The following is a 144,179-nucleotide window of genomic DNA, read 5'->3' on the forward strand; positions in this document are numbered from 1 at the left end:
GTTGTACTTACAAGATAATCAAATAGGTTCTTTAAAAACTTTGTCAAAATAACAAAATATAAAGACATGTTAATATAATAGAAGTAATTGGAAAATTGTTATGTAGATCACATAGTCTCATTAGATGCAAGCTAATTTGTTTGCCACAAAGCAATTTTCTTATCTGTTTCTCTTTTGATGACATGTTTAAAAAGCTTCAATAAATTTTCTTTTGAATAAAAGTTAAGTGTTTTAAACTAGATATTACAGAGGCTTGTCAAAACTTGGTCCAAGTAGTATTTTTTAGCATAACACAGTGTCATTAGTGATCACTTTCAATTAATGAATAATGTAATGCTACCGTGCCAGTTAAAAAAAAATTAAAAACTCTTGAATTATTGATTTTATGTTCAATAAGTGCACATCTGTAAACTGACAATTTTTTTTCTAGAATTGTTGAACAAACCGAATCTGGTAAACCCGGATTCAGTCTGAAGTTTGTCAAAAATTCTGTTTGGCATGAACATGATCCTCAGGAAGTTTATTGCTCACATACAGTAAGTTTTTCCATGCGCTACACAACAGACAAATAACTTGCTGCCAACCTCCAACTGACATGTTTCCTGGGCAGAAGCAAAAGCTTTTGGCTTTGTACCAGACATTTTCTGATTCTGTCTGAGAAACTCCTTGGCAGCACAGGCAAGGCTGGAAAGGAGATGTAAGTACGGTCTTTATTTTATTCATTTATCCATAGGACCTTCAACTAAGTTCTGAGTAAAGGATCTGAATATTTATGTCAATGCAATATTTAGTTTGTTTATTTTTTTTTATTTTTTTATTGCAGTACGCAGTATAACAAAATGTATAAAAAGAATCAATGGGTCTGAATGCTTTCTGAATGCATTGCATATATACTGTGAGACCTCTTTAAGAAGACCACTCCCTTAATCATTTTCAGTCCACCATATTTTATGCATAGTGGCCAAATTCTTTGAGAAGACAACCCCAGCCCAAGATTTAAATACTATTTTGGTCTTCTCAAAGAAATGTATATGTATATATCTTGAAAATGTAATTATACTGTTAAAAATAGAAGGAATTTTTTCTAGATTTGCAAGTCAAACACTGTACATCTAACTCTTGAAAATGCTTTGTCTTTCAGATGTTCTTTATATAAAGCTTCTCATTTTACATTTAAATAAGACCTTTGTAGTTTTTTAGTATAACAATTATAGAACACCTAACATCATAAAAGGAGGAAATATAGCATTACATGCTTGTATGAAATCCTTAAGGCTTTCAGGTACTAAATTATTAATAGTTTTACCCATTCTGTCTGCATTACATTACAATTTAAGACTGAAAACTATATTAACACTACAATTGTATGAAAATATAGATCTTTTTATAATTAAACTTTGATTTGATATCAATACATGCATGGCGACACATATTGATGTGAAGTCTCTTCTCTATTAATGATGTTTTTAATCTGATTCATCCTTATGTCATAGCATGTACTTAGAGCACTTTTACACATGACAGGTAAAATGACATTATGAATGCAGGAGTTAAAGTAGAAATGACAGGGTCAAGAGTGAAGATGACCAATTAATATCACAGAGTACTTCAAAAGACTTTGAATTTTTGAAGGGTGTGTAACTTTTCAAGCAATTAGAAAGCTGAAGCCAAGTATAAGTACAATAAAAAGCCAGGTGGCACCATTGTTCAAAATTAAGACTTTTATATCTACTAAATGTTATTTCATTTAGTTTTAATGATCATCCTTGTAAGAAAAGAAGCTTTTAAGTGTGTAAGTACAATATGTATTGGGTATATTTTAAATACTACATCCAAATTTTACAAATAATGTCATTGTAATAAAGATTCACTGAACAATTCACTGTGAATAGCCTTTCTATTAGAGTCACTTGTCCTTTTACAACTGACGCTTCCCTGTATGGAAATTGGACGTGTCGCCAGAATGCAGCAGATAATGAAATAATTTTTTTTTACTGTGAAACAGTTTTAATGTGATTTTACAGTAGAATAAGAAAATTGAGTGATATGGAAGAAGTATAGTCATTGGTATAAGACTAGTCAGGACCAGTATTAAAAAAACTCCCAGCCTTGTGACGTTGAGTCATGCAACACTGTTGAGAGTATACAGAGAATGATGTGACTGTGGAAAAACATTCAGTAAAAGGGAATCCTTTGGTTGCAGGGCTGATGCAAGGATTTTTGTTACCCTAGGCAAAACCTCATTTTGATGCCCCTTTGGCCCCACCCTTTGGTTGCACCCCTTTTTTGCACTATACTGTCACTAAATAAAATCTACTATACAAAGATCAATATTCACACTTACATTTATCATACAGAAGTAGATACAAGTTCTACAAAGGCTTTACAGACAGTATAAGTGATTACAGCTATATGTAGGGACTCACAGGTGACATCTTCTCTGATCTGAGTCAATCACCTTTTTTGATTTCCCATCTGGCCCAGGCAATCATTAATTCTCCAGCATTCCTCGTATTTGTGGAATCTGAAGGACAAACATTTTAGATTCCTCCTTCCACCACAATCCTCCCCTCAATACAATCCATGTGTATTGCTCCACACAGTAATAGTGCACACTTTGTACCCCCTCACATTGCCCCCATATATAGCAGGCTCCTTACATATATTTCTCCCATATTCCTTACTTTGCCCCCTCTCATACATTTCCCATATATTCCTTACATTGCCCCCTCTCATACATTTCCCATATATTCCTTACATTGCTCCCATATTCATTACATTGCCCCCACACATACATTGCCCCATATTCCTCATATACATTGCAACCCACATTCCTCATATACACTGCCTCCAGATTCCTTATATACACTGCCCCCAGATTCCTCACATAAATTGCCTCCCCAGATTCCTCATATACATTGCCTCCAAATTCATCATATACATTGCCCCCAGATTCCTCATACACATTTCACCAATATTTCTCATATACATTGCCCCCAGATTACATATATATATATATATATATATATATATATATATATATATTGCCCCCAGATTTCTCATATACATTGCACTAAGATTTCTCAAATAAATTGCCCCCAGATTCCTCATATATATTGCCCGCAGATTCCTCATATATATTGCATGCAGATTACTCATATACATTGCCCTCATTTTCCTAATATACATTGCCCCCACATTCCTCATACAAATTGCCCCCAGATTCCTTTATATACACTGCTACCATATGCCTCATATACATTGCCCCCACATTCCTCATATAAATTGCCCCCAGATTCCTCATATACGCTGCCCCCAGATTCCTTTATATACACTGCTCCCATATGCCTCATATACATTGCCCCCACATTCCTCATACAAATTGCCCCCAGATTCCTTTATATACACTGCTACCATATGCCTCATATACATTGCTCCTACATTCCTCATATAAATTGCCCCCAGATTCCTCATATAAACTGCCCCCAGATTTCTCATATAGACTGTCCCAGATTCCTTATATACATTGCCCCTAGATTCCTTATTAAATTTCCCCGATTCCTTATATACATTGCCCCCATACTCCACATATGCATTGCCTTTGTATTCCTAACATAAATTTCGCCATATTGCAAGTCCCATTTAAAAATAAAAAGACCACTCACCTTTCCATCGTTTACACAAAGCTCCAGGTGCTCCTCTCTCTGTGGCTCCTATTCTTTCTGTGCGCAGAGTCACACACCTGCTGTGCACACAGAAAGCCCAGTCGGCAGTGACACAATGGAGCTGTGCAGCTCCATCCTGTTATGGCCACACACAGTGTACTTTGAACTCTGTGTGAATCTTAAAGGCACACACAAAGTTTAAAGTGATGCTCTCTCTGGGCGTCCGGGACATGAGTCCTGGATCCCTGAGCAGCACCCCCTGGGCACTCTAGGCTGATGCTTACCTTGCCTAAAGGTGGCGCTGGCCATGTTTGGTTGTAAATATCTTATCAAAAAGGATCAGAGAATTTCTTATACAAAATGGTAGGAATTATGTGTCACTATACATGGTCAGTGTGCATGGCTTTGTGTGTGCATTTAGTCTCTGTGTAGATCAACTACGTGAAAACTTTTTTTATTATTATTATTATTATTGGAACCTCCTATATAATATTTCAGGGAATATTTGCATTTTACACAAAGAACCTTTAACACATTTTAGTTTTATGGATCCGCAATAGGGATGTATTATGGATGATGTTGCATCTGAATGTCATGAATATGTCAACATCACTATTGTAGATTAGTAATACTGATACATGAAAAGACAAAAGAGGAAGGGTTCATGTAAGGTGGACAGCAAGCAGAAGTCCAAAGCTTGTTGGACAGGGAGTCTTGCACTCCTCCACCTTGCATTTAAGGATGGCCCACAGATGCTCAATTGGGTTTAAATCGGTAGACATGCTTGGCCAGTCCATTACCTTTAACATTAGCTAGTGGTCATCATGTTGGTATACTGCCCTGCAGCCTAGTCTCTGAAGAGAGGGGATCATGTTATGCTTCAGTATATCACAGAACATTTTGGCATTCATCGTTCCCTCAATGAACTGTAGGTCTCCAGTGCAAGCAGCACTCATGCAGACCCAGACTATGACACTCCCACCATCATGCTTGACTGTAGGCAAGACACACTTGTCTTTGTACTCCTCACCTAGTTGCTACCACACACACTTGACCAAGTTTATCTAGATCTCATGACATGACCCTAGTAGTCCTGTCATTTCCTTAGTCTGCTTGTCTTCCCCTAACTATTATCAGGCTTTCTTGTGCTTAATTTTTTGAAGAGGCTTCCTTCTGGGACAACAGCCATGCAGACAAATTTAATGCAGTGTGTGGCATATGGTCTGAGCACTGATAGGCTGCCCCATCCCTTCAACCTCTGCAGCAATGCTGGCAGCACTCATATTTCCCTAAGACAACCTCTGGATATGCTGAGCATGTGTACCCAACTTCTTCCGACAACCATTGCGAGGCCTGTTTTGAGTGGAACCTATCCTGTGAAACCACTGTATAGTTTTACCAAGCATGCTGCCACTCTGTTTCAGAGTCCTGACAATCTTCTTAGGCCATCTTTATATAAAACTAAATTTCTTTTTTTCAGAGGATTCTTTGCCATGAGGTGCCATGTTGAACTTCCAAAGACCAGTATGAGATAGTGTTGAAGAGATAACACCAAATTTAAGACACCTGATCCCTATTCACACCTTTGGCCTTGTAACACTAACAAGTCACATGACACCGGGAAGAGTAAATAGTTGATTGGACCTAATTTGGACATTTTTACTTGGGGGGTGTACTCATGTGGTGTCCCGGTACTGGACTTGGTCCCGTACCTTTGTCGTAAGTCCACACAGTCAGAGTTCCTCCATGTTGGTGGGGCTTTCCTGGTGGGTTAACCCCTAGTCACCTCATAGTTCTATTAAGAAGTGTATATATTTAATCTATTATGCTATAGTGTAAATACATGTACAGGACCTTAGGTCATGTGATCGTTAATAATTGTGTTATGCTAAGGTTCAAGGACCTTAAGGTCATGTGATTAGGTCATGTGAGGAACCATAATGCCTTGGTTTAGGACTGACAGGTTTGGGGACCAATAAGCTTTGATCCTGCCCCTTCTGTATATAAGGGCACTGCATCCAATAATCTCTCTCTTAATTCCAGACTACCAAATTGTTCAGATCTGTGATCACAGCTACAAGACAAGCTAGGCCTGAAGCCTTCCACTTCAGCACATTCTAAATTTGAGTTAATCTAACTCCATCCTACAAATCCTACATGACTACTGAACCTAAACATACCCCTAAATTCAGTGGAACAGCAAAAATCCAAGCTAATTTTACCTCAAAGTCACAGCCAACCTGTGAGGAGCCTAAGTCCCGGTCCTCTTGCAAAAGACTGTTTGTTATCATCATCTGCATAAAATCTGCAGTAAAGTTATTTCCAGTTTATTGCTACGTCTGCTGTGGACAATCCTTTATTCCTCCCTATCGTTCTTGGGATGGGTGGCGGTAGGACATTTATATATCTAGAGGAAGCCCGCACCCTGGCTTAACGACAATCAAGGGTTAATGCTACACCCTGCAACACTACCCTGCAACACCCCTGTTCACCCTACATCCCCCAAGATCACCACACTCACTTTTGTTGCAAAGGTGTTGAGTTATTTTGAGTGGGCACAACATTAAACACTGTTATACAGTCTGTGCACTCACTACTTTACATTGTAGTGTCATTTCTTCTGTGTTAAAACATAAAAAAGATATAATAACATTTTTACAAAAATGTGAGGGGTGTACTCACTTATGTGAAATACTGCAACTTTTTTACATGCTCTTAAACTTTTTCTTCTACAGAAAATGCTACTTTGGAAATGTTTTTTAAGTGGAGCAGAACAACTGAATGTCATAAGAAGCATTAATTAGGTCTTGGCTGCGAGATTAATTTTGTGTGTCAATTGGCTTGAAGTGCTGTTTAGAAAACAATTATACAACAAAGAGTGGTGATGACACCCATTCATCACTATCTTACCTTGTCTAATTGTTTTCCCAAATCATGGTTCATCTTGTAAAACATGTCCACAACAGCTTTACTGTCTGGTATGTGAAAGATTTCAATATTTACATCACAATCCAAGTAGAAGTCTGTGCTACATGATGAGAAAAGTTATGGCTAAGTGACATTTAAGATGGATATTGTTCTATTTTAAGGTAATGAAAATGGATTACTTTGAAATTAGGAAGACATACATGCTGATGGATCATCCATCTATTCAATGTAACAGGAATATTTTTAAGTCTTGTTTCACTGGTTGGAACACACTATGGATGAAATGGATATGATTAATTGGTCAGTTATGATACAGTATATCCAATAATAAGAAAAAAAAAGTATATATATGATTTAATGCTAGATCCTATATTCTCCATAGTAATATATTTTATTATTTTAATCTATTAATCTCTGTAATGGTTTTTTCCTTTGTTGTCATATCGTAATTACTGTACATGGCAAACTTGAAAGCACTGAGGTCCATATATATATGGGAACTTAATTTAGTTTTATTTCTGTTGTTTAATGGATGAAATTAGTTGGAAATTATAATTTGTTTGCTCTATAGTAGATTAAACTGCAACATGTTCCATTAAAGGAGATAGATTTTCCCTTAGTACTCGGTCATTAAGGAGTCTTCCAGATATTTTAATTGAGTTGCACCATGATTAAAACATGAACCATACATTTTTATTGTGCCATATTTAATAATGGAACTGGGAAGCAATACCAGACACAATCTGTGGACATGGATGGACATGAAAATCATTATGTTCTTCTAATTCTGTGCAACCTTCAATATTGTTTGAGACATGCCATTTACTAAGCAGGAATATATTCAGACTGAAAGAGCGGATGTCTTCCCAGGGTATTGTCAAATATATATCCTCCCATGAAGATCTTGCAGTGTGGCAAGAAAAAGTGGCTGCCAGGGGGTGACAGATGACACCCATGATCCTGTAGTGGATAATGATATACAGAAATATTTTTTTCAATAGTGCAACATTGCACTGGCAAGTTAGTGGGCAAACTGTTCCACTAAGTGGATTTTTAAAGTGCTTCAAAGTAATCATTGTGATAGGTGCAATATATACTAATAAATCCCTTTCTGACACGTGACAGATCAAGTCTGTTGTCAGAGTCCAGACTGGTGTGCGGAGAGGACATGGGTGGTGGATCCTCTGTGTCAGTGAGGAGATGGCGTGGGCCGTAGCAGGGGAACGGAATCTAAGGGGTTACTGGTTTTCACCAGAGCCCACCGCAAAGCGGGATGGACTTGCAGCAGCAGGTAACCCCAAGGTCGTTCCACCCGATAGCGACTCAACCTCACTGACAGCTGAGACAGGCGCGGTACACAAGGGTAAGGCAAGAGCAAGGTCGGAAGTAGCAGAAGGTCTGGGCAGGCAGCAATGGTTTATAGTCAGGGGCAATGGCAAGGGTCTGGATACACAGGCAATGGAACAAATAGAACGCTTTCTCAGGGCACAAGGCAACAAGATCCGGCAGGGAACGGAAGGAGAAGCAGACTTTTATGCACATGGAACAGATGGAAGCTGATTAGACTGATTGGGTAAGGCACCAATTAGCGGTGCGCTGGCCCTTTAAATCTGAGAACCCCGGTGCGTGAGCACCCTAGAGAGCGGGGCCGCGCGCACTGGGACCCAGCAGGAGATCGGGACAGGTGAGTGGGACGGGATGCGATACGCGGACGGGCACGTCCCGCCAGGCGGATCGCATCCCCGCCGGGCACAACAGAGCAGCGTCTCCGGTCAGCGCTGCTGACCGGAGCACTGCAGGGCAGAAGACGCCGCGAGCGCTCCGGAGGAGGAGGGGGACCCAGAGCGCTCGGCGTACCATCTGTCATTCAGCAACATGTAGCTTTTGACATGTGACAGACCAGAAACATCACACAATAAAACGAGAAAAGTAAGCAGTTAACAATCTCTTTCTTTGCTCTTTCAGCAACAGGACCTGGCTGTCAATCACAGTCAGGATCCTTCCGCAGCTGCTGAGACCAAGATCGCACCAGTCTAGCAAGTATTGATCCCATAGATGCTGTGGTCAGTACTGACCACGCAATCTATAGGATTGTCAGAGGGAGAGGACTCCCTGTTAAAAAGATTGTATACGTAAATATACTCAGGTCTGAAGATGGAGGAATTTTCCGGAACTCATTGTATAAAAAACAAACATTTATTGTAATCTTCTTGACATCATGGCAGACAGTATATGCAACAATAAATCTTCATATAATGGCAGTCTTTAGCATAAGTTAATCATTTAAAAGAGTCATATGGGCTTGTGTCTCTTTAATTTTATCTCACCAACTGGGATTTCCTTCTCAAAGGTCTAGTTACTTTATACAGCATGATGGCTCCATCATTCTATTCCTCTTTAAGATGGTCCCCTCTGTTTCAGCTACTCACAGCCTCCATTCTCTTGCTTCTTCATCCATCCATGGGTTCATTCCTTCCTGTTTTGGAGACTTGGTCTCTCCACTTATCCTAACTTTTGTCTAAATTATACTAACAGTCATAGGTGTGTCTATGATATTTGAAGGTGTCTCCTTTATAAATGAGGGCATGTCTATGACAATTGAACATGTGTCTACTATCATTGACTGTACATAATTATACTAATATGATTATTATGAGTAATTGAGTATTATTCTCCTCCCTTGTGGGTTGGCTTCATATACATTAAGGACGGCAGCACACAGAAGTAATCAATCCAGGTGAAGTTTTATTTCATCCCCGGCACAATACAAATAGCCCAAACAAAGTGCATAATAATTACATACAGTAATAAATAATTACGATAAAAGTGCATAAACAATAGTGTAACATTTTTTTTCATTACAAGGCAAGGACATATTTGTGTAAAATAAAATACATCTGTGCAAAATCCCAATGGCGATTTGCCATAAAGTGCAGAATATTCAACATATAAGTTAATAATCAATTAAATACAGTGTATACAATCATCCGGACATGCGGGGGTCATCTATACAGTATTAAGTGTGGGTGATAAACAAGTGTGCAGGCACAAGCATAATGCCAGCATCTGCTTCAAGAGGAAGACAGAACGAGGCTGGCAAAAACCAGCCAATTAGGAAAAAGCATTGTGGTTGCCATGTAAGCATAGGTCATCTGACATTGCACAGGCTCAAAGCTTTTCAACTCAATTCGGAGCACCATATTTAAACCGGGAATATTCCATTCAAGTGAGCATAACATGCCCATCACGTAGATCTTCAGGCAAGGACCGCAACTGGTGAAGAAAGGCTTCAAAATATGAATATACACATGCTAGGCCTCCTCCTATAGTCCATTTTCGGGTCTCCCATCACGGGCTTCGTTCATTCTCCAACTGAAGATGAGCTCGGCCCATATTTGCAGAACAGGAAGACATGTAATAAAAAGTCAATCCCTTCTGCAAAAAGGTGTGTGCCCCTTTGGACCGCAGTACAGGGGAGGAACTTTGCCCCCATCATCCCTTCAACCACATACACATATCACCATAGTTGCATTTCAAAAAAAGAAAGTTATAAATGTAGCACAATATATATCACAGCATCACATCCACATTTAATACCACTGGCTCCGTCCTGAGTAATGATATAAATAAAGATAGCAAAAAAAATCTGCTTGACTGTCAGAAGGGGTGTACTGTATAATCCATCTTTAAATTCTCAACCTAAAAATTAATAAAGAGACATATATATTTTTTTTTTAAGTACAAGTGTATAAAATTCACTAAAAACAATCCTACCAAAAATGAAGGATGCTAAAATCACCTAGAAATATATAGAGACACCCTGTCTAGTAGCCATTTTATTGTATGTCTTAAATTCAAAATAAAGACCATTCGGTTTCAGTGTATTCAAATTGTATATCCATTTGAATCCTAGTTTTTTAAGGTCATGATTCTGTCACCACCCCTCTTAGTCACAGGGACATGGTCCAGAATCATTGCGCGTAAATCTTTTTCGGAGTGCTTTTGTTTGAAGAAATGTTTAGATACTGGTAGGTCGGTGCGTTGTTTTCTGATACTATATCTATGCTGGTTTAGTCTAGTTTTGAAATCACAGGTTGTTTCACCTATATATAACAATTTGCAAGGACACCATAAGATATAAATCACATGATAAGAATTGCACGTAAGATAAAATTTTATATTGTATTCCCTACCAGTCGTTGGGTGAATGAATACCCTGCCCTTTTGGATGTACCTGCAATTTACACATGAGAGACAAGGATAGCAACCTTTGTTTTTTATTGTTAAATATTTCTGTTTATCATCTCCACCACTTGTAACATCAGTTTTAGCCAGTCTGTCCCTCAAATTTGCGGCTCTACGATACAACATAATAGGGGGTGATTGGAATGATGAAATGTTGGGATAATTCCGGCTAACAATGTGCCAATGTTTTTTAATGGCCTGTGCAATTTTATTTGAACAGTCATTATACGTAGTAATCATAGGGATTCTATCTACTGTAGTATTCCTCCTAGTAAAAATTAGTGATTCACTCTTGACCTTTTCTCTGTCTTTTAATGAGGTTAGCTGGATAACCTCTTTGTATAAATTCATTAGTCCTTTTGTTGCATGCCCTATCCAATTTCACTTCATTGTCAGTGATATGTTTTGCCCTAATCATCTCACTGAATGGTAGGGACTCTACCATCACTCGTGGATGGCAGCTTTCAAAGTGCAACAGATTGTTACCGTCTATGGTTTTACGATACAAATCTGTAGCTAATCTGTCTCCCTCCACTGTTACAGACACATGAAAAAATTGAATACTATTTCTAGAATGCACAGGAATGTATTTAATATCAGAGTCTACCGTGTTCAGGAACTGATGAAAATCAAGCAACTCCTGTTCAGATCCGGTCCAAATCAAAAAGACGTCATCTATGTATCTCCACCACCCAAGGACATGCCTTGAGTGGTGGGACACATAGACGACACTTTCTTCAACATATGCTATAAAAATATTTGCATATATATTGCCACATTACTGCCCATGGCCACGCCCCTACATTGCAAAAAGAACCATTCATTGAATGAGAAATACTTATTTTCAAGAACCAACTGTAATAACGATATGACAAAATTAGGTACAACGGCCCCCACAGCAAACACGCACGGTGGGGGGGGGGGGGCGCAAACATCGTAGACACAGTAAAAAGCAGGCACAAGTCTACAATGAACAAAACATTGAAGAAAAAGAATGTGGTAAATATCTCTTCTTATTTAATTACGGATGATGAAAGAAAATTCTTATCTAAAGGGATGAGTTTTTGCCCTAGCCAGAATGCGAACTGGTTTCAGTTGCTAATTGATTTTCAACAATTTATACGTACAGTAACCCCCCGACATGCGATGGCCCCGACATATGATCAAATCGACATACGATGACCTCTCAGAGGCCCTCGCATGTCGATGTCTACATTGACATACGATGCTTTTATATGTCGGGGCCATCGCATTAACTGCTATCCGACAGCGCAAAATGCTTAAGCTACTGTCGGATAGTAGTTTAAGCATTCCGGACAGGTTCACTTACCTATCCCCGCTGCTCCGGGTCCACTTTGCGATCCTCCGGCGTTTTCTGCATCCTCTCCGGGGTCGGCGTCCCGGCGCCGCAACATAATAACGTCACCAGAAAGCGAGGCCCGGACACCGGAGAAGATGCAGAAAAAGTCGGAGGATCCCGGAGAAGTCTCCGGAGCAGCGGGACAGCATCGGGAGCCACTGGGACAGCATCGGGAGTGGTGAGGACGCGGTCCGGAGCTGCGGGGACAGGTGCGTATGACTTCCTATACTTTACATTGCACGAATCCCTCAGCAAACGATGGATTCGACAAACGATGGGTCGTTTGGAACGAATTACCATCGTATGTTGAGGGACCACTGTAGATTAAAATTGAAGTTATGGTTTGCTGAAAGGGATAATGATGTGGCAACTGTTAATGATGAACAGAGAACATGTTTTAATTTGTCTGAACTAGGTTTGAAAAATCCAAGTGAATTTCAACCGAATATTGACTCGCATGTGATACAGACATTTTCTGATTGTGTTAAAAAAGAATTTAATACATTACGTACTAAATATACGTCTTTGACACATCCAAGTCTTACGAAAACTGAAATTGATGCATTACAAGAGCTTGTCCATGGCCACGACCAGCTGACAAAGGTGGGGCGGTCGTGGTCATGGACAAGCTCACCTATCTAAATGAGGCAGAAAGACAATTGAATGATCCATTGGTACATCAAAGCTTAGCTAGGGACCCTAAAATTACTGGTAAGATAGCTGAGATCATCACAAAGGCAGACAATGACGGACTGATTAATAATGAAGTTCAACGATTTCTAGTGGTTGATACTCCAGTTACACCAATGCTATATTTACTTCCTAAAATACATAAAGATTTGACAAACCCACCCGGCAGACCAATTGTGTCGGGACGGGACTCAATCAATTCAAATATTTCAATCTTTTTAGATCGTCTACTCAGAACTTATGCCACAAGAGCCAAATCGTATGTGAGAGACACATCTGATTTTCTAGCTAAGATCAGTGATATTAAATTACCTACCAATGCCATCATTGCCTTCTTTGATGTAGTAACGTTATATACGTCCTTTCCCCATGCACGGGGAGTTGAGGCAGCACGCAAAAGTCTGATTAAGGATTCCTGGGATTTACCAAAGATTGATTTTGTCATATTGTTATTACAGTTGGTTCTTGAAAAATAATTATTTCTTATTCAAGGAACAGTTCTTTTTGCAATATAGTGGCTTGGCCATAGGCAGTAATGTGGCCCCTACATATGCAAACATTTTTATGGCATATGTTGCAGAAAGTGTCGTCTATGTGTCCCACCACTCAAGGCATGTCCTTGGGTGGTGGAGATACATAGATGAGGTCTTTGTGATTTGGACCGGATCTGAACAGGACTTGCTTGATTTTCATCAGTTCCTGAACATGGTAGAGTCTGACATTAAATATACTCTTGTGCATTCTAGAAGTACTGTTCAATTTTTGGATGTGTCTGTAACAGTGGAGGGAGACAGATTAGCTACAGATTTATATCGTAAAACCACAGACTTTGAAAGCTGCCATCCACGAGCGATGGTAGAGTACCCACCATTCAGTCAGATGATTAGGGCAAAACGTATCACTGACAATGAAGCGAAACTGGATAGGGCACTCAACAAAATGACTAATGCATTTATACAGAGAGGTTATCCAGACAGAGAGAAAAGGTCAGGAGTGAATCACTAAGGGTAACTAAGAGGAATTCTACAGTAGATAGAATCCCTATGATTACTACGTATAATGACTTTTCAAATAAAATTGCACAGGCCATTAAAAAACATTGGCACATTGTTAGCCGGAATTATCCCAACATTTCATCATTCCAATCACCCCCTATTATCGTAGAGCCCCTAATTTGAGGGACAGACTGGTTAAAACTGATGTTGCAAGTGGTGGAGATGATAAACAGAAATTTTTAACAATAAAAAACAAAGGTTGCTATCCTTGTCTTTCACGTGTAAATTGCAGGTACATCCAAAAGGGCAGGGTATTCATTCACCCAACGACTGGTAGGGAATACAATATAAAATTTTATCTTATGTGCAATTCTGATCATTTGATTTATATCTTATGGTATCCTTGCAAATTGTTATATATAGGTGAAACAACCTGTGCTTTCAAAACTAGACTAAACCAGCATAGATATAGTATCAGAAAACAATGCACCGACCTACCAGTATCTTAACATTTCTTCGAACAAAAGCACGCTGAAAAAGATTTACGTGCAATGATTCTGGACCATGTCTCTGTGACTAAGAGGGGTGGTGACAGAATTATGACCTTAAAAAAACTAGAACCCAAATGGATGTACAATTTGAATAGACTGAAACCAAATAGTCTTAATATTGAACTTAAGACATACAATAAAATGGCTACTAGATAGGGTGTCTCTATATATTCCTAGGTGGTTTTAGCATCCTTCATTTTTTGTAGGATTGTTTTTAGTGAATTTAGCACTTTTTTTTTTTTATATGCCACTTTATTATTTTTTAGGTTGAGAACTTAAAGATGAACTATACACCACTTCTGACAGTCAAGCGGATTTTTTTTGCTATCTTTATTTATATTATTACTCAGGACGGAGCTACTGGTATTAAATGTGGATGTGATGCAGTGATATATTGAATGGATTATTCCCGGTTTAAATATGGCGCTCCAAATTGAGTTGAAAAGCTTTGAGCCTGTGCAATGTCAGATGACCTATGTTTACATGGCAACCCCAATGCTTTTTCCCAATTGGCTGGTTTTTCCAGCCTCTTTCTGGCTTCCTCCTGACACAGATGCTGGCATTATGCTTGCGCCTGCGCACTTGTTTATTACCCCCGCTTAATACTGTATGGAAGACCTGCGCATGTCAGGGTGAGTGTATACACTGTATTTAATTGATTATTAACTTATATGTTTAATATTAACTCCTTAAGGACACATGACGTACTGGAACGTCATGTGTCCGCTCCCGATCTATAACGCGGTGCCATGGCATGGCCCCGCGTCATAGCGGGTCGGGCCTGGCCTGTTAAAGGCCGGGACCTGTGGCTAATAGCGCGCAGTATTGATCGCGGTGCCGCACACTATTAACCCTTTAGACGCGGCGTTCAAAGTTGAACGCCGCGTCTAAAGTGAAAGTAGGCCGGTTAGCTCAGTGGGCTGTTCGGGTTAGCCGCGGCGAAATCGCGGCATCCCGAACAGCTTACAGGACAGCAGGAGGGTCCCTACCTGCCTTCTCGCTGTCCGATCGCCGAATGACTGCTCAGTGCCTGAGATTCAGGCATGAGCAGTCAAGCGTCAGAATCATCGATCACTGGTTTCCTATGAGAAACCAGTGATCAATGTAATAGATCAGTGTGTGCAGTGTTATAGGTCCCTATGTCCCTATAACACTCCAAAAAAAGTGAAAAAAAGTTAATAAAGATCATTTAACCCCTTCCCTATTTAAAGTTTGAATCACCCCCCTTTTCGCATAAAAAAACATAGTGTAAATAAAAATAAACATATATGGTATCGCCGCGTGTGTAAATGTCCGAATTATAAAAATATATTGTTAATTTTACCGCATGGTCAATAGCGTACGCGCAAAAAATTCCAAAGTCCAAAATAGTGCATTTTTGGTCACTTTTTATATCATGAAAAAATGAATAAATACCGATCAATAAGTCCTATCAATGCAAAAATGGTACCACTAAAAACTTCAGATCATGGCGCAAAAAATTTGCCCTCATACCGCCCCATATGCGCACAAATAAAAAAAAGTTATAGGGGTCAGAAGATGACAATTTTAAATGTATTAATTTTCCTACATGTAGTTATGATTTTTTCCAGAAGTACAACAAAATCAAACCTATAAAAGTAGGGTATCATTTTAATCGTATGGATCTACAGAATAAAGATAAGGTGTAATTTGTACGGAAAAATGTACTACGTAGAAACGGAAGCCCCCAAAAGTTACAAAACAGAGGTTTTTTTTTATTTTGTCTCACAATGATTTTTTTTCTGTTTTTCTGTAGATTTTTGGGCAAAATGACTGATGTCATTACAAAGTAGAACTGGTGGCGCAAAAAATAAGCCATTATATGGATTTTTAGGTGAAAAATTGAAAATTGAAAACGAAAATGCAAAAACGAAAAAACCCTCAGTCCTTAAGGGGTTAACTTTATGGCAAATTGTTATGGCCATTGGGATTTTGCACAGATGTATTTTATTTTACACATATATTTCCTTGGCTTGTAATGAAAAAATGTTTACACTATTGTATATGCACTTTTTATCATAATTATTTATTACTGTATGTAATTCTTATGCACTTTATTTAGGCTATTTAAATCGCCCCTTAATTTACTATAACATGCTTGAAAACATGCTTCACTATAACATGCCCGAAGTAAGTAGTCACCTGCTGCTGTTCTAGACAAATACTGTTTAAAGAATAGTGTAGCGTATTGTAATACCCTCATAAACGCAGAAAGGCATAAAGTATGTCAGGCAGAGAAGTGCCAGGACGTGCACAGAGGAGTGGCAGAGGCCTAAATACTTAAGGCAGAGTTGGCAGCAGACTTGGGGCGAGTGGCAGCAGGAGTCGCAGCGAGAGGCCTGAGCGCTATCAGCCAGCGGTCGTATCTCCACCAGCAACCCATCTGCCGTTGTCGATTGGTTAACACGCTCATCCACGCTCATCCACATCATCACAAGTGACATCTGACACCCCCAGTCAACAGTCGGAGGGTTCCTCAGACACAACCCTCAGCAGTCCCTGTCCTCCCATTGCCTGTGTCCTATGCTGTTCCCTCTGCAAAAGAAGAAAATTATGCTGTGGGTTCAGCTCCACTATTTACTGAGGACGATCTAATAGAGGACAGTCAGCAGCTACTGGACAGCCAAGAAGTGGAGGAGACATGAGCCGCTCGCTCCGCTAGGCGGCCAAGTAGTGATGCAGAGAGTGACGTGGGAGGCGGTGTTGCAAGTGTTCAGGGTCCTGAAGCAGACACTGTTGGGGAACCTGAGGAGGACCTCAGTGACGTGTAGATACCTGTTGATGATGATGAAGCCAATCGCAATTGGAAGCTGGTTGCAGAAGGGGATTCATCATCATCAGGAGAAAAGAGTTGCAGGTTGCCCTAGAGGCAGCAAGGCGGTAGCACGGTTGGCAGTCAGCGTGGTGGCAGTAGTGGAAATTCAGGAGCCAAACGTGCCCGGGGGAGACCACCTGCTTCCCGGCAGCCTACCTTTCCGGGAGGTAGTGGAAAAGGGGTTCCTGTAGACGGTGCCAGTAACAGTCAATTAGTGCAGACTGCGGGTGGGAAAATGAGCTACTCGGCCATGTGGAAGTTTTTCATAAGGCATCCGGAGGAGGTTCACGTAGCCACATGCAAGATCTGTCGGCAGAAGGTGAAGCGTGGCCAGGGTCCCAATGTCAGCATCACGGCCCTGCGTCAATGCATGCTTCACCACCATAAAGCGGCCTGGGAGTACCGTGGCTCCGATGTAGTGGTCCAGCCTGCTGCATCACCCAGTGGCCATCCGCACCCTCCTTCATCCAGCCAAGGCTCTACCACCTCAGCCGAAGGGAGCTGTGTCTCAAACCCTCCTTCTGTCGCTCCTGCTTCTCCCGCTTTTAATCAGCCATTCCGCCAACAATCCATCGGAGAAGCCATGTCCAAGAGACAACAGTAATTGAATGTGCTACTTTCCAAGTTGCTAGAGTTGCAGTCCCTCCCTTTTCAAGTAGTGGACTCTGCACCTTTCAGAGAATTGATGGCTTGTGCCGAACCGAGGTGGAGAGTCCCAAGCCGTCATTTCTTTGCGAAGAAGGCAGTGCCAGCCCTGCATAAGTTTGTACAAGAGAAGGTGGGCCAGTCCTTGAGCCTGTCGGTGTGTTCAAAAATGCACGGCTGCGCCGACGTGTGGAGCTGTAACTACGGGCAGGGACAATACTTGTCTTTTACGGCCCACTGGGTCAATGTGGTTCCTGCACAGCCACAACAGCAACAACTTGGACAGGTCACACCGCTTCCTCCTCTATGCTCTCGCTCCCAGGCAGTTGGTCCTGTTACAGTGTGCGACGTCGCCCCCTCATCCTCCACGTGTCCTCGGCCTCTACTGCATGTCCAAATCTCGGTGGCCCTTCATCGTACCATGTGTGTAGAGCACGGCGGTGTCAAGCTGTTCTTCACATGGTTTACCTAGGCGAACGGAGTCACACAAGGGAGGAACTGCTAAAATTCATTCATAAAAGAAATCTGAGTATGGCTTACTCCATGAAATCTTGAAATGGGAACCATGGTGACCGACAATGGGAAGAACATCGTGTCCGCGCTGTGACAAGGAAGTGTAAAACATGCGCCCTGCATGGCACACGTGTTGAATCTGGTTGTCAAGCACTTCCTCAAGTCTTCATCCCATTTGTAAAACATCCTGAAAATGGCAAGGAAACTGCACTTCAGCCACTCGTACATCGCCAAGCACACCTTCCTTGAGCTGCAGCGTCAGAACAGTATCCCACAACATTGTCTTTTTTGTGACGTTGCCACACATTGGAATTCCACCCTCCATATGTTGGACAGACTATATGAACAAAGAAAAGCCATCACCGATTTCTTGATGATCCGAGCAGATAGGAGTACTCCCCTGTGTAACTTCAATGTGAACCAGTGGCAGCTCATATGTGACACCTGCCGTTTGCTGAGGCCCTTTGAGGAAGCCACATTATTTGTGAGTCGCCTGTATTACGCCATGAACAACGTAATTCCACTCCTACATTTCCTCCAACAAATGATTGAAACCATGGCTGGTCACGGCAATGAAGACGTTGCGCCTACATCTCAAGGCTACATGAGCCCTGTGGGGGCTGAACTGGAGGAGGAAGATGATGAGGGGCAGAGCGGAGCACAGTTTAGGTTGGATGAGATGGCCGGTGTTTCAAGTCATCGGACAGGGGAGGAGGAGCAGGAGTAGCCAGAGGAGCTGGAGGGTTATGAGGAAGGCGAGACAGAGGACCCAGACACACAGTGGCAGTATGCAGTGGAGATGGAGGCAGGTAGTCCCTCCGAGTCACTGGCGCAAATGGCACGATGTATTCTCAGTTGCTTGCGTAGTGACCCCCGAATTGTCAAAATTTGTCAGAGGGATGGCTTCTGGATCTCCCCCTTATTAGACCCTCGCTATCGTCCCAGAATGTGGCCCTTTTTTACACCCACTGAGAGGGAGGACAAACTGACCTACTACAGAGAGATTCTACGTAGTCAGTTGGCCAATGCCTATCGGCCACATGGTCCATCCACTCGCAAGTCTGACTCAGGGGGCCTTCTGCGCTCACCTTCCACTGCCATGGCTGCTGGGGAGGGGAGGGGTGGCAGGAGCAGTACCAGCTCCATCAGCAGCAGCCTGAGTCTACAGTCGCTAATGAGTAGCTTTCTTCACCCACATAGTGAAGCAACTCAGCAGCAGGTAGACTTAGAGCACTACCTGAACCAGCAGGTGGTGTCATACCTTGACATGACCATGCCAACAACCATTGAAGATCCGCTGGACTTCTGGGCAGCCAAACTTGATTTATGGCCGCAACTAGCAGAGTTTGCCCTGGAAACGCTGTCCTGCCCGGCCAGTAGTGTGCCATCAGAGCGGGTGTTTAGTGCGGTCGGGGCCATAGTCACCCCAAGGCAAACTCATCTGTCCAAAAAAATGTGGAGAGACTGACGTTTGTCAAGATGAATCAGGGATGGATCAGCCAGGATTTCCAGCCACCAATGCCAGATGCATCAGAGTAGATTGACCATGCTGCTACACCAACATTTCCCAATTATGTTTGGTTATGAAACCCTCTTGGGTTATCAATTAGGGTTATGAAACCCTCTTTGGTAATGCCATTGCCTGCTCCTGGCTCATCCTGTGTCTTTCAGGAACTACTTGCCTCACTGATGCTTCTGGCCTTGGGCCTATAATTTTTGGAAGTTTAGCAGTAGCTAAATACATGCTTAATGCAAATGTCAACATTGATCTTTAAATGTAAGGGGTTATGAAACCCTCTTGGGTACTGCAAATGCCTGCTCCTGACTCATCCTGTGTCTTTCATGAACTACTTGCCTCCCTGATGCCTCAGGCCTTGGGCTTTCAATTTTTGGATGTTTAGCAGTAGCTAAATACATGCTTAATGCAAATTTCAACATTGATCTTTAAATATAAGGGGTTGGTTATGAAACCCTCTTGGGTACTGTGGATGACTGCTCCTGACTCATTCTTTGTCTTTCAGGAACTACTTGCCTCCCTGATGCCTCAGGCCTTGGGCCTTCAATTTTTGGATGTTTAGTAGTAGCTAAATACATGCTTAATGCAAATTTCAACATTGATCTTTAAATGTAAGGGGTTATGAAACCCTCTTGGGTACTGTGAATGCCTGCTCCTGACTCATCCTGTGTCTTTCAGGAACTACTTGCCTCACTGACACTTCTGGCCTTGGGCCTTTAATTTTAGGAAGTTTAGCAGTAGCTAATACATGCTTAATGCAAATTTCAACATTGATCTTTAAATGTAAGGGGTTGGTTATGAACCCCTCTTGGGTACTGTGGATGACTGCTCCGGACTCATTCTGTGTCTTTCAGGAACTACTTGCCTCCCTGATGCCTCAGGCCTTGGGCCTTCAATTTTTGAATGTTTAGTAGTAGCTAAATACATGCTTATTACAAATTTCAACATTGATCTTTAAATGTAAGGGGTTATGAAACACTCTTGGGTACTGTGAATGCCTGCTCCTGACTCATCATGTGTCTTTCAGGAACTACTTGCCTCACTGACACTTCTGGCCTTGGGCCTTTAATTTTAGGAAGTTTAGCAGTAGCTAAATACATGCTTAATGCAAATTTCAACATTGATCTTTAAATATAAGGGGTTGGTTATGAAACCCTCTTGGGTACTGTGGATGACTGCTCCTGACTCATTCTGTGTCTTTCAGGAACTACTTGCCTCTCTGATGCCTCAGGCCTTGGGCCTTCAATTTTTGGATGTTTAGTAGTAGCTAAATACTGTCACGATGCCGGCTGGCAGGTAGTGGATCCTCTGTGCCAGAGAGGGATTGGCAAGGACTGCGCTAGTGGACCGGTTCTAAGACACTACTGGTTTTCACCAGAGCCCGCCGCAAAGCGGGATGGTCTTGCTGCGGCGGTAGTGACCAGGTCGTATCCACTAGCAACGGCTCACCTCTCTGACTGCTGATGATAGGCGAGGTACAAGGGAGTAGACAGAAGCAAGGTCGGACGTAGCAGAAGGTCGGGGGCAGGCGGCAAGGTTCGTAGTCAGGGTGGATAGCAGAAGTTCTGGTACACAGGCTTTAGACACACAAAACGCTTTCACTAGGCACAAGGGCAACAAGATCCGGCAAGGGAGTGCATGGGAGGAGGTCAGATATAGTCAGGGACCAGGTGGAAGCCAATTAAGCTAATTGGGCCAGGCACCAATCATTGGTGCACTGGCCCTTTAAGTCTCAGGGAGCTGGCGCGCGCGCGCCCTAGAGAGCGGAGCCGCGCGCGCCAGCACATGACAGCAGGGGACGGGAACGGGTAAGTGACCTGGGATGCGATTCGCGAGCGGGCGCGTCCCGCTGTGCGAATCGCATCCCCAACGGCCATGACAGTGCAGCGCTCCCGGTCAGCGGGACCGACCGGGGAGCTGCAGGGAGAAAGACGCCGTGAGCGCTCCGGGGAGGAGCGGGGACCCGGAGCGCTAGGCGTAACAGTACCCCCCCCCTTAGGTCTCCCCTTTTTTTTGTCCGGTGACTGCCTCCCCTGGGATGAGGACACCGGGAAGGAATGGATGGTTTCCTCAATGGCAGGCAGTACAGCAGGAGTAGGAATGGGGAGGGAGGGCAGAGGGTGAAGCTTGGCATGGGGCAGGGAGACACAAGGACGGGAGCCATGAGGGGACACAGAGGCTTGCCTGAAGGGACTGGGAGGGGGGGAGAGGCATTTTCTGTGGCAGGCAGAGTCCCTAACGACCTTAGGGGGACCGGATACAGGAGGAACCACAGGGTCACGGCAGGGAGTACTGGGAACCGGTTTAAGGCAGTCCTTGGAACAAGAGGGACCCCAACTCTTGATCTCCCCAGTGGACCAGTCCAGGGTTGGGGAATGGTGTAGAAGCCAGGGTAGTCCAAGGAGAATTTCGGAAGTGCAATTGGGAAGGACCAAAAATTCAATTTTCTCGTGATGAGGTCCGATGCACATTAGGAGGGGCTCCGTGCGGTAACGCACGGTGCAATCCAACCTGGCTCCGTTGACCGCGGAAATGTGGAGTGGCTTGACAAGACGGGTCACCGGAATGCGGAATTTATTCACCAAGGACTCCCGAATAAAATTCCCAGAAGCACCAGAGTCCAGGCAGGCCACGGCTAAGAGGGAAGAGCTGGCTGAAGTAGAAATCCGTACAGGCACCGTGAGACGTGGAGAAGCCGACTTAGCATCAAGAGACGCCACACCCACGAGAGCTGGGTGCGAGCGTGCGTTTCCCAGACGTGGAGGACGGATAGGGCAATCCACCAAAAAATGTTCGGTACTGGCACAGTACAGACAAAGATTCTCTTCCTTACGGCGATTCCTCTCTTCCAGGGTCAGGCGAGACCGATCCACTTGCATGGCTTCCTCGGCGGGAGGCCTAGGCGCAGATTGCAGTGGAGACTGTGGGAGAGGTGTCCAGAGATCTAAGTCTTTTTCCTGGCGGGGCTCTTGATGTCTCTCAGAAAAACGCATGTCAATGCGAGTGGCTAGATGAATGAGTTCATGCAGGTTAGCAGGAGTTTCTCGTGCGGCCAGAACATCTTTAATGTTGCTGGATAGGCCTTTTTTAAAGGTCGCGCAGAGGGCCTCATTATTCCAGGATAGTTCAGAAGCAAGAGTACGGAATTGTATGGCGTACTCGCCAACGGAAGAATTACCCTGGACCAGGTTCAGCAGAGCAGTTTCAGCAGAAGAGGCTCGGGCAGGTTCCTCAAAGACACTTCGAATTTCCGAGAAGAAGGAGTGTACAGAGGCAGTGACGGGGTCATTGCGGTCCCAGAGCGGTGTGGCCCATGACAGGGCTTTTCCAGACAGAAGGCTGACTACGAAAGCCACCTTAGACCTTTCAGTAGGAAACTGGTCCGACATCATCTCCATGTGCAGGGAACATTGCGAAAGGAAGCCACGGCAAAACTTAGAGTCCCCATTAAATTTGTCCGGCAAGGACAGGCGGAGGCTAGGAGTGGCCACTCGCTGCGGAAGGGGTGCAGGAGCTGGCGGAGGAGATGATTGCTGCTGAAGTTGCGACTGAAGTTGGTGCACAATGGTGGACATTTCCGACAGCTGGTGGGTTAGATGGGCGATCTGTCGGGATTGCTGGGCGACCACCGTGGTGATATCAGAGATATAAGGCAGAGGGACCTCAGCGGGATCCATGGCCGGATCTACTGTCACGATGCCGGCTGGCAGGTAGTGGATCCTCTGTGCCAGAGAGGGATTGGCGAGGACTGCGCTAGTGGACCGGTTCTAAGACACTACTGGTTTTCACCAGAGCCCGCCGCAAAGCGGGATGGTCTTGCTGCGGCGGTAGTGACCAGGTCGTATCCACTAGCAACGGCTCACCTCTCTGACTGCTGATGATAGGCGAGGTACAAGGGAGTAGACAGAAGCAAGGTCGGACGTAGCAGAAGGTCGGGGGCAGGCGGCAAGGTTCGTAGTCAGGGTGGATAGCAGAAGTTCTGGTACACAGGCTTTAGACACACAAAACGCTTTCACTAGGCACAAGGGCAACAAGATCCGGCAAGGGAGTGCATGGGAGGAGGTCAGATATAGTCAGGGACCAGGTGGAAGCCAATTAAGCTAATTGGGCCAGGCACCAATCATTGGTGCACTGGCCCTTTAAGTCTCAGGGAGCTGGCGCGCGCGCGCCCTAGAGAGCGGAGCCGCGCGCGCCAGCACATGACAGCAGGGGACGGGAACGGGTAAGTGACCTGGGATGCGATTCGCGAGCGGGCGCGTCCCGCTGTGCGAATCGCATCCCCAACGGCCATGACAGTGCAGCGCTCCCGGTCAGCGGGACCGACCGGGGAGCTGCAGGGAGAAAGACGCCGTGAGCGCTCCGGGGAGGAGCGGGGACCCGGAGCGCTAGGCGTAACAAATACATGCTTAATGCAAATTTCAACATTGATCTTTAAATGTAAGGGGTTATGAAACACTCTTGGGTACTGTGAATGCCTGCTCCTGACTCATCGTGTGTCTTTCAGGAACTACTTGCCTCACTGACACTTCTGGCCTTGGGCCTTTAATTTTAGGAAGTTTAGCAGTAGCTAATACATGCTTAATGCAAATTTCAACAATAATCTTTAAATTCTCGGCGCTCTGCCAGGGCCTTCTCCTACCTAAGATCCGAGGACCTCACTAAACCATCCAATCAGTAGTAGAGACATGCGGTGTGTACAAAGAGCAGGGACTTAATGAACCTGAGCTTATGACCCGCACTTAGTTGTGATTCTTCTTTAATGGCAAATAATTGCAATCCCTGATCCCTATCGCGAACGGGGTTCAGCGGGTTACCCGCACCTGTCGGTGAAAGATAGACACGCGCTGGTCCGTTCAGTGTAGCGCGCGTGCAGCCCCGGACATCTGAGGGCATAACACACCTGTTATTGCTCGATCTCTCGATTGATCGTGCAATGTAAGGGGTTATTACAGCCTCTTGGGTACTGCTGATGCCTACTCCCCACTGCTCCTGTGTCTTTCAGGAACTACTTGACTTCATGATGCTTCTGGGCTTGGGCCTTTAATTTTTGGATTTTTGAAATACATACATACATGCTTAATTTAAATTTCAACATTTATGGTGCAATGCATGGGGTTATTAAACACTCTTGGGTAGTGTTTTTTTTTTTTTTTTTTTAAATGTTCTGATAATTATCACTGTAATAAACTTGAATTTTCCAGAATAAAAACCATTACACTATTGAAAGCTTGTTGCGTGTGATTTTTTTAAGTAAAATTTTCCCAAAAAATACAGAGAGGGATGAACTCTGCTTCTTTATTTCATAAAAAAATTATTTTATAGAAGAATGTCTTTTGGTGGTCCACCGTCCTGCATTATAGACCCTTCTAGACTCTTGGATATGCGCTTGTTCTTAAACAAAGGTACAAAAACCAAAAATGGCCGGTCAGGGCTATGGCCTATATCTTACGGCCACATGAGCCCTGTGGGTGCTTGTGAGATTAGGTCCTTTGTACCCACACGGCGGGGTCCAGGACACAAATTTTGATTAAAATTTCAAATAAAAAAATCACACATTTCAATGGTCTCCTCATGCTGCAGCCAACTCCAGGCTGCGTCATTCTGGTAATATAGAGAGAGCACTCTCTGTCCTAAATTTTTGTAAAAATTTTTTGGCAAAAAATGTTTGTCTTTTTTAATAAGGATTGTGAAGCTTTCGTGCGTACTCATGCATCAGCCAACTCCAGCCTGTGTCATTCAGACAATATATGGTTTACTGATGGCGCTGCTGGGCCTGGGTCTGGGAATTTCAAATTTTCTCATGGGTAACACGCGCTATCCAAAAGTCTTCTTCAGAAAGTTCTACAATTGTTGTGTTTTTTGGGGGGGATTGTGAAGCCCTAGTGTGTACTCATGCATCAGCCAACTACAGGCTGTGTCATTCAGGCAATATATAGGTAGCACCCACTGTCCTAAATATTCTTAATTTTTTTTTTAAATGGTTGTTTCTCTTTTAGATTCTGAAGTGTGCTACTCCCCCTCCACATCCTCCACTGTGTCTTAAGCCTCCTCTGCCCGGAAAAGTCTCAGTGGCCCTTCAGCATATCATGTGTGCAGGTCACGACGGTGTCACGCTGTTCTTCACATGATTTGCCTTGGCGAGAAGTCTTGGAAACAATGGCCGGTCAGGGCAATGGAGACGTTGCGCCTATATCTCACGGCCACATGAGCCCTGTGGGGGCTTGTTGGATTTGGTCCTTCGTACCCACACGCTAGGGTCCGGGACACGCAAAGGTTGTTTTAAATTTCAAAGCAAAAAATGATGGCGCTGCTGGGCCTGGATCTGGGAATTTCAAATTTTCTCATAGGTAGCACCCGCTATCCAAAATCTTTTTCAAAAATTTCTAAACTTGTGTTGTTTTTTGGGGGGAATTGTGGTGTATACTCGTGCATGAGCCAACTCCAGGCTGTGTCATTCAGGCAATATATGCTTTACTGATGTTGCTGTGGGGGCTTGTTGGATTTGGTCCTTCGTACCCACACGATGGGGTCCGGAACACTCAAAGTTTGTTTTAATTTTCAAATAAAAAAATGAAGGTGCTGCTGGGCCTGGGTCTGGGAATTTCAAATTTTCTCATAGGTTGCACCCGTTATCCAAAATCTTTTTAAAAAAATTTCTAAAATTGTTGTGTTTTTTGGGGGGGATTGTGAAGCCCTGCTGTGTACTCGTGCATCAGCCAACTCCAGGTTGTGTCATTCAGGCAATATATGGTTTATTGATGCCGCTGTGGGGCTTGGGTCTGGGAATTTCAAATTTTCTCATAGGTAGCACCCGCTATCCAAAATCTTTTTCAAAAATGTATAATATTGTTGTGTTTTTTAGGTGGGATTGTGAAGCCCTGCTGTGTACTCGTGCATCAGCCAAATCCAGGCTGTGTCATTCAGGCAATATATGGTTTACTTATGCCGCTGTGGGGCCTGGGTCTGGGAATTTCAAATTTTCTCATAGGTAGCACCTGCTATCCAAAATCTTTTTCAAAAATGTATAAAATTGTTTAGTTTTTTGGGGGGATTGTGAAGCCCTGCTGTGTACTCATGCATCAGCCAACTCCAGGCTGTGTAATTCAGGCAATAAATGCTTTACTGATGTTGCTGAGGGCACTTGGATTTGGTCCTTCGTACCCACACGATGGGGTCCAGGACAGAAACGCAGGCCAGAAACGGAAAACAACTAGACAACCAGACAGAATACAAATACTAACAAGGCAGAATATAAATTCACAAACAGAACAGAATACAGTGAATTAACAAACAGTTCATAAACCGGATATCGGATAAAGGGCAGACATGATAAAATGAACAAGACTAGGCATAATAAGAGTATACAGCAGAATCCAGGAAATTAAGGGGATAAACAGAAGAACTGAGAGCCAAAACACTAAACTGAACAGGTAAGTTACTAAGAACTACGACAAGCAGGTACAAGTACAAAGGACAAAGATCAGATCAACCAAACAGGATATAAATATAGGACACTGTTCCCACTGGGACACAGAACATACTGGACTCCCCACTCTACTATAGGAGTAGCCATTAATAATAAAGCCAAATAGGCTATTGGTCCGCGGACACACTCCACCGTGTGGGCAAAATGCTGACCCACTAGGAAACGGAAATATAATACATGAAACACTAGACTAGAACCGGATGAGTCTGAATAGACTCCAGAACAGGAATATAACATACAGGGCACAGGTAACAAGCAAGACTCAGACATAGTGTGAACACCGACAAACTTGAACAGAAATAATCCTAAAACCAACTAATGTAACACAGACTAAAATACAAGGAGCATGCTATATAACCATGGCTAAAACCCAGATAAAATGGCAAGATAAATACAAGGTAAATGCTCAAGCAGACATAGTCAGAATATAGCACAAACAGACAACGTAGTATTGCACTCAATAACCAGCACCAGAAACTTTGGCTAAATAACTCCACCCGAGTTCTCATTCGCTCAGAGCATTAACTATTCCCTATCCAGGTAAAATAGCAAACTGCTCTGAACAAACTAGTGTGTGAATACACACTTAAACGGAAAAAATACAAAAGCAAATAAACTGACATTACAGGTATATATACACCCCAAACACACATAATTGATAATCAGGAAACAAAATGACTCCCGTTAAAAAATTACAGTCTAGATTCATATAAAACACACGTGTAAAATAAGGAGTTGTGTGCTCAACCTAAACAGTAAATCAACCTGGGTGCTACCGGTGCTTTCCAAGTAGAACAATCACTAAAAAGGAAGGAGCAAAAAGCACAGAAGGGTGGATACCATAAATATTGCAATACATAGTTTTATTAGATCACATGGAAAAACAAAGAATATGCATGTAACACAGTTAAAAACAATTAAAATACAGGAGCCAGTGAAAACATGGCCTCCCAACGCCACGGAGGAGAACCCCCAGAAAACTGGAGAATCTCCTCAAGGGACACCCACAATTCATACATGCATGTAATACATGTGATAACTACTCCCTGGTTACTAAGTACCCCAATATAATCAAGAAGTAACAACAGTATTGCACAAATCCTAGCAGCAATAAAGAGCTCACATAGAGCAGTAGCACATCATTAGTAAAGCCCCATAATCATATCTATCCAATAATCTCAGTAGAAACAATTATAACAAACAATGCAAGACAATAAACAGTAAACTCTATTACTTTAGATCACAAATTAGTAGCATTACTAGTCTGTCTGATAACCTGGGAGAGAAGTAACATAAAACTACATCACATGGTAGGTACAGGAGCGGGTCCCCCCCCCAGAAATGATCCCCATGCGTTCCGTCACGAAGGGTGACTTCCTCAGGGGCATATTAAAACATACAAAACACACATCTGGGAAAATTATTGTGGTCAACCACGGTTTTGACTCCGGTTTAAAAACCGTACTGCAACCGCAGACGTTTTTTTTTAACATGGACGTCAATGGGAAACGCACATGTATACGGTTCCATACGGGAAAAAACGTATACGTTTTTACTTTGCACATGCGCATTTGAATCCTAAAGTCCCCACTCAAGACCCCTCCCATTAAAAATGGACAAAATTTTCAAAAACGTATGGGTTTTTTTCTATAAAAACTGACGGAACTGTATGCACTTTTAAAAACAGTATACTGTTTAAAAACGCATACGGTTTACTTTTTTCCATACTGTTCCATCCGTTTTTTTTGCCATACGGTTTTTCTTTATAAAAATGGATTGAAAACAGTATGGCAAAAAAGTAGTGTGAACCCAGCCTAAGTTGGGCACGTGAGGGACAGAATTCATTTTCCACCACCGTAATACATCTTTGTGCCTATACATATATTATATTACATAATCGGGTGGGACTCCAAATGCAGAATCTTAAAAGGAAAAAAGAAAACAAGATGAAATAAATGAATTACTTGGAAATAAAAATGAAATTAATACAAATAAAAAATTTAATTGATACAAAAAAAATTAAAAATTAAAAAATAAAGAGATGAAAAATTTTAAAAATTAAAATGAAAAATCATTTTGGACAGCATAATTTTAATAATATGTTTTTTTTAACCAACTGGGACCAAATGCCAGGTCCTATATTCAGTGTCTACTAGGAATAACTCCCAAGTTTGTCGGGTGTGAATCCACTGGCATCCTAATCAGGGTGCACAGTCAGAACACCAAAAGCGGAACATCCTCCAGGCAAGGATCCCTTAGGACCCCAGACTAACAATGTTCCCTCTGCAGCCAATGTGGGAGCATGCTCGCTACAGAGCAGCACACCTAGTTATTAACCACCTTTGCTAAACGAAAGGAAAAAAGAAAAAAAAAAGGAAAAACTTTTTTCTCAATTGAAAATAAAAAAAATTCAATTAAAATAAAATTAATAACAACTTATTAAAACTATAAATATTCTATGGTTGAAGTCCAAACCAATTTAATACTCATTCAAAATTCAAACCTATAATTAAATTACTCCTCTTTATTGTCAAGTCCCTCAAAGCTCACACCTTACTCCATTTAAAAGGAATACACATTTAATAATATTTTCTCATTTTTTATTTATATACAATATTATCCAGATCGGGTGTCATGTTTTCTCTTCACATACGTGACCTATAGAACAAAAAAAAGAAAAAAGAAAGAAAAAAAAATGTATTAATATAATCAATAACTTCAAATACTGTAGATGTATCACAATGCATACTAAAGAAAGAGGTGTTACAGTAAAACATTACATGTAAATGGGACATACTGAAAAACAGTTGCGTTTTATGGCTGTAGATTGTATACCACCATTGAAGAGAGTTGGATCGCTTGGGAGTATTGAAAAATAGAGAACTATGGTGGATACACATATTGGGGAAATTATGTCCAAGTGGATGAAATGTCAAATTTAACCCCTTAAGGACTCAGGGTTTTTCCGTTTTTGCACTTTCGTTTTTTCCTCCTTACCTTTTAAAAATCATAACCCTTTCAATTTTCCACCTAAAAATCCATATTATGGCTTATTTTTTGCGTCGCCAATTCTACTTTGCAGTGACGTTAGTCATTTTACCCAAAAATGCACGGCGAAATGGGAAAAAAATCATTGTGCGACAAAATCGAAAAAAAAACGCCATTTTGTAACTTTTGGGGGCTTCCGTTTCTACGCAGTGCATATTTCGGTAAAAATTACACCTTATCATTATTCTGTAGGTCCATACGGTTAAAATGATACCCTACTTATATAGGTTTGATTTTGTCGCACTTCTGGAAAAAATCATAACTACATGCAGGAAAATTTATACGTTTAAAAATGTCATCTTCTGACCCCTATAACTTTTTTATTTTTCCACGTACGGGGCGGTATGAGGACTCATTTTTTGCGCCGTGATCTGAAGTTTTTATTGGTATGATTTTTGTTTTGATCTGACTTTTTGATCACTTTTTATTCATTTTTTAATGTTATAAAAAGTTACCAAAATACGCTTTTTTGGACTTTGGAATTTTTTTGCGCGTACGCCATTGACCGTACGGCTTAATTAATGATATATTTTTATAGTTCGGACATTTACGCATGCGGCGATACCACATATGTTTATTTTTTTTATTTTTTTACACTGTTTTATTTTTTTTTATGGGAAAAGGGGGGATTCAAACTTTTATTAGGGAAGGGGTTAAATGACCTTTATTAACACTTTTTTTTAACTTTTTTTTTGCAGTGTTATAGGTCCCATAGGGACCTATAACACTGCACACACTGATCTCTCATCCTGATCACAGGCGTGTATTAACACGCCTGTGATCAGCATTATCGGCGCTTGACTGCTCCTGCCTGGATCTCAGGTACGGAGCAGTCATTCGTCGATCGGACACCGAGGAGGCAGGTAAGAGCCCTCCCGGTGTCAGATCAGCTGTTCGGGACGCCGTGATTTCACCGCGGCGGTCCCGAACAGCCTGACTGAGCAGCCGGGATACTTTCAGTTTCACTTTAGAAGCGGCGGTCAGCTTTGACCGCCGCTTCTAAAGGGTTAATACCGCACATCGCCGCGATCGGCGATTTGTGGTATTAGCCGCGGGTCCCGGCCGTTGATTAGCGCCGGGACCCACGCGATATGATGCGGGATCGCGGCGCGATCCCGCTTCATATCGCGGGAGTCGGCGCAGGACGTAAATATACGTCCTGCGTCGTTAAGGGGTTAATGTTATTTAGAGAGGTTATCTCCTAGAAACGAGCTCACTTCCTGTAACACCTCTTTCTTTAGTATGTGTTGTGATATATCTACAGTATTTGGAGTTATTGATTATCTTAACCTCTTCAGGTAGGGACAGTTAGGAGTTAAAAAAAGATTATTTTTAAAAGCGTACCATCAGTAGGTGTCCGCAGGTCCGTAGCACCTTTAGCTGCGTGACCCCGGTCCTACTGGGTCACTGCGGTCAGCCGCCAGCGTTTTTTTTTTTTTGTTGGCGCAGACCTTTTTTATTTTTTTACTTAACATGTGGCCGGACCCTCTTAGCTATAAAAGAGCGGTCCACCACCGTTAGCTAAAGCCAACCCGCCGCTGATCAGTCCCGTTTTTTTTTTGTGGTGCAGGCCCTTTTTCGGGTTATAGCGGCTTTTCTTACTTTTATTTTTTGCACTTATAGGCGGTCCATGCCACCAATAGCAGGCCTGTGCTGTGTGGACGGACTGCCCCACTGCTGTCAGTGATTTATCACTTATCAGCTCATTTTTCTTTGGGTTCAGGCGGGTGGATTTTGTCGGGTTTAAGTGTTTTAATATTTTATTTTTTCGATTATTTTGTGTGGTCTGTGTACGTGCCACCAGCCACTGTTCTGGGCTAAGTGGCAGGATCCCCCCCCCACTGACTTCTGCGCTCCCTGCCGCCACCAAGCGCTAATCAGTGCGCACACCACTGATTAGGTACACGCTTTTTTTGGGCGCAGAGCTTTTTTTTGCGCTAGAAGTCCATTTGAAAAAAAATGTCTAGTATGTTGAATCTGTATGCCCAACAGTTCATCGCCGTATACCCGGGGTCATTCTTGGCTAGGCCCAATGGCTGGTTCCCAGTAGATGCAGCCGAAATGAGGACATTTTGGGGCCTTGTGCTGCATATGGGCCTGGTCAAGATATCCAGTGTCAGGCAATATTGGAGTGGGGATGTCCTTTACCAGACCCTTGTCTACAAAATGGCCATGGCACGTCCCCGGTTCAAGGCCATTCGGAAATGTTTGCATCATGCTGATAATGCGGCATGTCCCCCCAAACTGACCCCACGTATGACCGCCTGTATAAAATCAGGCCGGTCATCAATCACTTCGGGGCCAAATTTTGGGAGGCCTATGTCCCTGGAAGGGAGGTCTCTATTGTATTGATGACTCTCTGATCAGCTTCAAGGGGAGACTCAGCTTCCGGCAATACATTCCTACCAAGCGAGCGCGGTAAGGCATGAAGATATATAAACTTTGCGAGAGTTTATAGACTTTGCAAGTTTATGGTATATGAGGGACGAGATTCCCGTATTGAACCTCCAGAATGTCCCCCCACTCTGGGTGTTAGCGGGAAAATCATTTGGGGCCTTTTGTACCCATTGCTAGATAAAGGTTACCATCCATAACTTTTATACTAGTATCCCTCTCTTCACATCCCTCGCCGCCAGATCCACGGTCGCTTGTGGGACAGTCCAGAAGAATCAAAGATGCCTTCCTTCCTATTCCCTCCAAATTCCTATCCCCCGGGGTGAGTCCCGTGCCCTTACCCATGAAAATCTGTTGCTGGTCAGGAATAAGGACAAGAGCGATGTCCTTATGCTCACCACAATTCATGGGAACGGCAGCACCCCAGTCCCTGTGCGAGGTACCACGGGATTGGTCCTCAAGCCCAATTTGTATTCTGGACTACAATCGATATATATGTCATTCAGATCCAGTCCTCAAGCCATATAATGCCATGAGGAAAACACGGGTATGGTACAAAAAAGTTGTGGTCTACATGTACAGGTGGCCATGTACAACTCTTTTGTACTGTCCCAGTACGCTGGCAACACAGGGACATACCTGCAGTTTCAAGAGAAAGTTCTAAAGACCCTCATCTTTGGTGATTGCCAAAGAGCGGGTCAGAGCACCTCTGGAACTGTGGGCCCCCAGATCGTTTCCGGCAAACACTTTCCAGGTGAAGTCCCACACACTGGAAAGAAGGGATGATCCCAGAAAAAATGCAAAGTGTGTCGCAAGAGGGGGATTCGTAATGACACCACCACTTGCCCCGATCATCCGGGCCTCTGCATTAAGGATTGCTTTAGGGAGTATCACACTCAAAATTTTTTATCCTTTCACCTGATTTTCATTCCCCAGAATTTGACTCCAATGTACCAGTCCAGAGTACATTGTCTTCCAAATTTTAAAACCAAAACGCCCCCCCCAAAAAAATCCCAAAACCTCTTTCCCAATACCCCTTATATCCCCCCCCCCCCCCCAAAAAAAAAAAAAAAAAAGGGTCATGGGACACAGAGGCAACAGCATTGGGGGTTTGCAGTTTTCTCAAATGTGCAGCGCTCTTTCCCCACCTGAGCGGGGTGCGCATTTCAGGTAACAGTTTAGGGACGGCCACACACATCACATTCCCAGAATGATGATTCAGTGCATAGGGTTTGGGGCAGGCATAATTTTTACTTTCAGCTATACTCTGGGTCATCATTCTGGGAATTGGCATATCAGTATTAAAATTGCAGTTTTCATCCCTCCCCCATAGTACACTTCATCCATTCCTGGAAAATAAATTTAGGGAACACCCATCTGTTCCAAATGTCCACTTCACCCCTATACACTTTCACTATGGGTGTACTGTTTGTAATAGATTCACATGTGGGTGTTCCTTTCTTGTATTTTCCTCTAAATGTATGTAAGTGTTAGGTCCGTAAGAAACATCAGGCTCAAATGCGGAGTTCTCACTCATGAGCTCGGTCATATTTCCAGGCGACAATTCAAAGTCACATATTAGTTTTTCTCAGAAAGATGAAGCAGAGCATAGGCTGAAAATTGCAATTTTCAAAAGCTACCCTTCATCCATTCCTGGAAAAAATTTTTTAGAAACACCTGTGCGTTCAAAATGTCCTCTTTACCCCCATACCTATTCCTCAGGGTGGGTACTTTCTGTAAGGGTGTCACATGTGGGTGTTTCATTTTTGTATTTTCCTCTGAATATATGTAACTGTCAGCTACTGATATGCAATAGGCCTCAAAGGCAAACAGACCTCTATGACTTCTGAGCCTTGCTGTGCCCCCGCCCAACACGTTACCCCATATGTGGATGTGTTTCCATAGTCAGGGGAAAAAGCCCTCCAAAATTTGTAACTCAATTACTCCAATTAACCCTTGTGAAAATTTAAAAAATGTGGTAACCCCGGCATTTTAGTGTAAAAAAAATCTAGGTATAAGTACTCATTGTACCACTTGTTACCTTCCTTGAGGGGTGTAGTTTAACCCCTTAAGGACCAAGGACGTACTGGTACGTCCTTGGGCCTGCTCCCGTGATATAACGCGGGGTTACACGGTAACCCCGCATCATATCACGGCGGGCCCGGCGTCATAGTGAAGCCGGGACCCGCCGCTAATAGCGCGCAGCACTGATCGTGCGCTATTAACCCTTTAGCCGCGCGCTCAGAGCTGAGCCGCGCGGCTAAAACCGAAAGTGAAAGCTGCCGGTTAAGTCAGTGGGCTGTTCGGGATAGCCGCGGCGAAATTGCGGCATCCCGTACAGCTTACAGGACAGCGGGAGGGCCCTTACCTGCCTCCTCGCTGTCCGATCGCCGAATGACTGCTCAGTGCCTGAGATCCAGGCATGAGCAGTCATGCGGCAGAATCATCGATCACTGGTTTCCTATGAGAAACAAGTGATCAATGATGAAGATCAGTGTGTGCAGTGTTATAGGTCCCTATGGGACCTATAACACTGCAAAAATAAAGTGAAAAAAAAGTGAATGAATATCATTTAACCCCTCCCCTATTAAAAGTTTGAATCACCCCCCTTTTCCCATAAAAAAAAACACAGTGTAAATAAAAATATCACCACGTGCGGAAATGTCCGAATTATAAAAATATATCATTAATTAAACCGCTCGGTCAATGGCGTGCGCGCAAAAAAATTGCAAAGTCCAAAATAGTGCATTTTTGGTCACTTTTTATATCATTTAAAAATGAATAAAAAGCGATCAATAAGTCCTATCAATGCAAAAATGGTACCGTTAAAAACTTCATATCACGGCGCAAAAAGTAAGCCCTCATATCTCCCCATACACGGAAAAATAAAAAAGTTATAGGGGTCAGAAGATGACAATTTTAAACATATTAATTTTCCTGCATGTAGTTATGATTTTTTCCAGAAGTACGACAAAATCAAACCTATATAAGTAGGGTATAATTTTAATTGTATGGACCTAGAGAATAAAGATAAGGTGTAATTTTTACCGAAAAATTTACTACGTAGAAACATAAGCCCCCAAAAGTTACAAAATGGCGGTTTTTTTTTCAATTTTGTCGCACAATGATTTTATTTCCGTTTCACCGTAGATTTTTGGGCAAAATGACTGACGTCATTACAAAGTAGAATTGGTGGCGCAAAAATAAGCCATCATATGGATTTTTAGGTGCAAAATTGAAAGAGTTATGATTTTTTAAAGGCAAGGAGCAAAAAACGAAAATGCAAAAACGGAAAAAACCCCGGTCCTAAAAGGGTTAAAATTTGTAGTCACTTGCCAAGGTTTTTTTTTTTTTTTTTAGATTTTACGTCAGAACCTCAACCATTGCAGCGCAAAGCACCACTTTAGTGCTCAAATCTCATCGGTGCTGTCTCACTCCTAAGTCCTGTTTTGCACCCGCGTTGTGCTTTACCGCCATATATGGGGAATATCCTTATTCTGGAGAAATTGGGCTACAAATTTTGTGGAGCTTTTATTTCTCTTACTACTTGTGAAGCTAAAGAAATTTGGGTTAATACCAGCATTTTAGTATTAAAAATCAATATTTTCACTTTTACGGCACACTGTTCAAAAAACCTGTGAGGTGTAAGTACTCACTGTAACCCTTGTTACGTTCCTGGAGGGGTCTGATTTCCAAAATGGTGTCACATGTGGGGGGGTTTCTGCTGTTCTTGCTCCATGGGAGGTTACCCCCGACTTCAATTTCAGCAAAATTCTCTCTTCAAAAGACCAATGGCACTGCTTCTGTTCTGAGACCTGTAGTGCGCCAGCAGAGCTTTTAACATCCACATATGGGGCCTTTTCTTAATTGAGAGAAATTGGGCTTCAAATTTTGTGGTCCATTTTCTCCAATTAACCCTTGTGAAAAAGAAAAATTTGGGGTAACACCATCAATTTAAAAGTCAAATTTTCTATTTTCACGTCCAAATTCATTACAATGTCGTCAAACACCTGTGAGGTGTTAAGGCTCACTATACCCCTTGTTACGTTCCTTGAGGGGTTTAGTTTCAGAAATAGTATGTCATGTTTTTTTTTTTTTTTTTTTTGCTGTTCTGGCACCCTGGGGACTTTCTAAATTCAACATACCCCCAAAAAACTATTTCAGCAAAATTCTCTTTCAAAAAGCCAAATTTTGCTCCTTCTCATCTGAGCATTGTAGTGCACCAGCAGAGCACTTACCGTCCACATATGGGGCGTGTTATTAAATTGGAGAAATTGGGCTTAAAATTTTGGGGTTCATTTTCTCCTATTACCCCTTGTGAAAATGAAAAATTTGAGGTAACACCATCATTTTAGTGTTAAAAATCCCATTTTCCATTTTTACGTCCAACTTCAATGCAAAGTCATCAAACACCTGTGAGGTGTTAAGGCTCACTATACCCCTTGTTACGTTCCTTGAGAGGTGTAGTTTCCAAAATAGTATGCCATGTGTTTTTTTTTTTTTCTTTTTTTGCTGTTCTGGCACCATGGGGGCTTCCTAAATGCAACATGGCCCCCAAAAACCATGACAGAAAAATGTGTTTTAAAAAAAATCTCAGTTTCTCTTTCCCTCTTGAGTCATGTTGTGAGCCCACAGAGCACTTTATGTCAACATATGAGAGAAATTGGGCTGCTAATTTTTTTCCCCACCTAATACCACTTTTAAAAATGGAAAAATTGGGCTACAAGAACATGTTAGTGTAAAAAATGCAGATTTTGATTTTTTTCCTCCACTTTGCTGCTATTCTAGTAAAACACCTAAAGGGTTAACACACTTTCAGAATGTCATTTTGAATACTTTGAGGGTGTAATTTCTATAATGGGGTCATTTATGGGGTATTTCTCAAAGAAAGGCCCCTCAAATCCACTTCAAACTTAACTGGTCCCTGAAAAATTAAGATTTTGAAATTTTCATCAACATTTTGAAAATTACTGCTATATATTGAAGCCCTCTAATGTCTTCAAAAAGTAAAAACATGTCAACTTTATGATGTCAACATAAAGTAGACATATTGTATTTGTGAATCAATATAAAATGTATTTTGAATATCCATTTTCCTTACAAGCAGAGAGTTTCACCAAGAAAGGATGCAAGTAACTACGAAAATGTATCACTATGTTAAAGTAGAATATGTCACAAAAAAAGAATCTCGGAATCAGAATAATCGGTAAAAGCATCCCAGAGTTATTAATGCATAAAGTGACAGTGGTCAGAATTGCAAAAAAGGGCAAGAGTTCTTAAGGTGAAAGCATCCTTTAGGGGTTAAGTTATTCATTTTTTTCTTTCTCTTTTTTCGTTCTTTTTTATTTTTTTGTTCTATAGGTCAAGTATGTGAAGAGTAAACATGACACGAGATCTGGATAATATTGTGTATAAATAAAACATTTGAAAATATTATTTCATGTGTCTTCCTTTTAAAAGGAGTAAGGTGTGCGCTTTAAGGGACTTGACAATAAAGAGGAGTAATTTAATTATAGGTTTGAATTTGGAATGGGTATTAAATTGGTTTGGACTTCAACTATAGAATATTTATAGTTTTAAATAGTTGTTATAAATTTTATTTTCATTTTTATCTTCAATTGAAAATTTGTATTTCCTTTTTTTTTCCTTTTTTTTCTTTTGTTTAACAAAGGTGGTTAATAACTAGGTGTGCTGCTTTGTAGCAAGCACGTATCCACATTGGCAGCAGAGGGGACATTGTGAGTCTGGTGTCCTATGGGATCCTCGCCTCGAGGATGTTCCACTTTTGGTGTTTTGACTGTGCACCCTGATTAGGGTGCCAGTGGGTTCACACCCTGCAAACCTGGGAGTAATTCCTAGTAGACACTGAATATAGGACCTGGCATTTGGTCCCAGTTGGTAAAAAATATGTTATCAAAATTATGCCATTCAAAATGATTTTTCATTTTTATTTTTTCATTTTTTATTTTAATTTTTTTTGTTAATTTTTTATTTATTTTCATTTAAAAAAATTGTTTGTATTAATTTCATTTTTATTTCCAAGTAATTCATTTATTTAATCTTGTTTTCTTTTTTCCTTTTAATATTCTGCATTTGAAGTCCCACCTGATTATTATATATATATATATATATATATATATATATATATATATATATATATATAATATATATGTATAGGCACAAAGATGTATTATGAGAGTCACTTTGTATCCTGATGATCAATTATGTAAGTTTGGGGTGTGTATATACCCCCTTATGTTGATGTATCACTAAGCTCGAAAATGGTCCTGTGAGAGGACTGAAATGTTAGTGTTGGGCGTAAATATTTGCATTTCGATTTCTTATCGCGAATATCGCAAATTCGTGAATTCATGAATATTGCGAATATATTCATTATATATAAAAAATTACAAATATTCACTTTTTCCCGCATATTTGCATATGCGCATATTTGCATATGTGAATATTCGCATATTCCTTCTTTTCACTTGTGGGCAATTTGAATGATGCAAATACACTTTTCAGAGGTTATCAACAACATCCCTAGCAACCAATAGTAAAGTTGCCCACCCCCTCACAGTTTTCTTCCTCAAATATGCAAATGTGTGAATATTCACATATGCGAAATATGCAAATATTACGAATATGCCAAATTCGCGAATTTTGGACGAATATTCGTCTATATATTCGCAAAATATCGGGAATTCGAATATGGGCAATGCCGGTCATCACTATCAACAAGCTGCCTTAACTTCATGAACCGTATCACAGGAGGCAGGAATTATTTTTCAGCGCAATTCTGTGTTAGTGTCTGTAGACTACAATGTAATAACCAGAAGTTCACACCATTCTTAATACTCTGTGACAGAGTGAATTATTTAATTTTTTTTTGTGGTGCTGCACTGTTGTGTCCTGCTGCTGTGCAAAAATATGTTTTTTTTTTCAGGGGACTGTAGTGTATTTTTCTGCCCTCATACATGCATACCACATACCTGCAGTCTACTATTTTGTATCTGTAACTAATCTAGATACTGGGAAAGTCCAGGCAAAAGTAATCACCGGCTGGTGTTTTACAAAAATATGCTTTCCAAGTGTACTGTAGCGCATTCTTTGCCCTCATACGTGCATACCACATGCCTACATCTTAGTAGTGCACTTTTTTCTACCTGTTAATCTGTACATACAGTGAAAGGCCAGGGAAAACTAATCACTGGCTGTTGTTTTATGAAAATACATTTTCCAAGTGTACTGTAGTGCATTTTTTGCCCTCATATGTGCATACCACAAACCTACATCTAAGTAGTGTACCATTTTGTACCTGTTAATCTGTCAAGGGCCTACATACTGTGAAAGTCCAAGCAATAGTACTCACCGGCTGGTGTTTTACAAAAATACTGAGTTTTTAATGCGTATTGTAGTGCATTTTTATGCCCTCATCAGTGCATATTGCATACGTACATCTAAGCAGTGTACCATTTTGTACCTGTTAATCTGTCAAGGGCCTACATACTGTGAAAGTCCAAGCAATAGTACTCACCGGCTGGTGTTTAACAAAAATACAGAGTTTTTAGGCTTATTGTAGCGCATTTTTCTGCCCTAATTAGTGCATACCACACACGAACATCTAAGTAGTGTACCTTTTTGTACCTTGTAATCTGTCAAGGGCCTACATACTGTCAAAGGACAGCAAAAAGCAATCACCTGCTGCTGTTCTAGACAAATACTGTTTTAAGAGTAGTGAAGCATATTGTTTTCCCCTCATGTATGCACTAAGTATGTCAAGCAGAGAAGTGCCAGGACGTGCACAGAGGAGTGGCAGAGGCCTAAATCCTTCAGGCAGAGGTCGCAGCAGACTAGTGTCGAGTGGCAGAAGGAGTCGCAGCGAGAGGCCTGAGCTCCCGTTATCAGCTAGCTTTCGTGTCTCGACCAGCAACCCATCTGCTGTCTTCAAATGGTTAACACGGTTATCCACTTCATCACAAGAGACATCTGACACCCCCCAGTCAATAGTCAGTGGTTTCCTCAGACACAACCCTCAGTTGGCATGGCCCAGTAGCAGTCCCTGTCCTCCCATTGCCTGTGTCCTATGCTGTTCCCTCTTCTACAGAAGTATCTTATGCTGTGGGTTCAGCTCCACTATTCACTGAGAACAATCTAATAGAGGACAGTCGGCAGCTACTGCCCAGCCAAGAAGGGGAGGACACATGTGCCGCTTCCTCCGCTAGGCGGCCAAGTAGTGATGAGGAGAGTGACGTGGGACACGTGACGTGTTGCCATGGTTCAGGGTCCTGAAGCAGACACTGTTGAGGAACCTGAGGAGGACATCAGTGACGTGCAGACATTTGTTGATGATGATCGCATTTGGGAGCCGGGTGCAGAAGGGGATTCATCATCATCAGGAGAAGAGAGTTGCAGGTTGCCCTTGAGGCAGCAGCTGAGCCGGGAGAACCGTGGCTCGGATGTAGTGGTCCAGCCTGCTGCATCACCCAGTGGCCAGCTGCTCCCTCCTTCAGCCAACCAAGGCTCCACCACCTCAGCCGAAGGGAGCTGTGTGTCATACCCTCCTTCTGTCGCTCCAGATGCTCCTGCTTATCCCACTTTTAGTCAGCCTTTCCGCCAATAATCCATCCGCGAAGCCATGTAAAAGAGACAACAGTATGCGCCCACTCATCCAACATCGCAGAAGCTGAATGTGCTCCTGTCTAAGTTGCTGGTGCTGCAGTCCCTCGCTTTCAAGTGGTGGACTCTGCACCTTTCAGAGAACTGATGGCTTGTGCCGAGCCGAGGTGGAGAGTAACAAGCTGTCATTTCTTTGCGAAGAAGGCAGCAAAAATTCAAAATGAGAGACAGGTGGCCAAAGAAAGCAAAACTAATCCTAAATATTTTTTTAGATATATAAATGCAAAAAAACCAAGGACAGAGCATGTAGGACCCCTTAATAATGATAATGGGGAGGTTGTCACAGGCGATCAAGAGAAGGCGGAGCTACTGAATGGGTTCTTTAGTTCTGTATACACTATGGAAGAAGGAGCTGACATTGGCCAGGTCAGTGCTGGTAACACATCATGTAATGTACTGAACTGGCTTAATGTAGAGATGGTACAAGGTAAGTTAAGTGATATAAATGTAAGCAAATCCCCAGGACCGGATGGACTACACCCAAGAGTTCTTAGAGAGGTAAGTTCAGTAATATCTGTACCCCTGTTCATGATATTTAGAGATTTTCTGGTGTCTAGTATTGTGCCAAGGGACTGGCGCAAGGCGAATGTGGTGCCAATCTTCAAAAAGGGCTCTAGGTCTTCCCCAGGAAACTATAGACCGGTAAGTTTAACGTGCATTGTGGGTAAATTGTTTGAAGGACTTATAAGGGATTACATACAGGAATACATAGGGGATAATTGTATTATAAGTGATAGCCAGCATGGGTTTACTAAGGATAGAAGTTGTCAAACCAATCTAATTTGCTTTTATGAAGAGGTGAGTAGAAGCCTTGACAGAGGAATGGCTGTGGATATAGTGTTTCTGGATTTTGCTAAAGCATTTAATACTGTCCCTCATAGACGTCTGACAGGTAAGTTAAGGTCTTTGGGTTTGGAAATTTTAGTTTGTAACTGGATTGAACACTGGCTCATGGATCGTACCCAGAGAGTGGTGGTCAATGATTCGTACTCTGATTGGTCCCCGGTTATTAGTGGTGTACCCCAAGGTTCAGTACTGGGACCGCTGTTGTTTAATTTATTTATCAATGATATAGAGGATGGTATTAACAGCTCTGTTTCTATCTTTGCAGATGACACCAAGCTTTGTAGCACGGTACAGTCTATAGAGGATGTGCATAAGTTACAAGATGACTTGGATAGACTAAGTGTCTGGGCATCCACTTGGCAAATGAGGTTCAATGTGGATAAATGTAAAGTTATGCATCTGGGTACTAATAACCTGCATGCATCGTATGTCTTAGGGGGGATTAAACTGGCAGAGTCACTGGTAGAGAAGGATCTGGGTGTACTTGTAGATCACAGACTACAGAATAGCATGCAATGTCAGGCTGCTGCTTCCAAAGCCGGCAGGATATTGTCATGTATCAAAAGAGGCATGGACTCAAGGGACAGGGACATAATACTCCCCCTTTATAAAGCATTGGTACGGCCTCACCTGGAATATGCTGTTCAGTTTTGGTCACCTGTCCATAAAAGGGACACTGCGGAGTTGAAAAGGGTGCAGAGACGCGCGACTAAACTAATATGGGGCATGGAACATCTTAGCTATGAGGAGCGATTAAAGGAGTTACAATTGTTTAGTCTTGAGAAGAGACGTTTAAGGGGGGATATGATAAACGTATATAAGTATATTAATGGCCCATACAAAAAATATGGAGAAAAACTGTTCCAGGTTAAACCCCCCCAAAGGACGAGGGGGCACTCCCTCCGTCTGGAGAAAAAAAAGTTTAGTCTCAAGGGGCGACACGCCTTCTTTACCGTGAGGACTGTGAATTTATGGAACGGTCTACCTCAGGAACTGGTCACAGCAGGAACAATTAACAGCTTTAAAACAGGATTAGATACATTCCTGGAACAAAATAAGATTAATGCTTATGAAGAAATATAAAATCTCATCCCTTCCCCAATATCGCGCCACACCCCTACCCCTTAATTCCCTGGTTGAACTTGATGGACATATGTCTTTTTTCGACCGTACTAACTATGTAACTATATATAAGGCATTACCAGCCCTGCACAATTTTGTTGAAGAGAAGGTGGGCCAGTCCTTGAGCCTGTCGGTGTGTATCAAAGTGCACGGCAGTGCTGACGTCTGGAGCTGTAACTACAGTCAGGGACAATACATGTCCTTTATGGCTCACTGGGTGAACGTGGTTCCTGCACAACCACAACCCCAACTTGGACAGGTCACACTGCTTCCTCCTCCACGCTCTCAGCCCGTTGGTCCTGCGACAGTTTGCAACTCCGCCTCTTCATCCTTCACCATGTCCTCAGCCTCCACTGCACGAACAAGTCTCAATGGCCCTTCAGCATACCATGTGTGCATGGCACGGCAGTGTCACACTGTTCTTCACATGGTTTGCCTTGGCTAAAAGAGTCACACAGGCGAGGAACTGCTAAAAGTCATTCGTAAAGAAATCAAAGCATGTCTTACTCCAAGAAATCAGGAAATGGGAATCATGGTGATCGACAAAGAACATCTTGGCCGGGCTGTGACAAGGAAGGGTGAAACATGCGCCCTCCATGGCAAACGTGTTAACTCTGGTTGTCAAGCAGTTCCTGAAGTGTTCCCCCAATTTTCAAGACATCCTAAGAATGGGAAGGAAACTTTGCATGCACTTCAGCCACTTGTAAACCGCAAAGCACACCCTCCTTGAGCTGTAGCGTCAGAATGGTATCTCCCAACATTGTCTGATGTGTGACGTTGCCACACGTTGGAATTCCACCCTGCATATGTTGGGCCGTCTGTACGAACAGAGAAAAGCCATCACTGATTTCTTGATGATTCAAGTGGATAGGGGTAATCTCATGTGTAACTTCAATGTGAACCAGTGGCAGCTCATGCGTGACACCTGCCGTTTGCTCAGGCCCTTTGAGGAAGCCACATTCTATGTAAGTCGCCAGGATTACGGGATGAACAACGTCATTCCACTGCTTCATATCCTACAACAAGAGTTGGAAACAATGGCTGCTCAGGGCAATGGAGACGTTGCGCCTACATCTCACGGCCACATGAGCCCTGTGGGGGCTGAACTGGAGGAGGAGGATGAGGGGCACAGTGGAGCACAGATTAGGTTTGATGAGATGGGTGGTGTTTCTAGTCATCTGACAGGAGAGGAGGAGCATGATGAACTAGAGGGTTATGAGGAAGGTGAGACAGAGGACCCAGACACACCGTGGCAGTATGCAGTGGAGATGGAGTCCAGGAGTCCCTCCTAGTCACTTGCACAAATGGCACAATGTATGCTCACTTGCTTGCGTAGTTACAGCCGAATTGTCACCATTCGGCAGCAGGATGACTTCTGAGTCTCCAACTTATTGGACCCTCGCTAACGGCACAAAATGGGGGTCTTTTTTACACCCACTGAGAGGGAGGACAAACTGACCTACTAATGAGAGATCCTACATAGTCAGTTGGCTGATGCCTATCGTCCATCCACTAGCAGGTCTTACTCGGGGGGAGGGGGGGGGCTTCAGCCACCTTCAGGCTGTACCATTCAGACACTACATGGGCTCCTTATGCTTTCCACACCTCTAGGCTGTGTCATTCAGCCAATATATCGTTTCCTGATGCTACTGAGACTGGGATATTAATGCCAAATATGTTCTGGTAGCACTAGCTCACATAAATGTTTAATTGAGATTTCAAGATTGATCTTTCAATGTAAGGGGTTATGAAACCCTCTGGTGTACTGCTGATGCCTGCTCCTGAGTTCTCCTGTGTCTTTCAGGAATTACTTGGCTTACTGATGCTTCTGGCTTGGGCCTTACATTTTGGGATGTTTAGTACAAGCTAAATACATGCTTAATAGAAATTTCTACTTTGATCTTTCAATGTAAGGGGTTATGAAACCCTCTGGTGTACTGCTGATGCCTGCTCCTGGCTGTGTGTTTCAGGAACTACTTGGCTTACTGACACTTCTGGGCTTGGGCCTTAAATTTTTGGATGTTTAGCACGAGCTAAATACATGCTTAATAGAAATTTCAACATTGATCTTTCAATGTAAAGGGGTTATTAGACCCTTGGGTGTACTGCTGATGCCTGCTCCTGACTGCTTCTGTGTCTTTCAGCAACTGCTTGGATTACTGATGATTCTGGGTTTGGGCATTACATTTTTGGATGTTTAGCACAAGCTAAATACATGCTTAATATAAATTTCAACATTGATCTTTCAATGTAAAGGGGTTATTAAACCCTCAGGTGTACTGCTGATGCCTGCTCCTGACTGCTTCTGTGTCTTTCAGGAACTACTTGGCTTACTGATACTTCTGGGCTTGGGCCTTACATTTTTGGATGTTTAGCACGAGCTAAATACATGCTTAATAGAAATTTCAACATTGATCTTTCAATGTAAAGGGGTTATGAAACCCTCTGGTTTACTGCTGATGCCTGCTCCTGATTGTGTGTTTCAGGAACCACTGGGCTTGCTGATGCTGCTGCTATGGTCTCCTCATGCTGCCAACACCTCCACACTGTGTCATTCAGCCACTATATGGTCTCCTCATGCTGCCAACACCTCCACACTGTGTCATTCAGCCACTATATGGTCTCCTCATGCTGCCAACACCTCCACACTGTGTCATTCAGCCACTATATGGTCTCCATATACTGATGCCGCCTTCAGGCTCTGTCATTGTGCTGCTCTGCGGCAATGATTCTAAAAGCGATGCCGGTAATCTGCATGTTATTCTGAATAACAGTATTATTTCACTACCCCAGCACACTCCATATGTGTGTTAGAACACAGCAAAGTGTTCTACACCCCTATTGAGGGTCTCTGTAGGCCAGAAATAGACGTTTTTAATATAGATTTGCCGCAAATAAATTCGGATCGAAACTATTTTTTTTTTCCAAAGTAAATATTTTATTGAGTTATAACCAAGAACAGGTACAACAAGGAATGGACATAAGTGCGGGTTATCCACAGTCAGTCAAATAACAAAAGACACAGAACAGGTGGCAACGGTGGCGAGCCTCTATGAATGTCAGGACCAGGTAGATGGGGAGATAACATAGGTATGTTCGAGGCTTCATTCATTAAACTTGGGAGACTCAGCAATGGAAAAACCTGAAAAAACAAGGAAGAAGGGGGAAAAGGGAGAGAGCGACAGGTGAGGAGGGGGGGATACAGGAACAGAGGAAGTCAAGAAGAAAAGAAGGGAGTCAGAGAGACATGAGAAAGAAAGAGGAGAGGAAGAGGGAGAATGGTAGGACAGATTGCTTACAAAGATAACTAGCCGAATGGGTCGGATCCGTCTCTCGGGCCACAGAGTCAGGAGAAAGACCAGGGTGGGAAAGGCTGGGGTGGGAAATTTAGTCCGGTGAAGTGGAGGAGGGAGGGAGACCACTATGTAGTGTGGGCAGAGCTATTGTAAGTGTAGGCCCCTAAAATCAGGGGACAAAATTAACTGTGACCAAGGGGACAAAACTCTAAAGTGTCTGTCTATCTTCTGGTTAGAATCAGCTAGAAGCTCTTCCATTTTGTGAAGATGTGTCACTTCCCAAAGCCAGGAGGAAAGGGTAAGAGGGGCAGTAGATTTCCATAGTCTGGGAATGACTGATCTAGCAACCAGGAAGAGGAAGCAGGATTCCAGTCCAGCAGTCCAGTAGGTGAATGGAGGATGGATAGTAGTAGGGGTTTTGGTTCCAGAGGGATATGTATATTCATCAGTCGGAATATCACGTCTAGGACTTGAGACCAGAAGGATGTAACAGTCGGGGCTTGTCAACCAAATGTGTTGGAAAGATCCACCCTGAGCACCGCAATGTGAAACAAATTTTTTCGAAAAATTCTGCGAATTGGCCGAATCCAATTTTTCAAAAGTTCGCTCATCTCTAAATAACATGTTAGGTTTGGATTTTTATCCTCCACTTTGCTGCTATGAGGTATTTCTCACAGAAATGCCCCCAAAATCCTCTTCAAACTTAACTGGTCACTGAAAAATTCAGATTTTAAATTTTCTTGAAAATTATGAAAATTGCTGCTATACTTTGAAGCCCTCTAATGTCTTCAAAAAGTGAAAACATGTCAACTTTATGATGCCAAGATAAAGTAGACATATTGTATTTGTGAATCAATATATCATTTATTTCAAATGTCTATTTTCCTGAAAAATGCTAAATTTTAAAAATTTTCATGACATTTTGGGATTTTTCACCAAGAAAGGATACAAGTAACAATGAAAATTTACCACTATGTTAAAGTAGAATATGTCACAAAAAAATAATCACGTAGTCAGAATAAAAGCTAAAAGCATCCAATAAGTTATTAATGTATAAAGTGACAGAGTGCACAAAGTGGTCAGAATTGCAAAAAAGGGCTGAGTCCCTAAGGGGTTAATTGTCTTCTGCTTTGTATTGTGTCCAATAAAATGTTATTGGCTTACTACTTATATTGATTGTAGTTGGTGTGCATCAATACATAGTTGCTGCCTTTTTCTTGTTTGGTGTTCCTATGTTAATGTGACTGCTGTGAGGTCAATCTCTGAACTACAACTATAAGACTAAGAAAGCTATTATAGTTTTCTTAGTCATGCAAATTTCAATTCAATTCAAGTATTATTTATGCTTCTTTGTGTACTGTTTTCTTGAATGTTTTTTTCTTCAAGATATTATTGTGAAATGGATACGAATATGGCAGCTAAAAGAATATCCATGTAATAGATAATTGTAATAATAAATCCATCTAACAATTAGATTAGACACTCGATTGATTCTTTATTCTTTGATTGATACTCTTTCCAATCTACAATTTAAATCAAGAATCACCATTTGACATATAACAATATGGAGTCTTAAATTATGGTATTTCAGCATGTTCAAATTAGTTTACAGGCATTAATAAGCTTATAATATATAATATAATATAATAACATCTTGCTTATAACCCTATCTCAGAGGAATTTGGAAAGCATTATTGAATTCTATATTACAGTGAAACCCGCTCATTCTCCAGATTAGAAGACTTTCAAAGTGAATAAAAAAGGAAAATCAATACCGAACAACTTGTATTGTATCCTTGGAGATGCAATTTTATTATTCTTGTTGAAGTTGTGTTTACATTTTAGGTATCTCCAAAGATTGAAGGAGAATGCATTAACTCCATGCCCGTCTTGGATCAGCCTACAACCAGATTTACAACCTGAGGCTACATTGCAGAATAGAAGTACAAATACAACTGAAAAAAATCCCACTGCCTAAGAATGTATTTGATGTAACATTACTAAAGCTTTATGCAGAAGTGAATATACCAAGCTTTTAAAGAGGAAATACAGATCTCAAGTAGCCATCTGGTTTGTAAATGTGATTCTTAGTGTATAAATATGTGCCCATTGGGAATAATTTTAATGGCAAATTGAAACAAATATACAGGAATGTAATTCAACCTATGTTATAAAAATATTAGAGAAATACTTAAAATGTAGATTCACCTTTATCCACTGTTTTGCAGTTCACATGAGGAATTATCTCACATAAACACTAGGTAACCTTTGCATATACATTGTGTTGCTTCTCTTGCTTATCCTGTGTTACAGTGCTTTTTAGTTCCATATTATTTTAAAACTGTCTAACATTTCTTGCTGGCTGAATATCTGCCCAGATCTTTCTTTAGTGAATTGAATTTTGGGAAGTTTTCTCTTTACTCCAGGCACTGTACAGTTATCTGGAAAATAAGGAACAAAAAATAAACAGCAGATTGTTCAGATTGCTCTAGTTTCAAGGCATATAATAAGTAAAAGTTATATAAGTTTTTCTCTGAACATTTTTTATTATCCCTAACACTTATTTAATGATAATTTTAATTAAGAACGTGGACTCTTTGATTTCTTAAGAATGTGCCGTTTTAAAAACTTTTGAATTGCAGTATAATTGTCACGATGCCGGCTGGCAGGTAGTGGATCCTCTGTGCCAGAGAGGGATTGGCGTGGACCGTGCTAGTGGATCGGTTCTAAGTCACTACTGGTTTTCACCAGAGCCCGCCGCAAAGCGGGATGGACTTGCTGCGGCGGTAGTGACCAGGTCGTATCCACTAGCAACGGCTCAACCTCTCTGACTGCTGAAGATAGGCGCGGTACAAGGGAGTAGACAGAAGCAAGGTCGGACGTAGCAGAAGGTCGGGGCAGGCAGCAAGGATCGTAGTCAGGGGCAACGGCAGGAGGTCTGGAACACAGGCTAGGAACACACAAGGAAACGCTTTCACTGGCACGATGGCAACAAGATCCGGCAAGGAAGTGCAGGGGAAGTGAGGTGATATAGGGAAGTGCACAGGTGATAACACTAATTGGAACCACTGCGCCAATCAGCGGCGCAGTGGCCCTTTAAATCGCAAAGACCCGGCGCGCGCGCGCCCTAGGGAGCGGGGCCGCGCGCGCCGGGACAGGACCGAGGGAGAGCGAGTCAGGTACGGGAGCCGGGGTGCGCATCGCGAGCGGGCGCTACCCGCATCGCGGATCGCATCCCGGCTGGAAGCGGAATCGCAGCGCCCCGGGTCAGTGGATCTGACCGGAGCGCTGCAGTGGGGAGAGTGTAGCGAGCGCTCCGGGGAGGAGCGGGGACCCGGAGCGCTCGGCGTAACAGTACCCCCCCCCTTGGGTCTCCCCCTCTTCTTAGAGCCTGAGAACCTGAGGAGCAGACTTTTGTCTAGGATGTTGTCCTCAGGTTCCCAGGATCTCTCTTCTGGACCACAACCCTCCCAATCCACTAAAAAAAAAGTTTTCCCTCTGACCTTTTTAGATGCTAGAATCTCTTTGACGGAGAAGATGTCCGAGGAGCCGGAAACAGGAGTGGGAGGAACAGATTTGGGAGAGAAACGGTTGATGATGAGTGGTTTAAGAAGAGAAACGTGAAAGGCATTAGGAATACGAAGAGAAGGAGGAAGAAGAAGTTTGTAAGAGACAGGATTAATCTGACACAAAATTTTGAAAGGACCAAGATAGCGTGGTCCCAACTTGTAGCTAGGGACACGGAAGCGGACATATTTAGCGGAGAGCCATACCTTGTCTCCAGGGGAAAAAATGGGAGGAGCTCTTCTTTTCTTATCCGCGAACTTCTTCATGCGTGATGAAGCCTGTAAGAGAGAATTTTGGGTCTCTCTCCATATGATGGAAAGGTCACGAGAAATTTCATCCACAGCGGGCAGACCAGAGGGCAAGGGGGTAGGGAGGGGGGGAAGAGGGTGACGGCCGTACACCACGAAAAATGGGGATTTGGAGGAAGATTCAGAGACTCGGAAGTTATACGAGAATTCGGCCCATGGAAGGAGATCTGCCCAGTCATCCTGGCGGGAGGAAACAAAATGTCGTAAATAATCACCCAAGACCTGGTTAATTCTTTCTACTTGTCCATTGGATTGGGGATGATATGCAGAAGAAAAATTTAATTTAATCTTGAGTTGTTTACAGAGAGCCCTCCAGAATTTAGACATGAATTGGACGCCTCTATCCGAGACTATCTGTGTGGGCAACCCGTGAAGACGAAAAATGTGTACAAAAAATTGTTTAGCCAACTGAGGCGCTGAAGGAAGACCAGGAAGAGGGATGAAATGTGCCATTTTGGAGAATCGATCAACGACCACCCAAATAACAGTGTTGCCACGGGAAGGGGGTAAATCAGTAATAAAATCCATACCAATCAGAGACCAAGGCTGTTCGGGGACAGGCAGGGGATGAAGAAAACCAGCGGGCTTCTGGCGAGGAGTCTTATCCCGGGCACAGATAGTGCAGGCTCGTACAAAGTCCACAACATCCGTCTCCAGAGTCGGCCACCAATAGAAGCGGGAGATGAGTTGCACAGATTTCTTGATGCCCACATGACCTGCGAGATGAGAGGAGTGACCCCATTTGAGGATTCCGAGGCGTTGGCGTGGAGAAACAAAGGTCTTTCCTGGAGGAGTTTGCCTGATGGAGGCTGGAGAAGTGGAAATCAGGCAGTCAGGAGGAATGATGTGTTGCGGAGAGAGTTCAACTTCCGAGGCATCCGAGGAACGAGAGAGAGCATCGGCCCTAATGTTCTTATCGGCAGGCCGAAAGTGAATTTCAAAATTAAATCGGGCAAAGAACAGAGACCACCGGGCCTGGCGAGGATTCAGCCGTTGGGCAGACTGGAGGTAGGAGAGGTTCTTGTGATCGGTGTAAATAATAACTGGAAATCTTGATCCCTCCAGCAGATGCCTCCATTCCTCAAGTGCTAATTTGATGGCTAGAAGCTCTCGATCCCCGATGGAGTAGTTCCTCTCCGCCGGAGAGAAGGTCCTAGAAAAAAAACCACAAGTGACAGCATGCCCGGAAGAATTTTTTTGTAGAAGAACAGCTCCAGCTCCCACTGAGGAGGCATCAACCTCCAATAGGAAGGGTTTGGAAGGGTCAGGTCTGGAGAGCACGGGAGCCGAAGAAAAGGCAGACTTGAGTCGTTTAAAGGCGTCTTCCGCTTGAGGAGGCCAAGACTTGGGATCGGCATTTTTTTTGGTTAAAGCCACAATAGGAGCCACAACGGTAGAAAAATGTGGAATAAATTGCCTGTAATAATTGGCGAACCCCAAAAAGCGTTGGATAGCACGGAGTCCGGAGGGGCGTGGCCAATCTAAGACGGCAGAGAGTTTGTCTGGATCCATTTGTAGTCCCTGGCCAGAGACCAAGTATCCTAGAAAAGGAAGAGATTGGCATTCAAACAGACATTACTCAATTTTGGCATAGAGTTGATTGTCACGAAGTCTCTGAAGAACCATACGGACATGCTGGCGGTGTTCTTCTAGATTGGCAGAAAAAATTAGGATATCGTCCAGATATACAACAACACAGGAGTATAAAAGATCACGAAAAATTTCATTAACAAAGTCTTGGAAGACGGCAGGGGCGTTGCACAGGCCAAAGGGCATGACCAGATACTCAAAGTGTCCATCTCTGGTGTTAAATGCCGTTTTCCATTCATCCCCCTCTCTGATGCGGATGAGATTATAAGCACCTCTTAAGTCCAGTTTAGTGAAGATGTGGGCACCTTGGAGGCGATCAAAGAGTTCAGAGATGAGGGGTAGGGGGTAGCGGTTCTTAACCGTGATTTTATTAAGACCGCGGTAGTCAATGCAAGGACGTAGGGAGCCATCTTTTTTGGACACAAAGAAAAATCCGGCTCCGGCAGGAGAGGAGGATTTACGGATAAAGCCCTTTTTTAAATTTTCCTGGACGTATTCAGACATGGCAAGAGTCTCTGGGGCGGACAGAGGATAAATTCTGCCCCGGGGTGGAGTAGTGCCCGGGAGGAGGTCAATAGGACAATCATAAGGCCTGTGAGGAGGTAGAGTCTCAGCTTGTTTTTTGCAGAAAACATCCGCAAAGTCCATATAGGCCTCAGGAAGACCGGTTACTGGAGGAACCACAGAGTCACGGCAAGGGTTACTGGGAACCGGTTTTAGACAGTCCTTGGAACAAGAGGGCCCCCAACTCTTGATCTCCCCAGTGGACCAATCCAGGGTTGGGGAATGAAGTTGAAGCCAGGGAAGTCCAAGGAGAATTTCAGAAGTGCAATTGGGGAGGACCAAAAGTTCAATCCTCTCGTGATGAGATCCGATACACATTAGAAGGGGCTCCGTGCGGAAACGTATGGTACAGTCCAATCTTTCATTGTTTACACAATTGATGTAAAGGGGTCTGGCGAGACTGGTCACTGGGATGTTGAACTTGTTGACGAGAGAGGCCAAAATAAAATTTCCTGCAGATCCAGAGTCCAAGAAGGCCATAGTAGAGAAGGAGAAGGCAGAGGCAGACATCCGCACAGGCACAGTAAGACGTGGAGAAGCAGAGTAGACATCAAGGACTGTCTCACCTTTGTGCGGAGTCAGCGTACGTTTTTCCAGGCGGGGAGGACGGATAGGACAATCCCTCAGGAAGTGTTCGGTACTAGCACAGTACAGGCAGAGATTCTCCATGCGGCGTCGTGTCCTCTCTTGAGGTGTCAGGCGAGACCGGTCGACCTGCATAGCCTCCACGGCGGGAGGCACAGGAACGGATTGCAGGGGACCAGAGGAGAGAGGAGCCGAGGAGAAGAAACGCCTCGTGCGAACAGAGTCCATATCTTGGCGGAGCTCCTTACGCCTTTCGGAAAAACGCATGTCAATGCGAGTGGCTAGGTGAATGAGTTCATGTAGATTAGCAGGGATTTCTCGTGCGGCCAGAACATCTTTAATGTTGCTGGATAGGCCTTTTTTAAAGGTCGCGCAGAGGGCCTCATTATTCCAGGATAATTCTGAAGCAAGAGTACGGAATTGTACGGCATACTCGCCAACGGAAGAATTACCCTGGACCAGGTTCAACAGGGCAGTCTCAGCAGAAGAGGCTCGGGCAGGTTCCTCAAAGACACTTCGGATTTCCGAGAAGAAGGAGTGTACAGAGGCAGTGACGGGGTCATTGCGGTCCCAGAGCGGTGTGGCCCATGACAGAGCTTTTCCAGACAGAAGGCTGACTACGAAAGCCACCTTAGACCTTTCAGTGGGAAACTGGTCCGACATCATCTCCAGGTGCAGGGAACACTGGGAAAGAAAGCCACGGCAAAACTTAGAGTCCCCATCAAATTTATCCGGCAAGGATAGTCGTAGGCCTGAAGCGGCCACTCGCTGCGGAGGAGGTGCAGGAGCTGGCGGAGGAGATGATTGCTGAAGCTGTGGTAGTAACTGCTGTAGCATAACGGTCAGTTGAAACAGCTGTTGGCCTTGTTGCGCTATCTGTTGTGACTGCTGGGCGACCACCGTGGTGAGGTCAGCGACAACTGGCAGAGGAACTTCAGCGGGATCCATGGCCGGATCTACTGTCACGATGCCGGCTGGCAGGTAGTGGATCCTCTGTGCCAGAGAGGGATTGGCGTGGACCGTGCTAGTGGATCGGTTCTAAGTCACTACTGGTTTTCACCAGAGCCCGCCGCAAAGCGGGATGGACTTGCTGCGGCGGTAGTGACCAGGTCGTATCCACTAGCAACGGCTCAACCTCTCTGACTGCTGAAGATAGGCGCGGTACAAGGGAGTAGACAGAAGCAAGGTCGGACGTAGCAGAAGGTCGGGGCAGGCAGCAAGGATCGTAGTCAGGGGCAACGGCAGGAGGTCTGGAACACAGGCTAGGAACACACAAGGAAACGCTTTCACTGGCACGATGGCAACAAGATCCGGCAAGGAAGTGCAGGGGAAGTGAGGTGATATAGGGAAGTGCACAGGTGATAACACTAATTGGAACCACTGCGCCAATCAGCGGCGCAGTGGCCCTTTAAATCGCAAAGACCCGGCGCGCGCGCGCCCTAGGGAGCGGGGCCGCGCGCGCCGGGACAGGACCGAGGGAGAGCGAGTCAGGTACGGGAGCCGGGGTGCGCATCGCGAGCGGGCGCTACCCGCATCGCGGATCGCATCCCGGCTGGAAGCGGAATCGCAGCGCCCCGGGTCAGTGGATCTGACCGGAGCGCTGCAGTGGGGAGAGTGTAGCGAGCGCTCCGGGGAGGAGCGGGGACCCGGAGCGCTCGGCGTAACAATAATGGCATACCTACTATGAGTTTTCCAACATAATATGCTTTTGGTTAGAAATATGCACATATACCAGTAATACCACTGATAAGTACTAACATACCCTTTTTAACCCCTTAAGGACTCAGCCCATTTTGGCCTTAAGGACTCAGACAATTTAATTTTTACATTTTCATTTTTTCCTCCTCGCCTTCTAAAAATCATAACTCTTTTATATTTTCATCCACAGACTAGTATGAGGGCTTGTTTTTTGCGCAACTAGTTTTCCTTTGTAATAACATCACTCATTATATCATAAAATGTATGGCGCAATCAAAAAACACTATTTTTGTGGGGAAATTAAAACAAAAAACGCAATTTTTCTAATTTTGGAAGGTTTCGTTTTCAAGCTGTACAATTTATGGTAAAAATGACATGTGTTCTTTATTCTGAGGGTCAATACGATTAAAATGATACCCATTATTACATACTTTTATATTATTGTTGTGCTTAAAAAAAATCACAAACTTTTTAACCAAATTAGTACGTTTATAATCCCTTTATTTTGATGACCTCTAACTTTTTTATTTTTCCGTATAAGCGGCGGTATGGGGGCTCATTTTTTGATACCACATTTTGATACTTTTTTTTGATACCACATTTGCATGTAAAAAACTTTTAATACATTTTTTATAATTTTTTTTTTAATAAAATGTATTAAAAAAGTAGGAATTTTGTACTTTTTTTTTTTGTTCACGCCGTTCACAGTACGGGATCATTAACATTTTATTTTAATAGTTTTTTATTTTAATTTACGCTTTTTGGGGGTAAAATAGGAAAAAACGGACGTTTTACTTTTTTATTGGGGGAGGGGATTTTTCACTTTTTTTTTACTTTTACTTTTACATTTTTTTACATTTTTTTTTTACACTTGAATAGTCCCCATAGGGGACTATTCATAGCAATACCATGATTGCTAATACTGATCTGTTCTATGTATAGGACATAGAACAGATCAGTGTTTTCGGTCATCTTCTGCTCTGGTCTGCTCGATCACAGACCAGAGCAGGAGACGCCGGGAGCCGGACGGAGGAAGGAGAGGGGACCTCCGTGCTGCGTTATGAATGATCGGATCCCCACAGCAGCGCTGCGGGCGATCCGATCATTCATTCAAATCGTGCACTGACGCAGATGCCGGGATCTGTATTGATCCCGGCACCTGAGGGGTTAATGGCGGACGCCCACGAGATCGCGGGCGTCGGCCATTGCTGGCGGGTCCCTGGCTGCGATCAGCAGCCGGGATCAGCCGCGCATGACACGGGCATCGCTCCGATGCCCGCGGTTATGCACAGGACGTAAATGTACGTCCTGGTGCGTTAAGTACCACCTCACCAGGACGTACATTTACGTCCTGCGTCCTTAAGGGTTAAGGTCCTTGACTGCTCATGCCTGGATCTCAGGCACTGAGCAGTTATTTGGTGATCTGAAACCAGGAAGCAGGTAAGGGGAACCTCCTCCTGTCCTATAGCTGTTCGGGACGCCGCAATTTCACCACAACAGTCCTAAACAGCCCCTTGAGCTAATAGGCATAAGTTTAGTTTCACTTTAGACCCGGTGATCAACTTTGAACACCGCATCTAAAGGGTTAATAGCGAGCAGCACCGCGATCAGTGCCACTCCCTCTTAGTCACAGGTCCCGGCCGTGCCCACTGTTATAGAATGGAAGCGGACTCAAGACGTACAGGTACAAGTGTATATATAAGAAAAAAAATAAGAACAATTGCTCTCACCTAGCGGTTTTATGCTACTAGTGCACCTCCAAAAAATATCACATTGTTTGTAAGTGTTTAACACCCAACACCATGGTCACAGGTGCAGCCAGTATCTAGCCATAGTCCGGGATTGGATACAGAGAAGCAATCAGGGATTGGTGGTCCTTAGCTGAGGCAGCAGAACCATTTAGGCAAGATCAGATACCTTAAAGGTGAAATCCAGTAAAAATGTACTTATCCTATGGATAGTGGATAAATAGCTGAATGCAGGGTGTCCAAGCGATGGGACTCCCCATGATTACCAGGACGGGGTCCCGTGCTCAGTGAGGAGCATGTTTTGCAGGCGGCACATGCTCCATTCTTTTCTATGGGAGCACCGAAAAGACTCAAGTACAGCACTCGGGAAGCACTCGGACCCCCCACATTCAGCTACTTACCTATCCTGTGGAAAGTGAATATGTTTTCTTTGGCCACAGTTTTTCCTTAAAGTTGACACTGGCTACAGGTGAATAAATAAACTGGTATTTCAAAACATGCTTATATTCTTTATATTCTGTTAAGTGCAAAGAAATCATTAGTTTCAGTTTGTGTCTTACAAATGTGAACTGGTGTATGGTATGGCAGTAATAAAAGTTAATCTGTACAATACCTAGTATTACACATCAACTAGGTCCAATAGATGGTCCAATAGATTTCAAAATGTCCATATTTGGCAGTAATTTTCAGACTTGTAACTGCATCTATACTATCATTTTTTCCCCAGTCAAGTGACTTGAAAGAAAAAAAAAATTGCTGTGATGTTAGCAGTGTCATAAAGGATAGACTTAGAATAGTTTATTTTTAATTTTTTTTTGTTCATTTAGAAATTAAGGACATTTTATCATCCAGTACATGCCGCTCTCCGGTTAAATTATCTCATTCATACATGATTTTCTGCATATTTACATGTGGAATATGAGTCTTTTTTTCAGTTTGTAAGAAAACAGATTGCAAAATCAGCCTTGATTAATTCCATCCTGTTACACAATTGCACAATTTTGGTGCTCCATCCATTTTAGGTCATCTTGATGCAAAATTCAAACGTGCCAACTGTCCTGTTCAACAACTGTCAAAAGAAATTAGGAAATCATGTTGCTCAAAAGCAAACTTATTTAAAACAACTTATTATGTCCTTAAGGGGTACAGTGAGCAGCTGAAATGATCTAATAAATATTTTTTGGCTTACTTAGGGAATTTTTCTGAATGAAGTGTACCTATCTTTGTAATCATTAAATATTTTCCTTTTTTATTCCTCTAGAGTTTGTTGCTCAGTTTCCTTCATATGGAGCCATGCTCTTGCTTTCCATTCTCAACAACTCTCGTGGCCAATAGAGGGAGCAAACTGCATTCTAAGTTATAGGGTCCTCAAATGATTACAATAATAATAATAATAACAACAACAACAATACATAAAAATTGTTGATAGGAATCATTCTTCTTATACTCCATATTTCAGAACAAAAGCAGCATTTTGAAGGTGACTAAATACAAAACTAGGCAAGCACACATATGTGACCATATCACTACGTGCCTTGGATTGCAGAACAGAGGCCATGGGAGTGACAATTTTCTAATTGGTGAGGGTCCAAGGGTTATGTCTACAGGAGTACCCTTATTTTTACACAGTCAAGTTAAACTCTCCTTGCTACATCTGTCTTAACTGATAATTTATGATTTGTTCTGTTCTAAATATCTGTTGATTTGTTTTAGGGGTATGACATGCCAAACCTGACAATGTTTCAATGCGTAATTATTGTTGGTGCAAGCCTGCTAGAGACATCTAGGATTTAGGTTACTAAGTTGACAAGTGTTTTGAGGTATACTGTTTTGCAACTCACATCTCAGTATCTATTGAATTGTGGCCAAAAAAAAATACAAAACAATGGTCACTCAGATTACTGCACATTTAAATACAAGTTTAAGGCGCCATTAATTAATGTGAAAATATAACGCGAATATTATGAATATGCGAATTTAGCGAATATATGACGAATGTTCGTCCATATATTCGCTAAATATTGCGAATTCGAATAAGGCCTATGCCGCTCAACACTAGTCTACAGTATATATTAAATATGCATGCACACTTTAGCATATATAATGGTTCTTGTAAGTAATTATCATCAATTGATCAGGGTTGTAAATCCTCAGTCCTTGTGAATAAAGAATTATGTATACAATGCTGATAATGATAAAGATAAAGCCTGTAAAAAAAAGGGTAAATCCTGCAAGAGATGATAATGACAATAGTTCTTTACAGCATAGGACTATGCTTTGAGGACTGTACCTTTCTTTCTTAATTAATTTTATTTGACCGCTTGTGCTTTGGTTATTTTTGCACTCCTAAGTTAAAGGGGTTCTCCGGTGGAAAACCTTTTTTTTTTTTTTTTAAATCAACTGGTGCCAGAAAGTTATACAGATGTGTAAATTACTTAATAATCTTAATCCTTCCAGTAGTTATCAGCTGCTATATGCCCCAGAGGAAGTTGTGTAATTCATTTCAGTCTGACCACAGTGCTCTCTGCTGACACCTCTGTCCATGTCAGAGCAGGAGAGGTTTGCTATGGGGATTTTCTCCTACTCTAGACAGTTCCTGACACAGACAGAGGTATTAGAAGAGAGCACTGTGGTCCGATTGGACAGAACTACACAACTTCCTCTGGAGCATAAAGCAGCTGAAAAGTACTGGAAGGATTACATTTTTTTTTTTTTCAATAGAAGTAATTTATAAGTCCGTATAACTTTCTGGAGCCAGTTAATATGAAAAAATAATTCCACCAGCATACCCCTTTAACCTCATTTTACAGTTTGCACATAATAAAGTTGAAATACTAGATAATGCTGATAGCGATAGATGCATTCCGTGAAAATTGGTAAATCCGGCAAAAGATGGTAATACAATAGTTCTTTACAGCAGAGAACTACACTTTGAGGACTGGATCTTTGTGTCTTGCTTTATTTTATTTGAATACGTGTACTTTGAGTATTGTTGCACTCCTCCGTTAACCTCAGCACTATCTCACATCTACAGTATTTCTGTGAGCTTAATTATCCTAGTTTTTAGTTCAATTCCACACTGCTCAGAGCATTGGATCTTGGTTTGAAAGTCATGGAAATGAATTTAAGCTATTTTGACCAGCCCATTCTCTAAACTTAAATATTATTGAGCCTGTGTGAAACATTCATGAGAACAAGTTTAGGAGTAGATTCCTATTGCTTGTTTCAGTCAAGGAATTAACATAAGGTGCTGTATTTATTAGGGGGGAACAAAATTTCATAAATATTGTTCACACTTTATATTTGTCTATTCCTCAATGTATTTCAGTTTTGTTATGTACAAAATTATCTGTACAAAAGTTTCAATGTTTTTGCACAAAGCATATGTGGATGACGCAAAAATTATATTATTATTCAAATTGCTGATTGTACACATTTTTAAGGCTAAGACTACTTGTAAGACATGTGTTACATGCAGATTCTCTCATTGAGATTTACTGTGGAATTTAATAAATTATAAAAATCTGCAGCTCTTTGCCAATTAAGGGACATTCTGTAGATTTGTAGATTTAACAACAATCTATGTCAAGGATTTAAAAAAAGCTATTCCCATTTATTGTACTATAAATTACTACAAATTTTTGTTGGGGAATCTGCTTCAATTTTCCCCCTCTGAACATGACTCAACGGAATGTATCATTGGGAAATAACCTAACGTTTAAACTTTTTAAAGTTTTTACATTATTCACATTTTTTATATATTTTTCTGATGTTTTTGTAATGTTCTACACCTTGCAAGAATTCTGAAATTTTGCAGTTTTTACTCTGACCACTAAGCCTAATAATAAGCTTACACTTTAAATAAAACATTTTATCACAGGCATGATTAGAGTGTAAGGTGACACGAGTAAACAGATAAGATGGGATCAGACCATACACAATAGTCCCTGAGCATGCCTAGAAAAGTCTCCCACAGAAAACAATGTGTCAGCTCTACTTTTTTAAGTCCATGGACCTGCCTTAAAGCATATCACTTATTTCTGTGCAAATTAACTCCAGTGATATGGCAGCCCCTGTAATATTATGCAAAAAATCTAATAAAATTAAATAAAATTAAAATAAAAGGAAATATTAACAGATTATATAATGTGGTAGTATTTGTCTCTAATCAGTAAAAATTAAATTTATATTTTCTTTAAGGACACTACTATTTTAGAACCCATAAGATAACTACTGATTGGTTTCCAGGTGACCTTGTATTTACTTCTGTGCAAGTATCAGTATGATTGTTGCAGTCATCACTAAAGTTTCAGCCTTTAGTTCCAGCCTCTAGACTCCTCCAGAAACAGGAAAACCCCTCAGGCCAGTTTCACAAGAATGTCATCGGTATTAAAGATCCTTAATATTGATAGTCTGTCGCCCATGTAGAAAATTGAATTACACATGAAAGCCCCTGAAAAATGAGTGCAAAATGGATGTAATACTGTTGACATACTGATGCCATACAGATAACATATGGATGCATCCATACTATAGATGTTCTCTATAGACTTCAATAAGTGTTTTCCATCCATAAGAGATGACAGTAGTACATGCTGTGTTTTTCACATATGCACATGTTTTATAAGCTCATGTAAAGAGCCACATAGATTTGCATGAGCACTGTATTATGGAATGAAAAAAAACAGATGTGAAAGCAACCTTAGTAACTAAACATCTCCAGAAAAAGAGTTCAACACCTAAAAAATTAGATTGTAAAAAAAAAAAAATCACTCTGAAATATATATGTAGCATATATGTAATTTCAAAATTATTATTATTTATTTATTTATTTAATTAATTATATAAAAAAATTCATCCTATTTTTTTTTTTTGTAGAATAACCCTTCTGAGCGGTGATAAGGAGATTGTAGTGCATTTACTGCTGTTATTGGGCCACTGAGAGTCCCTTTCATGATGTACAGCTATTTTTCATTCTCTCGATTTTAGGAGGTGGCACCAGAGCTGAGATGTTTGCCAGCAGTACACACATAGGTACTCTCCTCCCTTACTTTTCTAACCAATCACATCACAGCGTAGCATACTCCTCTCTGTTATACCATGAAATAGTGTTGAAGGTGCTCGGGTGCTCCAGTGCTCTAACTATTTTGTTCAGAGCTCAGAGCAGGAGGCCATGATCGTGAGGTCATGACCACACTCCCTCGTGACATCATGTCATGCATCGGTGCTGTGGGAGATCTTTGAATCTATACTTTGAATAGGGGACAAGATGTCTAGCAGTGAAGTACAATTTTAATTAACCTTTGAAGAAAAGTGCGGATCATAGTCAGAAGGCAAACTGGTTCCCACATTACAGGCACACAGCCCAGGCTTTATCAGGCATTTTCTCTCTCATTCTGGCTTTACAGCAAATAACACATGGTAACCCCCATTCTCATTCTTTGTAATTTATCCTGGTCTATCTGGTACTAGTGACAAGTTTGCCATGACAACAGGCAGCTGACAGCAGATTTCAGACATATAAGACACAAGGTGGCAAAGACTTTAGAAAAGATTTTCTCTGGTAAGAAGTCTTTTTTGGTTAATATGTTAGGAATCACTTTGCCTGTGCCTATTAAAAAGGAGTGAAGTTCTTTAAAATGTCAATGGGGAGATTTATCAAAATCTGTGTATAGGATAAGTGGTATAGTTACCCATAGCAACCAATCAGATCACTTCCTTCAATTTTCAGAAGCCTTTGTAAAAATGAAATAACCAATCTCATTGGTTGTTATGGGCAACTGCACCACTCTTCCTTTAGACAGGATTTGATAAATGCAGAGCCTAGCCACAGAGAGAGATGGCAGCATGAGCCTGTAGCTCCCACTGCTAGGTGCCTGGAACCACCATTTATATCTTATTTTCACAACCATGACGGGCAGAGTTGGCAGGGACCTGTTTAAAGAACCTCCAAATACCCCATAAGACAAGAAACATCAGGTAAATCTCTCTAATTTCCTCAAGAAGAAAAGTGTGCACTCTCAGGTCCCATCATCTAAGATGGTGTCAGATGCTAGCTCAGCATGGAAGGAAGGAAATTACTTTGACCAGAGAAGAACAGAAATCAGAAATTACATGCACAGATAGAAAAAGGTGGCAGGAAGAAGACATAAATTCAGTGCATTCAGGACCACATTGGTACACTTCATGATTCAACACCACAAATTGATACTGCCTTTTAGAGTTTTTACTCTGACTTATATAACCCAAAACAGTAGGAAAATATTCCATGAACCCCTACTAAACAGCCTCCTATACATGAATTCTCTAATTTCCACACTCACCTACCCTGGAAAAGTTATCAGCTGATTCCCTACTTTCCATTGTCAAGCAGTTTGAAATATGTGCGATTATCAATAACCTTCTCCCTGGAAAGAATTCAGGTCTGGGTGGTCTCTCTCTGTCTGTTATATATATATATATATATATATATATATATATATATATATATATATATATCATTTTTTTTTATTCTAGTCTACTTTCATCCCTTATGTTACTAGAATGAGTAACTCTCTACTCCGTTGTTCCCTTTTGCTGTTGCAAACTCAAGAGGCCCATGTAGCCCTTAAATGGAAAACAAAAACAAGGATCTGCAGAAGTGTGGGAGTTACAGATCAATACTCCATGCTTAAACTTGACCTTAAAATGTGGGCAAAGTTGTTGTCTCTTAGACTCTATTATGGACATTTATCAACAGGTTTAGTCAGGTTTTCTTTACTATAATTGTGGCAAAATTGTCGCAACTGCGACTACACGATTTTTCGTGTGACATTTTGACTGGAAAGCGAGAAAAGCAAGTTTTCCAAAAATTAACTATGTAGTAATAATTTTAAAATGGAGTACGGGTAGTCAGATATTTATTAACTGCGACAGTCGCAACTGCGCAAAAAAAAGTCGCAACAGCGTTAAAAATTGACTAAATTTACTCCAGCTCAAACATGGAGCAGAAAAAGCTACTACCAAAGTAAAAAAGGAAAAATTGCTTACGTGAAAGAAAATTATCAACAGGCTGAAACCAGATGATAAATAAGTCGCACATAAGCAAAAAAAAAGTAAGGAAAAAATTACTAAAAAAAAGAATACATAAGCAAACATTGATAAATGTCCCTCTATAAATCTATTCCTCTCCTAGAAGGGCGAGACGAAGCAGGTTTTGTCCGTGGCAGGTAAAACAAAGACAACTCTGTCAAACTTTGGCACTCCATCTTTCTTGTCTGTAGTCGCTAGCTACCATTGTTCCTCCTCGACATTGATGCCGAGAAGGCTTTCAGGCGTGTTGGCTAGCATTACATGAAAGCTGTCTGCATTTGGCTTTCCATTTCCTTTTATTTAAGCCATCTTCTCCTTCTATGAGAAACCCTATGTTAGGTTAAAAATAAATGACACCTTATCACTGACCTTTCTCAATCTGTAGGCTTGAGAAGCGGCAGAATCAGATTGTTTTGTATCTGTCTAGCATTCTAGTGTGTGGAATTCTTTTCTACCTTTTCAGATGCAGAAAATTTGGCACTATGCCATCTCTGAAAGCACAACTGTGTGAGAGAAAAAAATTGAGTTGTTTCCCCACACCAACTAATCACTGCTCAGCTAACAAGCTCTGGTAAAGTAAAACCTGAGCTGTGATTGGTTGCTGTGGGAAAAGCACTTTTTTCTCTCACATAGTTTGATAAATCTGGGATTATGTCTCTCTGTGGTCACATGGAGCAGCATCACAAGGCTGAGTGGGACAGTCAAGTTGTCCCACAATGGGAGAAAGACCTTGCTCCTGCTGCTTTTCTTCCTCAAGATTCCTATGCAAATCATAAAATGTTGCAGTAGCTTGTAATACCTTTTTTATTGGACTAACAGCATTTTGTAGAGACAAGCTTTCGGGATTCCTCCCTTTATCAAGTCCAAAGCAAATCTAAGCTCACAAGTAGAAGACACAGGTTACATCTCACAAATATGCAGGGGTTAAGACAATAGATGTGGAGATCATCAAGATTCCTATAAAGACCTAATCCACGGTCAGCAAATTTTCAGTTTTTTCTCCTCCGTGTTCTGTTCTCCTGCTCTATTCAGTCAGTTATTTGTTTAGGAATCTTTGTCATACAGACAACAGAATTTTCCCATTCACCCTGTTGTAGTGTGCCTTAATTCGCACATGGCCAAGTTGTTGGTGGTGCAGGCAATCCCATGCCATCCTGTGACTCAACATCCTTTAGGTATCCAAAGGGGTGTGCCAAGTTCAGGTGGCGCATACCTAGCTATCATTATTTTGTCAAAAAATCCGTCCCTGCTTTGCACAATCATGGTCTACCTGGTAAACATCCTGCAGAACAAGGCTCCACTTCTACAAGGCCAGGAAATAGTAATGACACCCCCATCTTTGTGTCAATTCGGTTTAACTTCTGACACCTGCCATCTAGATCACCACTGGCTTCTGTCCGCTGGCTACTACAGCTCCCACCAGTCTACCACTGCCTGCTGTCCTGTCCACTGGCTAATAGAACTTCTACCAGTGCACCACTGCCTGTTGTCTACTACAACTACCAACAGTTAACCACTGCCTGCTGTATGCTGGCTACTATGCTCCTACCAGTTCATCACTGCCTGCTGTCTACAACAACTTCAACCAGTTCACCACTACCTGCTGTTCGATAGCTATGACTCCCACCAGTCTACCATTAGGCTTGCTGCCGACACTACTAGTCAAACCTACTCATACAAAGCCCATGCTGGGAGTAGTACACCCCCAAAAATAAAAAAAATAAAGAAAAAAAGTGAAGCAAAGTACACACACGCACTTTATTAAACACTTTATTAAAATACATTACAACTTAAAAGTTTAACAAAATTAATTTAAAAAATATATATTATTTTTACATTTAAACAACCACTTTCTACATTTTTATTATTGTCAGCTACATTTTTAGTTCCCTGCCCACCCGAATAAATTGATCCCTGTTTAAAACTGTTAAAAATTTTATGAAAAATATACATTTTGTTAAATACATTTTTTTCCATCCCTACTGCATCCTTTTTTTTTTTTTGTACCCAACAAATTTTGAAAAAAAAACAAAACCCTCAAAGGGGCCAAAAATGCAATTTCCACTTAAAGGCAGAAACTTCAGGAAAAAAACACAAGAAAAAAACGCCAAGCGCAGAAAAATGCTGTGGCGTTTTTACTGGCGTTTTTTTCTCATGTTTTTTGGGGCCAGGAAAAAAAAAAGTTGAAACTTAGCCTTAGGACCTTGAAGATTTTAAGATCAGACTTGTGATCGCATGACTAAATTAAAATAATGATGCCGCTGTGCTGGAATAAAACAAATGGTGATCTGTGGGACTAGTGATGTTGAATGTGGGTGAAAAAGGCAAAGTGCTTCTTTAAACTGATAACTAGTCCTCCCTCTTCTGTCTATCTATCTATCTATCTAATTTTGCAACTTGTATCAACTTGTTAAAAGTGCAACAGTGATTCATTTTTTATCTTAAAATACATTTTATGTTCAGTTTTTTATGTGTGTAATATAGGAACGGATGATAGACAGGGTTTACATTAAAATAAAATCAAGTACGATGTACAAGAAAATCTGGTAATTAAATAAATTACATCTCAGAGAAAGAAAATCAGTGATGGTTTTAATAGCCATAATGTCATGTTTTGTCCTAAATTAGAAGCTGCAAGTTTTAATTTTATTACTATGTTACAGCATTTATTCGTTATGTGTGTTTAAGAGGCAGATTATCTTCTTGTGACATTTTTGTTGCCTAGAATTGACAAAGGTTATAGCCCACCAGATGTCAGTGTAACACAAGAATAACCTTACAAAAACAAAAACACCATTGCTTCTCAATACCAATGCCGAACTTAACATGCACACTTTTTGAGACATCTGAATATCTTGCAAGTTTGTTTCTTGTGTACAGAAACCTTTTACAATTAGAAGTTGCAGAATTAAGATAACACATTCATAGGAAACTTGGTCGATTTTGATCTTGGGTCATGAATTAGTTATTTTACTTTATTGTTGAGGCTAAGTATATTTTATATTATGTATATTTTAAATTGTGGTATGGTTCTATTTGGTTGTGGTGAAATGTATAGTATTTATCAGGGGGATTTTCTAGTGGTGGTGGTGTGTGTGGGAGAGGGGGGGGGGTAACAAAATATAATAATACCTCTATAACCAGGGCTTTATTTAAATCTTATGCTGCTGTAGGGCACTAAGCCTGACTACTTCCTTATTACAGGCACACTTACAGCAACAATGATCAAATGTCTCTCTTTTTTAACTCTTTAAAGTGCTATTCTAAAGAAACTAAATGTTTTAAATTGATTGGTGCCAATAAGGTATACACATTTGTAAATTATTACCATATAAAAACTGAAGGTTTCCAGTATCAGCTAGCTGCTGTATGCTTCAGAGGAAGTAATTTAGTTTGCCCAGTTAGACATAATCCTCCATGCTGTCTCCTCTGTCCATGTTGGGAACTGTCCCAACAAGTACTGTAGCAATCCTTACAGAAAACCTTTCTTGCACTGGACAGCTTCTGACACAGATAGAGATGGCAGCAGGGAGCACCTTGTGACAGTAACAATAGAGGACTTCTCCAGGGCATACTGTCTCTGATATGTCCTAGAAGGTTTCCGTTTTCAAATAGAAGTAATTTAAAAATATGTATAGCTTTCTGGAATCAGTTGATTTGAAAAGAACAAAAAAGAAAAAATACTGCTTTAAAAAATATTGCTTTAATGGTGGGAAAAAGTTTACATTTTTAGTCTTTTTTACTTTTTTTTTCCTCTCCTTCTCAGAGCCATAACACTTTTATTTATTTTTTATTATTATTTTGTAATCTACTGAGTAAAATTAAGGCACATTTTTGTGAGAACAATTGTACTTTGAAATTAGATCCTTCATGTTACAGCAAAACAGAGAAAAAACATATTTGGTGAAATTGGGAAAAGAGTTAGCAAATTTAAGAGATTTGGAGGATTTGTTTTTGTGCTATTATCTCTATTCCTTAAGAACTTGTAGTTGTTCTATTTTCTGACCCCCATCACTTCTTTATTTTGATATTAACAAAACCTATTTGGAGCTAATTTTTTGTGACATAATTTGTGGTATTTATTGGTAACAGTCTTTTTATTAATCAGCAATTGTAGAAGTTGATGATTTTTATGCCTACACCATTCACTGTATGGTTCCATTCATTTTATATTTTAATAAATTGGACATTTCCACACATTCTTATAAGAGACCTTTATAGGCAATTGTTTGCAATTAATTGAATTGATTTATCTGTGATCTGCTAGTACTGCCTAACTTCAGAAGACCTTGGGCTGCCTTGACAAGTGGGAAGCTTATCTGACCCCTGAATCAGCAATGAAATGCAGTACTACTGTAAAATTTTCAGTTTTGCTAGCTGCATCTAAACAGTTAAAATAGTTGACATTAGAGATCATTCATTGGCGGCTTTAAGAGAGAGCTACTGGATATGGAAAGTTCTCCTTGATTCCAAGCCCACTTGATTCCCCAGGACTGAGACCCAGTGACTTTAAATGTCTGTATGACATGTCATAAGTTTACATAAGTGACAGTTAAACTTGCTTGTTAGCTTGTTTGGCCAAGACAAATTATATAACTCCCCATCTTAAGCTGTTTTATGCTCCTCAACCACCTCTTGTGGCTGCAAACAGGCTTGAGAAGGCCATGGGGCCACTGGCTTGAGCCTGGGATTGTTTTAATATACTGATTGACATTGCTTCTTCTTCATCTTTTCTCAATTTTTTCTTATGGAGTAGTTAATAGAGATTTAGTATCATACTGTTCTTTTCATGCTGTGGGATTTTGTCACTGCAATCTCATTATACGGATTTCCATTTATTGCAGTACCCTATTGCCTGATCTCTATTGGTGTTTGAGAGCAAATTATACAAAAAAAAAATCAAAGATAACTTAATTTAATCACAAGAAGTAAACAAGTAGGGGGTATTAAACCATAGAGGATCTTGTTAGATCAATGTCCACATGTAATCGTTTTTTGCCTATCTGTCAGAGTGAATTAATGCAGTACTGTAAGCTGACTTGTGTATATCAGGTTAGCTGTTCCCTTGTTACCTGAATCGCTGAATCTCAAAAAGGCTGGTTGTCCAAATGTTTGTGTGCGTGAATGCAGACTACATGTATACATCACTCAGGACATGTTTATTGCTGTCTCAATGGATGATTTCCAGAGGCTGCTGGATAAACCACTATAACATTAGACCCATAGGAGTCCGTGGGGGCCACCTAAAAGTGATAGCATTGTGTTAAAGTATAAGAAGACACATTGAGTAAAAGTGTGCCTACCTATAGACTCAGATATACTTAGATGCCCTAGGCCAATTCAATAGTGTGCGATTGCAAGGCAGCCAATGCTAAACTTTTTTTTCTCCTGAAATGTTCAAAGGTCTCCTGTGCTGTTTTGAAAATATGTGAATACAGTTTTGTGCCACTTTTGTCTTTTTTTGACGCCAAAATTGCAGATTTTGACATCATTTTTTTTTCTGCCAAAATTGGAGCCAAATTTAAAATCATGGAAAATCCTATGTATGTAATTTACATAACTTTCCATGATTACTAGTGTTAGAGATGAGTGAATTTTTGAAAAATTTGGTTCGGTACATATTTATTTGCGGCAAATCGCTATTAAGAACGGCTATTTCTGGGCTACAGAGAGCCTCAATTGTGGTGTAAAACACTTTGCCTTGCCGTAACACACACAGTGTGCTGTGTTAGTGAAATATTTTTATTTTTCAGTATGACATGCAGATTACAGGCGTTGCTATTAAAATCCCTGTTGCAGAGCGGCACAATGGCAGCAGTATGAGGAGACAACATGGCGGCAGAATGACACAGCCTGGAGGTGGGGGCTGTATGAGAAGACAATATAGTGGCTGAATGACACAGCCTAGAGGTGGCTGAAGCATGAGAAGACCATTTAGTGCCTGAATGACACAGTGTGGAGGTGGCAGCAGCATAGGGAGATTATATAGTGGCTGAATGACCCAGTTTGGAGGTGGCAACAGCCTAATAAGACCATATGGCCTCACAATTGAAAAGATTAAAAAAAATGTTTTACATTTAAATAAAAGATTTCAAATAGATTAACCTAAACATTGTATTTAATGTGCTAGCAGCATGATAAGACCACATGAAGGCACAGTGACACAGCTTGGAGGTGGCAGCAGCATGAGGAGACCATATTCTGACAGAATGACACAGCCTGGAGTTGGCAGCAGTAAGAGGAGACCATATAGTGGTTGAATTACACAGCCTGTAACATAGTTCATTAGGTTGAAAAAAGACCAGAGTCCATCAAGTTCAACCTATACCCCTAATAAGACCCTACTAAGTTGAGTTAATCCAGAGGAAGGCAAATGACCCTCATACTAGAGGTAAAAATTCCTTCCTGATTTCAAATATGGCAGTCAGAATAAATCCCTGGATCAACGTTCTGTCCCTATAAATCTAGTATACATAACCGGTGATGTTATTGTTCTCCAAAAATGCATGGAGTTGGCGGCAGCAAGAGGAGACCACATAGTGGCTGAATGACACAGCCTAAAGGTGACGGCTGCATGAGGAGCCAATATAGTGGCTGAATGACACAGCCTGGAGCTGGCATCAGCATGAGGAGAACATATGGTGGCTGAACGTCACAGCCTGGAATTGGCATCAGCATGAGGAGAACATATGGTGGCAGAATGAGACAGCATGGAGGTGGCATCAACATGAGGAGAACATATGGTTTCCGTATGCCACAGCCTGGAGGTGGCATCAGCATGAGTAGAACATATGGTGGCAGAATGAGACAGCCTGGAGCTGGCATCACCATGAGGAGGACATATGGTGGCAGTATGAGAAAACCTGGAGGTGACATCAGTATGAGGAGAACATATGGTGGCAGAATGAGACAGCCTGGAGGTTGCATCAGCAACATCAGGAGTCCTGAAAGTGACCAGGTGACAGAGTGGGGGTGGTTGGCAATACCAGTACCCAATGATGAAAGTGGGTGAAAAAAGGAGAACTTGGCATCAGCCGTGTGGCAGGATCAGAATAGTAGCTGAGGCAGGTAGGCAGAAGAAAACAGTCTCTTTTTTCAAAAAGTGTTAGTGTGCACAAGGAGGTATTGAGGATATGCATTATGTAAAACTTCCCTTTTAATAATATTCTTAGGATAAAATATATGGACCCAATTTTTTTTTTATTTATCAAAAGGTTAGGTGTGCAAAAAACACCATGTGCCACCTACATCACCAAATATTGATGTGATGCAAAGACCTCTAAAGGGTGAAAGGGAACAACAAATGGTCCATTGTAGCAGGTGGGGGTAAAAACTTCTCCTGTAAGGCCCTACTCTCGTATTATTAATTCCCTTCTTGGCAAATGTCACTCGCCCTATAAAAGGGTGGCTCCACACAGGAACCTCTCTCTATTTCCACCTACAAAGACTGGGAAATGGCAGTGTTTGCAGGTGGAAATAGGGAGAGGTTCCTGTGTCGAGCTGCCCTTTTTAGGGCAGGTAACACTTGCCAAGAAGGGAATTAATAATGCGAGAGAAGGGCTTTACAGGGGAAGTTTTTACCCCCACCGGTTAAAATGGACCATACGTTGTTCCCTTCCACCTTTTAGAGGGCTTTGCATCACATCAATACTTGGTGGTTTAGGTGGCAAGTGGTGTTTTTTGCACACCTTTCCTTTTCTTATAAATATGAAAAAAATGGGGTCCTTATATTTTATCTTAAGAAAAGTTAAGTTTTAGATCATGCATATCCTCAATACTTACTTGTGGTCTGATGCAGAATAATTTCTGTAACTGGGGAGCAGCACCTTAAAGGGGTACTCAGCACCCCTAGACATCTTATCCCCTATCCAAAGGATCAGATCACCGGGGTCCCGCTGCTGGGGACCCCCGGGATCTCGGCAGCAGCACCCACCTGTACAGCTTTCACCTCACACCAGCAACGGTGGAGGCTTCGGATCCCGACCACAATGGCGGACGAGCGTGACGTCACGACTCTGCCCCGTGTGACGACACGACTCTGCCCCGTGTGACGTCACGCCCAGCCCCCTCAATGCAAGTCTATGGGAGGTCCGTCACGCCCAGCCCCCTCAATGCAAGTCTATGGGAGGTCCGTACTATGGCTCCCGCCGCACTAAACACCCACTCTTATGGCACACTACTGGCCGGGCAGGACAGCTTTCCCTAGGGCAAACTTTGCTAGTTGCAGCCACAAATCAAGTTTGGCTGCCCAGAAGTCCAGCGGATCTTCAAAGTGTGTTGGCATGGTCATGTCAAGGTATGCCACCAACTGCTGGTTCATGTCCTGCTCCAGGTCTACCTGCTGCTGATGAGTTGCTTCACTATGCGGGTGAAAAAAGCTACTCATTAGCAACTGTAGACTCAGGCTGCTGCTGATGGAGCTGGTACTGCTCCTGCCACCCCACCCCTCCCCAGCAGCCATGGCAGTGGAAGGTGAGCTCAGAGGAAGGACGATGGCACAGATAGGCATCGACCAACTGACTACATAGGATGTTTCTGTAGTAGGCCAGTTTGTCCTCTCTCTCAGTGGGTGTAAAAAAGGCCCCCATTTTGTGGCAGTAGCCAGGGTCCAATAAGGTAGAGAGCCAGAAGTCATCCCAATAAGGTGGAGAGCCAGAAGTCAATTCGGCAGTCACTGCGCAAGCATGTGAGCATGCATGGTGTTACGCCGAGCGCTCCGGGTTCCCGCTCCTCCCCGGAGCGCTCGCTACACTCTCGCTCCCGCAGCGCCCCGGTCAGATCCACTGAGCGGGTGCGCTGCGATACCGCCTCCAGCCGGGATGCGATTCGCGATGCGGGTGGCGCCCGCTCGCGATGCGCACCCCGGCTCCCGTACCTGACTCGCTCTCCGTCGGTCCTGTCCCGGCGCGCGCGGCCCCGCTCCCTAGGGCGCGCGCGCCGGGTCTCTGCGATTTAAAGGGCCACTGCGCCGCTGATTGGCGCAGTGGTTCTAATCAGTGTGTTCACCTGTGCACTCCCTATGTATACCTCACTTCCCCTGCACTCCCTCGCCGGATCTTGTTGCCATTGTGCCAGTGAAAGCGTTCCCTTGTTTGTTCCTAGCCTGTGTTCCAGACCTCCTGCCGTTGCCCCTGACTACGATCCTTGCTGCCTGCCCCGACCTTCTGCTACGTCCGACCTTGCTTCTGTCTACTCCCTTGTACCGCGCCTATCTTCAGCAGTCAGAGAGGTTGAGCCGTTGCTAGTGGATACGACCTGGTCACTACCGCCGCAGCAAGACCATCCCGCTTTGCGGCGGGCTCTGGTGAAAACCAGTAGTGACTTAGAACCGGTCCACTAGCACGGTCCACGCCAATCCCTCTCTGGCACAGAGGATCCACCTCCTGCCAGCCGGCATCGTGACAGTAGATCCGGCCATGGATCCCGCTGAAGTTCCTCTGCCAGTTGTCGCCGACCTCACCACGGTGGTCGCCCAGCAGTCACAACAGATAGCGCAACAAGGCCACCAGCTGTCTCAACTGACCGTGATGCTACAGCAGCTACTACCACAGCTTCAGCAATCATCTCCTCCGCCAGCTCCTGCACCTCCTCCGCAGCGAGTGGCCGCCTCAGGCCTACGACTATCCTTGCCGGATAAATTTGATGGGGACTCTAAGTTTTGCCGTGGCTTTCTTTCGCAATGTTCCCTGCACTTGGAGATGATGTCGGACCAGTTTCCTACTGAAAGGTCTAAGGTGGCTTTCGTAGTCAGCCTTCTGTCTGGAAAAGCTCTGTCATGGGCCACACCGCTCTGGGACCGCAATGACCCCGTCACTGCCTCTGTACACTCCTTCTTCTCGGAAATTCGAAGTGTCTTTGAGGAACCTGCCCGAGCCTCTTCTGCTGAGACTGCCCTGCTGAACCTGGTCCAGGGTAATTCTTCCGTTGGCGAGTACGCCGTGCAATTCCGTACTCTTGCTTCAGAACTTTCCTGGAATAATGAGGCCCTCTGCGCGACCTTTAAAAAAGGCCTATCCAGCAACATTAAAGATGTTCTGGCCGCACGAGAAATTCCTGCTAACCTACATGAACTCATTCATCTAGCCACTCGCATTGACATGCGTTTTTCCGAAAGGCGTCAGGAGCTCCGCCAGGATATGGACTTTGTTCGCACGAGGCGTTTTTTCTCCCCGGCTCCTCTCTCCTCTGGTCCTCTGCAATCCGTTCCTGTGCTTTCCGCCGTGGAGGCTATGCAAGTTGACCGGTCTAGCCTGACACCTCAAGAGAGGACACGACGCCGCATGGAGAATCTCTGCCTGTACTGTGCCGGTACCGAACACTTCCTGAAGGATTGTCCTATCCGTCCTCCCCGCCTGGAAAGACGTACGCTGACTCCGCACAAAGGTGAAACAGTCCTTGATGTCAACTCTGCTTCGCCACGTCTTACTGTGCCTGTGCGGATATCTGCCTCTACCTTCTCCTTCTCCACTAAGGCCTTCTTGGACTCCGGATCTGCAGGAAACTTTATTTTGGCCTCTCTCATCAACAGGTTCAACATCCCAGTGACCAGTCTCGCCAGACCTCTCTACATCAATTGCGTTAACAATGAAAGATTGGACTGTGCCGTGCGTTACCGCACGGAACCCCTCCTAATGTGCATCGGACCTCACCACGAAAAAATTGAGTTTTTGGTCCTCTCCAATTGCACTTCCGAAATTCTCCTTGGACTACCCTGGCTTCAACACCATTCCCCAACCCTGGATTGGTCCACAGGGGAGATCAAGAGTTGGGGTCCCTCTTGTTTCAAGGACTGCCTTAAACCGGTTACCAGTACTCCTTGCCGTGACCCTGTGGTTCCCCCTGTAACCGGTCTCCCTAAGGCCTATATGGACTTTGCGGATGATTTTGCAAAAAACAAGCTGAGACTCTACCTCCTCACAGGCCTTATGACTGTCCTATTGACCTCCTCCCGGGCACTACTCCACCCCGGGGCAGAATTTATCCTCTCTCTGCCCCAGAGACTCTTGCTATGTCTGAGTACATCCAGGAAAATTTAAAAAAGGGCTTTATCCGCAAATCCTCCTCTCCTGCCGGAGCCGGATTTTTCTTTGTGTCCAAAAAAGATGGCTCCCTACGTCCTTGCATTGACTACCGCGGTCTTAATAAAATCACGGTAAAGAACCGCTACCCTCTACCTCTCATCTCTGAACTCTTTGATCGCCTCCAAGGTGCCCACATCTTTACCAAACTGGACTTAAGAGGTGCTTATAATCTCATCCGCATCAGAGAGGGGGATGAATGGAAAACGGCATTTAACACTAGAGATGGACACTTTGAGTATCTGGTCATGCCCTTTGGCCTGTGCAACGCCCCTGCCGTCTTCCAAGACTTTGTTAATGAAATTTTTCGTGATCTCTTATATTCCTGTGTTGTTGTGTATCTGGACGATATCCTGATTTTTTCTGCCAACCTAGAAGAACACCGCCAGCATGTCCGCATGGTTCTTCGGAGACTTCGTGACAATCAACTTTATGCCAAAATGGAGAAATGTCTGTTTGAATGTCAATCTCTTCCTTTCCTAGGATACTTGGTCTCTGGCCAGGGACTACAAATGGATCCAGACAAACTCTCTGCCGTCTTAGATTGGCCACGCCCCTCCGGACTCCGTGCTATCCAACGTTTTTTGGGGTTCGCCAATTATTACAGACAATTTATTCCACATTTTTCCACCATTGTGGATCCTATCGTGGCTTTAACCAAAAAGAATGCCAATCCTAAGTCATGGCCTCCTCAAGCGGAAGACGCCTTTAAACAGCTCAAGTCTGCCTTTTCTTCAGCTCCCGTGCTCTCCAGACCTGACCCATCTAAACCCTTCCTATTGGAGGTTGATGCCTCCTCAGTAGGAGCTGGAGCGGTCCTTCTACAAAAAAATTCTTCCAGGCATGCTGTTACTTGTGGTTTTTTTTCTAAGACCTTCTCTCCGGCGGAGAGGAACTACTCCATCGGGGATCGAGAGCTACTAGCCATTAAATTAGCACTTGAGGAATGGAGGCATCTGCTGGAGGGATCAAGATTTCCAGTTATTATTTACACCGATCACAAGAACCTCTCCTATCTCCAGTCTGCCCAACGGCTGAATCCTCGCCAGGCCAGGTGGTCTCTGTTCTTTGCCCGATTTAATTTTGAAATTCACTTTCGGCCTGCCCATAAGAACATTAGGGCCGATGCTCTCTCTCGTTCCTCGGATGCCTCGGAAGTAGAGCTCTCTCCGCAACACATCATTCCTCCTGACTGCCTGATCTCCACTTCTCCAGCCTCCATCAGGCAAACTCCTCCAGGGAAGACCTTCGTCTCCCCACGCCAACACCTCGGAATCCTCAAATGGGGTCACTCCTCCCATCTCGCAGGTCATGCGGGCATCAAGAAATCCGTGCAACTCATCTCTCGTTTCTATTGGTGGCCGACTCTGGAGATGGATGTTGTGGATTTTGTGCGAGCCTGCACTGTCTGTGCCCGGGATAAGACTCCTCGCCAGAAGCCCGCTGGTCTTCTTCATCCTCTGCCTGTTCCCGAACAGCCTTGGTCTCTGATTGGTATGGACTTTATTACAGACTTACCCTCATCCCGTGGCAACAGTGTCGTTTGGGTGGTCGTTGATCGATTCTCCAAGATGGCACATTTCATCCCTCTTCCTGGTCTTCCTTCTGCGCCTCAGTTGGCAAAACAATTTTTTGTACACATTTTTCGTCTTCACGGGTTGCCCACGCAGATCGTCTCGGATAGAGGCGTCCAATTCGTGTCTAAATTCTGGAGGGCTCTCTGTAAACAACTCAAGATTAAATTAAACTTTTCTTCTGCTTATCATCCTCAATCCAATGGGCAAGTAGAAAGAATTAACCAGGTCCTGGGTGATTATTTACGGCATTTTGTTTCCTCCCGCCAGGATGACTGGGCAGATCTTCTACCATGGGCCGAATTCTCGTATAACTTCAGAGTTTCTGAATCTTCTTCCAAATCCCCATTTTTCGTGGTGTACGGCCGTCACCCTCTTCCCCCCCTCCCTACTCCCTTGCCCTCTGGTGTACCCGCTGTGGATGAAATATCTCGTGATCTTTCCACCATATGGAAAGAGACCCAAAATTCTCTCTTACAGGCTTCATCACGCATGAAGAAGTTTGCTGATAAGAAAAGAAGAGCTCCCCCCATTTTTTCTCCCGGAGACAAGGTATGGCTCTCCGCTAAATATGTCCGCTTCCGTGTTCCCAGCTACAAATTGGGACCACGCTATCTTGGTCCTTTCAAAATTTTGTGCCAGATTAATCCTGTCTCTTATAAACTTCTTCTCCCTCCTTCTCTTCGTATTCCTAATGCCTTTCATGTTTCTCTTCTTAAACCACTCATCATCAACCGTTTCTCTCCTAAACTTATCTCTCCCACTCCTGTCTCCGGTTCTTCAGACATCTTTCCCGTAAAGGAGATACTGGCCTCCAAAAAGGTCAGAGGAAAAACCTTCTTTTTGGTTGACTGGGAGGGCTGTGGTCCTGAAGAGAGATCCTGGGAACCTGAGGACAATATCCTAGATAAAAACCTGGTCCTCAGGTTCTCAGGCTCCAAGAAGAGGGGGAGACCCAAGGGGGGGGGGTACTGTTACGCCGAGCGCTCCGGGTTCCCGCTCCTCCCCGGAGCGCTCGCTACACTCTCGCTCCCGCAGCGCCCCGGTCAGATCCACTGACCGGGTGCGCTGCGATACCGCCTCCAGCCGGGATGCGATTCGCGATGCGGGTGGCGCCCGCTCGCGATGCGCACCCCGGCTCCCGTACCTGACTCGCTCTCCGTCGGTCCTGTCCCGGCGCGCGCGGCCCCGCTCCCTAGGGCGCGCGCGCGCCGGGTCTCTGCGATTTAAAGGGCCACTGCGCCGCTGATTGGCGCAGTGGTTCTAATCAGTGTGTTCACCTGTGCACTCCCTATGTTACATAGTTACATAGTTACATAGTTACATAGTTAGTACGGTCGAAAAAAGACATATGTCCATCAAGTTCAACCAGGGAATTAAGGGGTAGGGGTGTGGCGCGATATTGGGGAAGGGATGGGATTTTATATTTCTTCATAAGCATTAATGTTATTTTGTTCCATAAATGTATCTAATCCTGTTTTAAAGCTGTTAATTGTTCCTACTGTGACCAGTTCCTGAGGTAGACCGTTCCATAAATTCACAGTCCTCACGGTAAAGAAGGCGTGTCGCCCCTTGAGACTAAACTTTTTCTTCTCCAGACGGAGGGAGTGTCCCCTCGTCCTTTGGGGGGGTTTAACCTGGAACAGTTTTTCTCCATATTTTTTGTATGGGCCATTAATATACTTATATACGTTTATCATATCCCCCCTTAAACGTCTCTTCTCAAGACTAAACAATTGTAACTCCTTTAATCGCTCCTCATAGCTAAGATGTTCCATGCCCCATATTAGTTTAGTGGCGCGTCTCTGCACCCTTTCCAACTCCGCAGTGTCCCTTTTATGGACAGGTGCCCAAAACTGAACAGCATATTCCAGGTGAGGCCGTACCAATGCTTTATAAAGGGGGAGTATTATGTCCCTGTCCCTTGAGTCCATGCCTCTTTTTATACATGACAATATCCTGCCGGCTTTGGAAGCAGCAGCCTGACATTGCATGCTATTCTGTAGTCTGTGATCTACAAGTACACCCAGATCCTTCTCTACCAGTGACTCTGCCAGTTTAATCCCCCCTAAGACATACGATGCATGCAGGTTATTAGTACCCAGATGCATAACTTTACATTTATTCACATTGAACCTCATTTGCCAAGTGGATGCCCAGACACTTAGTCTATCCAAGTCATCCTGTAACTTATGCACATCCTCTATAGACTGTACCGTGCTACAAAGCTTGGTGTCATCTGCAAAGATAGAAACAGAGCTGTTAATACCATCCTCTATATCATTGATAAATAAATTAAACAACAGCGGGCCCAGTACTGAACCTTGGGGTACACCACTAATTACCGGGGACCAATCAGAGTACGAATCATTGACCACCACTCTCTGGGTACGATCCATGAGCCAGTGTTCAATCCAGTTACAAACTAAAGTTTCCAAGCCCAAGGACCTTAACTTACCTGTCAGACGTCTGTGAGGGACAGTATCAAATGCTTTGGCAAAATCCAGAAACACTATATCCACAGCCATTCCTCTGTCAAGGCTTCTACTCACCTCTTCATAAAAGCAAATTAGATTGGTTTGACAACTTCTATCCTTAGTAAACCCATGCTGGCTATCACTTATAATACAATTATCCCCTATGTATTCCTGTATGTAATCCCTTATAAGTCCTTCAAACAATTTACCCACAATGCACGTTAAACTTACCGGTCTATAGTTTCCTGGGGAAGACCTAGAGCCCTTCTTGAAGATTGGCACCACATTCGCCTTGCGCCAGTCCCTTGGCACAATACCAGACACCATAGAATCTCTAAATATCATGAACAGGGGTACAGATATTACTGAACTTACCTCTCTAAGAACTCTTGGGTGTAGTCCATCCGGCCCTGGGGATTTGCTTACATTTATATCACTTAACTTACCTTGTACCATCTCTACATTAAGCCAGTTCAGTACATTACATGATGTGTTACCAGCACTGACCTGGCCAATGTCAGCTCCTTTTTCCCTAGTATATACAGAACTAAAGAACCCATTCAGTAGCTCCGCCTTCTCTTGATCGCCTGTGACAACCTCCCCATTATCATTATTAAGGGGTCCTACATGCTCTGTCCTTTTTTTTTTTGCATTTATATATCTAAAAAAATATTTAGGATTAGTTTTGCTTTCTTTGGCCACCTGTCTCTCATTTTGAATTTTTGCTGTTTTTATTACATTTTTACAGATTTTATTAAGCTCTTTGTACTGTTTAAATGTTATCGCTGACCCATCAGATTTGTATTTTTTGAAGGCAATTTTTTTGTTGTTTATTGCTCTTTTAACATCATGTGTCAGCCATGTAGGATTTAATTTTAATCGTTTATATTTGTTCCCCTTTGGTATATATTTAGCTGTATAGTTATTTAGAGTTGATTTAAAGATGTCCCATTTACCTTCTGTATCAGTATTTGAGAACACTTCCCCCCAGTCTATGTCCTGTAGTGCAGCCCTCAGCCCAGGGAAGTTTGCCTTTTTAAAGTTATATGTTTTTGCCTTCCCCGCCTGTCTTTGTTTTCTACATTTTAAGTCAAAAGTAACTAGTATGTATACCTCACTTCCCCTGCACTCCCTCGCCGGATCTTGTTGCCATTGTGCCAGTGAAAGCGTTTCCTTGTGTGTTCCTAGCCTGTGTTCCAGACCTCCTGCCGTTGCCCCTGACTACGATCCTTGCTGCCTGCCCCGACCTTCTGCTACGTCCGACCTTGCTTCTGTCTACTCCCTTGTACCGCGCCTATCTTCAGCAGTCAGAGAGGTTGAGCCGTTGCTAGTGGATACGACCTGGTCACTACCGCCGCAGCAAGACCATCCCGCTTTGCGGCGGGCTCTGGTGAAAACCAGTAGTGACTTAGAACCGGTCCACTAGCACGGTCCACGCCAATCCCTCTCTGGCACAGAGGATCCACCTCCTGCCAGCCGGCATCGTGACACACAGTGTGTTTGGGTCCTCTGTATCGTCTTCCTCACAACCCTCTAGCTCCTCTGGCTGCTCCTGCTCCTCCTCTTCTGTCAGATAACTATAAAAACCACCCATTTTGCGAAACCTAAACTGTGCTCCACTGTCCCCCTCCCCCTCCTCCTCCTCTTCCAGTTCAGCCCCCACAGGGCTCGTGTGGCTGTGAGTTGTATGTGCCACGTCTCCAGTGCCCTGACCAGCCATCGTTTCCAGCACACGTTGTAGGAAATGAAGCAGTTGAATGACGTAGTTCATCCTGTAATGCTGATGACTGACTAATAATGTCGCTTCCCCAAAGGGCCGGAGCAAACGGCAGGTGTCACGTATGAGCTCGTACAACCAAAATTGTGTTAAAAATTTTCAACACTTTTACTTCACATGCTTGTCTTCATACTAAAAAACTTCTTTACATGGAAACGGTGCACAAAAACACAAAATATTCACCCAGTGCTCATTTGCTGATACAGTTTCGGAGCCTTGGTTTAACTTCTTATGCCCCAGCCAGAGCTCTGTGTTAGAGTGTCCATATTAGCTGCGCACCTTGCTTCACTCTGAGAACAGCGTCTGGAGGCTCACCAGCAGGTGAGCTTGATTGGCGACGTTTCAGGATCTCTCCCTTTCTCAAGCCTAATGTGACTGAACCCACCACCAACATTTATGGACCTAGTCCAGCGAGATTTCACATCTATGAATTAAAATCATACATAAAATAATCAAATATAACGGTAGATGGTATTACTCATAATCATACATCAGAACAGCATAAGATCTTTTCATAAAAATACATTGAAGTTGCAATTTTCATTAATACCATTCGGGGACATAGCATTCAATTTCGTAATCCAAAAAACCTCTCTTTTTAGTCATCTCTTTTTCCTTTCTTCACTCCTAGCCCCTCTAATCTCCAGTACCATCCATTTCAGATCGTACACTTGGTGGTGGTTCTGTACAAAATGCTTTGCTACACTTGTTTCACAATATTTAGAAATATATTTTTCTTGTTCATTGTCTTGTGTACTCTTTTTGGCCGTATTCCTGATTGCACTTTTGTATTCTTTAATACATGTTTTGATGAACCTCAATGTCTGGCCAATGTATATCTTACCACATGGGCATTTGATAAGATATACCACCTGCTTGGTGTCGCATGAATACCATGGGGATCTTTGTTCCCTTCATTTGATGGGATACAGCATCTCCTTTCACAATTCCACTGCAGTTCTGGCAAGAGCCACAGGGAAATGTGCCATTTCTTCTTGCTTTCAAACATGTCTGTTTAGATACCCGTTTCTTTTTATATCAGATCTCACTAGCATGTCACCGATTGATTTTCCTCTCCTGTACACAAATTTTGGTTTCTCTTTAAACAATATACCATATTTAGGGTCTGCTTTAAGCATCCCCCAGTATTTATTAATAACCTTTCTAACCAGTAGTAGTAACTTTGATCCGAGATGTACTAATGTATTATTGGAAGGTTTTTAACAGGTTGTGGTTGACGAAGTATGTAAACAATTGGATGATGCAAAATATAATATGAAGTCCAATTTAGGATGTAAGGAGAGAGAAGCACTTAAAAATCTACAGGAGGATGATAGAATTATAGTGAAAAAAGCCAATAAGGGCGAAGCTATTATTATGCAGAATAAAGAACTGTATTTGTCAGAAGCCCATTGTCAACTAAGTGAGGAAGAAGTGTACTTAAGGTTAAAATGTGATCCGAAAGGTGAAATAAAAAAAAAATAAGTAGATTTAGTGCTGGAAGATGCAGTTTCTAATGCAGTTATAAGTAATGAGGTAAATGAGGCCCTTAGCAATAGCACACCTAGGGTCCCAGTACTATACTTGTTGCCGAAGATTCATAAGGATCTGAGTCGACCCATGGGACGACCGATCGTGCCGGGGGTCGACTCAGTCCTTTATCCACTAGCTGTCTATGTGGATAGCCACTTGCAAAATTTTGTAAAAAATTTACCCAACTCTCTGCGGGACACCAATGATTTTTTGGACCGTATACAGGAGTGTAGGGTCACAGAAGAAATGTAGCTGTGCACTATGGACATTAAAAGTCTCTATACAAATATAGGCCATTAAAGGAAGGAAGGAATGCAGGCCATTAAAGAGCAATTAATAAAAGAAAGTACATTGGATAATAGAAAAATTTGTTTTTGATGGACTTGCTGGAACTCATTTTTTATAAAAATTATTTTTGTTTTGGAGATGAATTTTTTATGCAGCAACAACGAACTTCGATGGGGTCCCCAGTGGCCCCCAGTTTAGCAAATATCTTTATGAATAAATTTGAGAACCAGTTCGTTCCAGCAAGTCCATTATGTAAATATGTCAACGTCTGGCTCCGATTCGTGGACAATGTGTTTATGCTATGGTCTGGCACACGTCCCGAATTGGAGGAATACGTTAAGTACTTGAATAGCTGTCACCGTTTGATTGAATTTACTTGTGAAAGCAGTACACAAGAGATACATTATCAGGATGTCCGAGTCATAAAAAATTATGATAAAATAGAGACCTCACTATTTTCTAAGGGGACAAATCGAAATAATCTGCTCCATAGAAATAGTGGACATGCACCTCAGGTATTTAGGGGGATCCCTAAAGGCCAGATAGGGCAAAAAGAATTTGCAGTACAGAAGATGAATATGCGAAGAACAATAAAACATTGGTTAAAAAAATTATTGCAGCAAGGATATAATAAGAGATCATTAGAAGAAGCAGAGAGAATAGTTGATGAAATGCCTAGGGAAGAACTCAGAAAGAAAAACATAAGGAAGGAAAAGAAGAAAGGTTAATTTTTTTTTCGATATATGATGGGCATTCAAAAATGGTTAAAAAGGTTATTAATAAATACAGGGGGATGCTTAAAGCAGACCCTAAATATGGTATATTGTTTAAAGAGAAACCAAAATTTGTGTACAGGAGAGGAAAAGCAATCGGTGACATGCTAGTGAGATCTGATATAAAAAAAGAAACGGATATCTAAACAGTAATTTTTGAAAGCAAGAAAAAATGGCCCATTTCCCTGTGGCTCTTGCCAGAACTGCAGTGGAATTGTGAAAGGAGATACTGTATCCCACCCAATGAAGGGAACAAAGATCCCCATATGTGGGATGGTATACATGCAACACCAAGCAGGTGGTATATCTTATCGAATGCCCATGTGGTAAGATATACATTGGCCAGACATTGAGGTTCATCAAAACACGTATTAAAGAACACAAAAGTGCAATCAGGAATATAGCCAAAAAGAGTGCACAAGACAATAAACAAGAAAAAGAAAATTCTAAATATTGGGAAACAAGTGTAGCACAGCATTTTGTACAGAACCACCACCAAGTGTGCAATCTGAAATGGATGGTACTGGAGGAGATTAGTGGGGCTAGGAGTGAAGAAATAAAAGAGAGATTACTAAGAAGGGATTTTTTTTTTTGGATTACCAAATTGAATGCTATGTCCCCGATTGGTGTTAATGAAAATTGCAAATTCAATGTATTTCAATGTAAATATCTTATGCTGTTCCGATGTATGATTATGAGTAATATCATCTACCATTATTTTGATTATTTTATGTATGATTTTAATTCATAGATGTGAAATCTCGCGGGACTAGGTCCATAAATTGTGGTGGTGGGTTCAGTCACGTTAGGCTTGAGAAATGGAGAGATCCTGAAATGTCGCCAATCAAGCTCACCTGCTGGTGAGCCTCCAGACGCTGTTCTCAGAGTGAAGCAAGGTGCGCAGTGAATATGGACACTATAACACAGAGCTCCGGCTGGGGCATAAGAAGTTAAACCAAGGCTACAAAACCGTATCAGCGAATGAGCACTGGGTGAATATTTTGTGTTCTTGTACACTGTTTCCATGAAAATAAGTTCATTTTTGTATGAAGACAAGCATGTGAAGAAAAAGTGTTGAAAATTTTGAACATAATCTTGGTTGTTCGAGTGCAATTTCTATTGAACTGTGTAATGCTGAGAAGCGTGGATATTCAGATGCACTGCGTCACACCCGTGTGCTGACAAACACCCATACTCTAGTTCAGATTAAGTTACGTATGAGCTGCCACTTGTTGACATTAGAGTTACACAGTGGAGTCCCCCTAATTGCTTGGATCATTAAGAAATCCGTGATGGCTTTTCTCTGTTTGTATAGTCGGTCCAATATATGTAGGATAGAATTCCAACGGATGGAAACGTTGCCATTCAGACTATGTTGGGGGATGCCGTTCTGATGCTGCAGCTCAAGTAGGGTGTGCTTTGCAGTGTTTGAGTGGCTGAAGTGCATGCAAAGATGTTCCTCCCATTGTCAGTCACCATGGTTCCCATTTCCAGTTTTCGTGGAGTAAGCCATGATTCGATTTCTTGATTAATGACTTTTAGCAGTTCCTCCCCTGTGTGACTCCGTTTGCCAAGGCAAACCATGTGAAGAACAGCCTGACACAGCCTTGCCCTGCACACATGTATGCTGGAGGGGAACTGAAACTTGTCCGTGAAGTGGAGGCTGAGGACACGGTGGAGGATGAGGGGGCGGAGTTGCACACAGGACCAATGGCCTGAGAGGGTGGTGGCGGAAGTGGCGGGACCCTTCCAAGTTGCTGTTGTGGCTGTGAAGGAACCACATTTACCCAGTGGGCTGTAAAGGACATATAGTGTCCCTGACCGTAGTTACAGCTCCACGCGTCGGTGCTGACATGCACTTTGGTACACACCGACAGGCTCAAGGACTGGCCCACCTTCTCTTCCACAAAATTGTGCATTGCTGGTACTGCCTTATTCGCAAAGGAATGATGGCTTGGGACTCTCCACCTTGGCTCTGCACAAGCCATCAGTTCTCTGAAAGGTGCAGAGTCCACCACTTGAAAAGGGAGGGACTGAAGCACCAGCAACAGGAGCACAGGGACAGGAGCACATTCAGCTTCTGCGCCGATGGATGAATTGGCACAAACTGTTGTCTCTTAGACATGGCTTTTCTGATGGATTGCTGGCAGATGCAGCCTCTGGACGACCGCATCGGAGCTGCGGTTCTCCCAGGCTACTTTATGGTGACGCTGCATGTGTTGACGCAGGGCCGTGGTGACAACATTGGTACATGCCTATGCCTCACCTTCTGCCGACACATTTTGCATGTGGCGAAGTTAACATCCTCCGGATGCTTGATGAAAAACTGCCATACCGCTGAGTAGCTGATTTTCCCCCCAACTGTCGGCACTGATTGACTGCCACTGCCGCTGACTCCAGGAGCCCCTGTTCCACTACCTCCCGGCAAGGTTGGCTGCTGAAAAGCAGGTGGTCTACCCTGGGCACGTTTGGCTCCAGACTTCCCACTTCTGCCACCCTGCTGACTGCCAACCAAGCTACCACCTTGCTGGCTCAGCTGCTGCCTTACGGTCAACCTACATCCCTCTTCTCCTGATGATGATGAAGCCCCGTCTGCACCCAAGTGTGATCAGCTTCATCATCATCAAGTTGTTTTTGCACGTCACTGATGTCCTCCTCAGGTTCCTCAACAGTGTCTGCCTCAGTAGCCTGAACGCTCGCAACACCACCTCCCACGCCACTCTCCTCATCACTATTTGCCCACCTAGCGGAGGAAGGCTCTTCCACTTCTTGGCTGGGCAGTAGCTGCTGACTGTCCTCTAGTAGATTGTCCTCACTAAATAGTGGACCTGAACCCACAGCATACAAAACTTCTGTGGGGGAGGGAACCGCATAGTACAGGGACTGCTCCTTGGGCCATGCCAACTGAGGGTTGTGTCTGAGGTACCTACTGACTGTTGACTGGAGGTGTCAGATGTCACTTGAGATGAAGTGGATGACTGAGTTAAGTAATCGATGACGACAGATGGCGATGACGAGACACGACCGTTAGCTGAAATTGGGAGCTCATACCTCTAGCTGCAACTAGTTTGCACGGGATCTTACTTTGCAGAGACATTTTCCACAAATCGAAGAGATTGATTGTAATCCAATATCTGAAAGAAATGTCACTAACAATGTTTCTGCTGCAGGATGCTACAATTTTACAGATCAAAAGACTCTATTGAATTTACGTATTTTGGAAAATGAGTCTGCTGCATTGTGTGATGATGTAGGGGGGAAGTTTTGTACGGCCAACCCTGGGTTCTATCCTGTGGCCTCCCGTTCGGAGGCCCTGGATAGATTCCAGGAATTGGTTGAAAATGATTTAGTGAAATTACACAGTCAATGTAAAAATCATGCTGGTAACTTAAATAAAGCAGAAATGATAGCATTAAAAGAGCTAATGGAAAATGATTATATCACTATTAGAAATGCCGACAAAGGTGGAAATACAAAAATCTTGGATGCAGGATTGTACAAAAAATTAAATTTAGAAATGTTGGCGGATGCCAACATCTATAAAAAATTACAGAACAATCCCACATCTGGGTGTCAATTGAAATTGAAAAAAGTCTTAAGTGAGAGGTTAGCTCTAGGTGTCATCGACAAAAAATTAGAGGAATATTTATTTGTTAAAAATCCTGTGATGCCCATTTTCCACTCACTCCCCAAGGTCCACAAGGGAGTCATCCCGCCACCTTTAAGACCCATTGTGGCGGGTATAGGCTCCCTTGTGGAACGCTTGGGGGAGTGGGTGGATCACTACAGCCTATTACAAAAATAACTCCTACATATAAAAGAGACACAAAACATATCATCAATATGCTTGATGACATCAACTGTGAGTCTGGTTTGGCCCTGGCCACATGTGATGTCATAGCACTATATCCCTCTATACCCTGGGTCAAAGGCATGGAAGCTGTAGAATATTGTCTGGATCAGTTCAGTAGTTACTCCCCTGGATTGAAGGAATACATTCTTATGGCACTAAACTATTTGTTACATAATAATTTCTTTATGTTTGATGGCCAGTATTACCTTCAATCCAGGGGAGCTCCGATGGGGGCCAAATATTCGCCTTCCTTGGCTAACATTTTTATGATTAACTGGGAAATATGTTTTCTTTTTTCATCCTCTAACCCTTTCTCCCACCACATCCAGTGGGTGGGTCGTTTTATAGACGACCTACTGCTGGTGTGGAGGGGGACAGAAAGTGAATTTGAGCGATTAATGAGTTATATAAATGATAATAATGTCAATTTAAAATTTACCTCCCACTTTGATAATATTTCTGTGAATTTTTTGGATATTATAGTGACATGCCGGGATGACAGGTTTGTGGTAAGTCCGTATAGAAAAGAAACGGCAACTAATTCTGTGTTACTTGCCACATTCTGCCACCCACGGCATGTTGTAAAAAATATTCCCTTTGGGGAATTATGTCGAATTAAACGCAACTGTTCTGATCCAGAAAAATACGAAAAAGAAAAAAAGATTTGGGAACAAAAAATTTGTTGAAAGATGGTATGGAAAAAAGGATATAGATATTGCTAAAAATAAAGTGGAGAAAATAGACAGAAGAGATTTAATTAGAGAAAGTAGAAGAGACGATAGAGATGGGTGGAAAAAACAGGAGAAACGCAAGCCAACTTTTATTACTGCATATAGTAGACAGTTTGCAGGTATTAGACACATTATCAATAAATATTTACCATTACTTGAAATGGATCCACTTTTGAGAAATTCAGTATCTGGGGGTGTTAATATAGTGTCCAGAAGAGGTCCGTCCTTAGGATCTAAAGTATCACCCAGTCTCTTTAGTAGTAATACAGACAGTGGGGCAGCCAGTACTTGGTTGAACAGCATGGGAAACTGGAGATGTGGCCACCGAAGATGTGTTACTTGTTCACATATGAAGGTTAGCAAGGAGTTTGAATCGTATGTTACGTGTCGAAAATATGTTATTAAGACCTTTGTGAACTGCAATACATCATCGGTGGTTTATCTGGCAGCATGTACAATTTGCCGCCAACAATATGTCGGTTGCACTAGCAACCATTTAAAAGAAAGAATTAGGAGACACATTTCCGATGTCCGTACTGATAAATTTAATATCTCAGCGTTGAGCAAACACTTTAGAGATATTCATAAAGGGGACGTCACATCTCTTGTAGTTATGGGCATCAAAAAGGTTAAACATAACATTAGGGGAGGAGATCTCCGTAGAAAACTGCTAAATAGAGAGACTTACTGGATATTTGTTCTGAATACCAGACACCCAACTGGTCTAAATCATAGACTGGATTTAATTATGACATATTAATTTTACTTCCCAGTTGGGTGTCTGATATAAAGAGGAATTTATTGTTATTTATATTATTAAATTACTTAATTTTGATAATGGTCCCTGCTTAAATATGGTATTGGACAGTGTGGTATATATTCAGACACATGCGATTTTTCCTGCTGTTTGTGCAATATCTTTTGTAACCCTTTTTATATATATTTTTTTACATATAATATATATTCATTTTGATAAATTTATATATTTGTCACAGTGTTTCCATCTGTTTTATCACCAATTGGTGAGAAGAAATTTTAGTATATATATATATATATATATATATATATATATATATATGTTCTTATGTGTTGTATGCCACTCTATGACTAAGCGCGAAAGCGTGAAACGTGTCAGAGATTTCATGTATGTAGCTGTCTTCATTGAATAAAGAAACCCGTGTTTTATCCACATCCTGGTGCTGGACAATAATTTTGTTTTGTCTAGCTGCAACTCCTGCTGCCACTCGCCCCTAGTCTGTTGCGACCTCTGCCTGATGAATTTAAGCCTCTGCCACTCCTTTGTGCATGTCCTCTCACTTCTCTGCCTAACATACTTATACACCAGCTGAGCGTGTATATGTTACATTTATGAGAGGAGGACAATACTCTCTACTAAACTTAAAACTGTATTAGACTACAGAAACAAGTGTGTAGCTTTGCCAGGGCTTTCACAGTAACTAGACCCAAATTAGTTTAACAGGGAAAAAGGACACTACGTAGGTTAACACATATGAGAGGTGAACAATACGCTCCACTACAGACTGGATAAGGCTACAAAACAAGTGTGTAGCTTTGGTTGGCCTTTGACAGTAACTAGGCCCAAATTAGTCTTTCAGGAAAAAATATGAACACCACGTAGGTGTAAACTACAAGCAATACCCCGAAATGAATCTGGGTCAATATTATCAACACATCTTTGACCAAGGGACAAGCCCTAGGTCACTAATACCCTTATTTTTCCCACCCCCTAAAACTTAGCTTTTATTAAGCCTACATAAAATATAAAGTAGAAAGTGATTTAAAACACAACTTCCTTGTGTGTTATTATTCTGTTTACTGTTTCACTGATAGCAACATGCTTTTCTGATAGACATAAACAACCGGTGGTTTGCAGTACCATTGATTAGTGTTGCACACTAAGGAAGTCACTAATAAAAAGCTGATAATGCCTCCTCTACGTGTTTCGTGGCATCAGCAACGTCTTCAGGAGGGAAACCAGCATAAACTAGTGTTTTCTACTGACTCGCTATTTATGGGCTGTATGCAACCATCAGCGCCACCCCCAATCCACCAAATGTCCAATCTATGATCCGGTCACAGATCGCAACATCTCACATGCCTTGAATACCCTATCATCTTCATGGTTCTCTCTGTCCATTCATTAGTGTAAGCCAATCATTCAGTGTCCTCCCGACACCTCATCAGTGAGCGCCACATGACAAGCTTCCCCATTCATTGAGCGCTCACCTCCCCGCTTCTCGCCTGCCTCTGCTATGGCCCCGTCTCCTGCTACTGCCGGCAGGGCTGGGATTCGCATCGCGGGACGCGCCCAAATGCGAATCCCAGCCCGTCACTCACCTTCTCTCTCCCCTGCTGCCTCCACTCTGTCTCAGCTCCGGCACACGCGCGTGCCGGAGCTCTAAAATTGAAAGGGCTAGTACGCCCATAATAATGTCTTATAGAGTGGGGACAGGTGTAAGTTCCTGCTCCTGGCTGTTGGGGAGCGGTGGCAGGAGCAGTACCAGCTCCATCAGCGGTAGTCTGAGTCTACAGTTGCTGATGAGTAGCTTTCTTCACCCACATAGTGAAGCAACTCATCATCAGCAGATCGATCTGGAGCAGGACTTGAACCAGCAGTTGGTGGCATACCTTGTAATGCCCATGCCAACACACCTTGAAGATTCGCTGGACTTCTGGGCAGCAAAATTTGATTTGTGGCCACAACTAGCAGAATTTGCCCTTGAAAAGCCATCCTGCCTGGCCAGTAGTGTGCCTTCAGAGCGGGTGTTTAGTGCAGCATGGGCCATAGTCACCCCAAGGAGAACTCGTTTGTCCATGAAAAATGTGGAGAGACTGACTTTTGTGAAGATGAATCAGGCATGGATCAGCCAGGATTTCCAACCACCAATGCCTGATGGATGAGTAGATTGGCCATGGTGCCACACCAACACTTCACAAATATGGATAGTGCCAAACAGATTTAAGGTGCTGCTCCCCAGTTAATAAGTCCTCCGCATCAGACCTTTTTTCACCGGCCTTCATCACTGAGTACCGGTATTGCCCCCGACCGCACCACTCTATCACCAGGTCACTTTCAGGACTCCTGATGCTGCTACTGCCACCTCCAGGCTGTCTCATTCAGCCATTATATGGTCTCTGCTTATTCTTCAGCCAACTCCAGGCTGTGTAATTCAGCCACTATATGGTCTCTTTATGCTTTAGCCACCTCCAGGCTGTGTCATTAAGCCAACACATGATTTACTGATGCTGCTGGGCCTGGGCCTAAAAATATTATGGTAGCACTAGCTACCGTAAATCTTCAATTTAAATTCCAAAATTCATCTTTTAATCTTGAAGATTGTGAAGCCCTAGTGTCTACTCATACTGCCTCCAGCTCCAGGCTGTGTCATTCAGCAACTATATTGTTTCCTCATGCTGCCAACACCTCCACGCTGTGTCATTCAGAAACGATATGGTCTCCTCATGCTGCCAACACCTCCAGGCCGTGCCATTCATCCAATATATGTTTTACAGATGCTTCAGCCATCTCCAGGCTGTGCCATTCATCCAACTATATGGTCTCCTCATGCTGCCAACACCTCCAGGCCGTGCCATTCATCCAATATATGGTTTACAGATGCTTCTGCCACTTCCAGGCTGTGCCATTCATCCAATATATGGTTTACAGATGCCTCAGCCACCTCCAGGCTGTATTATTCATCAACTACAAGCTTTAGTGATGCTGCTGGGCCTAGGACATTATCTATATATGTTTATGGTAGCACTAGGTACCATACATCTTCAATGGAAATTTCAAAATTCATTATATAATCTTAGGGGTTGTAAAGCCCTAGTGTCTACTCATGCTGCTTCCAGATCCAGGCTGGGTCATTCAGCCACTATATGGTTTCCTCATGCTGCCAACACCTCCAGGCTGTGTCATTCATCCAATTTATGGTTTACTGATGCTTCAGCCACCTCCAGGCTGTGCCATTCATCCATTATATGGTTTACAGATGCTTTAGCCACCTCCAGTCTGTGCCATTCATCCAATAAATGGTTTACTGATGCATCAGCCAGCTCCAGTCTGTGTCATTCAGCAACTACATGCTTTAGTGATGCTGCTGGTCCTAGGACATTATCTATATATGTTTATGGTAGCACTAGGTACCATACATCTTCAATGGAAATTTCAAAATTCATTATATAATCTTAGGGGTTGTAAAGCCCTAGTGTCTACTCATGCTGCTTCCAGATCCAGGCTGTGTCATTCAGCCACTATATGGTCTCCTCATGCTGCCAACACCTCCAGGCTGTGTCATTCATCCAATTTATGGTTTACTGATGCTTCAGCCACCTCCAGGCTGTGCCATTCATCCATTATATGGTTTACAGATGCTTTAGCCACCTCCAGTCTGTGCCATTCATCCAATAAATGGTTTACTGATGCATCAGCCAGCTCCAGTCTATGTCATTCAGCAACTACATGCTTTAGTGATGCTGCTGGTCCTAGGACATTACCTATATATGTTTATGGTACCACTAGGTACCATACATCTTCAATGGACATTTCAAAATTCATCTTTTATTCTTAGAGATTGTGAAGCCCTTTTGTCTCCTCATCTGCCGCCAACTCCAGGCGTTGCCATTCAAATACTATATGGTCTCCTCATGCATCAACCACCTCGAGGCTGTGCCATTCAGCCACTATATGGTCTCTTCATGCTGCCACAAACTCCAGGCTGTGTCATTCAGCCACTATATGGTCTCTTCATGCTGCAACAAACTCAAGGCTGTGTCATTCAGCCATTATATGGTTCACTGATGATGCTGGGCCTGGGCTGCCAGCTCCATGCTTGGGAGTTAAAATTTCAATTTCAAAATCCTCAATTTCAATTTCAAAATCTTAAATTTCTATTTAAAAATCTTAAATTTCAATGGTCTCCTCATGCTTCTGCCAACTCCAGGCTGTGCCATTGAGACACTATATGGTCTCCTCATGCTGCCAACACCTCCACACTGTGTCATTCAGCCACTATATGGTCTGCTAATGCTTCAGTCACATCTAAGCATTGTCATTCAGCCACTACATGGTCTCCTCATGCTGCCAACACCTCCACGCTGTGTCATTCAGCCACTATATGGTCTCCTCATACTGATGCCACCTCCAGGCTCTGTCACAAGCGATGCCTGTAATCTGCATGTCATACTGAATAACAGTATTATTTCACTACCCCAGCACACTCCATATGTCTGAAATGAGATGTGACAACTACAAAGTACTGGTCCCAGCCTCAAGCACATCCAGGTACCAGAAGAACAAGAGGTCCTTGTAAAGCTTATCCTCACGGGCTAGTGAAGACACTTGTTCTTTCAAAGGCCACAAAAATAGAAGAAGGTAGGTATTTTGCATTTTAGTAAATGGGCTTGCTTTATTGATGGCAAGCGTTAGATGACAGCAGTGATCACACTAATGTCAAAATTTTATTCCTTAAATGCTATGATCAATAGTATTTAAAAGGCTAAATAATGTGTCACAAGCACAGTTTTAGCTGACAAATGCAATGCAATAGCATTGTACTGGTCAGTATAATCAATCTAAGGATTGCTTATAAAAGTCTCCTAGGAAGACTTAAAGGGGTTCTCCGGTACTTAGACATTTGATCTCCTATCCAAAGGATAGGGGATAAGATGCCTTATTGCGGTAGTCCCGCCGCTGGTGACCCCCGTGATCTTGCACGCGGCACCCCGTTTGTAAACATTCCCCGGAGCATGTTCGCTCCGGGTCTGATTACTGTCAATCACGGGGCCAGCGGCGTGTGATGTCACGCCTCTGCCCCCATGTGACCTCACGCTCCGCCCCTCAATGCAAGTCTATGGGAGGGGGCATGGCAGCTAACACGCTCCGAGGACTGATTACAAATGGGGTGCCATGTGCAAGATCACGGGGGTCCCCAGCAGCGGGACTCCCGTGATCAGGCATCTTATCCCCTATTCTTTGGATAGGGGATAAGATGTCTAAGCACTGGAGTACCCCTATAATGGAGTACTATAGTGGAAAAAATATATCTCTATCCAAAGGATAGAGCGTGAATTATAGATAGCGAGGGTCCGGCCACTTGGACCCCCGCAATCTCCTGCCCGTTCCCCAAGGGGGTGTGATATATGATAAGCGAACAAAAAAGTCCCATCTGTGCCAATCATACTGATAAAAACTAGAGAGCACAAAAACCCTAAAACTGCCCTACAGTCAGAATCGGTCAATTTTTAAGCAGTAAAACAAAAGCTGGGTAAATTATGGATTGATGTCATTGAACGTAGCCACAAATATAACATGTTCACGTGTTTGTTTTACCATAAAGTGTACTGCATAAAAGCAAACACTCAGCTAACTGTTTTTTTTTTCAATTATAGATTATAGTTTAACCCCTTCAGGACCAAGCCCATTTTGGCCTTAAGGACCAGAGCGTTTTTTGCACATCTGACCACTGTCACTTTAAACATTAATAACTCTGGAATGCTTTTAGTTATCATTCTGATTCCGAGATTGTTTTTTCGTGACATATTCTACTTTAACATGGTGGTAAATTTTTGTGGTAACTTGCATCCTTTCCTTGTGAAAAATCCTAAAATTTTATGAAAAATTTGAAAATTTTGCATTTTTCTAACTTTGAAGCTCTCTGCTTGTAAGGAAAATGTATATTACAAATAAAAAAAATTTTTATTCACATATACAATATGTCTACTTTATGTCTGCATCATAAAAGTGGCGAGTTTTTACTTTTGGAAGACACCAGAGGGCTTCAAAGTTCAGCAGCAATTTTCCAATTTTTCACAAAATTTTCAAACTCACTATTTTTCAGGGACCAGTTCAGGTTTGAAGTGGATTTGAAGGGTCTTCTTATTAGAAATACCCCACAAAAGACCCCATTATAAAAACTGCACCCCCCAAAGTATTCAAAATGACATTCAGTCATCATTTTAACCCTTTAGGTGTTTCACAGGAATAGAAGCAAAGTGAAGGAGAAAATTCACAATCTTCATTTTTTTACACTCGCATGTTCTTGTAGACCCAATTTTAAAATTTTTACAAGGGGTAAAAGGAGAAAATGTATACTTATATTTGTAGCCTGATTTCTCTCGAGTAAGCACATACCTCATATGTCTATGTAAAGTGTTCGGCGGGCGCAGTAGAGGGCTCAGAAGGGAAAGAGCGATAAGGGGATTTTGGAGAGTACGTTTTTCTGAAATGGTTTTTGGGGGGCATGTTGCATTTAGGAAGCCCTTATGGTGCCAGAACAGCAAAAAACCCTCACATGGCATACCATTTTGGAAACTAGACCCCTTGAGGTACGTAACAAGGAATAAAGTGAGCCTTATTACCCCACAGGTGTTTCACGACTTTTGCATATGTAAAAAAAAAAAATAATAATTTCCACTAAAATGTGTGTTTCCCCCCTAATTTCACCTTTTTGCAAGGGTTAATAGCAGAAAATACCCCCCAAAATTTGTAACCCCATCTCTTCTGGGTATGGAGGTACCCCATAAGTTGACCTGAAGTGCACTATGGGCGAACTACAATGCTCAGAAGAGAAGGAGTCATATTTGGCTTTTTGAGAGCAAATTTTGCTCGGGGAGCATGTCGCATTTAGGAAGCCCCTATGGTGCCAGAACAGCAAAAAAAACACACATGGCATACCATTTTGGAAACTAGACCCCTTGAGGAACGTAACAAGGGGTACAGTGAGCATTTGCCCCCCACTGGTGTCTGACAGATCTTTGGAACAGTGGGCTGTACAAGTTTTCATGGACCACCATTTTCATGGACCACTGTTCCAAAGATCCGTCAGACACCTGTGGTGGGTAAATTCTCACTGCACCCCTCATTACATTCCGTGAGGGGTGTAGTTTCCGAAATGGGGTCACATGTGGGGTTTTGTTTTTTTTGCGTTTGTCAAAACCGCTGTAACGATCAGCCACCCCTGTGCAAATCACCTCAAATGTACATGGTGCGCTCTCCCTTCTGGGCCTTGTTGTGCGCCCCCAGAGCACTTTGCGCTCACATATGGGGTATCTCTGTAGTCGGGAGAAATTGCGTTATAAATTTTGGGGAGCTTTTTTCCCTTTTACCTCTTGTGAAAATGTAAAGTATAGGGCAACATCAGCATGTTAGTGTAAAAAATAAAAAATGTTTACACTAACATTCTGGTGTAGACTCCAACATTTCCTTTTCACGAAGGGTTAAAGAAGAAAAAGCCCCCCAAACCTTGTAACGCAATTTCTCCCGAGTACAGCGATACCCCATATGTCGCCCTAAACTGTTGCCCTGAAATACGACAGGGCTCCAAAGTGAGAGCGCCATGTGCATTTGAGGCCTAAATTAGGGATTTGCATAAGGGTATTCTACGCCAGTGATTCCCAAACAGGGTGCCTCCAGCTGTTGCAAAACTCCCAGCATGCCTGGACAGTCAACGGCTGTCCGACAATACTGGGAGTTGTTGTTTTTCAACAGCTGGAGGCTCCGTTTTGGAAACAGTGGTGTACTGGACGTTCTTATTGGGGGAGGGGGGCTGTGTAAGGGTATGTGTATATGTAGTGTTTTTAACTTTTTGTTTTATTTTGTGTTAGTGTAGTGTAGTGTTTTTAGGGTACAGTCACATGGGCGGGGGATTACAGCGAGTTTCCCAGCGCAGAATTAGCTGCATCTCAAGATGCGAGAAACCCACTGTAAAAGCCTCGCCTATGTGAATGTACCCTGTACATTCACGGGGGTGGCGGGGCGGGGGGGGGGGGGGGGGGCTTGCATCAGCTGTTGCAAAACCACAACTCCCAGCATGCATGGTCTGTTAGTGCATGCTGGGAGTCATAGTTTTGCAACAGCTGGAGGCACACAGGTTAGGAAACAATGAGTTAGAAACAGACAATGTTTCCCAACCAGTGTGTCTCCATTTGTTGCAAAACTACAACTCCCAGCATGCCCAGACAGCTGAAGGGCATGCTGGGAGTTGTAGTTTGGCAACATCTGAAGGGCCAGATGTTGCTGAACTAAAACTCCCAGCATGCCTGGACAGTCAGTGCATACTGGGAGTTGTAGTTTTGCAACAGCTGGAAGAGCACAGATTGGAGACCATTATACAACGGTCTCCAAACTGGGGCCCTCCAGATGTTGCAAAACTACAACTCCCAGCATGCATGGTCTTTTAGTGCATGCTGGGAGTTATAGTTTTGCAACAGCTGGAGGCACACAGGTTAGGAAACACTGAGTTAGAAACAATGTTTCCCAACCAGTGTGTCTCCAGCTGTTGCAAAACTACAACTCCCAGCATGCCCAGACAGCTGAAGGGCATGCTGGGAGTTGTAGTTCGGCAACATCTGAAGGGCCAGATGTTGCTTAACTAAAACTCCCAGCATGCCTGGACAGTCAGTGCATGCTGGGAGTTGTAGTTTTGCAACAGCTGGAAGAGCACAGATTGGAGACCATTATACAATGGTCTCCAAACTGGGGCCCTCCAGATGTTGCAAAACTACAACTCCCAGCATGCCCAGACAGACAAAGGCTGTCTAGGCATGCTGGGAGTTGTAGTTTTCAGACTCCTAGAAGCAGCAGTGAAGATCTTCACTGCTGCCTCTGAGGACTACATACTTACCTGCTGGTCCCGTCGCTGCTCGTCCACGTGGCCAGTCCTGCCGCTGATCCTCGGTCCTGCCGCTGCTCCAGGTAAGTCCACCGGTCCCCACGTGTTCCCCCCGTGTGCCGCAGGTCCCTGCGAGCCCCTGCAGCCATCGTCCCCCGTTCTGCCCGACTTCCAGGGGCGGGCAGTGCGGGGGATCTGAACTTTCACCCCAGATCACTGTGATTGGTCCACAGGGACCAATCACAGTGATCGCTGACCAGGACCATCAATTGATGGTCCTGGGGGTGAAGCAGAAGTTGTCCCCTGCTGGAAACAGCGGGACTTCTGCCAGTTAACCCGTGCGATGCTGCGCATCGCCGGGTTAACTGAGTGTCATTTATAAACGCCGGGATGCGCGAACGCACTGCACAACCCGGCGTTTATATATGACATTCTGCGGGAAGGGGTTAAATTATAAATATTTTTTTTTTCAGTTTCTTCCTACAGGTTATGGTTAAGTCTGTCAGTACAAAGTACAATTGGTCCTACAAAAAACAAACTCCATATAGCTCTTAAATGAATCGTGGCTCTTAAAGGGGTACTCAGGTGGAAAAAACATGTTTTACGTCAACTGGTGCCAGGAAGTTTAACAGATCTGTAAATTACTTCTATTAAAAAATAATAATCCTTCCAGTACTTATCAGCTGCTGTATAATACAGAGTAAATTATTTTCTTTTTGAATTTCTTTTCTGTCTGTCCATGGTGCTCTCTGCTGACACCTCTTTTCATGTCAGGAACTGTCTAGAGAAGGAGAGGTTTTCTATGGGGAATTGTTCCTGACATGGACAGTTCCTGATATGAACATAGGAGGCAATAAAGAACACTTTGGACAGACTGTGGACAGACAGAAAAGAAATTTTAAAATAAATGAACTTTCTCTGTATAATACAGCAGCTGATAAGTACTGGAAGGATTAAGATTTTTTAATTGAAGTAATTTACAAATCTAAAAGTAAAAAAGAAACAACAGTGGCACCGATACCTTAAGCCTCCTAAGACCACGAGATGCAGACGGCGTCCCGCTAGTCTGGAAATCCACCCTGGCAGCGGAGGTGCTAGGACAATAAAGACCGTAGTCACCAAATAGCAATAAATAAAGAAAAAAGGTGTCCTGCACTCACCGCTTTAGTCCAGGTAATCCTGCTCCCATCTCGGGTCACGACTCGACATTACTGCTAATTTACAAATCTGTTTAACTTTCTAGCACTAGTTGATTTAAACATTTTTTAAAGGACAAAACAGAAAAAAAGGCAAACATTTAATTTTAAATTGCCTGTTCAACACAAAAATTTAAACTATTCTGTTGGCATATATTTGTAGTTTAAATTTAACAATGAATACAAGTTTAATTGGTTTTCTAAAATTTTTTTTCTTTTTTTTCTTTTTTGTGGGAACACAATCTAATTTAAAGGTTAACAAAAACTAAGAACGCATTTGCTTTAACTCTCCTTACTATTAAATAAAACATTGAGGCTAGTCGGATTGTATTTTGGATAAAGTACATAATCATGTCTCTAGAATTCTATGGGAAAACAGAGGTTCATGGACTTCTGTTTGAATAGTATTTTTGCTTGCCGTTAGAAATAAACAAAGCATATTTTTATACCAAATGCTGAAAAAGAAAATTAACTAACCCAAGAACTTTTAAAACTTGAGCATGAAAACTATGCAAAAGGCGAAAAAACACAAAGAGAATCTTCAATATAATCCTATTCTTTGTACTGTATTAGTCAGTAGATAGAAATTGTAAAAGTTGATAGCTTTCATTAGTTGATGCCTTTTTATGGTAGTGCCTATACACCTTTTACTGAAGTTGGCTTGCCGACTCTTTAAAGTGTAAGGCGGCCTTTCCCATTTGACAGATGATGTTAGCTTTCTTTACCCAAGAGTCAATACTTTCTTTATAATAACTGGTAATATGTGACATGTTCAACACTTCTGCCAATTATAGCATCTCCCCATTCCCCAAGGACAGGGGTAGGGTCCTAAAAGCTCATGTTAGAAGTAGTATTGCCTTGGCCAGGAAAATAAAAGCAATTGTTCCTGCAGCTCTCACACCTTCAGCGTGAGTTTGCTTCCAGTTACAACCATTCAGCACAAGACCACAAAGCTGCAACCTATCTAGCATGTCCTACTTCAGGGCTATTGCCACTATAAGCAGTAGCATAAGAGGCAATGGTAGAACTGACAGACTCTTCTGCAAAGTAAAGACTAAGGACTGGCCTAGTCAAGTGATCAAAGTAAAGACTAAGGACTGACCTAGTAAAGGTGACAAACATCTGGAAATCTCCTTCTGGATTCCTTCAAACATAAGGGTGTCTCATAGCAACCAAAGGATATCAGGGTGAGGGAGTGGATAGTTATATATTCTATCATGGTACACCTAACCCGTGAAGACTCTGAAGCATATACTGAAATGCTGAAAGTATACATCAAGTACTGTATCCCGAATCGATGTCATTACAAGTGTGTTCCTTCTGTATTGTATCTGCATCACAATTAAAGAACAAGTTGTTAGCTATAAATCCTGGCTCTTGAGATATTCATTTCCCAGGGTCCTGATATGGTATTATATGATGTGGTATGGTATTATAGAGTTGTTCCACTTCTGCTACCAGACACTACAACCTCATCATACTCTACAATCAAAACCCTACTTCTGGTGTCACAAACCAGACAATCCTACCAACCCGCTATACCACAAAATATCCTTTTAAGAAAAAAAAAAAAAAAACTGACAGGAATAGGCCCCACTGATGATGGAAAATTGCTGGAAGCTTGGAAGCGTGCCTCAGCTATCTCTGAGTGAGGACCATCGATTGTCACTCCTATACTTCCTGCATGATGTGTACAAAATTCCTTCATTGCTCTATTGACCATGGTGTACACTGCTGCAATCCATATCACGTGGACCTGCTTAGATCTAAATAAATTGTGAAGGGCATCTGAAGACATTATAAAAAAAAAGGATTTACTCTGTCGAGATATGTCCCCCTTTGTACACCTACTAGGGTATGCAGAGGATTTGCTAAGGTATGTAGAGGACTTGTTGATAATATTAATTGTACACTATAGGGAGGCAGGTGGTTTGCTATAATACCATATTATTGCATACATCACCACTTGATCTTCTCTGGAGCCTCATAAATCAAGTCATATGTAATTTGAATGGCTAGGCCTTTAGAGCAAGGGCAAATACTAAGTAAGGTAAATGGCACCTTTATTATGTTACTCTGTGAATCGTGAAATTATTGAATAGTTCACAAGTGAATAGTGGGAAAGTGATTAGGGTCTTATATAGCATTTTAAACCATGTTTGGAATACAGGGCTGAATCCAAACTTGCTCAGCATCTCTGAAAAAATGGCCATTTGACAGCGCCAGATACCTTAGATGTGTCTAAAGATGCAATAGTGCACGCATGTGTTTGTTCATAAGCTATCTGTACAATCACCTTAACCTTTCTGGTATTGTCAAAAAGGGATTTGCCTGCCATAAGTACTGATCGATCTCCATGAATTATGGATAAGATACTGTAACTATTTGAGCTAGTGGAAAAATTCTAATGAGACTTTTATAGTCCAGATTGATGATAGTATGATGGATATGATAGTATCTAAAGTCAATGAGGTCCTTATTGGGTTTTGGAATTGCAATGTCCCCATGCCGTCTCTCACCTACCAAAGTAGATTTGTCAGGAGGAGTCAGAATTGTTTGCTTAGTATTGTGAGTTAAGCATAAATAATAAAAACATTTCTTCTGTGCCACATTTCTATTATTGCATACACTGAGGTATTATGGATGTGAAAGAGTTAACATGTACACTTTTTTGTTGCCACTACCGATGAGATGTATATGTTAGTATGCATGGGTCATATTGGTAACATGACTCTCCTCAGCTAGTTTCTATTCAGAAGTTTGAGGATGAAGTCTCCAAAGTCCAACCCTCTCAGCCCAGAGGGCTGGAACAGAACCAGTTCAGTATGGTCTAGCATATGCTAGAGTACAGACATGCCTGTCTACGTCATTTGAGGAGAAGGAGATTTTATGCCTAGTCAGAATCCAGTTTTAGGTTAAAGTCTGCATAACTAAGCCCTCGCTTTGCCAATAAATCCAGTTTCAGTGGCTAGAATCTAACCTGACCTAGACCATTTCACCCAAGACTTTCTTCAGTCTACACTGAGATGGCGTTCATCTCCAAAATCCTCTTCATGTTCTCAGAGGAATAATCACCCAGTCAGAAGTGGGAGTAGTTGAGCAAACACATATCTGTGTGGGCTTCCAGTAAAAGTTAGTGATTCATGGCTATCACATCAGAATAAACTTTAGTGTAGGCCCTAAGATAAGGAATCATGCTGCTCTTAATCATGACAAGTAAAGTCTGTTCAAGTACCTACATTTAGCCAACCCGTGTAGACCTCAACAGTAGAGAAGTACCTAATTGGTGTCAGGATCCGGACTGGTATGGAGGTGGATCATCTGTGTCAGTGGGGTGATGGCGTGAGCCGTACCAGGGGAACGGAGTCTAAGGGGTTACTGGTTTTCATCAGAGCCTGCCGCAAAGCGGGATGGACTTGCAGCAGCAGGTAACCCCCAGGTCGTTCCACCCGATAGCGACTCAACCCCAACTGACAGCTGAGACAGGCGCGGTACACAGGGACAAGGCAAGAGCAAGGTCGGACGTAGCAGAAGGTCAGGGCAGGCAGCAAGAGTCGTGGTCAGGGGCAACAGCAGAAGGTCTGGGTACACAAGCTTGGGAACACACTAAACGCTTTCACAGGGCACTATGGCAACAAGATCCGGCAAGGACAGGAAGGGGAAGTGGGTTTTTATGTGTTGGCAGGTGTAGGACTGATTGGGCCAGGCACCAATTAATCGTGCACTGGCCCGTTAAATTTCAGAGAGCAGGCACGCGCGCACCCTAGAGAGCGGGGCCGCGCGGGCCGGGATAGAACAGCAGGAGGAAGGGGCAGGTGAGGAGATTGGGATGCGACCCGCGGGCGGGCGCATCCCGCTACGCGGATCGCATCCCTGCCGGTGATAACAGTGCAGCGCTCCCGGTCAGCGGGTTTGACCGGGGCACTGCACACAGAAGAACGCCACGAGCGCTCCGGGGAGGAGCAGGGACCCGGAGCACTCGGAGTAACAGTACCCCCCCTTTGGTCTCCCCCTCTTTTTGGAGCCCAGGAATCTGCGGACAAGCTCCTTGTCAAAAATGTTGGCCTCAGGTTCCCAGGACCTTTCTTCAGGGCCACAATTCTCCCAATCAATTAAAAAAATCTTTTACCTTGGACGATCTTGGAAGCAAGGATCTCTTTGACAGCGAAGACATCAGAGGAGTCAGAAACAGGAGCAGGAACAGTAACCTTGGGAGAAAAGCGGTTAAGCGGTTTGAGAAGAGACACATGGAAAGAGTTAGGAATGCGAAGAGAAGAGGGAAGATGAAGCTTGTAAGAGACAGAATTAATTTGATTCTTGATTTTAAAAGGACCAAGGTAGCGAGGACCCAACTTGTAACTAGGGACACAAAAGCGTATGTATTTGGCAGAGAGCCACACTTTGTCCCCAGGAGCGAAGACAGGAGGAGTTGTTCTCTTCTTATCTGCATGTCTCTTCATACGAGACGATGCCAGTAGGAGCGACTTTTGAGTCTCCTTCCAGATAACAGAGAAGTCCCGGGTTCCTTCATCTACAGCAGGAACTCCAGAAGAAGTGGGAATGGGGAGAGGGGGCAGAGGGTGACAGCCGTACACAAGAATGGGGATTTGGCAGAGGACTCCGAATTTTTGAAATTGTACGAGAATTCAGCCCAGGGCAGAAGGTCGACCCAATCGTCTTGGCGGGAGGAGACAAAATGTTGCAAGTAGTCACGAAGAATCTGGTTTACTCGCTCTACTTGTCCATTGGATTGGGGGTGATAGGAGGACGAAAAATTAAATTTGATTTTTAATTGGTTACAGATAGCTCTCCAAAATTTCGACATAAATTGAATGCCTCTATCCGAGACGATATGCGTGGGAAGCCCGTGAAGGCGAAAAATGTGCAGAAAAAATTGCTTCGCCAACTGTGGCGCAGAAGGAAGACCTGGAAGCGGAATGAAGTGAGCCATTTTGGAAAAACGATCAACGACCACCCAGATGACGGTATTGCCATGGGATACGGGAAGATCAGTAATGAAATCCATGGCAATTTGGGACCATGGTTGCTCAGGGAGGGGCAAAGGAAGGAGGAGTCCAGCAGGCTTCTGGCAAGGGGTTTTATCCCGGGCACAAATAGTACAGGCCCGAATGAAATCAGTAACGTCACCCTCTAGTGTAGGCCACCAATACAGACGGGAAATGAGCTGAATGGACTTTTTAATGCCAGCTTGACCAGCCAGGTGAGAGGAATGCCCCCATTTGAGGATCTTGAGGCGAAGGCATGGAGGAGACCAGGCACTCAGGCGGTACGATATGCTGCAGAGGGGTTTCAGATTCGGAGGCATCAGAGGAATGAGAAAGGGCGTCAGCTCTGACATTTTTGTCAGCGGGACGGAAGTGTATCTCAAAGTTAAAGCGGGCAAAAAACAACGACCATCTAGCCTGGTGAGGATTCAGACGCTGAGCAGACTGGAGGTGCGAGAGATTCTTGTGGTCAGTGTAAATGACAATGGGTTGTTTGGAACCCTCCAATAGATGTCTCCACTCCTCGAGTGCTAACTTGATGGCCAGAAGTTCACAATCTCCAATGGAGTAATTCTTTTCTGCCGGAGAGAAAGTTTTAGAGAAAAACCACAAGTAATGTTACGTCCGGTAGCGTTTTTTTGAAGAAGTATGGCCCCGGCTCCGACTGAGGAAGCGTCAACTTCCAGGAAGAATGGCTTCAATGGATCAGGTCTGGACAGCACTGGTGCAGAAGCGAAGGCAGTTTTGAGACGATTGAAGGCTTCCTCTGCTTGAGGAGGCCATGACTTAGGAATAGCATTCTTCCTGGTCAGGGCCACAATAGGGACCACAATGGTGGAGAAGTGGGGAATAAACTGTCGGTAATAGTTGGCAAATCCCAGGAAGCGTTGGATAGCACGGAGTCCAGAAGGGCGTGGCAATCCAAAACCGCTGACAGTTTATCTGGATCCATTTGAAGCCCTTGGCCAGAGACTAGTTAACCTAGGAAAGGAAGACTGTTGCATTCAAAGAGACATTTTTCAAATTTAGCGTACAGGTGGTTTTCACGAAGTCTTTGGAGCACTAGACGGACATGACGACGGTGTTCCTCTAAGTTAGAGGAAAAAATCAAGATGTCGTTCAAGTAAACCACAACACAGGTATACAATAAGTCCCGAAATATCTCTTTAACGAAGTCCTGGAAGACTGCAGGGGCGTTGCAGAGCCCAAAGGGCATAACAAGATATTCAAAATGTCCATCTCTGGTATTGAACGCGGTCTTCCACTCATCACCTTTCCTGATGCAAATAAGATTATATGCGCCCCTTAAGTCCAATTTAGTGACTATATTAGCTCCGCGAAGACGGTCAAAGAGTTATGAGATCAAAGGCAGGGGATAGCAGTTTTTGATGGTAATTTTATTTAAACCGCGGTAGTCAATACATGGTCGTAAGGATCCATCCTTTTTAGAAACAAAGAAGAACCCCGCTCCAGCAGGGGATGAGGACTTCCGAATAAAACCTCTCTTTAGGTTCTCTTGGATATACTCAGACATGGCTTGAGTCTCTGGGACAGACAGAGGGTAGATCCTGCCACGGGGCGGAGTGGTACCAGGAAGGAGGTCAATGGGACAATCATAAGGCCTATGAGGTGGTAAGATCTCTGCTTGCTTTTTGCAGAAAACATCTGAAAAGTCCTGGTAGGCCTTGGGAAGACCCGGTATAGGTGGAGCCTCAGGGGTTTGACAAGTGGGAGCAGATGTGAGGCATCGTTTGTGACAAGAAGGACCCCAACTTTTGATCTCCCCGGTGGTCCAGTCGAGGGTAGGAGCATGACGTTGGAGCCATGGCAGGCCGAGAAGAACTTCAGAGGTGCAGTTGGGCAGAACAAAATATTCCATTTTTTCATGGTGCAGTCCAATGCATATAGGCAGGGGTTCTGTGCAGTAGCGCACAGTGCAGTCCAATTTCTCTCCTTTAACGGAAGAGATATAGAGCGGTTTGACGAGACGGGTTACTGGGATGCTGAACCTATTAACAAAAGAGGCCAAAATAAAGTCTCCTGCAGAACCTGAGTCCAAGAAGGCCACTGCTGAGAAGGAGGAATTGGCGGAAGGAGAAATCTGCACAGACACAGTCAGATGTGGAGAGGCAGAATTCACACCAAGAATCGTCTCACCCTTGTGAAGTAATTGAGTGCGTCTCTCCTGATGCGGAGGCCGGATAGGACAGTCTTTTGGGAAGTGTTCGGTACTAGCACAGTACAGGCACAGATTCTCGTTACGGCGGAGCGTCCTCTCTTGTAGGGTCAGGCGGGACCGATCCGCTTGCATAGCCTCCTCGGCGGAAGGCACAGGAACAGATTGCAAAGGACTTTGGAAGAGAGGAGCCGGGGAGAAAAACCACCTGGTGCGAACAAGATCCTTTTCCTGTCGAAGTTCCTGGCGTCTTTCAGAGAAACGCATGTCGATGGGGGTGGCCAAATGGATATGTTCGGACAGATTTGCAGGAATTTCTCGTGCGGCCAGGACATCTTTGATGTTACTGGATAAGCCTTTCTTGAAGGTCACTCAGAGGGCCTCATTGTTCCAGGATAGCTCAGAGGCGAGGGTACGGAACTGGATGGCGTATTCGCCTACAGAAGAACTCCCTTGGACGAGGTTCAGCAAAGCAGTTTTGACTGAGGAGGCCCGGGCTGGCTCCTCAAAGACACTACGTACTTCTGAGAAGAAGGACTGGATAGTAGCGGTGGCGGGATTGTTGCGGTCCCAGAGCGGTGTGGCCCATGATAAGGCCTTTCCAGACAGGAGACTGACCACGAAAGCCACCTTAGACCGTTCAGTGGGGAATTGGTCCGACATCATCACCAAGTGTAGGGAACACTGGGACAGCAATCCACGGCACTGTTTAGAGTCCCCATCAAACTTGTCAGGTAGAGACAGGCGGAAGCTGGGAGCAGCCACTCGCTGCGGAGGAGATGCAGGAGCTGGCGGAGGAGATGATTGCTGAAGTTGCGGCAGAAGCTGTTGCAGCATGACGGTCAGTTGAGTCAGCTGCTGTCCTTGTTGCGCGATCTGTTGTGATTGCTGAGCGACCACCATGGTTAGGTCAGCGCACTAGGCAGCGGGACCTCAGTGGGATCCATATCCGGATCTACTCTCAGGATCCGGACTGGTATGCAGCGAGGACACTGGAGGTGGATCCTCTGTGTCAGTGGGGTGATGGCGTGGGCCGTACCAGGGGAAAGGAGTCTAAGGGGTTACTGGTTTTCACCAGAGCCTGCCAAAAAGCGGGATGGACTTGCAGTGGCAGGTAACCCCCAGGTCGTTCCACCCGATAGCGACTCAACCCCAACTGACAGCTGAGACAGGCGCGGTACACAGGGACAAGGCAAGAGCAAGGTCGGACGTAGCAGAAGGTCAGGGCAGGCAGCAAGAGTCGTAGTCAGGGGCAACAGCAGAAGGTCTAGGTACACAGGCTTGGGAACACACTAAACGCTTTCACAGGGCACTAAGGCAACAAGATCTGGCAAGGACAGGAAAGGGAAGTGTGTTTTTATGTGTTGGCAGATGTAGGACTGATTGGGCCAGGCACCAATTAATGGTGCACTGGCCCTTTAAATTTCAGAAAGCCGGCGCGCGTGCCCTAGAGAGCGGGGCCGCGCGCACCGGGACAGAACAGCAGGGGGACGGGGCAGGTGAGGAGATTGGGATGCGACCCGTGGGCGAGCGCGTCCCGCAACGCGGATCGCATCCCCGCTGGTGATAATAGTGCAGCGCTCCCGGTCAGCGTGTCTGCACACAGAAGAACGCCGCGAGCACTCCGGGGAGGAGCAGGGACCCGGAGTGCTCGGCGTAACAATTGGACTGTGAGTACATTTCTAATAGTAACGCTGAAATGCGAACGGCATATCTAAAGACTTTGGTCAGTGTAAGTGCTTACAAAACAACTTAAAGGGAACTGTGACCAATTTCCACAACAACCCAGAAGAACTGTAATATGTTTGTCTGTGCTGTAAAGAGAATATACTGTTTAGATTCTGCACAAAACCTATTTACAGTGAAACCCTGTTCTCGAGTTACATTGAGTGTTTGGATAATTACTGTTACACATACCATCACAGACCCGCCCCCCATTACAAAAATTATAGAGAGTTTGTCTCTTAGTTAGAAATGCACTTGTAGAGAAACAGAAAAGAAGGGCCCTCACTTGTCCATATAAGAATATTTTAGGTATAAAGAAGAATAGATCTAGAATGCATAGAATTCATTTTTCCCCAGACAAAAGGAACAGCAGCTGGCATAGCATGTAATCCAAAAATCCAAGAGGACACAACGTGACTTAATTTAAAGGGGTATTCCAGGCAAAAACTTTTTTATATATATCAACTGGCTCCGGAAAGTTAAACAGATTTGTAAATTAGTTCTATTAAAAAATCTTAATCCTTCCAATAGTTATTAGCTTCTGAAGTTTTCTGTCTAACTGCTCAATGTTGATGTCACGTCACGGGAGCTGTGCATGATGGGAGAATATCCCTTGCATGATGGGAGAATATCCCCATAGGAGCTGCACAGCTCCCGGGACGTGAGTCATCAGAAAGCAGTTAGACAGAAAACAGCAACTCAACTTCAGAAGCTAATAACTATTGGAAGGATTAAGATTTTTTAATAGAAGTAATTTACAAATCTGTTTAACTTTCCGGAGCCAGTTGATATATAAAAAAAGTTTTTGTCTGGAATAACCGTTTAACTCCAAAGTTCAAATAAGGAATATGTTGTGGCACCTAACCCTTTGTTTTAAAAGGTTATGGCCGACATTTATAATTGTCTTTAGACTGTTTTTTATGCAACAAAAGGCGCAAAAAAGGCACAAGCAGGGTTTATTTGCGCCTTTTTTGTGCCTTTTGATTTACACATTTCTGCTGATTTTGAGTTGCAATCCACCGATTTTGGCAATACACGAGGGTTTTATGAACTGAGCCTTTTTGTGAAAAGGCGCAAAAAAGGTGCAAAGTCACTAAAAAAGTCTCTAAAACTCTAAACCAGCCCAGACTTAGCTTAGCTTTTTGGTGTATGTGAAGAGAGAAATTTCAGAAAATGTGACCTGCACAAAATGTATCAAATTCTCTGCAAACATTTAATAAATTTGGTGCACATACACATTACCAGCACATAAAACAGATGAAGAAAAATGCTTCACTTACACCTACAATGATAAATGCCGACCACATTCTTTACTTTATTCCTTTAAAAACATCTTGGCAATGATGTACGCAGGGAGGGGAGGAACAACAGCTACAATCATTTCACACCTCCTGTTGCTTTATCAAGGCCAGGAGTTTGTTTCTCCTTGCATCCACCAGTACCATGATGCTTTTAAAAAAATTAACTTAAAAATGTATCTTTTAATACAAAGGGGGGAGTTGCCGCTACATATTTCTTGTTTGCATTTTAGAATTCTAGTTGTACTTGTAAAACAGCAGAGCATCACTTACTATTGTTTACATAATTTGTACACTCCTTTATCTGCATTATTAATCCCCTGCAAAATACCGAGCTATATCGCCAGCCTCTACATCTCTTGTATAGAGACTCAATTTAATAGCACAGGGTGCTCTATTCATAATAGGAAGAACAATTTAAATAGCCACAGTGAAAGAAGCAAAATGGCTCTCACCCAGATACATAAAACAATCAGGGCACTGCAGTTCCGCAATGTCACAGATGAGCAGGTAGCAGATGTTTCACACACAAGTGTGCTTCCTCAGACCACCTTCAACCTTCCACTACACCTGCTCACTGCCTTTGTCAGATCAGCCCAGTGAATATATATATATATATATATATATATATATATATATATATATATACCATCTGTGAGGTGAGCAGCAACTCTGTATAAGTAGCTGCTTATTAAGTGTAGCATATGAATATTACGTGAGTGACAATGCAGGCAGTGCTATATATATCAACAGATGAAAAGAGAGTCTAGACTTTGACGGGAGCCCATGTTCCTGTACATACATTCAGTGGCATGTTACATCATTGAAACTGACTGTCAGTCATGCTGGCAAAGGCTACATAAAATACAGAGACACAGCAATTGCAGAATGCACAGCTCTGCGCCAGGTAAACAAAGAGGCTGCAACACTCTTTATCAATCAGCTGATATAAGGAAGCTGGCTTCAGACCACCATCTATCTGATAAAAATTGTCTATCCTAGGAGTTGGTCCCAGAAGAGTCAGAGAAATTGCTTTAAAAATTTGCATATACAAAAGTTATATATGATCTAAAGCTCACACCAAATTCTAAAATATTAAATAGAAAAGCGAAAAAAGATGGGCAAGCTTTTGAAAAGTTTGGTTTGCCGGGCTCACCAAACTTTTATAAAAACAGCTTGCAAGCTACCTAAGAGCTTGCAAGCCCTGTATAACACTGTTAGGATCACCTAGAAATGAATTTAAGTAGTTTTAACCCCTTAAGGACCAAGCCCATTTTGGCCTTAAGGACCAGACCAATTTTATTTTAGCATTTTCGTTTTTTCCTCCTCGCCTTCTAAAAATCAAAATTCTCTTATATTTCCATCCACAGACCCATATGAGGGCTTGTTGTTTGCGTCACCAATTGTACTTTGCAATGACATCACTTATTTTACCATAAAATCTACGACGCAACCAAACAATTATTATTTATGTGGGAAAATTGAAAAGATAACAGCAATTTAGCAAACTTTGGAAAGTTTTGTTTTCACGCTGTACACTTTACGGTAAAAATGACATGTTTTCTTTATTCTGTGGGTCAATACTAGTGTTGCTCACGAATATTCGCAATTCGAATATTATTCGAGAATATTGCATATTCGCGAATTCGCGAATTTCGCGAATATAGCGCTATATATTCGTAATTACGAATATTCGTTTTTTTATTTTTATTTTTTTTTCACAGTACACATCACAGTGATCACCCCTCTCTGCTTCCAGCTTGTGTGGTGTAAAGAAGGCTGTAATACTACTGTGTGAGACTGGCGTGCGAAAATTCGCATATGCGAAGATTCGCATATGCTAATTTTCGTATATGCGAATTTTCGCGTATGCTAATTTTGTATATGCTAATATTCACATATGTTAAAATAAAATGCAAAAATTTTATGCGAAAATAAAACGAGAATATAACGAATATGCGAATATTCGCGAATATATGACGAATATTGATCGAATATGGCCTATGCCGCTCAACACTAGTCAATACGATTAAAATGATGCCCATGTTATATGCGGATGTCCGCCATTACCGGTGGGTCCCTGGCTGCTGATAGCAACCTGGACCTGCCGCGCATGATGCGAGCATCACTCCAGTGCTCGTGATCATGACGGCGCGTAAATGTACGTCATGGTGCGTTAAGTACCATGTCACCATGTCACCATGTCGTTAAAGGGTTAAAGTAGTTTTAAGGCTAAGGAAAATGTCAAAAGTTACGGTGATGTGCAGTAACCCATGCTAACTAACAGTTTGTTTAACCTGTTGGGGAAGAAGGGCATATGCATACGCCCTTGCATCCTGGTACTTAAGGATGAAGGGTGTATCCATACGCCCGTGGGAATTTCGGTCCCCGACGCGCGCCGGACCCCCCATGTCGGCGATCGGCACAAATCACAAGTGAATTCACACTTGTGATTTGCGCCGATTCTGGGTCATTACGGGTCTATAGTGACCCGGTGACCCGGAATATAAGGGGGATTGCGGTTGTCTAAGACACCCATGATCCCCCTGAAGGGATAGGAGTGAAGTGGCATGGATGCTACCCCTCCTATCCCTGCTATTGATGGTCTAGACATGACCAACAATAGCAGATCGGGGCGGGGGGGTTAACTTTCGTTTTCCCTGTCCTGCCCACCCACAATAGGCGGGGCAGGACGGGGAAACCGGCGGGGACCGGCGCCGAAGATCCACTTGCCGATCCAGAGGCTGCGGGCGACGGAGATCGGCGGGCGGCGATGACGTGCGGCAGAAGAGGATGGCTCACTGCATCCTACGGAAGCCGGTAAGTTGCCTAGCAACATCTGGAGGGCTACAGTCTGAGACCATTATACAGTGGTCTCTAACCTGTAGCCCTCCAGATGTTGCAAAACTACAACTCCCAGCATGCCCAGACAGCTGTTTGGGCATGCTGGAATATGTAGTTTTGCAACAGCTGGAGGGCTACAGTTTGAGACCATTATACAGTGGTCTCTAAACTGTAACCCTCCAGATCTTGCAAAATTACAACTCCTAGCATGCCCAAACAGCTGTTTGCGGTCTGGGGATGCTGGGATTTGTAGTTTTGCAACATCTGGAGGGTCACAGTTTGGAGCAGTGGTCTATAAACTGTAGCCCTCCAGATGTTGTAAAACTGCAAATCCTAGCATGCCCAAGCAGCAAACAGTTGTCTCAGAATGCTGGGAGTTGTAGTTAAGTACCTCCAGCTGTTTCATAACTACATCTCCCAGCATGCCCTTCGGCGATCAGTACATGTTGGGAGTTGTAGTTTTGCAACAGTTGGAGGCATAATGGTTGGAAAATACTGAGTTAGGTAACAGAACCTAACAGTGTGCCTCGCTGTTGCAAAAGTACAACTTCCAGCATGCACGGTCTGTCAGTACATGCTGGGAGTTGTAGCTTTGAAACAGCTTGAGGTTTGCCACCCCCCCCCCCCCCCCCCATGTGAACGTACAGGGTACATTCACATAGGCAGGTTCACAGTAAGTTTACTGCTTCAAGTTTGGGCTGCGGCAAATTTTTCGCCGCAGCGCAAACTTCTAGCGGGAAACTCTCCGTAACACGCCAGTGCGAATGTACCCTAAAAACACTACACTACACTAACACAAAATAAAGGGTAAAACATTACATATGCACCCCCTTACACTGTCCCCATCCCAATAAAAATGAAAAACGTATTGTACGGCAGTGTTTCCAAAACGGAGCCTCCAGCTGTTGCAAAACAACAACTCCCAGCATTTCTGGACAGCCACTGACTGTCCAGGCATGCTGGGGGTTTAGCAACACCCTGTTTGGGAATCACTCTCGTAGAATACCCCTATGTCCACCCCTATGCAATCCCTAATTTAGTCCTCAAATGCGCATGGCGCTCTCTCACTTCAGAGACCTGTCGTATTTCAAGGAAACAGTTTAGGGCCACATATAGGGTATTTCCGTACTCGGGAAAAATTGCACTACAAATTTTGGGGGGCTTTTTCTCCTTTTACCTCTTATGAAAAGTAAAAGTTGGGGGTTACACCAGCCTGTTAGTGTAAAAAAAAAAAATAATAATAATTACACTAACATGCTGGTGTTGCCCCATACTTTTTATTTTCACAAACATTAAAAGGAAAAAAAGACCCAATTTCTCCTGAGTACGGAAATACCCCATATGTGGGTGTAAAATGCTCTGCGGACGCACAACAAGGCTCAGGATTGAGAGCACACCATGTACATTTGAGGCCTAAATTGGTGATTTGCACAGGGGTGACTGATTTTACAGTGGTTCTGCCATAAATAAATATAAATGCAAAAACATAAATACCCACATGTGACCCCATTTTGTAAACTACATCCCTCACGGAACGTGACAAGATGGGAAAATGAAAAAAAAAAAATTCACTAAAATGCTGGTGTTACCCTAAATTTTTCATGTTCACAAGGGAAAAACAAAAAACAAAATTTGTAACCCCATTTCTTCTAAGTAATAAAATACCCCATATGTGGATGTACAGTGCTCTGCTGGTGCACTACAATGCTCAGAAGAGAAGGAGCGCCATTGGGATTTTGAAGAGAAAATTTGTCCGGAATTGAAGGCCACGTGTGTTTACAAAGCCCCCATAGTGCCAGAACAATGGACCCCCCCACATGTGACCCCATTTTGGAAACTACACCCCTCACGTAGTGTATTAAGGGGTGCAGTGAGCATTTACACCCCACAGGTGTCTGACAGATTTTTGTAACAGTGGTCCGTGAAAATGAAAAATTTTATTTTTCATTTGCACAGCCCACTGTTCCAAAGATCTGTCAAACGCCAGTGGGGTGTAAATACTCACTGCACCCCTTATTAAATTATGTGAGGGGTGTAGTTTCCAAAATGGGGTCACATGTGGGGGGGTTCACTGTTCTGGCACCACGGGGGGCTTTGTAAACGCACACTGCCCCTGACTACCATTCCAAACAAATTCTCTTTCCAAAAGCTCTATGTCACTCCTTCTCTTCTGAGCATTGTAGTTCACCCGCAGAGCATTTTATGTCCTAACATGGGGTATTTCCATACTCAGAAGAGATGGGGTTACAAATGTTGGGGGGCGCTTTAATGAAAAAAATGTTTTTCATTTACACATCCGATTTTAACGAAAAGTTGTTAAACACCTGTTGGGTGTTAAGGCTAACTGGACCCCTTGTTACGGGCCTTGAGGGGTGTAGTTTCCAAAATGTTATACCATGTGGGGGTTTTCTGCTGTTCTGGCACTATGGGGGCTTTCTAAATGTGACATGCCCCCCAAAAACCATTTCAGCAAAATTCACTTTCCAAAATCCCATTGTCGCTCCTTCCCTTCTGAGCCCTCTACTGCGCCGGCCGAACACTTGACATACACATATGAGGTATTTCCTTACTCGAGAGAAATTGGGTTACAAATTTTAGGGGCTTTTTCTCCTATTACCACTTGTAAAAATTAAAAAATTGAGTTTACAAGAACATGCGAGTGTAAAAAATGAAGATTTTGAATTTTCTCCTTCCCTTTGCTGCTATTCCTGTGAAACACCTAAAGGGTTAACACACTTACTGAATGTCATTTTCGATACTTTGAGGGGTGCAGTTTTTATAATTGGGTCACTTATGGGGTATTTCTAATATGAAGGCCCTTCAAATCCACTTCAAAACTGAACTGGTCCCTGAAAAATTTAGATTTTGAAAAGGTTGTGAAAAATTGGAAAATTGATGCTGAACTTTGAAGCCCTCTGATGTGTTCCAAAAGTAAAAACATGTCAACTTTATGATGAAAATATAAAGTTGACATATTGTATATGTGAATCAATATATAATTTATTTGAAATGTCTTTCCCTTACAAGCAGAGAGCTTCAAAGTTAGAAAAATGCAAAATGTTAACATTTTTCATAAAATTTTTGAATTTTTCACCAAAAAATGATGCAAGTATCGACGAAAATTTACCACTACCATAAAGTAGAATATGTCACGAAAAAACAATCTCGGAATCAAATTTATAAGTAAAAGCAAGCCAGAGTTATTAATGCTTAAAGCTACAGTGGTCAGATTTGCAAAAAAATGCTCCCATCCTCAGGGTCATAATGGGCTCCGTCCCCAAGGGGTTAAAACACACTGAGCTAGTGGATTTTGTATGCACTAAAATAAAGCTGCATAATGTATCCCAGGTGTTAAAATGCACACGGATGAACCGGAAGTCACAATGGCTCTTTACAAGCATTACAAATATTCTCCCTTTTGAGAGTTGTAACAGGATTAGTGTCCCAAAATAGTAGAGAACAAATAGGTTTTGTATAAAAAGCCCCAAAAATTATCTCTTTTATGGGAATCATGGGTTGTGTATGTGTAGACCTGGATGGCACAGGAGGTTTAAATTCTACACTGAACCAAGCTAGATATATTTTAACAAACGTGAGTTTTCCCACGTTGCTGGTAGACAATTTTGTTTGCTTAGGGGTCATGACGCTGCCTGCTGCACTGAATACTCTCTCTGATGTTACACTGTGGTTGTTGGCAGATGCATTCATTGTGATGCCTCCCCATGTGCTTAAGTAGAGCCCTTATTCATAAAGTTGGAGCCGGGATATGCCTTTCTTTCTGCAGAGAGGGTACTGGGCTGTTTGCTGCATCTGGTAAGATAGTTAAAAAGTACCTGTCACCAAATAAACTGTTCTAAACTATCTCAGGCTATGTTCACTAACTACTCCTAACACCCCTCCCACCCTTAAAAAAAATTTGGAGCTTTAAAAAGCTGTGTATCATACCTTTATTCTCAGCTCACATAGTTAAATCTCTCAGCAGGAGAAAGAGGGCGTTTCCCAGCAGGCATGACATCACTGAAGGGGGACCACATTTGTTGTCACATGATTGCATTGCTGTGATGAATAGAAAACCTCAAGCTCTGTGCATCTTTCAGTGAGGCTCTGTGCAGCTTTCAATGAGGCTCAGTACAGCTGTCAACTAAGCTCAGTGCAGAGAAGTGCTTCCTGAGTTTGGTCTCCTGCCAGGCAGGGAGGAGACCAAACTCACTGTATTAATTGTGGCAGGAAACAATCAAATGGCTGTGTTTTCTATTACATTTTGAACATATTTATGTTGATAATTTTAACCCCTTGGGGACAGAGGGTTTTCCAGTTTTTGCACTTTCGTTTTTTCCTCCTTACCTTTTAAAAATCATAACCCTTTAAATTTTGCAGCTAAATATCCATTTGTTGGCTTATTTTTTGCACCACCAATTCTACTTTGTAAAGACATCAGTCATTTTACCCAAAACGCTATGGCGAAACAGGAAAAAATAATAATTGTGCGACAAAATTGAAGAAAAAATGCCATTTTGTAAATTTTGGGGGCTTCCGTTTCTACGCAGTAAATTTTTCGATAAAATTGACACCTCTTTATTTTGTAGGTCCATGTGATTAAAATTATACCCTACTTATATAGGTTTGATTTTGTCGTACTTCTGGAAAAAATCATAACTACATGCAGGAAAATGTGTACATTTAAAATTGTCATCTTCTGTCCCCTATAACTTTTACATTTTTTTGCCCATGGGGTGGTTTGAGGAATCCTTCTTTGCGCCGTGATCTGAAGTTTTTAGCGGTGCCATTTATGTATTGATTGGACTTTTTGATCACTTTTTATTCATTTTTTCATGATATGAAAAGTGACCAAAAATACGCTATTTTGGACTTTGGAATTTTTTTGCGTGTACGCCATTGACCGTGCAGTTTAATTAATTATATATTTTTATAATTTGGACATTTCCACACACGGAGATACCACATATGTTTATTTTTATTTACACTGCTATTTTGTTTTTTTTTTTAGTTGGGAAAAGGGGGGTGATTCAAACTTTTATTACTGAAGGAGTTAACTGATCTTAATTCACTTTTTTTCCACTTTTTTTTGCAGTGTATTAGCTCCCATAGGGGGCTATAACATTGCACACACTGATCTTTTACATTGATCAATGGTTTCTCATAGGAAACCATTTATCAATGATTCTGCCACTTGACTGATTCTGCAGCACCGCGATCAGTGTCGCATGCTATTAGCCACGGGTCCCGGCTGTTGTTAGAGGCCCTGGCCCGACCCGCTATGATGCAGGGCCACATCGTGGCCCCACATTATAGAAAGGGATTGGGCTGAGGGCGTATAGGTACGCCCTCCGTCCCCAAGGAGTTAAAAGCAAGTGAATGGGAAAGTGTCTGCTAATTACACAAGGAATACTATCCTGGTTCTCTGGACTCAGCACGCTTATCTCTGAAAGCATATCCTTACAGGGTTCATTGAAAGGTTCAGAGTCTGAAATTTAATGCATGGCCATTAGAAATGAGCGAACTTACAGTAAATTTGATTCGTCACGAACTTCTCGGATCGGCAGTTGATGACTTATCCTGCATAAATTAGTTCAGCTTTCAGGTGCTCTGGTGGGCGGGAAAAGGTGGATACAGTCCTAGGAAAGAGTCTCCTAGGACTGTATCCACCTTTTCCATCCCACTGGAGCACCTGAAAGCTGAACTAATTTATGCAGGAAAAGTCATCAACTGCCGAGCCGAGAAGTTCGTGACGAATCGAATTTACTGTAAGTTTGCTCATCTCTAATGGCCACCTTCCGCCAGCCTTACCTAATCTTTAAAACAACATCATTTAGTCTAGAGAGCAGCACAGCTTCTGAATTAGCAATTTACTTGTTTATACCTTAACCTACACCTTTACATACCATCATACCTTCCTCATACCTTAACCTGTAGCTATACTTAACTTTATACATTGTTCATTAAAACATAGGTACTGTAACAATCCTTTCCAAATTATTTTCTTCTAAAGTATCACCGATACGAAATATACAATCTAAAGAAATATACTGGCACATTCTAATAATACTGAAAGGTTTATCATTTTTTGAGTGACAAAAGGAGCTCTACTTGTAAAGCGTCTAATGTGGACTAGTCACTGAATATTATGTGAAACGTCAGTAAAACCCATAGAACAGTACATGCCAAATGTCTTGCTCTGACTTTTCTTTGTCAAAGTCTGTTAAGCTGTACCTACATAGAAGAGTGAATAAGGGCTTATCAAAGCCTCTTTTACTAACTGAACAGAGGTTTTGGTATTCAGAATTTGATGTCTAGAAGAGAAGGCTACGTGGGTAAAATTCTTATACAGTACCTTACCCATTTTTGAGAATCAAACGTTATTGCTGAGATTTACTGTAGATGTTACAACTCTATAAACACAATTAACTCCTGGAACTCCCTTCTGTGTTCTTTGCCAGACTTTGTTAGTCTATGTTTCTTATTTAGAAGAAAAGGAAAAGAGCATGGTACTCTATAGTGTACATCTATCTATATATAGAAAACTCAACGTGTGTGTATGTATGTGTGTATGTGTGTATTTATATTCCAGCATCACACCCGAACGGCTAAAGATATTAACATGAAACTTGGTACACATGTTACTTAAATGTCAACAACAAACATAGGATAGTTAATTTAACCCTTACTCACCCTCCATTTGCCAGGGTCGGAGTTTTTGTTTAAAGCCCCATACAAGTCTATGGGAAATATATGTTACTGCATAACTTCCAAACGGCAGGAGATATTTTGATAATACTTGGTCACATGTTACTTATATGTCCACTTAAAATATAGGATAGTTTGTTTACCCTTAACTACCCCCATTTGTGAGGGTCGGGGTTTTTGTTTAAAGTCCCATGCAAATCAATGGGAAATGTATGTTCCCACATAACTTCCTTATGGCTGGAGATATTTCAATACCTGGTACACATTTTACGGGTCGGGATATGAGGATGGGGTATGAGGACAGGATAGGAGATCGGGATAGGAGGTCGGGATAGGAGGATGGGATATGAGGTCGGGATAGGAGGTCGGAATAGGAGATTGAGATAAAAGGACGGGATAGGAGGTCGAGCTATGAGGACGGAATTTGAGGAAAGGATAGGAGGTCGGCATATGATAACAGGATATGAGGATGGGAAATGATGAAGGGATATGAAGACGGGATATGAGGTCGGATATGACAACGGGATATGAGGTTGAGATATGAGGACGGGATATGAGGTTGGGATATGACAACAATATATGAGGACGAGATATAAAGTCAAAAGCTTCCTCCTTTGTTGATTTTCCTCCCCAACAATGATTAGGAAGGAAAAACCAGGCAATGCCGGGTATTCAGCTAGTCTATATATATAATACTCAATGTGTATGTATGTATGTGTGTGTATGTGTATGTTCCAGCATCACGTCCAAACGGCTAAAGATATTAATATGAAACATTGCACACATGTTAATTATATGTCAACAACAAACATAGGATAGGTGATTTAACCCTTACTCAACCCCATTTGACATGGTCAGGGTTTTTGTTTAAAGTCCCCTACAAATTGTCACGATTCGGCTGGCTGGAGGGGGATCCTCTGTGCCAGAGAGGGATTGGCGTAGACCGTGTCGGTGGACCGGTTCTAAGTTGCTACTGGTATTCACCAGAGCCCGCCGCAAAGCGGGATGGTCTTGCAGCAGAGGTAGCAACCAGGTCGTATCCACCGGCAACGGCTCAACCTCTCTGACTGCTGAGATAAGCGCGGTACAAGGGAGTAGACAAGAGCAAGGTCGGACGTAGCAGAAGGTCAGGGCAGACAGCAAGGATCGTAGTCAGGGGCAACGGCAGGAGGTCTGGAACACAGGCTAGGAACACATAAGGAAACGCTTTCACTGGCACAATGGCAACAAGATCCGGCAAGGGAGTGCAGGGGAAGTGAGGTATAAGTAGGGAAGTGCACAGGTGAAGGTACTGATTAAAACCTCATGCGCCAATCAGTGGCGCACCGGCCCTTTAAATCGCAAAGACCCGGCGTGCACGCGCCCTAAGGAGCGGGGCCGCGCGCGCCGGGACAGCACAGACGGGGAACGGGTCTGGTAAGCGAGTCGGGATGCGCATCGCGAGCGGGCGCGTCCCGCATCGCGAATTACATCCCGGCTGGGAACATTATCGCAGCGCATCCGGTCGGCAGGTCTGACCGGGGCGCTGCGAATAGGAGAACGCTGTGAGCGCTCCGGGGAGGAGCGGGGACCCGGAGCGCTCGGTGTAACAGTACCCCCCCCCCTTGGGTCTCCCCCTCTTTTTGGAACCTGAGAATTTGAGGATAAGATTCTTGTCCAGGATGTTGTCCTCAGGTTCCCATGACCTCTCCTCTGGGCCGCAATTCTGCCAATCAACCCAAAAATTTTTTTTACCTCTGACCGTCTTGGATGCCAGAATTTCTTTCACCGAAAAAACGTCAGAGGACCCGGAAACTGGAGTGGGAGAAACAACTTTGGGAGAGAAGCGGTTAAGGATGAGTGGTTTAAGGAGAGAGACATGGAAAGCATTGAGAATACGGAGAGAAGGAGGAAGGAGTTTGTAAGAGACAGGGTTGATTTGGCACTTGATTTTGAAAGGACCAAGATAACGTGGTCCCAGTTTATAACTGGGGACACGAAAGCGGACATACTTGGCGGAGAGCCATACTTTTTCTCCGGGAGAAAAAATGGGGGGAATTCTTCTTTTCCTATCGGCATGTTTTTTCATCCGGGATGAGGCCTGTAAGAGAGAATTTTGAGTCTCTTTAAATATGGTGGAGAAGTCCCGAGTCACCTCATCAACAGCGGGCAAACCAGAGGGCATGGGAGTGGGAAGGGGGGGAAGAGGGTGACGGCCGTACACCACGAAGAATGGGGATTTAGCGGAAGATTCAGAGACTCTGAAATTGTACGAGAATTCGGCCCATGGTAGAAGATCTGCCCAGTCATCCTGGCGGGAGGAAACAAAATGTCACAAATAGTCACCCAGAACCTGATTAATTCTTTCTACTTGCCCATTGGATTGGGGATGATAAGAAGACGAGAAGTTTAATTTGATTTTGAGCTGATTACAGAGGGCCCTCCAGAATTTAGACACAAATTGAACGCCTCTATCCGAGACGATATGTGTGGGCAGCCCGTGAAGGCAAAAAATGTGTATAAAAAATTGTTTCGCCAACTGAGGCGCAGAAGGAAGACCTGGAAGAGGGATAAAATGTGCCATCTTGGAGAATCGATCAACGACCACCCAAATAACTGTGTTGCCATGGGATAAAGGTAAGTCAGTAATAGAGTCCATACCAATCTGAGACCATGGTCGTTCAGGAACAGGCAGAGGATGGAGGAAACCAGCAGGCTTCTGGCGAGGGGTCTTGTCCCGGGCACAGACTGTACAAGCCCGCACGAAATCAACAACATCAGCTTCCAGGGTAGGCCACCAATAAAATCGAGAGATGAGCTGGATGGATTTTTTGATGCCAGCATGGCCTGCGAGGTGTGAGGAGTGTCCCCACTTGAGAATCCTGAGGCGCTGACGTGGAGAGACGAAGGTCTTCCCTGGAGGAGTCTGTCTGATGGAAGCTGGAGAAGTGGAGATCAGACAATCCGGAGGAATAATGTGTTGCGGGGAAGCTTCCACTTCAGAGGCATCCGATGAACGAGAGAGGGCATCAGCCCTAATGTTCTTGTCAGCAGGGCGAAAATGAATTTCAAAGTTAAAAAGGGCAAAGAACAACGACCACCTAGCCTGGCGAGGGTTCAACCGATGGGCAGACTGAAGATAAGAGAGATTCTTGTGATCAGTGTATATAATAACTGGATATTTGGATCCCTCCAGCAGGTGCCTCCATTCCTCAAGTGACAATTTTATGGCCAGTAGTTCTCGATCACCAATGGAGTAGTTTTTCTCCGCTGGAGAGAAGGTTCTAGAAAAGAAACCACAAGTAACAGCATGCCCGGAAGAATTTTTTTGTAGGAGTACTGCTCCAGCTCCCACCGAGGAGGCGTCTACCTCCAGCGAAAAGGGCCTAGATGGATCAGGTCTGGAGAGTACGGGAGCAGAAGAAAAGGCAGTCTTGAGATGATTGAATGCGTCTTCCGCTTGAGGAGGCCAGGACTTAGGGTTGGCGTTTTTCTTGGTTAGGGCCACGATAGGAGCCACAATAGTGGAAAAGTGCGGAATAAATTGTCTGTAATAATTGGCAAACCCCAAAAAATGTTGGATAGCATGGAGTCCGGAGGGGCGTGGCCAATCCAATACGGCTGATAGTTTATCTGGGTCCATTTGTAGTCCCTGGCCAGAGACTAAGTATCCTAGGAAGGGAAGAGATTGACATTCAAAGAGACATTTTTTCCATTTTGGCATATAATTGATTGTCCCGAAGTCTCTGAAGAACCATGCGGACATGCTGGCGGTGTTCTTCTAGGTTAGCAGAAAAAATCAAGAATATCGTCTAGGTAAACCACAACACAGGTATATAGAAGATCACGAAAAATTTAATTTACAAAGTCTTGGAAGACGGCAGGGGCGTTGCAAAGCCCAAAGGGCATAACCAGATATTCAAAGTGTCCATCTCTGGTGTTAAATGCGGTCTTCCACTCGTCCCCCTCCCTGATGCGGATGAGATTATATGCACCTCTTAAGTCCAGCTTGGTAAAGATGTGGGCGCCTCGTAGGCGATCAAAGAGTTCTGAGATAAGAGGTAGGGGATAGCGGTTTTTTACTTATTTTATTAAGTCCGCGGTAATCAATGCAAGGGGGTAAGGAGCCGTCTTTTTTGGAAACGAAAAAAAATCCAGCTCCGGCAGGGGAGGAAGACTTGCGGATAAACCCCTTTTTTAAATTCTCTTGGATGTACTCCGACATGGCTTGTGTTTCCGGAGCAGACAGAGGATAGATTCTGCCCCGGGGTGGAGTAGTACCAGGGAGGAGGTCAATAGGACAGTCATAAGGCCTGTGAGGAGGCAAAGTCTCTGCTTGTTTTTTGCAAAAAACGTCAGCATAATCCAGATAGGCCTTAGGGAGACCAGATATCGGAGGAACCACAGGGTCTTGACTGACAGTACAGGGAGCAGGCTTAAGACAGTCCTTGTGGCAAGAAGTTCCCCAGTTCTTGATTTCCCCGGTGGTCCAATCGAGGGTTGGGGAATGGTGTTGAAGCCACGGTAATCCAAGGAGAATTTCCGAAGTGCAGTTAGAGAGGACCAGAAATTCAATTTTTTCGTGACAGAGGCGATTTAGAGGGGTCTGGCGAGACTGGTCACCGGGATGTTGAACCTGTTGATGAAAGAGGCCAAAATTAAATTTCCTGCAGATCCGGAATCCAAGAAGGCCATAGCTGAGAAGGAGAAGGTAGAAGAAGAAATCCGTACAGGCACAGTAAGACGTGGAGAAGCAGAGTTCACATCAAGAGCTGTCTCACCTTTGTGCGGAGTCAGTGTGCGTCTTTCCTGACGTGGAGGTCGGATAGGACAATCCTTCAAGAAATGTTCGGTACTGGCAGAGTACAGGCAAAGGTTCTCCATGCGGCGTCGTGTCCTCTCTTGAAATGTCAAGCGAGACCGGTCAACTTGCATAGCCTCCACGGCGGAAGGCACAGGAACGGATTGCAGTGGATCAGAGGAGAGAGGAGCCGGGGAGGGAAACCGCCTCGTGCGAACAAAGTCCATATCCTCGGAAAAACGCATGTCAATGCGGGTGGCAAGATGAATAAGTTCATGCAGGTTAGCAGGGATTTCTCGTGCGGCCAGCACATCTTTGATGTTCCTGGATAGGCCTTTTTTAAAGGTCGCGCAGAGGGCCTCGTTATTCCAGGACAATTCGGAGGCGAGAGTACGGAATTGGATGGCGTACTCGCCAACAGAAGAATTACCCTGGACCAGGTTCAGCAGGGCAGTCTCGGCAGAAGAGGCTCAGGCAGGTTCCTCGAAGACACTTCGAATCTCCATGAAGAAAGAGTGTACAGAGGCAGTGACAGGATCATTGCGGTCCCAGAGCGGTGTGGCCCATGACAGGGCTTTCCCAGACAGAAGGCTGACTACGAAAGCCACCTTTGACCTTTCAGTTGGAAACTGGTCCGACATCATCTCCAAATGCAGGGATCATTGTGAAAGAAAACCACGGCAAAATTTAGAGTCCCCATCAAATTTGTCCGGCAAAGATAAACGGAGGCTGGATGCGGCCACTCGCTGCGGAGGAGGTGCAGGAGCTGGCGAAGGAGATGGTTGCTGAAGCTGTGGTAGTAGCTGCTGTAGCATCACGGTCAGTTGAGACAGCTGGTGACCTTGTTGCGTTATCTGTTGCGACTGCTGGGCGACCACCGTGGTGAGGTCAGCGAAAACTGGCAGCGGGACCTCAGCGGGATCCATGGCCGGATCTACTGTCACGATTCGGCTGGCTGGAGGTGGATCCTCTGTGCCAGAGAGGGATTGGCGTGGACCGTGTCGGTGGACCGGTTCTAAGTTGCTACTGGTTTTCACCAGAGCCCACTGCAAAGCGGGATGGTCTTGCAGCAGAGGTAGCAACCAGGTCGTATCCACCGGCAACGGCTCAACCTCTCTGACTGCTGAGATAACCGCGGTACAAGGGAGTAGACAAGAGCAAGATCGGACGTAGCAGAAGGTAAGGGCAGGCAGCAAGGATCGTAGTCAGGGGCAACGGCAGGAGGTCTGGAACACAGGCTAGGAACACACAAGGAAACGCTTTCACTGGCACAATGGCAACAAGATCCGGCAAGGGAGTGCAGGGGAAGTGAGGTATAAGTAGGGAAGTGCACAGGTGAAGGTACTGATTAAAACCTCATGTGCCAATCAGTGGCGCACCGGCCCTTTAAATCGCAAAGACCCGGTGCGCACGCGCCCTAAGGAGCGGGGCCGCGCGCGCCGGGACAGCACAGACGGGGAACGGGTCTGGTAAGCGAGTCGGGGTGCGCATCGCGAGCAGGCGCGTCCCGCATCGCAAATCGCATCCCGGCTGGGAACATTATCGCAGCGCACCCGGTCGGCAGGTCTGACCGGGGCGCTGCGAATAGGAGAACGCTGTGAGTGCTCCGGGGAGGAGCGGGGACCCGGAGCGCTCGGCGTAACAATATGATAGTTAAATTAACCCTTACCTACACCCTTACATAAAAGATGGGTTTTTGTTTCAAGTCCCATGCAAGTATATGGGACTTCCGATACCTTACTCCACAAGCTCCGCACTGCATCTTCTGGTGAATGTGCCAATCCACTCCCCATCTCACAAAGACATGCACACATTTTAAGCCCCACCCCTTTTATTATCTACCCTTTTTGTGCATGGGTCTGGCTTGCAAATCACGCCCAGTCCCACAAAGCCCCATCCCCTTCTATTTTCAGCTTACAATATCTTCAACACAAATCAGTCCCACCTGAGGACAGGATATGAGGATGGGAAATAAGGACGGGATATGAGGTCAGGATATAAGGTTGGAATAGGAGGGCAGGATATGAGGATGGGATATAAGGACGGTATATGAGGTCGGTTTATGAGGTTGGGATATGAGGACGGGATATGAGGTCGAGATAGGAGGACAGGATAGGAGGACAGGATAGGAGGTCAGGATATGAGGACGGGATATGAGGTTGGGATAGGAGGTCTTTAGAGATGAGCGAATCGAAGCACACAAACCAGAATTCATTACGAATTTCATGAAATATTCGATTTGCAACGAATGCAAATATCGCCGCGATTCGATCGCGCAAATCGGTTCATTAAACTTCATTTTACTGCGCTCCAGGCTATTGGAGATCTAAAATGACAGATCCACGTGTGAGTACATGGGGCAGGGGATTATGGGAGGGCGGGAAACAGCGGGGGGGAAAGAAAGTAGGCGGGATGACCCTGCATCACATCTGAGATGCAGCTTATCAGCATTCATTGACCCCTGTGATGTCAAAGCCCTATATAATCGGCAGCCATCTTTCCTCTCTTCATTTCGTCTATGCACTCAGAGATAGAGAGAACGGGACTGCATGTGTCTGACTAACTTATACCACAGCGTTACACTGCAACTGCTAGTCATAGGGGAAAGAAAGGAGTGCAGAGTGCTTTGCTGTTCACACTGAGAAGGATCATTGATAGCTAAACCGTCATTCATGTTACTGTGCATTGCGGCAGAGAGGGGCAGATAGCTGTTAGCTGCCTCATACAGATCAACAAGCTGCCTGAACTTTATCAACCATCTTACCACCTCATTTTTCAGAGCAATTCAGTATTTTTTTTTGGTCCACAAATCATCTGCTGCTCAGAATTGTGTGACAGAGTGCAATTTAGGGTTTAATCCCTGTATTTATTTTTATTGTGGTGCTGCACTGTTGGGTCCTGCTGCTGTTCACAAATACATTATTTTTCAGCAGACTGTAGTGCATTTGTCTGCCCTCATACGTGCATAACACATGCCTACATCAAAGCAGTCTTCTATTCTGTATCTGTAACAAGTCTAGATACAGGGAAAGTCCTAACTCCTGGCAAAAGTAATCAGCTGCTGATGTTGTTAAAAAATACTTATTTTTTCTGTGTATTGTTGCGTATATTATTGCCCTCATCAGTGCATACCGCATAGCTACATCCAAGTATTGTACCATTTTTTACCTGTTAATCTGTCAAGTGGCTACATACTGTCAAAGTCCAAACAATAGTATTCACCGGCTGGTGTTTTACAAAAATACAGAGTATTTTCTGCGTATAGTTGCGCATATTACTGCCCTCATCAGTGCATACCGCATAGGTACATACAAATATTGTACCATTTTCTACCTGTTAATCTGTCAAGGTGCTCCATACTGTCAAAGTCCAAACAATAGTATTCTCCGGCTGGTGTTTTAAAAAAATACAGAGTTTTTTCTGCGTATAGTTGCGCATATTATGGCCCTCATCAATGCATACTGAAAATACAGAGTATTTTTTGCGTATAGTTGCGCATATTACTGCCCTAATCAGTGCATACCGCATACGTACATCCAAGTTGTGTACCATCTTGTACCTGTTAATCTGTCAAGGGAATAGATACTGTGAAAGGACAGCCATAAGTAATCACCTGCTGCTGTCCTAGAAAAATACTGTTTAAAGAGTAGTGTAGCGTATTGTAATACCCTCATATATGCACTAAGTATGTCAGGCAGATAAGTGCCAGGACATGCACAGAGGAGTGGCAGAGGCCTAAATACTTCAGGCAGAGTTGGTAGCAGACTAGGGGCGAGTGGCAGCAGGAATCGCAGCGAGAGGCTCCCGTTATCAGCCAGCGGTCGTGTCTCGACCAGCAACCCAACTGCCTTCGTCGATTGGTTAACACGCTCATCCACATCATCACAAGTGACATCTGACAACCCCAGTCAACAGTCGGTGGGTTCCTCAGACACAACCCTCAGTTGGCATGGCCCGGGAGCAGTCCATGTCCTCCCAATGCCTTTGTCCTATGCTGTTCCCTCTCCTAGAGAAGTATCTTATGCTGTGGGTTCAGCTCCACTATTTACTGAGGACAATCTAATAGAGGACAGTCAGCAGCTACTGGCCAGCCAAGAAGGGGAGGAGACATGCACTGCTTGCTCCGTTAGTGATGCGGAGAGTGACGTGGGAGGCGGTGTTGCAAGGGTTCAGGGTCCTGAAGCAGACACTGTTGGGGAACCTGAGGAGGACATCAGTGACGTATACACACCTGTTGATGATGATGAAGCCGATCGCAATTGGGAACCAAGTGCAGAAGGGGCTTCATCATCATCAGGAGAAAAGAGTTGCAGGTTGCCCTTGAGGCAGCAAGGCGGTAGCACGGTTGGCAGTCAGCGTGGTGGCAGAAGTGGAAATTCAGGAGCCAAATGTGCCCGGGGGAGACCAACTGCTTCGCAGCAGCCTACCTTTCCGGGAGGTAGTGGAACAGATGACGCCAGAAGCAGTCAATTAGTGCGGACTGCAGGTTTGAAAATCAGCTACTCGGCGGTGTGAAAGTTTTTCATCAGGCATCCGGAGGAGGTTCATGTAGCCACATGCAAGATCTGTTGGCAGAAGGTGAAGCGTGGCCAGGGTCCCAATGTCCCCTGCGTCAACACATGCTTCGCCACCATAAAGCGGCCTGAGAGAACCGTGGCTCCGATGTAATGGTCCAGCCTGCTGCATCAACCGGTGGCCATCCGCTCCCTCCTTCATCCAGCCAAGGCTCCACCACCTCAGCCGAAGGGAGCTGTGTGTCAAACCCTCCTTCTGTCACTCCTGCTTCTCCCGCTTTTAGTCAGCCATTCTGCCAGCAATCCATCGGCGAAGCCATGTCCAAGAGACAACAGTATGCGCCCACTCATCCAACGGTACAGAAGTTGAATGTGCTCCTGTCCAAGTTGCTCGTGTTGCAGTCCCTCCCTTTTCAAGTGGTGGACTCTGCACCTTTCAGAGAATTGATGGCTTGTGCCGAGCCGAGGTGGAGAGTCCCAAGCTGTCATTTCTTTGCGAAGAAGGCAGTACCAGCCCTGCATAAGTTTGTACAAGAGATGGTGGGCCAGTCCTTGAGCCTGTCGGTGTGTTCAAAAGTGGACCTGTAACTACGGGCAGGGACAATACTTGTCTTTTACGGCCCACTGGGTAAATGTGGTTCCTGCACAGCCACAACAGCAACTTGGACAGGTCACACCGCTTCCTCCTCCATGCTCTCGCTCCCAGGCAGTTGGTCCTGTTACAGTGTGCGACGCCGCCTCCTCATCCTCCACCGTGACCTCGGCCTCCACTGCACGTCCAAATCTCGGGGGCCCTTCAGCATACCATGTGTGCAGGGCACGGCGGTGTCACGCTGTTCTTCACATGGTTTGTCATGGCAAAAAGTCTTGGAAACAATGGTCGGTGAGGGCAATGGAGACGTTGCACCTACATCTCACGGCCACATGTGGGGGCTTTTTATATTTGGTCCTTCGTACCCACACGCTGGGGTCCGGAACACTCAAAGTTTGATTTAAATTTCAAATAAAAAAATGATGGCGCTTTTTGAAAATTTTCTAAAATTGTTGTGTTTTTTGGGGTGGATTGTGAAGCCCTTCTGTGTACTCGTGCATCAGCCAATTCAAGGCTGTGTCATTCAGGCAATATATGGTTTATTAATGCTGCTGTGGGGCCTGGGTCTGGGAATTTCAAATTTTCTCATAGGTAGCACCCGCTATCCAAAATCTTTTTCAAAAATGTCAAAAATTTTGTTTTTTTGGGGGGGGATTGTGAAGCCCTGCTGTGTACTCGTGCATCAGCCAACTCCAGGCTGTGTCATTCAGGCAATATATGGTTTACTGATGCCGCTGCTGGGCCTGGGTCTGGGAAATTCAAATTTTCTCATAGGTAGCACCCAATATTCAAAATCTTCAGTTTAAATTTCTTAATTCATCTTTTAATCTTAGGGATTGTGAAGGCCTACTGCCTACTCATGCTGCTGGCAACTCCGGGCTGTGTCATTCATCCACTATATGGTCTCCTCATGCTGCCAACACCTCCACGCTGTGTCATTCAGCCCCTATATGGTCTCCTCATGCTGTCAACATGTCCACACTGTGTCATTCAGCCACTATATGGTGTCCTCATGCTGCCAACCCCTCCATGCTATGCCATTCAGCCACTATAGGGTCTCCTCATGCTGCCAACACCTCCACATTGTGTCATTCAGCCACTATATGGGCTCCTCTTACTGCCAACATGTCCACACTGTGTCATTCAGTCTCTATATGGTGTCCTCATGCTGCCAACACCTCCACGATGTGCCATTCAGCCACTATATGGTGTCCTCATGCTGCCAACACCTCCATGCTATGCCATTCAGCCACTATAGGGTCTCCTCATGCTGCCAACACCTCCACATTGTGTCATTCAGCCACTATATGGGCTCCTCTTACTGCCAACATGTCCACACTGTGTCATTCAGTCTCTATATGGTGTCCTCATGCTGCCAACACCTCCACGATGTGCCATTCAGCCACTATATGGTGTCCTCATGCGGCAAACACCTCCACGCTGTGTCATTCAGCCACTAAATGGTCTCCTCTTGCTGCCAACATGTCCACTCTATGTCATTCAGTCACTATATGGTCTCCTGACACTGATGCCACCACCAGGCTCTGTCATTGTGCTGCTGTGCGGCAGTGATTCTAAAAGCGATGGCGGTAATCTGCATATTATTCTGAATAATAGTATTATTTCACTACCCCAGCACACTCCATATGCATTTTAGAACACAGCAAAGTGTTCTATACCCCTATAGAGGCTGTATGTAGGCTAGAAATTGCCTTTTTTAATATAGATTCACCACGAAAAAATTTGTATCGAAACAAACTTTTGGGGAAAATTCGGCAAATCGGCCGAATCGAATTTTTGAAAAGTTCGCTCATCTCCAGAGGTCAGGATAGGTGGTCGGGATAGGAAATCGGGATAGAAGGTAGGGATAGGATGTCGAGATATGAAGTCTGGATATGAGGACGGGATATGAGTACAGGATATGAGGTTGAGAAATGAGGTCGAGATAGGAGGTTGAGATATGAGGATGGGATATGGGGTTGGGATATGACAACATTATATGAGGACAGGATATGATGTCAAGCTTCCTCCTTTGTTGATTTTCCTCCCCAACCAGGATTAGGAAAGAAAAACCGGGCAACTCTGGGTACTTAGCTAGTTGTCTAATAAAAACTGTGTGCAGAATCAGCTTACCAGTTTGGATAGAGAAAGATTTTTGATATCAAATAATCAACCGTTGCTTTTCTTGCTTGACCGAGTTGAGATGGACACCTGATAACCAAAGGAAACTATGATAATAAATAACATATTATAATTACAAAATTGCAGCTACATTGGACTTGGTAGAAGGCCCGGATTGGCCTACCGGAATACTGGGAATTATTCTGGTGGGCGGCTGTGCCAGGGGCCACTTTGGGGCTGGATTAACGTAGGGGCTCCAGGCCCCTACATGAAAATAGGTCCAGCGGGCTACTCAGGCGGCCCGCCTAGGCCGCCTGGCACCGACGATAAAGAGGGCCGGCCCTGCACTGTCCCAGGCCGGCCCTGCTTTATACTTATGGCCCTGGGTGGGCGGCTGCCTGGGAGAGGTGCTTTGAACTCCGGCGTGGTGCGTTGCTGCGCTTAGACGTGAGGTCACGTCACCGTGGGGGTGACGTGACCTCACGTCCAAGCGCAGCATTGCAACGTCAGAGTTTACTGTGCCACCGATCAGTGTGCCTGCCGCCCTGGCTGCTCTCTCTCTCTCGTACAGAGCCTCGCTTGTCCTCAGATACAGAGCCCTGCTTGTCCTCAGGTACAGAGCCCGCTTGTCCTAAGGTACAGAGCTCCGCTTGTCCTCATGTACAGAGCCCCGCTTGTCCTCATGTACAGAGCCCCGCTTGTCCTCTGGTACAGAGCCCCGCTTGTCCTCAGGTACAGAGCCCCGCTTGTCCTCAGGTACAGAACTCCACTTATCCTCAGGTACAGAGCCCTGCTTGTCCTCAGTGTACAGAGCCCTGCTTGTCCTCAGTGTACAGAGCCCTGCTTGTCCTCAGTGTACAGAACCCTGCTTGTCCTCAGTATACAGAGTCCTGCTTGTCCTCAGGTACAGAGCCCCGCTTGTCCTCAGGTACAGAGCCCCAATTGTCCTCAGTGTACAGAGCCCTGCTTGTCCCCAGTGTACAGAGCCCCGCTTGTCCTCAGGTATAGAACCACGCTTGTCCTCCTGCTTGTCCTCAGGTACAGAGCCCTGTTTGTCCTCAGGTACAGAGCCCCGCTTGTCCTCAGTGTACAGAGCCCCGCTTGTCCTCAGTGTACAGAGCCCCGCTTGTCCTCAGTGTACAGAGCCCTGCTTGTCCTCAGTGTACAGAGCCCCGCTTGTCCTCAGTGTACAGAGCCCCGCTTATCCTCAGTGTACAGAGCCCCACTTGTCCTCAGTGTACAGAGCCCCGCTTGTCCTCAGTTTACAGAGCCCCGCTTGTCCTCAGTATACAGAGTCCTGCTTGTCCTCAGGTACAGATTCCCGCTTGTCCTCAATGTACAGAACCCCGCTTGTCCTCAGGTACAGAGCCCCGCTTGTCCTCATTGTACAGAGCCCGGCTTGTCCTCAGATACAGAACCCCGCTTGTCCTCCTGCTTGTCCTCAGGTACAGAGCCCTGTTTGTTCTCAGTGTACAGAGCCCCGCTTGTCCTCAGTGTACAGATTCCCGCTTGTCCTCAATGTACAGAGCCACGCTTGTTCTTAGTGTACAGAGCCCCACTTGTCCTCAGGTACAGAGCCCCGCCTGTCCTCAGATACAGAGCCCGGCTTGTCCTCAGGTACAGAGCCCCGCTTGCCCTCAGTGTACAGAGCCCCGTTTGTCCTCAGTGTATAGAGCCCCGCTTGTCATCAGGTACAGAGCCCTGTTTGTCCTCCGGTACAGAGCCCCGCTTGTCCTCAGGTACGGAACCCCTCTTGTCCTCATGTACAGAGCCCTGTTTGTCCTCCGGTACAGAGCCTCGCTTGTCCTAAGGTACAGAGGCCCGCTTTTCCTTAGTGTACAGAGCCCTGCTTGTCCTCAGTGTACAGAGCCCTGCTTGTCCTCAGTGTACAGAGCCCTGCTTGTCCTTAGTGTACAGAGCCCTGCTTGTCCTCAGTGACTGCACCTAATGTGGGGAACTATACTGCACCTAATGTGGGGGAACTGTACTGCACCTAATGTGGGGGAACTATACTGCACCTAATGTGGGGGAACTATACTGCACCTAATGTGGGGGAACTATACTGCACCTAATGTAGGGAAACTGTACTGCACCTAATGTGGGGGAACTGTACTGCACCTAATGTGGGGGAACTATACTGCACCTAATGTGGGGGAACTATACTGCACCTAATGTGGGGGAACTATACTGCACCTAATGTGGGGAAACTATACTGATCCTAATGTGGGGAAACTATACTGATCCTAATGTGGGGAAACTATACTGCACCTAATGTGGGGGGAACTGTACTGCACCTAATGTGGGGGGAACTGTACTGCACCTAATGTGGGGGAACTATACTGCACCTAATGTGGGGAACTGTACAGTACCTAATGTGGGGAAACTGTACTGCACCTAATGTGGGGGAACTGTACTGCACTTAATGTGAGGGGAACTGTACTGCACCTAATGTGGGGGGATCTATACTGCACCTAATGTGGGGGGAACTATACTGCACCTAATGTGAGGAAACTAATATGCTTTAAAATGCATGATTTTACCTTTTATGAACAAGAAAATAACGATGTGCTGGTATAATGACGCAACACTATGGGGCTGGTATGTAATTTTTTCCAGGGCTGGTTTTCACACCCAGTCCAGCCCTGCTTGGTAGAGATAGAAAACAGAGACCTAGCAGGTTTATCTAAAACTTATGATACAACACACTGTGGTGCAGGACTTGCCACATATAGCATTAATGCTACACTGGTCCTGCTTCAGTGATCTACCTCCATCAGCATCTGACTTATTATTTTGTTATTTTTTGCAAGTATCGCAAGGTCATTTATTCAGTGTAAATGGGAAGCATAATGAATAATGCACAATTTCCAACACAGCAGCTGCATGGGAACTCTATGGCCACATGTGGCTTTTCTCAGCTATATAAACGGAAATCCTAGTCTAGATAACCAGGGACCATAATCACCTGCTGATCACTGGGATGGTTGTTTATAAAAAAGAGTTTTATTCATAAGAGTACTCCACCTCATCCCTTCAAAGTTATACTTATATCAGAACTAAGATTTACACTACTTATTGGTATGATTTTGACATTGTGGGGATATTCACATGTGACATATTATCCAGGCATTTCTAAAATGAATACACAAAAGAAAAAAGAAAAAAAGTCATCAACAAACTATCTGATCAGGGTAGGTACCCAGGCATATGGCAACACCATGTACTGCACTATGGTTCGTCTGTTTCTTTACCTTATTTTCCTATAGAAGCATTACTTTCCAGGGAAAATGTCCCAGTACTATGGCTTGCAATGCGGTACAATATTGGCAAACATAGTCCAAAAAATGGTGAATGGAAGAGCACTGTGAAGCAACTTAAAATCAGGACCAATAGACAAGATTGGCCGTCGCCTAGAGTGCTCTCTTGCGGTGGCGCCACTCCGTCCCTGCAAAAAAGTTTACAGGGACTGGGCTGCTAGAAGAGTGCAGCGGCAGCGCCACTTCACTCAGGGACACCACCCCCCTCCCTCCGCCTGGGCTGGCAGAAGAGCGCTCCTCACCCAGGTGGCCAAGTCCTGCTTCCTGACAACCCCTCCGCTACTGTTAATGAAATGGCAGCTGACACCCTCCAATCACAGAGCTCCCTGTGCAACCAATACCCCACCTCCCACGCACAGTGCCAACACCCCCCAATCCCAGAGCTCCCTGTGCATGCTGGGAGTTGTAGTTTTGCAATAGCATGAGGCCCCCTGGTTGGGAAAAGCTGTGATGAATATATAATGGATGGGGGGGGGGGGTTATTGCATATATATATATATATATATATATATATATATATTACTTGAAAAAGGCCACATGGGTGGCTGAAACGTAGCTCTTTGGAAATTGGATAAACCACCTTTATATTGACTTCAGTGTGCTGCAGCAACTCTTGTTGTGTATATATATACCATGGATGGTGGGGGAGGGTTATTACATGTACAGTATATACGCTGTGTTTATATATATATATATATATATATATATATATATATATATACACACGTTTATATAGTGTATGTAATCTATCTATCATTACAATATGATAGCAGGGGAAAGACTGAAAAACTGTAGAAACTGCTATTCAATCACAGTATGGTGGTATTTTTAAGCTATGATATGGCGTTGTTATTCAGCCACGGTATGGCAGCACTGTTCTGTTCTGGTATGGTGGTGCTTTTCAGTGACAGCATGGCGGTATTGTTCTGGTATAATATTGTTATTCAGTCATAGTATGACGTTATTGTTCTGTTCTGGTATGGTGTCGTTATTCAGTCATGATATGGCAGTATTGTTATTTTCTGGTATGGTGGCTCTATTCAGTCATGGTAAGGCAATATCGTTCTGTTCTGTGTTCTGGTATGTCATATATATATATATATATATATATATATATATATATATATATACACAAAAAAAGAGGATTGCAGCAGCACACATTGGTCAAAAAAATTGAGGCTCTTAGCGCACTTTTTGATCAAAACGTGTCCCCCATCCACCACGGGGAGGTGGCCTCATTTAGGATGGGAACCTAGCACAAATTCTGAGCCTAACACTCAACTATCCACTCACCTCTGCTGGGCATATAGCCTCTGACTGGGTGACATGCTGGATCCATTTAAAACTCCACCTGTGAGAAAGGGGGAGGGGTGCACAGCTAAACAGGGTGCCATTACCCCCTGAATTGTACATACAAGAAAAAAGAAAGATAGCCGGCACAACAGCCTAATACACGGGTGCACACTGCCATGGCATCAGAGTATACAAAAAAAGAGGATTGCAGCAGCACACATTGGTCAAAAAAATTGAGGCTCTTAGCGCACTTTTTGATCAAAACGTGTCCCCCATCCACCACGGGGAGGTGGCCTCATTTAGGATGGGAACCTAGCACAAATTCTGAGCCTAACACTCAACTATCCACTCACCTCTGCTGGGCATATAGCCTCTGACTGGGTGACATGCTGGATCCATTTAAAACTCCACCTGTGAGAAAGGGGGAGGGGTGCACAGCTAAACAGGGTGCCATTACCCCCTGAATTGTACATACAAGAAAAAAGAAAGATAGCCGGCACAACAGCCTAATACACGGGTGCACACTGCCATGGCATCAGAGTATACAAAAAAAGAGGATTGCAGCAGCACACATTGGTCAAAAAAATTGAGGCTCTTAGCGCACTTTTTGATCAAAACGTGTCCCCCATCCACCACGGGGAGGTGGCCTCATTTAGGATGGGAACCTAGCACAAATTCTGAGCCTAACACTCAACTATCCACTCACCTCTGCTGGGCATATAGCCTCTGACTGGGTGACATGCTGGATCCATTTAAAACTCCACCTGTGAGAAAGGGGGAGGGGTGCACAGCTAAACAGGGTGCCATTACCCCCTGAATTGTACATACAAGAAAAAAGAAAGATAGCCGGCACAACAGCCTAATACACGGGTGCACACTGCCATGGCATCAGAGTATACAAAAAAAGAGGATTGCAGCAGCACACATTGGTCAAAAAAATTGAGGCTCTTAGCGCACTTTTTGATCAAAACGTGTCCCCCATCCACCACGGGGAGGTGGCCTCATTTAGGATGGGAACCTAGCACAAATTCTGAGCCTAACACTCAACTATCCACTCACCTCTGCTGGGCATATAGCCTCTGACTGGGTGACATGCTGGATCCATTTAAAACTCCACCTGTGAGAAAGGGGGAGGGGTGCACAGCTAAACAGGGTGCCATTACCCCCTGAATTGTACATACAAGAAAAAAGAAAGATAGCCGGCACAACAGCCTAATACACGGGTGCACACTGCCATGGCATCAGAGTATACAAAAAAAGAGGATTGCAGCAGCACACATTGGTCAAAAAAATTGAGGCTCTTAGCGCACTTTTTGATCAAAACGTGTCCCCCATCCACCACGGGGAGGTGGCCTCATTTAGGATGGGAACCTAGCACAAATTCTGAGCCTAACACTCAACTATCCACTCACCTCTGCTGGGCATATAGCCTCTGACTGGGTGACATGCTGGATCCATTTAAAACTCCACCTGTGAGAAAGGGGGAGGGGTGCACAGCTAAACAGGGTGCCATTACCCCCTGAATTGTACATACAAGAAAAAAGAAAGATAGCCGGCACAACAGCCTAATACACGGGTGCACACTGCCATGGCATCAGAGTATACAAAAAAAGAGGATTGCAGCAGCACACATTGGTCAAAAAAATTGAGGCTCTTAGCGCACTTTTTGATCAAAACGTGTCCCCCATCCACCACGGGGAGGTGGCCTCATTTAGGATGGGAACCTAGCACAAATTCTGAGCCTAACACTCAACTATCCACTCACCTCTGCTGGGCATATAGCCTCTGACTGGGTGACATGCTGGATCCATTTAAAACTCCACCTGTGAGAAAGGGGGAGGGGTGCACAGCTAAACAGGGTGCCATTACCCCCTGAATTGTACATACAAGAAAAAAGAAAGATAGCCGGCACAACAGCCTAATACACGGGTGCACACTGCCATGGCATCAGAGTATACAAAAAAAGAGGATTGCAGCAGCACACATTGGTCAAAAAAATTGAGGCTCTTAGCGCACAATATTACAGAGGGGAAAAACTGTGGAAAACTGTTATTCAGTCACAGTATGTTTTTTAGATCAAGGGCCAGACCTTGGTGTTTTGCCTTGGATGGCAAAAATCCAAAGTCACTGAAGGGATGTTTGAAAAAGATTCTATTGTTGAGATAAAATGTTTCTGTAACTAGATGGGTTAACAAACACATATTTTTTCATGATTTAGATGTCCGGTCTTCCACTTCTTCCTTCACATTAGAATATTGCCAAATAAATAGATAGGATGTTCATTGGTGCTAGGAATACTTTCTGCACTGCAGCTGCTAGTCACAAAAGTGGAGCTCGGCTCACCACTAAGTATGCAACAAACTGAAGTAAAAAAAAAAAAGAAAAAAAGATCTTAGCGCTCAATAGGACTTAACCCCTTAAGGACTCAGCCCATTTGGACCTTAAGGACTAAGGCAATTTTATTTTCACGTTTTCGTTTTTTTCCTCCTCCCCTTCAAAAAATCATAACTTTTATATTTTCATCCACAGACTAGTATGAGGGCTTGTTTTTTGCGCTACCAGTTGTCTGTTGTAATGCCATCACTCACTTTACCATAAAATGTATGGCGCAACCAAAAAGATACTATTTGTGTGGGGAAATTTAAAAGAAAACCGCAATTTTGCAAATTTTGGAAGGTTTTGTTTTCACGCCGTACAATTTATGGTAAAAATGACGTGTTTTTTTATTCTCTGGGTCAATACGATTAAAATGATACCCATGATTATACACTTTTCTATTACTGTTGCGCTTAAAAAAAATTGCTAACTTTTTAACCAAATTAGTACGTTTAAAATCCCCCCATTTTGAAGACCTATAACTTTTTCATTTTTCTGTATTAGCGGTGGTATGAGGGCTCATTTTTTGCGCCGTGATCTGTACTTTTTATTAATACCATATTTGCTTATACAAAACTTTTATGACATTTTTTATAAAAAAAAAATTTTGGGAACAAAAGCAGCTATTTTGGCTATCTTTTTTTTTTACGTTCACGCCGTTCACCGTACGGGATCATTTACATTTTATTTTAATAGTTCGGATATTTATGCACGTGGCGATACCAAATATGTATATAAAATAATTTTTTTACACTTTTTGGGGGGTAAAATAGGGAAAATGGTACAATTTACGTTTTTATTGGGGGAGGGGGTTTTTCAAATTTTTTTACTTTATTTTTTACTTTTTTTACTTTTATTTTTACACTCTTATAGTCTCCATAGGGGACTATTTATAGCAATCATTCGATTGCTAAGCCTGTTCAGTGCTATGTATAGGACATAGCACTGATCAGGGTTATCGGTCATCTTCTGCTCTGGTCTGCGGGAAGGCAGATCAGAGCAGAAGACCCCGAAAGGCAGCGGAGCCAGGTGAGGGTACCTCCGTCTGCTGTGCAGGATGATCGGATCGCCGCGGCAGCGCTGCGGGCGATCCGATCATCCCGTTAAGTGACTGCGATGCTGCAGATGCCGTGATCTGTATTGATCACGGCATCTGAGGGGTTAATGGCAGACATCCACGGGATCGCGGGGGTCCACCATTACCAGCGGGTTCCTGGCTGCGATCCACAGCCGGGACCTGCCGCGCTTGATGCCGGCATCGCTCTGATGCCCGCGGTTATGCTTACGTCCTGGTGCGTTCAGTACCACATCACCAGGTCGTACATTTACGTCCTGCGCCGTTAAGGGGGTTAGAGGGATATTCCAGGAAAAAAAAATTATTTTTTTATATCAACTGGCTCCAGAAAGATATGTAAATTACTTCTATTAAAAAATCCTAATCCTTCTAATAATTATCAGCTGCTGAAGTTGAGTTGTTCTTTTCTGTCTGACAACAATGCTCTCTGTTGACATCTCTGCCTGTCTCAGGAACTGCACAGAGCAGAATAGGTTTGCTATGGGGATTTGCTTCTACTCTGGACAGTTCCCAAGACAGGTGTCATCAGGTAGGGCTTAGACAGAAAAGAACAACTCAATTTCAGCAGCTTATAAATACTGAAAGGATTAAGATTGTTTAATAGAAGTAATTTACATATCTGTTTAACTTTCTGGAGCCAGTTGATATATATATAAAAAAAAGTTTTTTCCTGGATAACCCCTTTAACCTCTTAAGGACTTAGGGTGTACCTGTACGCCCTAAGCCCAGTCCCGGTGTTAAAAGCGGGGTCACCCCGCATTACACCGGGTCGGTCCCGGCTGCTAACGATAACTGGGACCTTGGGCAAACAGCGCGCAGCATCGATCGTTGTGCCGGACGCTGTTAACCCTTCAGAAGCGGTGATCAAAGTTGACTGACGCATCTGAAAACGGAAGTAAACGGTTCCCGGCAGCTCAGTTGAGCTGATCAGGACATCGCGATAAAATCGCGATGTTCCGATCAGCTGGGACGCAGGCAGAGGTCTCCTTACCTCTCTCTGCAGTGTCCGATCGGGGATTGATTGCTCCAAGCCTGAGCTACAGGCTTGAGCAATCGAGCCCCTATCTGACTGATCCCTGCAAAGCTAAGGCTTTGCAGGGATCAACATAGGAGATCAGTGTGTGCAGTGTTATAGCTCCCTATGAGCTATAACACTGCAAAAAAAAGTGGAAAAAAAAAAAGTTAACAAAAGGTCATTTAACCCATTCCCTTTTAAAAGTTTGAATCACCCCCCTTTTCCCATAAAAAAAAACTGTAAATAAAAATAAACATATGTGGTATCGCCGCTTGCGAAAATGTCCGAACTATAAAAATATATCATTAATTAAATTGCATGGTCAATGGCGTGCGCGCAAAAAAATTCCAAAGTCCAAAATAGTGTATTTTTGGTCACTTTTTATATCATGAAAATGTTTTTTAAAAAGCGATCAAAAAGTCTGATCAATACAAAAATAGTACCGATAAAAACTTCAGAACACGGCGCAAAAAGTGAGTCATCATACCGGCCTGTACGCGGAAAAATAAAAAAGTTATAGGGGTTAGAAGATGAGAATTTTTAACATATAAATTTTCCTGCATGTAGTTATGATTTTTTTCCGAAGTACGACAATATCCAACCTATATAAGTAGGGTATCATTTTAACCGTATGGACCTAAAGAATAAAGATAAGCTGTTATTTTTACCAAAAAATGCACTGCGTAGAAACGGAAACCCCCAAAATTTACAAAATGAAATTTTTTCTTCAATTTTGTCGCACAATGATTTTTTTTTCTGTTTCGTCGTGGATTTTGGGGTAAAATGACTAAAATGTCACTGCAAAGTAGAATTGGTGGCGCAAAAAATAAGCCATCATATGGATTTTTATGTGCAAAATTGAAAGCGTTATGATTTTTAGAAGGTGATGGGGAAAAAATGAAAATGCAAAAACGGAAAAACGCTGAGTCCTTAAGGGGTTAAATCTAGATATAATTACACCCTTTAATAACACACACATATATATATACCACAAAACGATAGTGAAAGTAAAGCTAGCTCACTTTAAATCGTTCCCTTTCTCAAAGTTCTGGGAAATTTGCACAGCAATCATTAAACTATAGTGCACTTCGCAAAACCCAGACCCTCCTCCTGGTTTGCAAGAATTATCTGTTGATGGTACATAACACTGGGAGAAACTGTCTCGGCCGGAGGTGTTCTTAACCAGCGTTTCCACACTGATAGTAAGAAAGTATTTGTGCTCAATTATAGGCATTATGGGTGCAGACCAAGAAGCCTCCTATGTGTTTTGGAAGGGAGGGGGTGCCTTCTTTCATTAGGGATGGATTTGCATTGATTGACTGATCTCTTTTATAGTTAAGATATGGATAGTAACAGTAGTACTTGTTGTTACAATGTGTATCCTAGGGATCACAAAATGATGTTAAGTATGTTAAGTGCCCCCCAAATTTTGTGACATAATAACTCCCACATTTTTTAAGCCATGAAAAGGGGGAGCTCTGTAATACTTGTTGTTACAATGTGTCTCTCAGGGATCTGAGGAGAACCTGGAGCAGAGGGCCTTCTCCTCATGTACCGGGTAGAGCAGCCAGCTGGTAATAGATACATTTACTATTGTTACTATCCACATCTGAACTATAAAATAGATTGGTCAGCCAATGCAAACCCATCCCTGACAAAGGAAGGCTTCCTTCAGAGCTGAGTTTTTTCTCTGTTAGCCCTAGATCTACTCCCCTTTTTTTTGTCAGTGTTCAGCTTTTCTCTGTGGGCAGTTTTTCTGGCTTTTTTAACCTTTGGCAAAGAGCTGTTATAAGCAGGGGAAGCCCCATCAGGCCATACGTTTCCACTGTAGAGGATGGACTGGAGGTGGAAGATGGGTAAGGGAACCATCCTCCACCATTTTAGCTCACCAAAACTGTGATCACATCATGGGGGTTCAGTAAGCTCCTTTGAGCTGCCGCATATGCTTTACTTTCACTTTAGATGTAGTGATCAGCTATGAACATTCTTTTTCAGTTTTGCAGTACTTTTTATAGTACAATGAATCATTACTAATTATAATTGTTCCCACATAAAACAAGCAGTAACATGGCCCTATAAAGTCATGGCTCTTAAAATGTGGGGGTTACTATGTCACAATGTGGAGAGCACTTGACATACTCAACATAATTTTGTGATCGCAATAAAAATGTATACTCTATGTTCTGTGCCACCTGAAAAGTCTCCACTGTCTCCTGTATCTGTAGCTTGTGAAACATGTTCCTAAGAAGATCTCTTGATACACTTAATTCTTCACATTACTAAATAATATGTTAAGACAGTAAAAGGCACTGAAAAAAAATCTGTCAATCCAATTTCATTAATATTACATAACCTCATTTATGTTTCAAGCTCTAAAATTTTGTTATATCCATGTAACTTTTATAATGACATTTCAAGTTGACCTTGTCAATGCATGAATATTTTCAGAAAGGAATCAAATTTTATTAATTATCTGTAAATATGTTTTTTCTATTTATGCCAATAGCTTGAATGTTATTAAAATTATTTGATTATTGATTTAAAAAAAGTATGTATTCAATGACATACATTCCTTTCAACACATTCATTTTCCTGTTTTCGTTCTCTCACATTCTTTACCAATTATACAAAAGATAACTGATTGATTAAAGGCAAATTTGGTAGTGGGACATTTTATGACCTTTGTGCTGCTCCAGGTTTTTAGACTAGACCAAATCTGCTACTGAAGACAGCTTGACGCTGGGCTTTAAAATGAGGTAGAACATAGTCTGCAAGTGAGACTGTAAAAACCTGCAATACTGATGAGAGTTTGAATCCAGAAGTCTGTCTGCTCCTTAAAAAAAGCGACATTGTAACTAGAGATGTCGCGAATTGTTCGCCGGCGAACAGTTCCCGGCGAATTTTGCATGTTCGCATCGCCGGGCGAACATTTGTGAAGTTCGATCCGCCCTCTATACTTTAACATTGCAGTAAACTTTGTCCCAGTGACTCAGAGTCAGCAGACAAATTACAGCCAATCAGCAGCAGTCCCTCCCTTCCAGACCCTCCTACCTCTTGCACGGACGCCATTTTAGCCTCATTCAGCATGCTGCAGGCTTAGGAAGTGGAGGGTTAGAGAAGCTGCTCCTGCTGTATAGGGGAAGCGATAGCTAGGTTGCTGCTAGGGGATGTATTCAGGGTCCAGTTTACTCCTAAAGCACTAGTTTAACATCTGCTTTAAGGACAGCACCCAAAAAGCCCTTTTTAGGGCTGAAAGATATCAGTCCTGGTTGGGAGGGAACCGCAGGTTAAAAGGGGTACTCCAGAATCAAACTTAAGTTCCTTCAAGAAACTAACTTCTACAGTATTCAAAGGGCTGAAAGATATCAGTCTGTTAATAATGCAACAGCTGGAGGCACGCCAGTTGGGAGGGAACCGCTGGTTAAAAGGCGTACTCCAGAATCAAACTTAAGTTCCTTCAAGCAACTAACTACTACAGTATTCAAAGGGCTGAAAGATATCAGTCTGTGTGTTTTGCAACAGCTGTAGGTACCCTGGTTGGGGATCACTGCTTAAAAGGGGAACTCCGCTGGCAAGCTTTTTTTCTTTAAAGCAACTAACTACTACAGTATTCAAAGGGCTGAAATATATCAGTCCGTGTGTTTTGCAACAGCTGGAGGCACCCTGGTTGGGGACCATTGCATAAAAGAAGAACTCCGCTGGCAAGTTTTTTTGCTCATTGTCACCCTAGTGCAAATCACATTAGGTGTGACAGTTGTGCAAATAAAAACAAAAAAAAACTTTTTTGTCTGTTAAATAAAATCATCCGTCACTGTTAGTTCACGTCACAGTTTCCATTTTTCCTGCCTGCAGGGCAAATTGTGTCAACCTAGTTCAAATCACATTAGGTGTGACAGTTGCGCAAATTTAAAAAAAAAATACCTTTTTTGGCTGTTAAATAAAATCAGTCGTCACTGTTAGTTCACATCACAGTTGCCATTTTTCTTGCCTGCAGGGCAAATTGTGTCACCCTAGTGCAAATCACATTAGGTGTGACACTTGTGTAAATTTAACCAAAAAAATGACAGGCAGAGGAAGGCCACCCCGCAGGGGCCGTCGTGGTGCTGGGATTCCCTTTGGCCCTAGAATGGCCAGTGTTCAGAGGCCACGTACCCTGAACCCTCAAAAATCTTAGGACTTATTTGACTGGCTATCACAAGACACCCAATCTACTACTAAAGTTTCCGCTCGAACCTTGATGCACCGTCCTTCTCCTCCTCTAGCTTAGCTTCGGGCACCTCTCATGCTACCACTTGCCCGCCTGCCGCCACCACCAACACTAGCACCACAGCAGCTTTACTTGATCCGTCAGAGGAGTTATTTACACATCAGTTTGAAGACATGAGTGATGTACAACCATTATTGCCAGAGGATGTAGTAAACAGGGATATGTCTCAGTCAGGCAGCATTACACACATGGACGTACGGTGTGATGATGATGT

Source organism: Hyla sarda, chromosome 7, assembly GCF_029499605.1.
Source record: "Hyla sarda isolate aHylSar1 chromosome 7, aHylSar1.hap1, whole genome shotgun sequence".
Lineage (NCBI taxonomy): Eukaryota > Metazoa > Chordata > Amphibia > Anura > Hylidae > Hyla > Hyla sarda.